The sequence below is a fragment of the Halichoeres trimaculatus genome, unplaced genomic scaffold (genome assembly GCF_033239565.1).
Source record: "Halichoeres trimaculatus isolate MK-OKI-2021-1 unplaced genomic scaffold, fHalTri1.1 fHalTri1_scaffold_5, whole genome shotgun sequence".
Lineage (NCBI taxonomy): Eukaryota > Metazoa > Chordata > Actinopteri > Labriformes > Labridae > Halichoeres > Halichoeres trimaculatus.
In genome coordinates this window covers 36,069,781-36,213,959 of record NW_027437183.1, presented here as the reverse complement: position 1 = coordinate 36,213,959, position 144,179 = coordinate 36,069,781, and the positions used below count along the sequence as shown (strand labels likewise).

The following is a 144,179-nucleotide window of genomic DNA, read 5'->3' as shown; positions in this document are numbered from 1 at the left end:
GTTATTCAGAAGCAGCAACCACAAACAATAAGTTGTTCATTTTTTTCCCCATATCGTCATAAATACTGTTATCGCAAATTTGCTTAAAATATCGTGATATAATTTTGAGGCTAAATTGCTCACCCCTACTCAGCATCGACACATGCTGATAGTTGTCTCGGGTTACTACACAACTGCAACAGCAGAGAGCTCCAGCTTTTTGTAAAGTCAGAGACCTCACCATGGTTACGGTGAACTGTTCATCACAAGAGATGAGAAACAGAGAGGCAAGGGGATGGTCAAGAGCAAATTAGACCAAAAGTTGAACAAGCAATAAATAAAAGTAAAACATGCACACATTAATCAGATCTCAAATTTTGGCTCTAAAAGAACCGACTCTTGAGCTAAATGTCCAGCATCACCAAAACAAGATGAAATTCCTGTCATTACATCACACTACACAGCGTGCAGCCTGTAGGAAATGCATACAAAGGAGAGGGCACACACACATCTTCTACAGAGTGTGCACTAAAAGCTCAGAGAATCTGCATCATACAAGGTTTATCACTGAGTGGTTTGTTTGAGCTCTCACTTCATTCCCTCTATATCAAAGTGTCTGTGGCCACGCAACAGGACAGTATTAAAAACATATTTACAGCCTGGTTAAAAAAAAGACTAGTAGCTCATTTCTCTATTGGCACATGTGTTTTTTTTCCAGACTTTTCCACCTGTTCAGCCACCTGACTCCCACATACACCCACTCTTTAATCACCTGTCACTATTTATATAACCTGGCCTGTCAGCGTCTGAACCATCAATTTCCTGAAGTCCCTGAACTGCTCTGTTCTACCCGGTTTTCTGTACTTGGGTCCGCCTTCCCTCCCCCTTTCTTGACAATCACAGGCTTCTGTCCATGTCGCTTTTTTCTTTGCCAGATTTCGCCTGAAGGCTGTTTACCCTCATCTCCATAATTTGTTAGAAACCTTCTTCTTCTCTGCAGCCCTGATGTGGCGTGCTGCAGCTTTTGAGTGCTGTGATTGTGCGCATTTCCACCAGCCCTGCATAATCAGAACAAAAGAATGGAAAACGTATGCATGTTTCTATCCAGGGCTGTTATATGAATGTTAAGTACAGGAACTAGTGAAGGAGATGTACAACACGAAGGGAAAAGATTTTACTGTGATGACTGATCTGCAAAGAAACAAGGCCGATTCAAACGCACACAAAAGACAGACTCAACCACACGAACGTGAAGTGCTACACTGTGAAATCTGTCTCCACCGAGTTTTACACAACTGCCTTTGATAAAAATCCTTTTTCTACCTGGAGTGTGGAATTCCTCATGCGATAAAATCTTGTTTTTAATGTTTCATTCCACTTGCTTCTTTATGTGCAAATTGAAAATGTGCTGCAGGCAAGAGTGCACTTAATGCAGAGTTTCCCCAACGCGGGAGAGTTCACCATGCACAGCCTCTCTTATTACCACACGGAGATTTATCAGAGCTGGAGAACAAGCAGGCTGATTTTTATCTGTCTTTGTTGTTTCAGGATGAAAGCAGAGATCACAGAGACAGATGCAGAAAACCTGCAAAAACCCAAACCGTGAGCACGCCTGGAAACCCCACTCAGCTGAGTGTAAACAGGTTTTTGGTGAACATTTCATGCCACTGTCAGAAGATTTCATGCCGTGTTGATACTTTTTTTTTTTGGATGTAATCAGTACTGTTCTCCTGAGATAAAGACTGCATTTCCCATGAGCAGTATCATCCACTGTGGTCAATACGTGGCTGAGGCATGCATTTGTTGTTGAAGCACATGAAGAAACACAAGTCTTCTCTCTTTGCCGGATGTGATGATCCGGTGATGTGCTGACTCGAAACCACGTCAAAATATTAACTGTCACTTTTATAGTTTTAGTTAGCTTACAGCTAACAGCAGTGTAACAGCCTCTGTGTCATGACACGAGCCCTGATGCCATAATAAATGTCTGAATGACAAAGGTATTCACACATTAAACCTAGGGATGGGTGAGTACTGGTATCAGGATCTGTTATCAGGCTGATACCAGCCCAATTAAAAGGTATTTGTATTCACGTAGGCTGCGGATACCAGCAGTTAGGGATGGGTACCCTTCACGTTTGAAACGATACAATACTTATGCCCGGTACCTGGCAATCGATACCGGTACTCAACGGTACTATTTTTCAGTACTTTTGTGTGTTAATGTGGTAAAAAAATATCTTTTTTTAATAATAAATTATATCTTATTTTCAATTTAATATTTTTATTCTTCAATATATAAACTTGGAATGCTGTGTTCATGTCCAGCATGGAAAATCGCCTACTGTTCCACTCCCTCAAAGTCACAAGGATGCATTTGGGTACCTAAACATGGTACCTTTCGACTTAACATGAATCAGTACCCAGTACTTTTGTCAGAATTCGGTCGGTACCTAAAAAAGTACCTGCTTCGGTACCCATCCCTACCAGCAATTCATACTCAAGGCGAAAAATCCTATGTCCAGTAAGTCCTCCTCACCAGTAGTTGGCACTACATTCCTCAGCAACACAGCAGCAAATAGGGCTGAGATAATACACTTTGCTCCTAATTTAATTCTTTTACAATTTTTGAGGAGCCAATTTGATGAATCATTGGGATTCATCGCTAGAGCTTTTCAGTCGCCGCACCTAAATTGTGGAATGACCTCCCCCTCCACATAAGTCAAGCCCCCTCACTGTCTGCTTTTAAATAGAGTCTTAAACTCATTTTTATTCTTTGGCTTTTAACCCAGCTTGAGACTTGAATCATGTTTTAGTGTTTCATGGTTTGTTTTAGTTTTTATGAATTGTTTCATTGTTTTAAACTATTTTTAGAACAATTAATTAACAATATTTATATTACTATAATTATAATACAGTTATTATATTACGATGTGCACCTTTGTTTTATTGATTTATTTGTTTTATTTACTTATTTATTCCTGCACTACTGTTATGTACAGCACTCTGTTCAGTGCTTTATAAATAAAGTTGAATTGAGTTGAGCTAGTTATGATTTTTTTTGCGATTTTTAGTTTGCTTCTCTAACACCATAAAAGTTGAATGGTGATGATGTCTACAGGCTATATCAGGGGCAACGTTTTCCCAAAAACGAACATCACATATGAGTCAGTGCTTTTAATATTTATTCAGGAGACCTAGCAGCTCAGCTTTTTCCAACTAAGCTTATAAAGCTAATAAACAAAGATTAAAATGAAGAACTTACTTTGAAAAAAAAAAAAAAATTTTTGAATAAAAAATCATGATACTTTGATACATCGACATATTCTCACACTAATATTAAATGAGCGTTATGATGTGTGTTAGGTCCTGTTCGGACAACATGAATGAACCAGGGAGAGTTACTTGTTAGACTGTTTTATTTTGGACTTCAGTTTATTCTAAAAAAAATTGCTAAAACAGTTGCTAGTTTATTTTGCAGTTTTGTTGATTTATTAAGAAAAAATGGTGAACTCAGAGAGAGTTGTTTGTGTTTTCTTTGAGACTTAATGTCAGAGTAACTGAGTTGTAAATGATCTGTCACTGTTTATTTATATTTTGTGTTTCAAAAGTATTAGTGGTATTGGTGAGTAGTGATGGGGGAGTTACTTTTAAAAAGTAGTGTTTGCTCGTTACACGTTACTTCTGGAAAAAGTAGTCCCTTACTTTACTCAGTTAACCTCTATGGAAAGAAACTTTTTACGTTACTCATTACTTTAACGTTACTTTTATGATGCTCAACTTTGGGCAGAACTCCATCTCATTTCCTAAATGTGTATAGGCCTACACAAAGTTCTACTATGGAGAACATAACAGGTTATTCTTTTGCGCTCTTTATTTTGAAAAATACCACACAGCACTTGACAAGAAAAACAGTTATGATATGATGACTGACTGCTCTCTGTGTGGTATTGTGAGTACCAGCCTCAGTGCAGTATGAGAGCACAGCTGAGGCAGTGTAGCTGTCAAATTGGTCCCTGGGAAAAGTTATAATGCACCCAACTGAGAAAGGAACCATGTTTTGTTTCCATATTTTCAGTAGTTATGGTTACATTACTTTTTACCCCAAATAGTAGTTACGTTACTGTAACGCGTTCCTTTGTAACACCCATCACTGTTGGTGAGTAATCAAGAGGAAGTACTCGTAGGCTACTGGTATTGGTCTGAAAAAAAGTGGTATTGAACATCCCTAATTGAACTTCTTTGGTTCTCAAAAAGCAGTAAAGCATTTATCCACCAACATAAACTTCTCTTCACAGACTTAAAGCTCTTTCAGCTCTTTCAGTTTGTGAAGCTCTGCTTGTGAAGTTTCTCCATCTAAAGAAGAAATTCAACAGGAGACATAATTTCTGCTGAGAAGTCCAGAAAAATATCTCTGAAAGACAAAAATGGCCTTGAATTGCATTTAAAAAGAAATCTGCCAATAGGGTTAGAAAAACGTTATAGACCGAAAAACTAAACAAGTACACTTTTCTGACCTTAATGGCAGTTTTTTTTAAATCTTTACAAGTAATTCAGGCATCAGTTTTGTCTTTTAATGACTTGAGATAAGAGATTTTTCTGGACTTCTCATGTGAAGCTGGCTCATATTAAATCTAATAGGATAATTTTTACTGAAATAAGACATCATGGCTGAAACAGCCCCGGTTTCGGCCATGATGACAAAAAAATATGCCAAAAAAACAACAACTTTTCCTGGTTGATAACCCACTTTGTACTGCCAAACTTCACCAGCAGAGCTCCGAACAGAAACACTTCAGTGTGAGAACGAATACAGACTCTGCTTTATCCACAGAAAATCTGACCTGAACACAAGAACAGAGACTCATAAAGAGAAATAACCAGTCTGATCAGCTTTACCCTGTAGGTCACCAGTTAAAATTTCCTCAAATTAACTCTTAAGTAAAATCAATTGGAGTGTGACACAAACTATAGGTTCCTAACTGTGCCAGTAGTTTTCTGTCACTCTCTGCACATGCTGTGGAGACATCATTTATAATGTGTGATGTTTAAAGGAAAACCTTTAGCTGCAGCTTGGTGAATCTGTCTGTGAACACTGCAGAGCTGGAGTACGTCTATGATGTCTGTGTTTGCTCTTTGCACCGATGTCTTAATAAGAAACACAACATACAGAATATACACTCCAATGAGAGATGAATGTGGTCTTGGGTTTAAAAGTGAAACTCTCAAACCTGCATTTTCCTAAATGGCCAGCAGGGGTCGTTCCTTTGGTTTGAAAGAAAAGTTCAATTTTAGGACACCAGATGAAAACGGAGCCTCACATTTTCACGTTTATGGTTCCAGTCTCTAGTTTTGAGCTTTTTTAAAAAACAGCCTGGTGTGCATTTTGTTAATTATCAAGGGTCAAAGGTATCTTTAATGTCTCCACAGGGAAATCTGTTTGCAGCTGGAGACGGACAAGTGCATTAAGAAGACAGTTAATCAAGTAGATATAACATGAAACATGAAGCCCAGCAGGGATTCTCCAGCAGTGTGACACGAAACGATGAGAAGATAAAAAAGATAAAAGAGAAAGAAGAGATTAAAAAAGATAAAGTGCTGCGCAAATAAAGTGCAGTGTATGGGCAAGCAAATTTAATGACCATTCATTAGATAGCAACAGGTACAAATGACACCTGATGTCTCTAAGTCTTCACCACAGGCGGTCTGTACCATCTGCCTGAGGAAGACTACACTCTGCCTGAAGGGGATGATCTGGACTCTGTGGTACCATAGTTTGTTTTCGAACTTTGCTTCCTGTGATTGAAAAGCTGGTACCAGCCTATCATCAGGAGGGAAACATAGTAATTTATACTCACACCCAATCCAATAGTTTCTCTTTTTACAGCAACAAGAAATAAATGTAATAAGCAAACTGATGCTTTAAAAGCAGATGACACTTGCCAGTGAGCATCTCATTTTTTGTGCCAAGTGTATGGTTGAAAATGTCTTCAGGGTCTTTAAAGAGGGGATACTCTGCTTTCCCATATTCTAAACATGTATCAGTGTATGATGTTCAGACCAACAGGCAGATTTTAAAACCTCTTCATATTCACGTGTTTTAGAAATCACTGAATCGGTCTGTAAAGTGATCAAAACACTTCATCTCCATAGCTCTGCCTCTGATAGCCCTCCGTGTGCTGGCCAATCAGACGAAAGGAGGTTTGTAGAGTGGGAAGCCTTGAAGCTGGCGTGTCCAAAGTACAGCCAACAGGCCAATTACAGCCCAGGAACCTGTTCCTTATGCGCCTGCAGCTAGCAATGTCTAACAGATTAAACAAACAAAACGTTTTTTTCTTTTTTCTTTTTTTTTTTAATTAATTCATCTTTTCACCACATGATGGCAACATCACCTCAATACTATCTGTTTTTGTTTCGTCTCTTCCTTGCTCCACGTATTTCTACGATGGGGACTGCACTGAAAAGGAAGAAAGTCAACACTGAAGGCCGCCACGCCGAGAGTGATGGGAATTACAGTACTTTTTCACAAAAAAATTGATGAAATTGCATTTGTCTCATTTGTGAAGAGAAGATTGTGTTATTTAAGGAATTCAGCGTAAAGAGACACTACCAGACCAAACACACTAAAAATTATGACAAGCTAGCAGGGAGGGTCTGCGCAGAAAAAGAGAAGCACCTGCAAGCTGCTCTGGCATCACAACACAGGGCCAGTGAGTTAAAGGAAAATATCACCAAAAACCAGCATTTTCTCTGAGAAGAAGCAAGAATTTATAAATGTTTGCCCCGCACAAAACACTGTGGCTCACAGAGTTGAGGACAGATTGTCGGATATTCAGAGACAACTGAAGGACAGGGGAGTGACTTCTGCCTGCGATGGGAGTACTGATGGGTCTGACACTGCACAGCACTCGATTTTTTTAAGAAGAGTCGGCAGCTACATGACAGTAACAGGGGGCTACTTGACCTCCATAGCCTGAAAGACCAAACCAGAAGAACGGAACTAGTCGCCTCTCTTTGTTCAGCTGTTAATGATCTGAAACTACTGAGTAAAGTTTCAGATCATTACTAACATACTGTTTGTAATCATTGTTCTAGAGCAGTGTACACTTGCATGGAGATATTGTGGTTAAAAAACATTAGCAGGAACTAATTTCCCTAGGGCATCTTCATTTTATCAAATCTCATTGCAAAAAGTTTGGACACCCCTGCCTTAAAGAGACAGAAGCAAAGCATTTCAGACAGAGGCTGAAACAAGGGTCATCCAATCATGTAATCAATCACAACTGAGGCACCAGAGGGACAGGCTGAGAAACAAAAAAACGAATAAAGCACAGTCCTCTTTAAGGAACTGTGTCATCATTTGACCCGGCTGTATAAAACACTGCATTCTGATTGGTCAGAACTCTTTAACAACAATGGCTTATTCTTTGCAAACAGAGTGGGGGGGGGGGGGATAATGGCGATTAGTGTTTAGCTCAGATGTGAGAGCAGCCTGAGAAGCAGCAGAACTGCTGAAGGCATCATTAAGCTGCTGATCTCAGCAAAGTCACTTCAACAAGAAGAGGAGGGGATAACAGAAAACGTGTTCATTTCTGAAGAAAAGGTGGGGATATGTGCTGCGCTTGGTCAAAACGTAAGGAACCAAGGTAAGATCGGGTGCTCTTCAAGGATCCAAGGACAGCAGTACTTCAGAAAACAACACACAATCAGAGGCACTCCGATGAAGTTTAAAACCCTCCATTAGGTCAGGGACATTTGAACGCGTTACAACTTGTCCAAGTCTTCATCAGGACATGATTAGCAACACGAAACAGGTGTTTAAATTAGCTAGGAATTGTCATGTGATTGTGTCACAGGACGGCGTCACATGACATCAGACATTAAGAAACATGTTCATTTCTGTTTTAAGGGGACATATCATGCTTGTTTCTCCTTTTCACTATACCAGACTAGGATGCCTGTAAAGCATTTCTGCCCTCAGTACAAGTCATTTAGTTCCTTCATTGCCCCACAATAGCGTTCTCAATATCCTCAGTTTAGGCCATTCTGAAGATCTTGTTGAAACGCTCCGTTTCCAGAATGACCTCCAGTAACCCCACAACGTCACAGCCCTTTGTGCTCTGATTGGTCAGTTCTATCAGAGGGGCGGAGGGGGTAGAGTCAGGGGGCGGTTTTTGCAGCATGGCAGTATTTACAAAATCACCACATTGAATAGAGCAGACCGAGCGAGTTTGCTGTTTGCCAAAACTTCACTGTAAGGCATTGATAGCACTAATAAAATGGCAGAGTGTAGGATACGTCCTTTTGTATTGGACCCCGAGTCAGACCCGGACGGTTCTGCAGCTCAGGAGGAAGAAAATCCACCTGGACACAGATCATCTCAGGATGCTTCAGTGTGGTGAGTCAAACCGGTACTGTAACATGTAGAGTTTATACGTGGAAATATAGGCAGACTTCACCAATAAACTATTTCTATAACAGGGCTCCATCCTGCTCCTTCACTTTTCTCTGTCTGTTTTATCCATCATGCTGAAAGTGTAGTCTAAAGATCGCCTCTACCGTCAGTTCGTCACTATGTCATTACCACAGCATTATTGTGGTCCAGGTTCACATTGCATGTCAGAACAAGCATGCAAATATCACAGTCTCACAAGTATTATGACGTCTGCTAAAACTACAGTGTTTTAATTGCTAATTCACCATGTAAAGCTGAGCTGCTCAGCAGAGCAGAGTCCCTGCATCCAGCATCTGAGGGGGGATACTTGGCTCTTGGTGGGTGTATCCCTCGGTGGAGGTTGTGTGACTAACTGACATCACAGAGGAGGAGCTGCTTTATCAGATTACTCCAATAAAAAGAAAGGATCCTCGTGTCGTCATGAAGGTCGAAATCTCACAGCCAAATGTCAATGACCTATTTTCAGAGGCATCAAATCTCTTTCTAAGATATCAGAAAAAAAAATACAATATCTCATTTTTTGAAAATTCAGGGGGTGTAAGGTCTTGTTTTCAAATGTATTACATTATATGTAAATATTAAATCAGGGATCAGCATGACATGTCCCCTTTAAAGGTGAGCCTACATCATGGTACAGAGAAGAACGGGAGCTGAATGAGGAAAGAAACACCAACAGAATATTCTTGAAGAATAAAAAAGTCCTGATCACTTCCTCTAACATCTTCTTCATCTCTCATGGAGGCTGAGAGGAATCTGTTGCCATGGAAGCTTTGCTGACAGAGGAGTCAGAGGCTATTTCTGCAGTTTAAAAATAAATCATCTTCACATCTTTTGTGTCAGCTTCTTTATTTCTTTCTTTGATTCGTTTGATAAACACGATCTGATTTGCATATCAGGATTCTGCATCACCAGCTGCTCACTATACATTATCCATAAGGTGTGCTTCGTCCTGCAGAGGGCGCTCTCACTTAATCTGACCAACATTACCAAAGCATAACGCAGCTGAGAGGACGGTGTGATCCACTCCGTGTAGGATAATTAGCCTCATGAAATATGTAAACAGTGATTTGTTTACAGAGCAGCCCCAGCAAGTACGATACAACCTGCAGTCGGATCATTGCAACCTCATGAGGAACTCCCCCTCTCTGTGATACTGAAGTTTAAGACAACAAATCCTGTGAACCCCTCTGTGAGGAGGATTGGCTGAAACAGAAAGAGGCCCTTCGCTCAGTGCCTCAATGTCTGAGTTCATCCCGGGACGCTGAGCCAGGGGCGCAGAGCATTAAGCCTCAGTGAAGTGAAGGAGAAGAATTAATACAAAGAAAGTGGATCTGATCTGAGACCTGCGGGCCTGCAGAGGAAGCAGCGCTGTCACTAACTGCTGTTGTTTTGTGGAGCAGCAGTGCATGCTCCTGCAGTAATGCATGTCTCTTCTCACAGCCTGGAGCTCACACAGGCTTCACATCTGCACTCAGTCTGCAGAAACACACACACACACAGGCTGACACAGGCTCACACACACACACACAAACGAGAGATAAACCTGCTGCTTATTAAGTTACCATGAGAAACTCCAGCACTAACTGAATGCCCTACCTTCACTGCATCCACGTGAGTGACGTTGTCAAACAGCAGCTCGTTCACAGTCACTATCTGGTCCCCGACCCTCAGACCCTCTCGCTCCGCCGACGAGCCGGGCTCCACGAGGGACACGTAGATCCCCACGCCGTGCTCAGACCCTCCACGGATGCTGAAGCCCAGACCCTCGTGGCTCCTGGAGCGCGTAAGAGTAACCTGGCGCATTTCTCCAAAGGGGCTCTCGAAGAACTGCGGAGCCATAGAGGCCGAGAGCTCCGCGGCGGCGCTGAACCCGTCCGGGCAGCCCGGGGTGAGCGGCTGCTCGTGGACTGAGCTCACATATTTCTGCAGAGTCGGGTCCCCCTCGTCCCCGAAGCCCTCCGCGCTGCCGTTACTCGGGACCAGGTCAGTCTTCAGGTAGAGTCCCTCGGAGGTGTACTGGTCGAACAGCAGCTGGTCGGACCTCGGGATGACCAGGCGCAGCATGGGCAGCAGCTGGCGTTTACCGGGCGTGTTGAGAATCACTTTGAGAGTTTGGACCAGGTCGTAGACGTTGCGCTTGGCGTGGTACACATTGAGGCAGTGGATGAACTGCTCCCTCTCCGGGTCGCTCAGCAGCAGGTTCAGAGCGTTGTGGAGCCGCCGCACGTTCGCAGAGAGCGCACGGCCGCCCGGGCCGGCGGAGGTCACCGATGTGTTGAGCGAAACGCGCTCCAGATCAGCGCTCATCCTACAACATAACGGGAATCCAGAGCCTCAGACAGACCGGAGGACGGAGCGAGCATGTGTTCACGCGCGGGTTGAGTCGGCTCTCCTCTGTGGAAGCTGAGAGTGAAGCAGCTCAGCGCGCATCGGGACACTTCAACAGGTGACCGGAGATCTACGCGCGCAACGGCGCTGGCGTGTCAGCCCCGGACGAACCATACCCACAGTCTGTGCGCGCGCTCTCTGAGCAAATCATGAAATCATTTCTGTCCCTTAGTCTTTTTTATTCCACATCAAAAGGACGAGCGTCTGGGATCCACGCAGTGAGCGCTGAAACAATCCTGAGACGCGCTCTGAGTCTGTAAAATCATAAAGAGTCCCTGTCACCAGCAGCTGACCTGCTCCGGGTCTGTTCTGCCCCCCGGACAAACTCCGGACTCTGCCGCTGTCTCTGACGGAGCTTCCTCTGCGCGCGAGTGTCAGCAGCGCGGAGTTGGATGCTCCCTGTGTAGGAAATGACGCAGATGTGTGTGTGTGTGTGCAGCTGATGTGTGTGTAGCTGATGTGTGTGCCTGTGTGTATGTGTTGCTTAGATACTGACAGTACTACTCACCCTTATTTAAATGATTATTTTTGGCAAGCCATTAGCTGATGTCATACTCTGCTGGGTCAAAGCAGGAACAGCTTAAAATAAAAACACTCCACGGTGATGAAGCGACCAAGTTCACCATTTTATTCAGTCATTCATTGGTTTTCAGAGCAGGTGGATCTCTGCTTCAGAGAATAAAATGATCTTAAAGTCTGGACAAACAGGACAGAGTGGCTCTGGGTTGATCCTCAGGAGGTGTGTGTGTGTGGGGCTCACGTGCCCTCAGGGATTCAGGAGGTGTGTGAGTGTGTGTCTGTCAGCCTCTAAGCTGATCATGCTGCATTAAATGCCTCCCTGAGACTCCTTGTCATAACTGGAGCCTGAGGCTATTTTTAAAGCGCTATTTCTAGAAGCTCAGACCTGTCTTCCTCTCCCTCCTCTTCCTCCTCCTGACAGTGAAGTTTTCTGTTTGTCTGTGTCACTTCATGACAGACCCAGGGAACATCTCGTTCACAGCAGGGAGCAGCTGAGCTGAGGAGGCTGCCTCCATTCACAGAGCATTCTTCAACACTTTATCTTTGTCCCTTCCAGGCTCCTGTACCTGACCCCGCTCCTCCCTTCAGTCCTGCTGGTGCATGTGACAGACTGATCAAAGGTTGTATGTTGAATTTTCAGGTTCTTCTTTTCACACACACACTCACACAAACACACACACCCACACACACATGATTGGTTGAGTCATATCAGACTATCCTTTACTTTCTGAAAGATCTCACAGCAGAGAAAGGACGGGGTGGGAAATAGCTTTTCTGCTGCTACTTAGCAGGTGAGTCTCCAGATCTCTCCTCCCCTCCCTCTTTGTGTTTTGACAGCAGGAGTGGGACCTGGTGTGCTGGAGTTGGGTGGAGAGCGTTCTTTATTGCAGTCAACTCTGTTCTGCTTCTAAGGCCATGTCCACACGTAGCCGGGTATCTGGGAAACCACATATATTTTTATACATTTACACCTGTTGTCTACATGAAACCATAGCTTTTCGTTACTTAAAATGATGCTTTTTTAAACTTCAGCCGAAGTGAAGATTTTCGTGTAGTTACCAGGAAACAAGAGTTTTTAATTCTCAAACATCCCAGCTGAACGACGGGGTTCATTCTGATTGGTTGGCACAGGTTGAACGTCTGGAAAACACTGACAAATATGGGTTTGAAATGCCTTGAGCTGCTATTATCAGCAGATTTGCCCGCTGTTTGTGGACAAAGGAATATTTCTAAAACAAATGAGGGGAGATTTTTTTTTTTTTTTTTAAATTCCTGACTATGTGTGTGTACAAGGCCTTAGACCACATCCACACAGAGCCAGGTAGGCCTACAAGGGAAACTGCTAATACTTTTTTCCCTAATAATGATGTTTTCTGACAACTCCTATCAAAGTGAAGATTTTGGAAAACTCCGGTTTCATGGTTTTGTGTAAATGCCAGGAAACTGGCACAGGTTTCACGTCTAAAAACACTGCAAAATATAGGTTTGACATGCTTCAAGCTGCACCTCTTAAAGGATTTGCCCTGTTCTTGTGGACGAAAGTATTTTTTAAAAAGAAATTAAGGGGGGATATTTGTTTTTTAAAATACCCAGCTACATGTGTACCAGGCCTAATACAGGGATTCTCCTCCACTGTGCTGTCAGGTTGTTGACTCTGCTTCCACAGTTATTCACTTCTAACTTACAGTGGAGAAAATAAGTATTGAATGCATCAACTTTTTTCTCATCATATTTATTTCCAAAGATGCAATTCAAACAAAATTTCTCCCAGACATTGGTATTAACTAAAATAATCCACACATGAAAAGAAATCACAATGTTCAGGTCCATAAATAATGATTATGTGGAATTAAATGCAATAACACAGGGAAAAAGTATTGAACACGCTAACTGGTGTGATTTTGGCCCATTCCTCTGCACAGATTGTCTTTACATCTGGAATATTCTTTGGTGCCCTCTGGTGAACCCTTTTCTTTAGTTCTTTCCACAAATGTTCATGGATTGAAGTCAGGTGATTGACTAGGCCATTCCAATAGATTGATTTTCTTTTTTTAAAACCATTTGAGAGTCAACTTTGCCGTGTGCTTTGGATCGTTGTCCTGCTGGAAGGTACAGATGATGTGCAGATGTGCAGTGCCATTTCTCCTCCAAACATGGTATGTAGTATGACAGGCCAAAAGTTCAATTTTGGTCTCATGTGACCAGACAACATTCTCCCAGTATTCTACAGGCTTGTTAAGATGCTGTTTAGCAAACTTTAAACCAGCTTCAACATGCCTTTTCTTGAGGAATGGAGTCTTGCGGGCTGAGCGTCCATAGAGGCTGTGGGGGTGGAGTGCATTGCTCATTGTTTTCTCTGTAATAATTGTACCTGCTGCCTCCAAGTCTTTCTGGAGCACTTTCAAGGTTGTCCTTGGCTCGTTGAGTACTCTTCTGACTATCTTTCTGACTCCCTGGTCAGAAATCTTGCAAGGAGCTCCTGTGGGTGGCCTGTTGATGGTAAGGTGGTGCTTCTTCCACTTGCGAATAATGGCCCCAACCGTACTGACTGGAATATTCAGGTGCTTTGATATAAGTCTGTAACCAGTTCCATTCTGATGCTGAGCAACAATCAGGTTGTGAATGTCTTCAGAGAGCTCTTTGTCTTTACCCATCATGAGGTGTGTCGTATTTAACTGCTTGGTGAAAAAACAACCTTTTTTATAGGACCATCAATTTGCTCTAGCCCAGCTGATGTTGGTTTGCACTAATTGGAAGTTCAAGTAATAATTACTGACAGATTTCAGGTGGTATGGTGCATTTCCTTGCCAAAGTATACAGCCTTTCCATTGTGTGTTCAATACTTTTTTTCCTGTGTTATCGTACTTAATTCCACATAATCATTATTTATGGACCTGAACGTTGTGATTTCTTTTCATGTGTGGATTATTTGAGTTAATACCAATGTCTGGTAGAAATTCATTTGAATTGCAGCTTCAGAAATAAATGTCATGAGAAAAAAGTTGACGCGTACTTATTTTCCCCACTGTATATCTCTTGTTACCTCTGCCAAAGAAGTTGTGTTTTTGGAAGAGCTTGTCTGTGAACAGCATAACTCAAAAAGTAACCAACAGATCTTGATGAAATTTTTGGGAAAGGTTGAAAATGGGATTAGGAAGAAGTGATTCAATTTTGGACATGATTCATATCATTGTCTGGATCCAGGACTTTCTTGAAGGATTCTTTATCATTACAAGGTAGGGCTGTTTTCACCATATGTGTATATAACTCCATGATAAGTGTTTGAATTGCTTTGCAAAACAATACAAGACAAGGTCACCATTAATTTATAACAGATGTAAAAGTACGATCCAGATCCTGGCAATATTCTGAATACTAAGATCTGGAATATGAAATATGCACTGACTCATCATAATTTTCAACAATGTCAGGGAACAAATTATCGTACAAACCTGCAACTAACACTAAATTGTAGCAGACAGTCTGCTGAAAGGGAGTATAACATTAAAGTAGGACTGAAGTGTTGGTGACAATCACAATATGCTTGGTGGAGGTCTGCGCTCTCTGAATGCTTTTCTAGTCATCATTTCCTCTGCCTACAGCCACCTGAACCCAACCCAAGCTCCTGTCTCACTTTTGTCCTGTTCTGGATCTCTTCTCTGGACTCACTCCCTCAGGATTCAGGACTGTCTGTCTGAGGACTCACACTACTCTGGACTGTGGAGTAACTCTCCCAGGACTCAGGACTCAGAACTCCGTCTTTGGTTTATTCAAGATTTGTTTAATAAATCCTTTTGCACCAGAAATTGAGTTCATTTCACATCACGTGTTTCAAATTCAATAAAATAAATCATGTCCTGTTTGTAGTGGCATAAATCTCAGCCCATCACAGTGATTCATGAGATTTGGAGGATTGGTTCTTTGTTTTGGAAGTTAGAGTGACTGTGATTTGTGTTGAGTAGTGAAAGGACAGTAGAGGAGATGTCAAAGCAGGAAACCAAGTCAGTGGATCAGGACTGCCTTCCCTGTCCTCTTCTGAGCATTTCTCCTCATCCACCTCTCTGTTTCTGCTCTTTTAATCCCTTCTCATGATGAGTGGACGTGGCATAACCAAGGATGGCGCTCGCTGTTCCCCTCCAGGTGCCAACCCAGTGACCTCTGGCTCTCGCTGCCCATCTATCCTGGTCTAACGTCTCGCTGAGGTGTTGGGCGACGTCAGGACCACGCTGCAGGTTTATGTAACTAATCAGCAGGGCATGAACAAGGCTGTGATGGGATGGGTTTAGCTTCTTTACTGAGTGCTTATCCTAATCATGAGAGCATATGCAGTGTTTGTGTTACAGACCAAGCAGTGGGAATGTTATTAGTTTCAAAGGCTTTACATGATAAATCTGTTAAAGCCTGTCAGATGACAGAGGGTGGTTACAGTCTGACACATCAGATATTTCAGATCTCCTCGGCTTCTTCACCCACGAGACGTCTCCGGGGTTTAGTTTGCTTGTTCTGTCATTTTTTTGAATATTTTATATAGACAATGAAACAGAAAATATATAAAAGTGAAACTATTTCAAGATCACTTTGTTAAATTCTCTGGGAAAGTGGAAACTTCAAGTGTCTGAATAACTTGGGACTGAGTCGGTCATGAATCTCCTGAATGTATTTATTCTTAAAAGACAGATTCATTTAACAACCTTTATATGAAGATAACGTATGAAAGAGATGGAGATGGTGATAGTCTTTGGAAACACACGACAAACACAGTCTGATGTGTCTGTTAGTCTCATCCTGAATATAAAACACCCAGACTGGACATACAGAGCTCTAGATGATGTAAGGATTTAGGATAAAAAACCTGAACACTGGACTGAGTAAAAACTACAGTGATGTGTCCTCCTGAGGGCAGGTGTGAAGAAAGCCATTATCAAACTCCTACCAATTGTAAAACTTTCAAAATCTGAATTCTTGCATTTGTGCAAAGATTTTTTTTTTTAAAAGGAAGAAAAATAACTTATTGTTTAACATGTATTCTCAGCAAGCAGCAAACTGCAGCCAAAAAGTATAAAATATGAACATATAGGTCAGAACAGTGTCTCTCAACTAGTTGGTCGCAAACCAAAAGTGGGTCAGGTCTCACTTGATGGCTTTTGGCACCGGGGTAAAAAAAAAAAAAAAAGTTCATTTTGACATAAAATTCTTGAGCTTTTATTTTGAAGGGGATTTAGCAGAGTGCTGTCTATTTGCACTCCAGAACAGTAGGTGGCAATGATACCCTGTAATGATAAGCTGCAGCGTTCATTTTACAGTATGGAAGAAGACCACCAACGTAACTTTTTCTTTATGGAAAATAGGTGTGGCAAATAGGACAGCAACTAAACCAAATGTGCTATGAGGAGGATCTGTTTTAGTTGCGCTCCCTCACCATCTTGTGGCCCAGAGACTCCGCACACTGTTGCAAATTACTTTTAGCATGGTGTGTGCTTATTTTGGAATTAAATAGAGATCAAACAAATTTTCTTTGTTCAAGACAACTTTTTACTGGATACAACGCGCCAAGGTAAGGTATTTATAAGCACAGTTACAAAGCACTACAGTTTGAAACGTGACATCAAGCAAAAGTTGTAGTAGCTGGCTACATGTAGCGCTATCGGCATCAGCCCGGTGCTCCGACCTTTCTGTAGGTTAACGTGACAACAAGAAAACACTGTCAGTTTGTAAGTAGTTTAGAAGCTGTCTATATGTAGCACAACTGACAGCCCGGTGCGCTAAGACATATCCATAATGTGTAACATTAGTGAATCCTGGTTATGTCCTGCCAGTCATCTATCAATCAGAGCTAACGTAACCTCACTCTTCATTTTATTGATAGACTCTCAAGTTTGAACAGACCACTGCAGAATAACTGCTGACTGTGGGCTGGAATGAACATTAGCACCAACAGTTTAGCCTCTATTTTAGCCTTTAGCTCGTGCTCTATCTCTCTCCTGTTTATCTTTCTTCTTCTCTTCTGTCCTTTTTCTGTCTGACAGTTAGGCCCCAGTGTCCAGCATCGGGTTTTTAGCAGAGAATATAAAATGACCTGTAACCTGTAATATTGGTGCTGATAATCTCATTTTAAAGTGTGGATTATGATCAGGCATATATCTGGAAGGGAGACTTTTTCAAGATTACTTTAAAACTTCCCCCAGCCTCTTTAAATATGTATTTTATTGTATTGATTAAAAATTAAAGCAGCATTTTGTATGAAAACACTCTTTTCCTAAATAAACCTGTCATTTTTAAATATGACTTTAAGACCCAAGGACATCTCAGAAGTGTATAACTTCTGTGCTCAAAGAGAAAACAGACACTCTGTGTATCTCACAAGCTGGCACATTGTTCAAACTGAACCATCTTTTTATTTTGAAAAACTGACACGTTGAAAACTTGTTCTTGATTTGGGTTGTGGCTTGCCATTGAGGGGTGATGGTGAAAGTCAGACCAGTGGGGAACCACTGCTCTAGAAGATATGTAGATTGTGAGTTTCCCCAGTCAGAGGCAGAGCTCAGCTGATTGACAGGCATCTGTTAGTGCTGAGGCTCAAAGCCCACCCCTTTTCCAACATGGCTTCTGTCAATTATACGCTTTAAAACTTGGTTATAGAAACAAACGGGTGATGAAAGGTCCACTTATTCTACAGTGTCTGGACGTTAGTGTGCTGGAGTTTCATATTCTGTGAGGAACTTTCTCATGTTGGTGAGACTGAAAGCTCATCTTTGCTGCTCCTAGGTCAAATAAGTTCACCAGAAGGACTGGGTCGTGATTTTGTCTGTTGAACAGACGTGTTGCTTTAAATGGAAGAATAATCTGAAAATATAACGCCTTAACTCAACAACCCTGACCCCATAAAGATACTTTACTCTGCTTATCTGACAAATGAAGAATTTCCTCAATTTAATTTCTATAAAGTTAACTAAATTACAGCTTACAGTCTATCATATTGTTGTATAAATCTACTGTGACTGAGGGTTTTATCCTCATTGCCTATAAAGCTGCCAAAAAAGGAACATTTACTCTTTACTGGATTAATTAAAGCAGCAGAGAAAACGAGGCAGAACAAGGGCAGAGAGCTTAATGAGCGTTCACTCCCCACTTAATACTCTTGGCTCTGTCAGCTTCCTCTGGGCTCTATAGATCCATCCACCGCCTTGAACTTTTTATAACCCGAGTAATAAATGTCCCCCTCTCCAAACAGACCTCCCACAGACAGTGGAGGCTCTTCCTCTGACAGACAGGTCTGGATCAAACACAGCAGGCTTTAAGTCCAGGGTTTAGTTTGGACTTAGAGGAAGTGAAGGAGGTGAGAGGACATTAATCCACTCCTTCACTCTGTGAGAACATCAGGAGCAGATCCACCTGTTGGTGGTCTTACCCAAGAGTCCATGCGATCTAATTAAGGAGATTAACAAACTTTAAATCATGCAGAGGTGTCTTCAAAGAAGTGCATTCTTTAAGACCTTTAACTAAAAAACACCATGATAAATATGTTTATTGAACTTGAGAGCACTGTAACAGGACAGATGTATATCTGACCTGCTGGATACAGTGAAACTGAGACTGAAGTGCTCCACACAGCGCTGGAGGTGGCAGGGCTAAAGCTAGGGGATAAGTTAGCAAGCACAGGCGCACCAGCCTTCGCCGCACGGACAGGGCATGACCGGCGCACTTTGCAAGTTTCCTGCAGTGCCAAGAGAGGCGCAGTCAAGGCTCATAGGAGCGCAGAGGTGCGCATCCACACCTCCCTCCGTGCAAATGGCAGAGAGGGAGGAGAAAAGCCATGAGTGGGTTTAACACAACTGAGCGCTGTTTTCACCAATCAAATGAGCGCCTCTCCTCGCCTTTAAATGCCATGCGGCCAAGGCGCAGCATCTGATTGGTCTGACTGATCCCCAGCACCGCGGAAACACTGTGCTGGAAAGACCCGGTAGTGGAGACGGTGACATTGGTGATATACTGTATACTCTCCTGGTGTCTCCACCTCATCCTCCTCACAGTAATGTACTCCATCTTTTTAGATCACGTTAAAAATAAATACTAAAACAGAGAAATATGGGAAATCACGGGTAAATCCTGAGTGACATACATTTATTTTGTCTCTTTTTTCTTCGTCTTTTCTCTCCCTCTTTTCTTTGAATTAAATGAAATGAGAGAACCAGATATATACTCAGTATCAGATGTTAAGGCTGTTTATTGTTTAATTGTAAGATGTGCAACAAACTTCCAGCTGCCGTCAGGTTAACTTTCCATTATGACAAACGGCTTTAATCTGACATCAGATGTGACGGGACAGTTAATATAGATATAAATGTATATGCTGGTTCAGACAGTTACATTGAATAGTGATTGCTGTGATTGTTTATTGCATTAAAATGTGCCTGACACTCTGGAAACCTGCCTCTGAGGCTTTGATGACATGTGCGCCTGTCACCAAATTACAGCTGAGGAGGGTGCACTCAGCTTTGCACTGAGGATAAACCAGGCTGGAGCTGGCGAGCTCTCAGCGCACTTTCTGCACTGTTTTTGTCACAAAATTTTCACTGTGCCAACATGTATCTGCTGACACCTCCCCCTGGTGCACCATCACACCCATCTCTGCGGAGACGGTCTACCAAATTGGCAGCGCACAGCGGTGCACCGCACGAAATTAACACTGCGCAGGGTGCGCCAGGCTTGCACCCCCTGCGCTGCGCCACAAAATTAGAGCCCTTGGCATTTAAGTCATGCACAACTCCCACTTTAACAGTTACTCTGTACAGATATTAATCTTAAGTGTTTATCCTCTTATGTATTCTATGTCTCTCTTTTGTAAGCAAACACTTTTGTTTTATATTCTTATTATCACTTTATTTTCACTCCTGTATTTATTTAACTTTTTGCACTAGGACAAATTCCTTGTAATGTAGAAACTACTTGGCAGTAAATCTGAGCTGCGTAAAGCTCTTTAAGTGGTTAGCAAGAGAGAAGTGCTGTAGGAGCTCATTCACCATCGTGTGCTAACGTGCACACAAAAAGAATCTTTTACAGTTATAGTTGTTCTTGTAGAAAAAAAAAAGTTTCCGTCTTCTTCTTCTTCTTCTTATCATTTATTTTTGCCTCACTCAGTAATCCCCCATTACCCCTCTGGAGGCCGATTGTCGAGCAGATGCTTTGGACCAAGAAGACTGGAGGAGGACAGTCGAGGGACGGCAGATTGAGGAACGGAATGAAAAGTGGAACATTAATAATTAAATAAGTGAGGAAAGAAGCTGATATGTGTTTCCTCTTATCTCCTTTTGGGGCCTGCAGCTTCCCTGAGGTCTGGGAGAGACCTAACAGACGGATAAAATGACAAATATTGGCAGACAAGGAAATGAAAAGAAGGAGGAGAGGGGGGAGCATCGTGCACTTTTCCCTTTGCAACAAACACCATTTCCCCCCCTTCTCCCCGACACTTTACATTCATTTATCCACCAACATGAGGGGTTACAAATTTAAATGTGTTTAAAAAAAATGAACTACTCATCTTCAAATCTTTTTTCCCGCACAGCTACTCCCTCAGGTCACACGAAAACATGACGCTAACCTTTACACCTTGAAACAAACACCAACATTTTTTTTTCTACAACTTGTCCTTGTCTGCCTCCATAAAAACTGAATGATGATTGAACATTTGTCATTACATCTGCTCTTTATCTGTCATTAAAAGGATGTTAAATCAAACAGGGTTTCATACAGAACGGCCTAAAGAGAAAGCTCCTGTGGCTGTTCCCTCCCCGCGCCAACGACAGTCTCTTGTTGTCTGCCTGTTTTCTCTGTATGTAAAGTGAAAAACTCCCACTGTATTCGTCCTCGCTCTGAGCGGCTCAGGCTGGGGCAGGTGGGTGTTGATTCTGTGCGCTGAGAGCTGAGCAGTAATTAGAGGCTCTGTGTTTCATAAGCCATCTGAATAGAGCTTTCAGCGCCTCCGGTGCCCCCACCTTACGCTTTTTTCTTTCTTTTTTTTTTCCACATCTATCATTTGTGACGGCAACTAAAAGCACCTGACATTTTCCTCCCCAGCAATTAATGCCCGAGCCGGTGAACTTCCCACGGTTTCGAGGGAGTCAAGGTCTCCCGTCCAGCTCTGCTTAATATACAGACACAAGGACAGCTATCTTTAGCCCGCCACCCAGATGCACGGTGAGGGGGCTGTGAAAGGTGCTTGAATGGTGATGTACCAGTGAGGTAAAACTCTCAGCAGATGTCAGTCTGAGGAAGTGCCAGCTTCATTATGGAGCTTTGAATAAACTGGCGATCAAACCAGACACCGGCTATTGAAATTCATCTCCTTATGAGTTAAACTAGACATGGAAACAGATGATACAGCATATCCTCTGATGACTCGAAGTAGTTACAGTGAAGAAGCGAAATCATCGGTTTGAGCTCCTCTTTGGAAAGATATGTTTTCTATATTTAAGATTCAAGATGTTTACTGTCATCTCTGAACATGGGGGAAAAGGGCGTTAGCAGAGGTGTCAAAAGTATTCACATTCATTACTCAAGTAGAAGTATAGACTGAGTAGGGTTTAAAAAGACTTTTCTAAAAATTGAAGAATTGACTTAAAGTGATACTCTGGGATGGAACAAGTTGGGTCCTATCACAAGGTTTAGGGCAGAAATTACCCCTACAGCAGTGTTTTTGTGCAGCAGAAGCCCAGAGCGCTCACACCAAACACCCCCTCCCTGCTCCTCTGCCGGTTTCCTCTGCACTCGGACGGGCCGTATTTTACTTGACCCAAAACACAAATAAACAGACTCCCACCGAAAAAATCTGATATTCGTCTGCATTCACGCTTTATTTAGAGAATTTTCTGTGCGTTACTTTCACATAAAAACACCGCTAAATAAGGCTCTAGTTCTCATTGTGTCTCTTCGTCCTGGCAGACTACCTGCGTTTGTTTATATCTGGCACACCTCGCGCGGACTGATACACTAAGCGGCGAGCACCTCGTAGCCAGCTATGGCTCTGCAGCGGAGGTAATGCGTTGAAAATTCTCTAAGTAAAGTGTGAATGCAGACCAATATCAGATTTTTTCGGTGGGAGTCCGTTTATTTGTGTTTTTGGTCAAGTAAAATATGACCCCGTCTGCGTGCAGAGGAAACCGGCAGAGGAGCAGGGAGGGGGTGTTTGGTGCGAGCGCTCTGGGCTTCTGCTGCACAAAAACACTGCTGTAGGGGTAATTTCTGCCCTAAACCTTGTGATAGGACCCAACTTGTTCCATCCCGGAGTATCACTTTAAGTTGATTCTTCAACTTTTAGAAAAGTCTTTTTAAACCCTACTCAGTCTAACTAATCTAGGCTAGCCAAAATGTTTGATTACTTTATTCAGACACTTCCACAACACCCGCAGTGTTTCCCCTATGATTATATTGGGCAGCACCCGCCCCTCCATGTAGGCCAAATTAAATTCATTGTCTACATAGTGCTAGACCAAAGCAAGAGTAATTTAAGTTTACTCTGGACGATTTTCTGAATAATTATTATCTTTTTCCCCATTAGCCACTGAGAAGGTGCTGTTTTTCTGTTTTGTGCCAGCAGAGTGCACCACTGGGCCTTCTTCATGTTGAATGACTGGCTGGTGATGGGTAAATAAATATTTGAGTGAAAACCTTACGATGCCGTATTTTTCTAAATCATGCTCAGATAGTGATATGTTTATACCTCCCATCCAACCACAAACCAATTCACTCCATCTATTGCAAGTGCATTTGTGTGTGTTTGTGTTGTTCTTTTTTTTCCAAGCCGAAAGGAAACAGGAGTTACGAGTCTATTTTTTTTTAAATGTAAGAAGTAGAAAGTACATATATTTGTCAGAGAATGTTAAGAGTAGAAGTAAAAAGTTGGCTAAAAAATAAGTACTCCAGTGAAGTATACGCAACGTAAAATACCCGATGTTTGAATGCATCACAGAGAGACAGGCTGTAGGGAGAGCGTAGGGGAGATCACAGGAATCATGTCAGGACCAGGAACTAGTCCTTTAACCAGTTCCTTGGTGACCCTCTGGGACTTCTTGTGATACCTCAAAAAGTCCTGGGGGGTCACACTCAGTGACTGAGTGGAATGCGCAATATTTGGGTTTTTGCGCTCTCCATCCATGGAGTAAAGCCAGGAGCACTGTGTATTTCTTTATTTGCACTGGGCAATAAATGGTTGGTTTGAATGTAAGGCTTGAAGGGGAGTAGGAGGAGGTAGAGCGTGCAGTCTGACCTGGTATGGGCTGGCTCAAGTCCTAACTGACTTCAGGCTATGGATCTGTCTGGTCTGCCTTTTTTCCCCCACTACCTTGCTTCACAGTCCTTATGTGCATTTCTACTGCAGGAAATTTCCCAAGGAAGCAGGGCCCATTTGAAGAACTCTAAACCATATTCTACCCCAGAAACAAGGCTCTAAAGTTGTACCTGGGGTACGCAATCTGCACTGGAAAATGGCCCTGCCCACTGGGGAAGTGTGTTCCTCTCATAGACTGTATAAAACATAGACGTCGCCTCTACAACGTCACCCATCTGTTCCTGAAACTGTGAAATGAAGCCAGGTACGCAGACACATTGATATGATGCTGGCTGTGAAGTGTCTTTTAAACAGCTACAGGATGCCCAACAGTCACATGACCTGAGCTGTGTCTCTGATTGGACAATCAAACAATCCTAATAACTTATAAACAGCAGGGATAGAAAAAGATTCACTCACCATACAGTGTGTGCCGATAGCAAATCAGGAGATTTTTTTGCTGTTTTTTTTTTTTTTTTTTTTTTTTTTTTTTTATTACCATTTTTTTTTTTTTACATACACTTTTCAATGCTATAAAAGTCAATTTTCATGACTGGTAAATATGGCGTGTATGTGACTTCCGGTCTTCCTGCAGCCAGGCTCAAGCTGATTCTCAATGAACAGTATCATTTAGCACTTCTGCATAGGCTTCATTTTTACTAACCGAATGTTGTCCCTTGGTTCCAGCGTGTACTCTCCAGAGGCCCGGGAACTTTAGGAGTTGGGGCCTGCACGCCAAACATTTCTGATTAGTGGCTATAGTGTTTTTATTCCCCTCTCTCTCGCTCTCTGTCTGTCCACAATAAGATGAATATCCAGTTAACAACAGCTGTTCCATATATCTGTGTGTATGTGTGTGTGTGTGTGTGTGTGTGTGTGTGTGTGTGTGTGTGTGTGTGTGTGTGTGTGTGTGTGTGTGTGTGTGTGTGTGTGTGAACATATCCTCATCAGATAAGTAATTAATGATAATCCAAAACTGTATGAGAAGGATGCATCCTGCTGAAAGTCGTCAGTCAACAGGGCTGTGGTGTCACACATGTCAAAGCCAGCCTGTGGTGTCATTCTCACTAAATGGTCTTCATCATTGTTTTACTGCCCTCCACTACAGCTGTGGAGTAACTGTTTTTTTTTTGTTTGTTTTTTTCCCTCCATACATCACTGGTCTGATTTTACATGATAAACCTGGCTCAAACAATGGGTCACAGGAACCAGCTGCTTCCAGAGAATGGTTTCCATGGAAATAAAAGTTCTGGGACCTTCTGCATGTAAGAAAAAAAACTTTTTCTCATCCTGTTTTTCTAACTCTTCCTGCAAAGCATTAGAGATACAAAGGGAAGTTGGGCGTACAGCTAACCAAACTCAAACTGGCCTCTTACCCTGGCTTTGCCTCCCCTGTTCTCTTTCTAAAACCTTTCTGAAGACTCCTCTCTCTGTTTTTCCTCTGTGGGGTCTGTGGGAGGTGAGAGATGGCATGAAGAAGTCTGGTTCTGTTGAGACTTCCTGATGCGTCACAAACTAAACTTGGCTAACACTGGTGAAGAGAGGTGCCCACTTAATATCCCCCAGTGACACAGTGGCCCTCACTGCGCGTCTATCCTCGTCTAACTCCGTGCCTGGGTCCTGGGGGACATTGGGGTCCATGTGGTGGGTTATGTAACTTCTCAGTCGTGCAGGGACATTGGGACAGCTGAACACTCATCCTTTCATTAGAGTACTGGTACCATGTGTTTATCTGACATTAAGATTATAAAGCACGTCTATAAGAGCTCCAACAACTCTCACTGTGAGCATTTTGGGAAGTGGTGAGGACACAAACGCAAAGCCTCGCATGGTGGAAGGAGCTGATACATGGGAACGCTCAGCAGTCTGGTCAGGTTCAAAGGCACCGGAACTGGCACAAGATTTAGAAGAAGAAAGTCTTAAAAGCTCTGATTTAGTCTCCTCAGGTCTCAGGGCTCTCCTCTGCTCAGATATTTCAGTCTCCTTTCCTGACAGCTCCTCTGAAACTCCCTCATGAAGCTGTGAAGCTGGACAGTTCCTGCCCATCTGCTCCTCTGCGCCTGCTTCGTCCCCTCAAACGGAGACTTCAAAGCTGCTGAGGGGCCTCTGTGGCCTTCCTCGCTGCTGCCCTCCTCATCAGGATACTCCGTTTGTGAGTTCTACAGGATTATCAGCTGCTCGCTGTCCTCTGTAGCTTTTCATAAAAGTTTGGACAGTTGAAAATATCCCAAAGCATCTGCAGTCCAAACCAGCAGAGCATATAACTGACACGCTATTGTTCTTTGTTTCTTTACTTTTTAAGCTTATTATGATCTGAATGATGATTGAAACTCAAATACTAAACTCTGCTTTAACCTGTAGTACATGTTTAACTCAGCTGCTAATGCTAATGCTAATGTGGAACTAAACACAAATGAGACACAGGTGAAACTAATGAAGGTAATCAAAGTGGAGAGAAACTCAGAGGGACAACTTTAACTAAAGCCCACTCACAGAAAAAAAAAACCCTACGAATAAAACAGGAAACCTAATCAGCTTAACTAAAAGTTTATTTCAGCCAGAGGATCCAGGAACTTGTCTATGTTTCCACCAAAAGCCAATGACCTGTGTAGGTTTCCCAAATCAGGGAAGTGATGTATGAAGAAAAATAAAAATTAATTGCAAAACACAAACAGACCAGCAGAGGGCAGTAAGACAATGACAAAAAATCACGTTGCAAAAGGTGGAGACATCTTTCTGTGTAGCACAGCTAGCCTGTTAGCATAGAGGATATTCAGCCTTTGCAGGATTTGATTGTGCTTTATTTTCCTGCAGATGGATTTGTTGACACTTGAAAAGAGATTAATACCAGAGACTAAGCCGTCACCGGGTGAAGTCAAATCAAAAAGCCTGAAACAGCTTTGACCTGTGAAACACTGGACTGCTTCAGCCTGTCTTCTGTTCTCTTTCTGACAGCTGGTTAGGATGGAAAGGGATGAGAATCTAAGCTTTGTCTAAGTTTTGGACCTGAAGACCATGAATTGTCAAATATAAACCAGGGCCTTTCTTTGCTTTTGCTGCCAATGACAGAGAGGAGCAAAGACCGACCTGTGTCTTGGCTTAAAATGAGCCTGGTGATTGACGGCTTTCAGTGGTATGCATCTTTTTGAAATAGCTTTAGACCTTTATTGAATACCAATCTGATGAAGAGATTTGGACAGATACATTTACCAAAAAATAAAATAGGAGGCATCCCTGAGGACCTCTTGAGCTGAAAGTCTCCAGTTTGCAGGGTCACACTTTAGGGACTCGTTTACACAATGTTTTGTCCAAAAATGCTAAAACAAAGTGGAAAAAAAATCGACAATCATAACAACAGTACCGCAAAGCGGAGCGTGACCTCAGCGTTTTCACTGAAAACACAGGCTTACTGTCGACACGGCAATTGTGTCGGCAGCTTTTCAGAAAAATAGCACTCTGGAGACAGTTTTCAAAAGTCTGTGTTTAAGGTCGGCAGAAACGCTGTTTCCATGTAAACACAAGGCCAAAACATAACTAAACTTTTACGTTTTACCCTAAAACCCTTGTCATGTAAACAGCCCTTTAAACTGGAACACCAGGAGCTGACAGAGACACATCCACACTATAAGGCTCAAAGAAGAACATGGAGGTACTAAGCCAAGACCATCATAGCTGGGGGTCATCATATTGTGGATAGCGGGAGGATGAAATAAAAACAATGAGGCCCCGTTTACACGACAACGTGTCGTGAAAAAAATCTGCATTTATACAGAAACCCTGAGAGACTGAAAATGCTGTAGTAATCATGCCAGGCCTGTAGATGGCGCCATAACTGTCTTGTCCAGAGGCAGCTTTTGGGAGATCTCCACTGAAGTTGAGTTGAGCCGATCATCTGGGCTGTTTTCCAAACTGCCAACTACTCTAGCAGTGCCTACTATTTCGGACGAAATTCAGTCTGTAGTAGTCAGTATGCGAAAACTTGCAAAATCTACAGTATGCCAAAAATCCCCAGATGTCCTACTGATCCAGGAATATCTCTCAGTATGCAACAGACCAGTTTCCCACAATGCACGGCGCTAACGCTGTTTGTCAATGCGGTTGGCAGGTTTCGGTGAATTACCGCCATCTACTGGAATGAGTCAGCATTATAGCTACAACACAACAACATTAATGGGGACATATCATGCTGATCCCTGATTTAATACTTGCATATAATATAATAAATTTGAAAACAACACCTGTCACCCCCCTGAATTTTCAAAAAATGAGATATTGTATTTTTTCTGATATCCTAGAACGAGATTTGATGCCTCTGAAAATAGGTCATTGACATTTGGCTGCGAGATTTTGACCGTCGTGACGACACGAGGATCCTTTCTTTTTATTGGAGTAATCTGATAAAGCAGCTCCTCCTCTGTGATGTCAGTTAGTCACATAACTGCCACCGAGGGATACACCCACCAAGAGCTGAGTATCCCCCCTCAGATGCTGGATGCAGGGACTCTGCTCTGCTGAGCAGCTCGGCTTTACATGGTGAATTAGCAGCTAAAACACTGTAGTTTTAGCAGACGTGGTAATACTTGTGAGACTGTGATATTTGCATACTTGTTCTGACATGCACTGTGAACCTGGACCACAATAATGCTGCTGTAATAACATAGTGACGAACTGATGGTAGAGGCGATCTTTAGACTACACTTTCAGCATGATGGATAAAACAGACAGAGAAAAGTGAAGGAGAAGGATGGAGCCCTGTTATAGAAATAGTTTATTGGTGAAGTCTGCCTATATTTCCACGTATAAACTATACATGTTACAGTACCGGTTTGACTCAGCACACTGAAGCGTCCTGAGATGATCTGTGTCCAGGTGGATTTTCTTCCTCCTGAGCTGCAGAACCGTCCAGGTCTGACTCAGGGTCCAATACAAAAGGACGTATCCTACACTCTGCCATTTTATTACTGCTATCAATGCCTTACGGTGAAGTTTTAGCAAACAGCAAACTCGCTCGGTCTGCCCCATCCAATGTGGCGATTTTGTAAATACTGCCATGCTGCAAAAACCGCCCCCTGGCTCTACCCCCTCCGCCCCTCTGATAGAACTGACCAATCAGAGCACAAAGGGCTGTGACGTTGTAAGGTTACTGTAGGTCATTCTGGAAACGGAGCGTTTCAACGAGATCTTCAGAATGGCCTAAACTGAGGATATTGAGAACACTATTGTGGGGCAATGAAGGAACTCAATGACTTGTACTGAGGGCAGAAATGCTTTACAGGCATCCTAGTCTGGCATAGTGAAAAGGAGAAACAAGCATATGTCCACTTTAACGTTATACGGTTAGTGAGATAGAAGTGAAGTGATGAGAAAGAAACAGCTGTAAATCTTGTCACTTCTTGTTGTGAAAGATGTGTTTACTGCTACAAATTCTTTAAAGCCAATATAAAAGACTAATTACCCCTTTTTAACCATACTTGGATTATATAGAAGTGTTTTTTTTTTCATCAGCTGTAAAAAATAAAAATATGTGTCAGATTTATTTTCTGTGAATGATACACCTTTTTTCGTGGAAGATTAGAAATCAAGTATGAAGATTCTGTGTGACATGATTAACCAAATGCCGAGATCCGCCCATAGATTGTTTTGTATATTTTTATCAAAGGCAAAAAAAAAAACAACAACATCATCTATAGCTCTGCCAGTGTAGAATACTACAAAACAGACCCAACAGAAAAGTTATACTACATGCTACATGAAAAAGCAGTAGGTAGTAGCAGTAGGTAGTATGTAGTGCCTATGTATGTAGGCGTTTTTGAAAACAGCCCTGGTGTATTGGTGAATGTGAACTGCAGAATCATTGTCATGTAAATGGCCCCTGTGACTCCACCAGTCAAAAACCTTCAGCTGGACTGCCCTGCCTCTCTCAAAGTTCCTTGACCTCTGGAGGGCACTCTCCTCCGGGTGAGGCCGATTTGGGTGATAAATCTACATCTACTACATCTACTACATTTAGACCCACGTTCAGGTGAAAATGCTTATAGTTTTGGAGGCAAAGTTCCCAGTTCCTGAGGACAGTTCTGGTTGAAACACAGTTTAAATAAAACAACTGGACACACACAGAATAAAACACAAGACATGGATCAGTAATAAACAACATGTGGGAGATATATTTTATAAAAATACAGACAGCAAGGGATAAAGACAGGAAACATAGGGTCAAAGTACAAAACAAAACAGGAAATCAAAACGCTGAACTGTCAGTTCTGTTTGATGCGGCTGAAAAAAACTAAAGCCTGAAGGAAGGAAGTATTTATCATCAATCTATCCTGTTAAAGCAGAGATCATTGGGGGAAACCTTGATTAACAAGGACATGAGGTTAATTACAGAGGTCAAATGAGGACAAATAACAAAGAACCAAGGCTGAATCATCAAATGGGACTAATTTGAACATCGGACAGAGAAGACGATACTTAAAATGTCTAAATTAAAAAGGATACGATGAAAAGTGTATTTATGTCCAACAGTAACAAATGGGGTTTCAAAGCTTCATCTCTGAGCTGTCGAAGAGACAAAGGAGTTTTTGGTTCACAGGGCTGCTGTAACTTGTTCCAGGAGTCAGGAGCAGAATAACAAAAAGCAGTCTCTCCCAGCCCTGACCTGACTCCAGGAACATGCAGAAGTCTCTGCTTTGAGAAACAAGTCTGATAAAAACAACCTGGGTCAGTGAGAAGATCAGTGAGGTATGATCGGGGTAATCTTCCTTTGAGAGCGTTATATATGAAATGATGCCAATGAATATTCCTGAGCACCCAACCTTCCCAAACTTATTATAGAGAAGGCGCTGGTGTGTGTTATAGGGGTCACATGTAATAAATCTTAATGCAGAGTGATGAATGGAGTCACAGCTTTTGAGAGATGTGCACGTCTTTAGATCCTGTCCCTGAAGTCCAAGACTGAAGAGTTCTTTCAAAACACCAATTTATTTCTGAGAAAATAATATTTTTCTGTCAAAGTCTGTCTGAAAGATCATTAATCTGTAGTTTAAAAGTGGGATTTCCATCAGTGCAAAAGTTGAGATATTTTGACTCTGCTTTGACTTAATTCACATACTTTTGCACTGACTCTAGAAACTAACATAACTTTTGTGTTGTCTGCATTACAAAGAGTTAGAGTTATTTTTTATAATGTTTTATGCTTTTACTCAGAGAGGACAGGACAGAGCTGGACAGAGGTTGAGCGTAGGGGTCAACAGACAGGAAAGAGGCTGCAGGTCTGAGTCCATCCTGGGCTGACTGCTCGAGGGCTTTGGTCTCACTGGGAGCCAAACTTTACAGGTGGACACAGAAACAGACAGAGCCTCTGTGAAATCACACAACCTGCGCCGGCTCCTCTCTCACAGGGATGTAGAATGAAGAGGCTGGCCAGCGTGCAGAATAAATAATATATGATAGTACTTGTAATGATTTCAGCCTGCTCCAGCTCCTAAACAGATTAAGTTGCAGAATTTCAGTTAGCATAACTTACTGTGTATGTACATTAGCATAACTTACCCTGCAGGTTTGGCTAGCTTGACAAGCATTAAAATATTCATGTTTATGTAAAATATGAATAAAATCAATGTTCCAGCTGTTGGATAAACATGTTTAAACACTGTAAATAAAAGCATAAAATAAAAAATAATTTGATCAACTAATTTGATGGATTTAGGTAACAGCAATCGCTAATACTCTCATGATTAACTTTAATTTTATGTTACAATATTAATATAATATAATATAATATTCATATAATGTTAAAGATGCTATGAGGAGGATCTGTTTTAACGGCACCCCCTTGCAATCTTGTGGCCCAGAGTCTCCACACACTGTCGTAATGACTTTTAGTGAGGTGTGTGTTTATGGATAAGACGCGCCGAGGTAATGTACTCATCAGTACAGTTACGTAGTGCAACAGTTTGAAACGTGACATTAAGCAAACGTAGCAGCCGGCTATATGTAGCACTATCGGCAGCCAGGTGCTCGGACATATCTGTATGCTAACGTGGTAACAGGTAAACACTGTCAGTTTGTAGTATTAGCTGTTTATATTTAGTGCTGCTGACAACCCGGCGCTCTGAGACATGTACATAATGTGTAATGTTAGTGAATCCTGGTTATGTCCTGCCAGTCATCTACCAATCAGAGTTAACGTAACCTCACTCTTCATTTTACTGATAGACTCTCAAGTTTGAACAAACCACCGCAGAATAACTGCTGACTGTGGGTTGGAATCAACATTATCACAAACAGTTTAGCTCCTGTGTTATAGAGTGATACAGCCCAAGCTAAAGGCTAATTAGCTTTAAGCTCAGGCTCTATCTCTCTCCTGTAAAGCTTTCTTCTGCTCTTCTGTCCTTTTTCTGTCTGACAGTTAGGCTCCAGTGTCCACTATCACTACAAAATTGATCACTAAAATTGTTTTTAGCAGAGAAAAACACAGATCTCTCTTCTCTCTACCAAACCTTATCAGACAGCATGGTGTTGTCATAGAGGCCTAGACGTGTCGTAAATAAAGTCTGTCCTGCTCGTCCCAATGGGGAAGCTAAGATGTAGTATTTTGGAATAACCTGTAATACTGGTGCTGATAATCTCATTTTTAAGTGTGGATTACATTCAGGCATATATCTAGAAGAGAGACTTTTTCAAGATCACTTAGAAATTCCTCACAGCCCCTTTGTATATATGAATGTAATAATAAAACAATATGATGTTTCATTTTTGCTGATTTTGCTCAGTTCTCATAGCAGCAGTTGATTCATGCAAGCTCATAAATGGCTCTGAAAATTCAAATATATGCCCTGAGAATTAGTCTACTCCTCCTGCTCTGAATTTTGACAGCACTTAAATCATGAAAGACTGAAAAAGAATGAGTTCTTTTCTTTGTACCCTCAGTGGGGGTTGATGGGCGTTTGGTTTTCCTTACATAAGTGACCTTTGTGGCATGTGGCCTTTGCTCATGGCAAAAAAAAAAAAAAAAAAAAAAAAAAACATATTGTCCATTACTTAAATTGTCAATGCAAGTCACCACATTGAGACATCAAAACTATGGAGATTTTTCTGTTTAAAAACAGAGAACTAAAAAAAGAGGACAGTTTACACTTGCTCACTGGCACTGAGTTTTCTACTGTTAGTTGGGATACGCTGTGAAATGAACAAAGCCGCCTTCCTGCTGTTTTGGGGATAACTGCTGGTTGTTGTGCTGATTATCTGCTCTGGTCCAGCAGTAACATTTTGTTTGTGTATCATCACACTCAGAAAGCAATACGGGCTAAAAGTAATTGCACAGTTTTGGGCCACATGCTGTGTAAAAGTCAATGGGCCCAGTAATACCTGGCATGTGGCTTCCACATCTGGATCTAATTTGGCACATACACAGGTAATCTGTCAGGCTGTTGGCCAGCACTGGATGGACAGCTAGAATCTGTCCAGAACTGACTGCTATCTGGGTCCTGTCGGGGGAGGGGGTGTACACACAGATAGAGGAACAACCACAGAAGAAGAAATTAGAAGGGGAGGCTGAACATCCAAATACAGAGGTGCCTTGACGTACAACTTTAATTTGTTAAAGTCACAACTCAAATTACTCCATCAAATCAATTTTCCCCATTGGAATGAACTGAAATGTCATGAATCATTCCCCCCCCCCCGAAAATAAATTAATAAATAAATAAATTTAAAAAACACAAGCATGGTGCAAGTTTCTAAATAATTAAAATGTGCTTATGAATAATGAATATTGTATACAAACACAATTCAATCGAACATTAGTGATAGTCTAATACACTGCAATAATCTGGTTTGATTTTGTACAATGCTCAGCATTCACCATGGAGATCAGATGACTTGGAGATGCTGAAGGAGGTGGAGGAGAAAGGCTAAACTGTAGTAGCTGAATCTTATAAGCAATTTTTTCCTCCACTTTATCTATAGGTGTTTTCATACAAACCTGTCCAATCAGCTGTTTCTCAAATGCTTTTGGCAGGTGGCATGGAATAGAGCCATCACCCAGTTAAAACTTTTTCTGGTTGTTTCAAATGGGAACACAACACTTACACAAGCTAACTGCTCAAAGTGAACGGGTAAGACACGAGTGTTGGCTGTGCTGCAGTATCTGAAACTGGCTTGTATCCATACCCCCCCCCCCCAGAAGCTACTGCTTGATCATAACCTGAACTTTAGCTCTCAGCCCAAACCAAAAAAACTGGCAACTTTAAAAACTTTAGTCTGTCCTTCTTTTCCACTGCCTAGGCGTTTCGTTTCATTTTGTTTTGTTTTCCACTACTTATCCGGGTCTGGGTTGTGGGGGCAGCAGTGCCATCAGCAAAGACCAATGACCCCTGTCCACGGCCACTTCCACCAGCTCCTCTGAGGGGATACCAAGGCATTCCCAGGCCAGTCAAGAGATATAATCTCTCCACCGTGTCCTGGGGTAGACCCAGGACACGGTGGAGAGATTATATCTCTTGATCACTGGCCCAGTTGGACTTGCCCAAAACACCTCCCCAGAGGTGTCCAGGAGGCATCCTCACCAGATGCTCAAACCACCTCATCTGGCACCTCTTGATGTGGGGGAGCAGTGGCTCTACTCCGAGCCTCTCCCTGATGTCCAAGCTCTGAACCCTGTCCCTAAGGCTTAGCCCAGACACCCTGCTGAGGAAACTCATTTCAGCTGCTTGTAACTGTGACCTTGTTCTTTCAGTCACTACCCACAGCTCATGTCCATAGGTGAGGGTCGGAACGTAGATTGACCGGTAAATTGGGAGCCTTGCTTCTGGCTCAGCTCTCCTTTCACCACAACAGACCGGTTTAGCGTCCACAACACTGCCAACGCCGCCTGGATCCATCTGTCAATCTCTCACTCCATTTTCCCCTCACTCGTGACGAAGACCTCGTGATACTTGAACTCCTCCACTTGGGGCAAAGACTCTTTCCTGACCTGGAGTGGGCAGTCCACCCTTTGACTGAGAACCATGGCCTCGGACTTAGAGGTGCTGATCTTCATTGCGGCTGCAAACCGCCCCAGTGTGACCTGGAGGTCAGTGTGACCTGGAGGTCAGTGTGACCTGGAGGTCAGTGTGACCTGGAGGTCAGTGTGACCTGGAGGTCAGTGTTCGATGAAGCCAACAGGACCACATCATCCGCAAAACACAGATATGGGATGCTGAGACCCCCGAACCTGACTCCCTCTGCCACTTGACTGCGCCTAGAAATCCTGTCCATAAAAATAATGAACAGAATCGGTGACTAAGGGCAGCCCTGGCAGAGTCCAACCTAGCCGTTATGTAACATTGTTAAAAACAAGAAAATGTTCTTAGTTGTTCATAAGGGGATGTGATACTTTTTAAAGATATGTTACAACCATCCCCACCTCTGTCAGCCAGTGTTTAGCTAGGCGTATTAGCATCTGTGGCCCACTTTTCTCTGCTCTAACAAAGAAGGGCCCTGAGTTCGTATGAGAAATGATATAAACAATAATAAACTTCACAAAATAATATTTAGGTCTCCTGATGAATCTACAATAACCAAAAGCAATCCTGGGTTTTCTGAAATATTTTTTAGTAAACAGAAGTGCCGATATGACCTGACCTAATCAATTCAAATGTTAAAGAGGCAATGAATTATTAGCAAATATCACACCAGAAGCAGAAATGTTGAACACAAACTCGACCATTCACTGAGCCCTGACAGTCACCATGTGTGGTCTGGGTGGAAGTAGGTAAACCATGAAATGATCATATGACTCCTATTTTAACCCTGATTGGTGGAACTGGTGGTGTTACAACCTTCCCCATGTTACAACCATACCCAGTCTCCCCTATTTTGAGTATATGTAACAAAAAGGTTTGTAGGAAAAAAAAAAAAAAAAAAACACACAGGGGGTTAGCCTTTGTTAGATAGAGGTAAAAACGTATCCTACAAGTTGTCAGAGGAGTTTTGTAAATTGGTCAGAGAAAACAGGAGCAAATAGATGTGAATGTGAATGAAAGCTCAACAAACAATAGATATCATTGTGAATATAAATAGTAAATAAGCTCGAATCAAACCTTTTGTAGCTAATTACTTTGAAAAATGTCCCTGAGTGATAGCTCTGGTATAAATTGCATGTAGTGAAATCAAAACCAGTGTTATTTTAGCATCTTCAGGAGAAAGCAACGGTTCAACTTCACAGTTTGAAATGCTTTTAATGGGGTCCAAAAAAAAGAAGATTGAACCTCTGTCTTTTATCTAACGCTGATGTAATATCATTCACATCCTTGGTTGGAGCCGTAGCTGTGCTGTGTCCTGCTCTGAAACCAGCCTGTGATTTACTGAGCACTGATTGGAGCAGAGAGCTTCAGAAAGGACGGCTCCAAATTGTGCCCCCAAGTACATTTCCTTGGATCATTTGTGAGGAGCGCATCAAACATCATATTTATAGAGACGGGTTGAAGGCTGAACCGAGGGACGCAAAAGACACACAACAAATAACCTTTGCTTGAAGAGTGATCAGTGCTTTCCTACTCAAAAAGACAACCAGTGACCACAAAGTGCTCATTAAATAATCCTGTTTTGGTTTGAAAGAGAGGAAAACTGAGGCTGAGTTATTTCTCACATCCGCAAGTTTGCTTTTCCTCACCATGAATGTATGATCTGTTTCTTATCACCACATGTACATCATGTTGACTACTTGAGCACTGGTTTCATAGACTTTCTCAACCAGACACCTAAAAACACCTTTGTGCTGTAAGCTCAAACAGAGGCGACCTGTGATCATCCATGTGTCTGTTTTAATGGGCAATGTAAGGAGAAGAGAGTGTCAACCTCCAATCTAAAAATATAAAGCCTATCCAGAGGTGCTAGAAACTGCAAACGTCCACTTGAGGCTGGCTGTGAAAACATCAAATACCACATACACACTAAGGGCTCTAATTTCGTGGCGCAGCGCAGGGGGCGCAAGCCAGGCGCACCCCGCACAGTGTTAATTCCGTCCGCCGCACCGCCGTGCGCTGCCACTTTAACAATTTGATAGACCGTCTGCGCAGAGATGGGTGTGACTGCGCACCAGGGGGAGTTGACGGCGCACCAGGGGGAGGTGTCTGCAGATTCATGATGGCGCAGTGACAATTTCATGCCAAAAACAGTGCAGAAAGTGCGCTGAAAGCTCGCCAGCTCCAACCTGGTCTATCCTCCGCGCAAAGCGGAGCGCACCCTCCGCAGCTGTAATTTGGTGTCAGGCGCACATGTGCGCACATGTCATCAAAGCCTCAGAGGCAGGTTTCCAGAGTGTCAGGCACATTTTAATGAAATAAACAATCACAGCAATCACTATTTAATGTAACCGTCTGAACCAGCATATTTTTAACGTGATCTAAAAAGATCAATCAATCAATCAATCAATCTTTATTTATATAGCGCCAAATCATAACAAATGTTATTTCAAGACACTTTACAAAAACATTTACAGGTCTAGACCCGTAAATGTTAATAAAATTTTATTAGCAGAAACCCAACATCAAGACAAGATAAGGAGTCTTATCTTATCTTAATCCACCATGAGTACAGGACTTTGCAGCATTTAGCAAGTTACAATGGCAAGGAAAAACTTCCCTTTAACGGGCAGAAACCTCGGACAGAACCAGACTCATGTTAGACAGACATCTGTCTCGACTGTGTTGGGGTTAGAGAGAGACAGATAGAGGAGAGAGAGTGGGAGAGAGAGGGGGGGGGGGGGGAGAAAAAAGGAGGGGGGGGGGGGGTAGGGATACACACACACGCACACAGACACACACACAGACACACATACACACACACACACACACACACAGAAAGGGAGAGAGAGAGAAACAGACGCAGTCTGAAGTTTGGCGCTGTGGCGACAGTTAAGGTGAAACCAGCAGGCCAAATCCAAAGCTGTAGTAGCTGGTGTCGGACAGGAGCACAGCAGCAGGCCGTCTACTTCACCGATCCCCAGGAACCTACAAGACAAACTCAGACCCTCCCAGAGAGGTGTATGGTCAGTAACTATAACAGGACAGTAAGACTAGTTAGACTGACAGAAAAAGAGGGAAACAGGAGCCCTGTGTGTCAGTTCCCCCCAGCAGTCTAAACCTATAGCAGCATAACTAAGAGCTGGTTCAGATCTGATCCAGCTCTAACTGTAAGCTTTATCAAAAAGGAAAGTTTTAAGTCTACTCTTAAAGGTTGAGACCGTGTCTGCTCCCCGGACCTCAACCGGTAAGTTATTCCAAAGAAGAGGAGCCTGATAACTAAAGGCTCGACCTCCCATACTACTTTTAGAGACCCTAGGTACAACGAGCAGACCAGCATGTTGAGAACGCAAAGACCTAGACGGATTATACGGAACAATTAAGTCTTTAAGATACGATGGCCCGATGCCATTAAGCGCTTTGTAAGTCAAAAGAAGAATTTTAAACTCTATCCTAGATTTTATAGATAACCAGTGTAGAGACGCTAACACTGGAGAGATGTGCTCTCTCCTCCCAGTCCAAGTCAGTACCCGAGCGGCAGCATTCTGAACCAGCTGAAGAGTCCTAATAGACTTATTAGGACAGCCGGATAAAAGAGAGTTACAGTAGTCCAGCCTAGAAGAAACCAAAGCATGGACCAGTTTCTCAGCGTCGCTCCGAGACAAGATGTGTCTAATTCTCTTGATATTGCGAAGATGAAAAAATGCCGTCCTTGAGACCTGTTGGATGTGAGAGTTAAAGGACAGGTCCTGATCCAAAAGAACTCCCAGGTTCCTGACAGTGGTGCTGGAAGCCAAGCTGATGTCGTCAGAGGCGGCGATGTTGTTCAAGAAAGCTTCTCTGAGATGTTTAGGTCCAAGAACAATGACTTCAGTCTTCTCTGAGTTCAGCAGTAAGAAGTTTCTGCTCATCCAGGACCTTACGTCTTTGAGGCATGCTTCAAGTTTAGATAAGCGGTTGGTTTCTTCAGGCTTCATTGACAAGTAAAGCTGAGTGTCATCTGCATAGCAGTGAAAGTTTATGGAGTGTTTCCTCAATATAGTGCCGAGAGGAAGCATATACAAGATGAAAAGAATCGGTCCGAGCACTGAACCTTGAGGAACTCCATATTGCACCCTGGTGTGAGAAGAAGAGACGTTGTTCACATGAACAAACTGATGTCGATCCGAAAGATACGATCGAAGCCAGGCTAAAGCGGTTCCTGAGATACCAAAAAGACTCTCTAATCTCCTCAGAAGAATGCAATGATCAATAGTGTCGAAAGCGGCACTAAGATCAAGCAAGACAAGCACAGAAAGAAGACCACTGTCCGAAGCCAAAAGTAGATCGTTGGTTACTTTCAGCAGCGCAGTCTCAGTGCTGTGGTGAGCTCTGAACCCAGACTGAAAGACCTCAAAAAGACTGTTGCTATGAAGAAAATCACAGAGCTGACTCGCAACAACTTTCTCCAAGATCTTAGAAACGAAAGAGAGGTTAGATATCGGTCTGTAGTTGACAAAAGAGCCTGAATCAAGTGTAGGCTTTTTAAGAAGAGGCTTAATAACAGCAACTTTAAAAAGTTGGGGCACGACAGCCCGACAGTAAAGACGCATTAATCATCCTTAGTAAAGAAGATCCGACCAAGGGAAAGACTTCCTTTAACAGCCAAGCTGGGATGGGATCCAGAAGACAAGTTGATGGTTTGGCTGAAGTGACAGTTGAATCCAGCTCTGACAAGTCCACAGGCGAGAAGCAGTCCAGGAGTATATTAGCTCTAAGCGACGTTTCCGCAAATTCGCCATCGATCGAAGGTTCTATCACGGTTGCATGTAACACGCTACTAATTTTATCTCTAATTTTTAATATCTTATTGTTAAAAAAGCTCATAAAGCCCTCACTGCTAAGCGATAGAGGAACGCATGGTTCAGTAGAGCTATGACTGTTTGTCAGCCTGGCTACAGTGCTGAAAAGGAATCTAGGATCTTTTTTATTCTCTTCTATAAGAGTGGAGTAGTAAGTTGCACGCGCAAGTCGCAAAGCCTTTCTATATTCATTTAGACTATTTTTCCAACGCGAGCAGGATTCGGTTGTTTTAGTCGAACGCCATATTCTTTCTAATTTCCTCGATTGTTGTTTGAGCTCACGAGTTTGAGCATTGTACCACGGAGCGGAATGATGTCGTCTGAGAGTCCTCTGTCTGAGCGGAGCAATTGAATCGAGGACGGCTTGAAGAGAACCCATGGTATCCGCAACAAGTTGATCAAGCTGAGAGGGAGCACAAGAGCTCTCTGCAAAAGTAGAGCAAGAATTCAAGGCAGCAGGAATAGCTTCCTTGAAAATGTCTACAGCTCTGTCAGACAAGTTCCTGGACAAGATGATTTTGTTCGCAGGTGAGAAATCCGACAGCAAGAATTCAAAAGTAATGAAGAAATGATCCGACAGAAGAGGATTCTGCGGCAAGACAGCCAAGTTGACAGGTTCCACGCCATAAGCAAGAACAAGATCCAAGGTGTGGTTAAAGCGATGAGTAGGATGGTTCACAGACTGTGTGAAACCAAAAGAATCCAGTAAAGACATGAAGGCAATACAAAGACTATTGTCAACGACGTCCACCTGAATATTAAAGTCACCAACAATGGTAATTTTATCCGACAGAAGAACGATATTAGAAAGAAACTCTGAAAAGTCGGAGAGAAATTGAGAGTACGCGCCAGGAGGCCGGTAGACGATAACAAACAAAAACGGTTGCGCGGTTTTTACAGCTGGATGCAAGAAACTGAGAAAAAGACTTTTAAAAGAGCTAAAGCCTAGTTTAGGTCTAGGGCTAATATTAAAGCTAGAGTTAAAGATAGCTGCCACTCCCCCCCCACGGCCTGTGTCTCGAGGGTTATGAGTATTAAGGTGACTGGGAGGAGTGGACTCGTTTAAACTAACATATTCACCCTCACACAGCCAGGTTTCAGTCAGAGCAAGTAAATCAATGTGATAATCTGATATAAGTTCATTAACTAGCACAGCTTTAGATGATAAAGATCTAATATTTAACAAACCACATTTGACTTCGACGTCATGTGGTTCATCCGCACCGGAAGTTTTAATTTTTATAAGATTATCATAATTCACTCCTTTATTATTATTATTATTATTATTATTATTAAAGTAGTAGTTGTTGTTGTTATAATAATTATTGTTGTTATTGTTATTTTTATTGTTATAGAAAAAGGGTCTCGGTCAGGGAACCGACACAGTCTCTATGTTACAACAGGAGTGGCTGGGAAACTGCACTAAGGGAAACGCAGAGGAGCGTGTAGGGCTGCTGCTCTGCTGCCTGGTCTCCACCCTGAGTTGTCAGATGGGTAAACTAATAAAATCAGCCAGATTTCTAGTTAAACCAGCTGCGCCATCCAGAGTGGGATGAACGCCATCTCGGCTAATTAGACCAGGCTTGCCCCAGAAGGATCGCCAGTTGTCTATAAAACCCACGCCATTATCTGGACACCAGTTCGACAGCCAGCGGTTGAATGATGAGATGCGGCTAAACATCTCATCATTTGCCCTATTTGGCAGGGGGCCAGAGAAAATTACCGAGTCCGACATAGTTTTGGCCAAAGCACACACCGACTCCACATTAATCTTTGTGACTTCCGACTGGCGACGTCGGGAGTCATTAACGCCGACATGTATAACTATCTTACGAAATCTACGTTTATCCTTTGCCAGCAGTTTTAAGTTGCCTTCAATGTCGCCCGCTCTGGCTCCCGGGAGGCACTGAACTATGGTGTCTGGCGTCGCTAATTTCACATTCCGTACTACCGAGTCACCAATCACCAGAGTGTTGAGTTTCCTAGCAGGTGTGTTGCTAAGAGGGGCATATTTATTGGAAATGTGAACGTTACGGCTGTCCGGCGTGCGATTTTTATGCTTGCGGCTATGTTTCCCTCTCACGGTCACCCAGCCACTACATCCCGGCTGCTCGGGATCTGCCGGGGGGGAGGCTAAGCTAAGACGGCCCGCACCGGCTACAGGGGGCTGGCTAGCATTAGCTAAATGTGGCCTAGCTTCGGTGCGGGGCCGCGTCTCCAGTTCAGAAACCCTCGCCTCCAGAGCTACAAATAAGCTACATTTAATACAAATATCATTATCCGTAAAGGAGGAAGAGGAATAACTAAACATCTGACACATCGGGCAGAAACGAGCCGCAGAAGGAGAGTCAGAGTGAGAGCTGGAGCTGGAGTGGAGAGACATCGCTAGTGCTGGGGAGCTAAAAGGCTAACAGGAAAACCAGTCGTCAGAAACACCGAAAAAGTATACACCCTTGTGGGAAAAAAAGGCAGAGTGCTTGGTGTAAACTACTATAGATCGATAAGATGGCAAGATTGAAAAGAGTGAAAGTCCGTAACAGGTAAAACAACAGATAGATTGAGAGCGAACGACACGACCGTGCTGTACACAGAGTAAAGGAAAAACCGGAAATGATACCACAGACTCACGTGACCGCAGAGATCCAATCACCTCTCATTCATTGAGAAGATGAGTACATTATTGTAAGGAGGATGAGGTGGAGACACTGGGGGAGTATACAGTATATCACCAAAGGTTCTGCTATTTGGTGATGACAAACCAGGAGTGCAGGTGGATCAAAAGTATTCTGAATGGATAATCCAGCTGTGTAACTGCCCCTTAATTTTTTACTCCGGATAAAGACAAAGGAACAGATTAAATCTGTCCAGGGAGCTGGCCCACAAGGTGACGCGCTTCGTGTCCTCCGATGTGCCCCGCTGTCCATTGTCCTGCTGCAGGCACAGCAGCTCTGACCGTCTCCGCTACCAGCACTCTGGTGCTGAGGATCACTCAGACCAATCAGATGCTGCGCCTCAGCTGCAGGGCGTTTAAAGGCGAGGAGAGGTGCTCATTTGATTGGTGAAAACAGCGCTCGGCTGTGTTAAACCCACTCACGGCTTTTCTCCTCCCTCTCTGCCATTTGCGCGGAGGGAGGCGTGGACGCGCAGCTCTGCGCTCATTTGCGCTGATGTGCGCCTGTACTGCGCCTCTCTTGGCACTGCAGGAAACTTGCAAAGTGCGCCGGTCACGCCCTGTGCGCGCGGCGAAGGCCGGCGCAGGGCAGGTGCGCCTGCGCCTGCGCCTGCGCCTGGTCTACGAAATTAGAGCCCTTAGTCTTACCTTTGCTGTTTGTGAAAAGAAATTTGTGACAAGGTATCACCACATGACTACATCTCCCAGCATGCTTTGTGAAAAAATTCCAACTCTGTCAATACAAAACCATTCAAGTCGTTTGATTCGAGGATGGTGCTTGTCTATGGTGTCTATTAATAAGTGGAGCGGCACGGTTTACTTCATGCACGAGCACAAGCACGCGGACAGCGCGTGCGATCCATTACGTATAATCAGCGCAAGCGCCTCTCTCGACAATCATTTTAAACAAAGCGGGGGTGTTAGAGCGCAGTGTCGGGCGAAAACGACTTAATATAAGTCCAAAAAGTCTCTAAAGTTGTAGCAGTGCTCTCTGTGTCTCATTGTGCTGACTCTGATGAGATCGCGCTTCATGTAAACAGATGCTTCATGATGACGTAGGCGGGCTGTGCGCGTGTCTGATACCTGCTAAAGTCTGGTTCATATTGGGGTAGTGTGACCGCTGGCCGTACTCTACAGCTGGGGAACAGCGCTGCATGGGGGCAATCATGCTTAGGCACGGTACGTTTTGGATGGCCAGTGTGACTGCGCTCTGAATTAAAGGTGGTCCCCAGAATGTGATTCTATAGGCTCTGATGGTTCTATTGAAGTCTCAATTATCCACCTTGACCTATTTATAACTTCTTAACTCAAGTAGCACAGCCACTGGCTCTCAGAGAGCGCACGGCAAGCAAACATGTTTTTTTCCAGTCAAAGTAGAGAGCAGAAAACTGGTTTACATCATGCAGCAACCTCTGGTCTAAAAGTATGAGGCAATGCAGGTCTGCTAAAATCTGCAGTTTGCTGAGTGTTTGCTCTACGCTGGCTCCAGAGGTATAGGAAACTACAGACACAACGAGCCAAAATAAAAAAAAAAAAAACAAAACAAAAACAAAGTTGTCTTCACAGCAGAAATAAACATATTACAGCCTGCAACAAAGATGACTCCAGTCTGAGTGTCTGATTTCTTCAAAGACACACGCTGCATGGGGTCCAAGCCCAGCTGGACGGTGACACTGAGAACGATGATCAATTACCAGCAGCTGAAAGAAAACAGTGAGTGTCGTGATGCAATCTTTCTTTTCTTTCTTTTTCTTTCTCCTGTCTTCTTCTCTTTTTTTTTCTTTTCATTCAAATGCAAATCGATCTAGCTTTATCTGCATGAACAGAGGCATGTTGATGCCAAAGCAGCTGAAAATACACATTACATCAAACAAATCATAAAAAAATGTAAAATGTAAGACAATAAATTAAAAAATGCACAATTTTAATTTGTCGTGTGTGTATGGGGGTAGTAAATGAGTGTAATTTGCTAAATTATATTTTATGGATATATACATTTCAAAATCTGCAAAATCTGCTCCTGTTGGAGTAAAAAATAATCCCTTTGTATAGGTTTCAATGATTTGGTGATGTTTGGATCTTGTTTTGTTTTTAATCTTTAAATCCGTTATACCTCAAAATAAGATTTTTCAAGATCATTGTTACTTTTAACTGAAATACAAGGAATTTTGCAACTTGTGCCAAAATGTGCCAAACACTAGGACTCTTAAATTGTTGCTTAGCATCGCTCTGTCGTGTGGCTGTCTGTTGCAGAAGCTCTTTCCTGTAATTTTTTCGTCTCTTTTTCATCATCTTAGTATTCTTGGTATGGTCCATTTGTTGGTCAAGGACACCAAACTGGTTTTGTCTTCAGTGACATTTTTTACTACTTTTCTCCTGTGTTTGTCTGGAGATTCTACATGTAACCATAGCTGCATTGTTTACATGTGAAATCAGCTGTTAGCAACCTATAGCATGGCAATGCTAACTGGTGCAAGGCCCGATGTTTCCCTCAAGGTGAGGAAAAGGATGTGAGGACATGTGCTGGTTCTCAGGTGTGAGCTAAGAAGTGACGACATGTACCTGTCCTTCCATCCATCATTATTGGGAATGTAAGATCTAACTCCAATAAGACGGACGAGCTAGCTGTGCAACAGAGGGAATACCAGAGGGCAGAGTTGCATCGTGCTGTTCACAGATGTGGCTGAGGGAGCTAACACCAGACACCAACGCCACATTGGAGGAGCTTTGGCTGCTGTGAGCAGACAGGATCCAGGAGACAGAGACTGAACAGACTGCTGGGGAGGCTCAGTCCTGGACCCTGTGGAGGTGGAGACTGGCTGGGCTGGAGAGTGGTGGACAAGCTGTCGTCATCTATTTTCTTGTGGACCTTTCTGCACTTTCAATACACTTTCTTACTTTTGTTTTCTTGATTGCTGCTGTGTGTCCTGAATTTCCCCTCGGGATAAATAAAGTATTTTCTATTCTATTCTATTCTAAACCTCTGTGGTTTTACCCTGCTTTACTTTGACGTCCCCAAACTTGTCACAAGGCCATGTCTGGATGTTGTTTTGTAGTTTTCTTAAGTCTTTAGGTTTCTGTTGCAAGGGGACGACAACCAGCAGCTGAGGTATTTTTTATGCAAGGAAAGAAATCCTTTGTTCTTGTTCCATCTGAATTTACACTGACACAGTTACACCTATGGCCATTCTTACACTTCTAGAGAAATCTGACACAGTAACTTTTATTTTGATACAAAGATCCCACACATACAGCTGGTAATGTCCTGTATATTTCAACTAGTAAAGAAATTTGTTGCCATTCACAAATTTTTCATTCCAAGCTTACCTGCTAGTTTGTGCTGTTTCATTTTAACAGCTATACTTATAAGTAAAGCACTATACTTTTATCATTAACACTTCCGTTCACTTGACTTTCCCATAACATCTTTTTATTCAATCACACAGAACATATTGACATTGATGGCAGCTTCAGTTTACGGCAGCTTCAATGTACTATTCTTGGTGACATTACATAACTAACCTTAATTTGTACTGCAGAAAGGTGATATTTATTTAACATAAATATGACAGGTACAACAGGAAGATTGAAGCATCTGAAAAGAGGAAAGTTCATCAGGTTTAATGTAAACACTCTAAAATCCCACAGACACTCTGAGTCCGTGCAGCAGCCTGACAGTGATAACTTGAGACAAAGTATGAGAGAGTAGGACAGAGTAAACCCTGAGTGTTGTGTGCGCTCACACTGACACAGGTTAACAGGTTTATTAGTCATGACTGCACAGTCACACGCCGTCTTCATAACAGGCTCTCCAGGCCCTCTCCAATGTTCTCCCTGTAGGCGAAGCAGCTTGGGAAGATGCCGATGTTCCCGGCACAGTGTCCCTCCAGCCACTCCTCATTAACTGCAGAGAGGGGAGGAGAGTGCCGTGAAGAGGCGGTGAGCTTTCAGACTGAACAGGGAGAGACGTAAAGAGGCAGAGAGACTCACATCTGAGCCCAGGAGGACTCAGAGTGGAAATAAAGAGACCGAGAGACGCTTTAAGACCCCGCTGAGGTCCACCTGCAGACCTCACCTTCACCCAGGATGTCGATGGTGTCTCCCTCACTGAACTCCAGGTCCTCTGGGCCCTGGCCAGAGTAGTCATACAGCGCCACCATCTGGCACAGGATGGGACGATTGACCAGGGGGTCTTCTTTCTGTGTTAAACCACAGGAGGAAGTAGATTCTGTTATATGATCATCTGAAGAGAGATTTTACAAAAGTGCAGGGATTTAAAGTGTTGGTCTTAAAATTTAAAGGCAGTCTGCTCCTTCAGTCAATCCAGCCAACATGTCAAAATAATACAGCAACATGAACTCAGAGCTGCTTATTTTAGCATAAATTAAGACAAAAAAACACTAAAATTGTGCTTCTTCACAGGATGGACAAGATGTGACAAACTACACCCAAAGGGAAAAATCAAAAACATTTGGATGACAGAATTAAAACAGGCTTCAATGCACAGTTTAGTGTTCATGCTTGGTCAAACGGAGGGCAAAAAGACACAAAGAAGAGAAGGTTTGATCCTTTTAAAACTGAAAACACAGTGTTAGAAATGATGGAGTGTGTGATGCTCATATAAGAAAATATTACCACATGATTTTTTCCATATTTGAAGCATTTACATCAGAGGCCTAGCAACTCTTAGTATTATATCTATAAATGTTCAAAGTAACATGTTAATGCTCTTTTTGTTAACTACTTCTGTGTTTTAAACCCCCTTGTTCCATCATCACAGACTGATGAAACCAACGCTCACCTTTCCCTCAGGTGTCTCTGATCTCAGATGATCAGTGGTCAGTTTTCTGCTGTGTTCTGTGCTCCATAAACATCAACTCTGCTTCTGACCAAGAAACATGTTCTCCATTAGGGGGCGATATGGAGGAAAATATGTCAGGACGTTCTTATGGCAAGGACAGGATCTGGATTTTATCAGGATTTATTTCACATTTTGAAATATGAACAGATTTTTACATGGTCTGTTTTATTTTGAAAGTCTCTGGGTGTTTTTTGGTAGTTTTTGGTCATTACTTCCAGTCCAGCTCGATCTGACCTGCGCTGAATTTATGCGTCACAGCTCCACATCCGGCCAGAATAGCATGACTACGTATTAGCTGTGACCTGCTGGACCAGCCACGTAGCCGGACCGCAACAGAGCGGATCCAGTGTAAGTTGACACATTGACTTGAATGGAAACCTATCTGATCCATTGCCAAGACGGAGCGGAGACGGACTGGAGACGGACTGGAGACGCATCTGGTGTATTTCAGCTGTGACATGGTTGTTTCTTGATGTTTTGGTTGTTTCTGGGCAGGGAGTAAGCATGGTTACCTCAGTCAATCACAGCCAGTGCGTAAGTGACTTTGTGTGTTGATTAGCAAGTGGAAGAAACTAAGGGCATATTCAGACCTGGACTGTTTGCTCCACTTTAAACGGACCAGGATTCATTTTCCACGCTGGTGCGGACTTTTCATGCAGGCGTGAATAGACACAAACGAACCCTGGTACGGACCAAACAACCGGACCAAGACCCACTTTTTGAGGTGGTCTTGGTCCGCTTCCAAACGAACTCTGGTGGTGCGTCTGCACAGTACGAAATCAGGGAGATTAGCACCATAAAAAAAATTGTTGGGCTTTTCCAGCATGTTTGTCCTTGTCAGCCACCGTACCAGTTATTTTAAAAGTGTTTCAGCTCTAATCTGTCTAAGAGCCCTTGCAGCCTCTTCAGACCCCGTGGACATGTCCCTGCAGCTTATGTGTGATTTCACGCCCTCATGGTGCGAAGTGTTGACCTCACCTGACACCACAGGGTGGCCCTGCCGGCCTCAGCTACCTCCTGCACGGTGCGTCCTGGCTCCTCCTCCCCACCCAGAGGTATGAGCGCCCGGGAGCTGTGCAGCTTGTGTCTGATGAGGAACAGAGAGGGAGGGACGGAAGTTGTGGTCATCATGGGACAAACATTGGTGGGATGAAGACAGGAGAGATTACAAGCAGTGAAACAAGAGTCTGATGCATGTTATTTGTTATTCTTCATCCTATCTTTATCCTGACATCTAGAGGAATGAGCGGCTCCTGTTGTTATTAATCCTCTCAGCTCTCGCACAGATTCTGTGATGTTTTTCTCTCGTCGTGCAGATTTGTCAGCCCTGCTCTGCTGTTTACTGCTGTGTGCTCGTGGTGTGTGCAGCTGCAGCCTCAGTGCTCTTTTTCTCACATTAGATATTAGGCCCACAGGGTGGAGTGGACAAAGAAAAGCATATTTTTAGAAATGCAGCATCACTTGTTAGAATTCAGAGAGACAGAAGTGGGTTGGCAGGCCTGTGGTTACCTGAGGCGCAGCTGAGACGCTGGCTGTCCCAATTTCTGTGCGATTCTCTCCTTTAACTCGCTGTACTGTGTGTCCAGAGGGACCGACAGAGCCACTGTGTATGTGTAGTGGACTTTCACCACCACAGATCCCGCCTCTGCCCCCTGAGCCGAGTCTGCTTGCTGGAAACAAACCACACAGATCAAAAGGAAGCAAACACAGCTTGGATTTAAAAAGATTCATTTAGTGCAGTCAGTTAGTTCACATGGTTAGAACGCAGGGTAACTGTGTCTGTATCAGTGTCAGAATAATTGGCTGTATTACTTTGCACAAATGATGTAAAGAACACACACGACCTCATGACCACACTTAACTCAGGTTGTTAAAATTAATGAGAGCCAACGTGAAGAAGCACTGCCAGGGGAAGATGTAATATCTGCAGATATTCCCATCAGCGATGGAGCCGGGCTGTTTGACTCAGGTAGCTCTACGATGAGCACATCAGGACTTACTCTAAATCCAGGAGGGTCTCCACTAACCCTGTCTACTTTCACCTGTGATTTAAAGAATCCCAAACATGGGATATCCTTGGATTAGATTTTAACTTCAAAGGTATGGGTAGCAACATTTTGGCTCGCTCTAGAGCGTGTATTTCAACAATTGGGCCACAAGGCTTACAGCCTATTTTAGTTAAATTGTTGGTTGTAAAGAATTGCTTAGAATCAGGTCTTATTTGTATCTGCTGCCATTGGTCTATTAAATAGCTATTGCATTCTTTTGCCCAATGCACTTTACCTTTTTTAAAAAAAAAAAAAAAACATTTTTTCTTATCTTTGTTTATCATTTAGATCTCTTAATTATTATTTAAAATCATTTTATTTATTTTTTTTTTCTTTTCTGTCATTTATATCTTTTTCCATAATATTTTTTCATCATTTTATCCCTTTCATCCTGTTTCCTTTTTGTCATTTTTTCTTTTTTTAAACTTTTTTAATGAATTTTCTTTTCATTTTTTCATCAATTTTTAAAGTTTTTTCTTTTTCATCACTTTATCATAATCTTTTTACAGTTATCATATATATCGTTTTTATAACATTATCTTTTTTATTTCCCATGGATTGTATTATTTATATCTTTTTGATGTTTATCATTTTTAATCACATTTTCTTTTTATCATTTTCATCATTTTTATCTTTATATATATATATATATATATATATATATATATATATATATATATATATATATATATATATATATATATATATATATATATATATATATATATATATATATATATATATGTATATATATATATATATATAAAATTTAACATTTTTATTTTGTTTATTTATTTACTTTTTTTTTTTTTTATCTAATCTTTTTTTATTATTATTCAAAATGCTGGAGAATCCCTGCTGGGTTTCACAGTTAATGAACTTATACATTTGATGTGGATAATTTATTTGTGTTGTTTATGTATCTGTATGTCTGCAGCCGCAAACAAATTTTCCTGTAAGGACAATAAAGAATTTTATTTTATTTTATCTTGTTTTTTTTTTATCTTTTTTTTATTTTTTTCTTTATCCTTGTTTGTTTGCCTGTTTGTGTATATTCTGTGTTTGCCTCGTCATAATGTTCAGAAGGTGTGAAAATTTGAGAAAATACAGTAGTCAGATTTTCATAAATCAAAAATGTTTTTTGTATACATTTAATTGTATATGGAGAAACTTACATATGGTAGCACTTTAAACTTGGATGCTAAATATTGTTATTATTTATTTTTCTGAACACATTAAATGTCACCATCACAGGGTGATGCACAGATTATATATGTATAAAATGGTTGTCATCTCTACATAGGTCTCTTAAAAAGGGCAATGAAAGTTGTGATATGATGGCAATAAAAAGTATTTTTAAAAAAAAGGACAATAAAGAAACCTTGACCTTTGACCTTTTTTTCATTATTTTAATCTCACTGCCATTTCTTTTTCATTTTGAACTCTACTCAGAACCTTCCAAAGACCCAACAGTGCAAAATGTAAATTCCTGCAATTTTTCATCAGGTCCTAAAATTTTCATCAGTTCTGTTTTCATGTTCCAGTTTGAGGCAGATAGCTTCTGCCATTTTATCTCCTATGTCCAGTGAGTTTTGGTCACTTCACTAACAGCTTAAATTAAGGCAGAAAGAAAGATTGAAACCCAAACCAACATGGATAGACCAGTTAAGGAGAACATATATACCAGCAGTGAAAGAGGAAAGTCAGCCTGGAGGAGGACAGAGAAGATCTGCTCTAGTGCATCAATAAACTGGAAGCAGATCAACTGTAGATCGTTTATCTGTTCAGGAGGCATTTCAAAATAAATTTAGTGTTAAATAATATTACCAGTCAGTGTGCTGGATGTAAGTGACGGGAAATAAAGGAGTCACACTGGATCAGCCCTTGTAAAATGTTAGTGGCACGCAGAGGAACAAAGAATATTTATATTCAGAGGCTTCTACCTCCACTTTGTCTGAGCGGCTGCGTGACTTAATCGGGACACATCAGCGCTCCCCAGTTAAGATCACCCTAACAAAACAAGTCCGCACAATCCCTCTATATTTAGCTGACATGAGAAGAGAAGCGCGTGTGCTTGTGATGTGTGAGGGAAAGAAGTTTGATGTGATTTCAGCCCGCACAGATGAATCAGGCCACTCAGAGGGGATATTACCTGGTCACTGGCTGCGTTGGCTGTGTACCTGGGAGGCTCTGGGGCTGGCAGCGGTGCGTGGGTGGCTGTAGTGTAGGATGGAGGTGGAGTGTCTGTGGAGCTAAAGCTCACTGCAGGGAAAACACAAAGCAGGTAGAGTCTGAGCACACACCATGCAAATGAAGGCTTAGACGAGGAGCTAAAGGTTTGTTCCACTCCAGCAGCTCTAACCTGGAGATACTTACCTCCCTGTACCTACACAGCTTCAGTTTCCCTCATCAATCCTTAAAGAGGGGGCACTCTGCTTTCCCTTCTTTAAACATGGATAAGAAGTAAGAATATTCAGACTAAATGTGTGCAGATTTTTAAACTTCCATGTGTTCATATGTTGTAGAAATCCCTTAATCTGACTCTAAACTGATCAAAACTCTCAATTCTCAGAACAGCGTGAGATCTCCATGAGATCTTTACGAGACTTGCTGAAATATTGACGTCACCATATAAGGATCTGCTAACTAGATTGTGACATGTTGGCAGGATGGGCCTCAGACACCAAGGTCTGCCCATAGCCCCGCCCTCAAAGGCCTCCGGAGGGCTGGCCAATCAGAGGGAGGGGGGTTTGTGCAGCAGGGATCCCTAAAGAGACAGCATCTCAAATGGAGGCTGAATTAAGAGTTTCCTAAAACACCAGTAAGAGAAAAGCAGGGATTCTTTTTGGTGTTGCTGTAAATTATGTAAAGCTACTATGGGGGCACCACAGGGACAGAATAAAGACTAAAAATATAGCGCGGTATCCCCTCTTTAACATGCCTCCTTTGGTCCTTCCTGCTGTTTTTTAGTGGAATAATGAAGCATGTTGGTGGTAACTCATGCTGGAAGGCATGGAAAGCCTCCACTGTAACATAACTGAAGCTGATCATTGTTCCTGACATCCCTCCTCCTCCTCCTCCTCCTCCTCTTCCTCTTCCTCCAAACGGGGATCCAGAACAAGCTTGTTTTAAAACTCTTGGCTTCAGAAATTGTTACAACTTGTTATCAAACCACGGCACTTTTCAAAGCAGAAGTGTTATAAACTGCAGCGCATCGAGCATCTGCTTGAAGCTGGCTGCTGAAACACTGAAAACTACACACACAGACACACACACAGACACACACACAGACACACACACAGACACACACACACACACACACACACACACACACACACACACACACACACACACACTAGTGAAGCTATCTGTCAGTCAGAAACTAATTTTAATTAAAGATGTTCAGATTTTATTGAGTGTAAAGACTGAAGCCCATTAAAGTCCCTGAGAGGAGTTTCTAAGTGATCTTAAAAAGTCTCACTTCTAGATATTTATGTCTAATCACAATCCAGAATTTCGAATCAGATGATCAGTGCCAAAACAGGTCATTCCCCAAAAATAATTTCACCTTCCTGGTCAGGTCACTCAGTGGGGTCACGGCATTTAGTCTCAGACAACACCACGCAACAGAGAGAGTGTCAGACCTGTCAGTCATGTGATCTGAGCTCTGCCTCTGATTGGGCAAACTTGTAAACTGAATAACTTTTAAACCCCTGAGTTAGAAAATAAATTACCATCTGTACAGTGTGTGCCAATGGAGAAGTTAGTGATTCAGACCCAAGCTGTTTTTTTTTTTTTTTAACCAGGCTTTCAAATGTTTTAAAGATGTTTTTTTAAGGCTTAGTGTGTCTGTGGTTTCTGGTCTTTCTGCAGCCAGCCTCAAGCAGACTGTCAACAGACAGCAACGTTTAGCACTTCAGCATTGGCTTCATTTTTCACCTGAAAAATGTTTCTTGGATTTCTTTCGTGGTGATGGAGGCTGGAGCCTAACTGTCAAAGAGAAAAAGGAGGTCAGAGTAGACGAAAGCTAAACAGGAGAGTGATGGAGCATGGGCTGAAACACATGTAGTAGCACTCTGTCTAACTTTTTGTTCTCACATGCCACATTAGTATTTGCAAAGCGAGCAACAAAGCAGGACAATTTGTTTTGAGTATTTCATTAAAACAAGGAAAAATTAAAATACGGATCTGTCACTGGAATTTAAAGCAAAGCAACTGTGATTTTAAACCACATGAATTAAAGTGAAATAGCAATGAAATGATCATTAACAATGTGTACTATTTTTAACTAAATATTTACTATTAATTATTTTTTTCCCATTTTGGCTCTTACAACACAAGCTAAGCCGTTTGTGACAATGTTCACTCCAACCCACATGCAGCATTTATTCTGCAGTGGTTTGTTCAAACTTACCGAGCCCCAGACATGACATAGTGAAGAAAAAGATAATAATTTGTGAGCTTGAAATAATACTTTGTCCCCACAAAATACTAATTTGTTCTAACAAAATACTAATTGAAAATATCCTTATCATTTCTGGACAGGTTGGTAAGCAAATCGAGCGCACCTTCTCCACCAAATCAAGTAGCCTTGTCCTATTTAACCCTGATTCAGCCCTCCTGACAATCGTTGGAGAAACGTGATCCAGGATCCAGATTATCTTCTAGGATGCGCGAGTGATGGATCAATCTCAAGCCCCACGGTCATCGCACAGGCTTGTTAGAGCTGCCCCAATCATTTTCAAACATGTTTGATATTTATCAGGATGATTACGCCATTCATTCTCACCAGGGCCGGCCCTGGCATAGGCAGTATAGGTAAATGCTAGGGGCACCGGCAATCATAGGGGCACCAGCACGGCTTTCTTTTTTGTATAGAAGAATTTCCAGACTTAAATTCAGTAATGTTACAAAAGAATCCAGCAAAACATGTCAATAACCTTAAAAACGCCCTACTTTCCTGCACTCGGCTTGACCCTGAAGGGCGCATGATCACAACACCGCTCCTCCTCACCTGCTCATTTGTGATGGACAGGCAGTTTATGCTGCCTAAATGATACTGACTGACAGTATGCTAAATAACAGGAATCACATCAAAAAGCCAAAGCCTTCAGGAGCCCAGGGGTGAAAGAGAAGAAGAGAGGAGGAGAAACGCTAAAAAGACAGAGGTATGTGCGTCATGTTATTTAGAAGTTTTACTCGCAGTTATGCTAGCTTGTTATCAGTTAGTAGTCACGTTTGACTGTGTAAGTCCTAACTTCTAATAAAAATAACGTCAGTGATTTTCACTACTTTTTAACCAGGTGAACAAACATTTTTATACGTGTAGATAAAATAACCAGGTGTAGAATTACAGTTTTTCTTTAGTGAGGCAGGTATCATTAGAGTCCTGCTTCTTATTAACATCATTGTGCATTTAGTAAGCTAACATTCAGCTAGTTTCAAATACAAATATTGTAATAAATAGTTTGAAGCACACTTGCCCTGCTGCTCTGATGAAGAGAAAACAAACCAAGGAACCTCTGGAATTAAGCTTTTCAAATGTTTGCTTTATAACCAATAAATATTCACTACTACTATCATGACTGATATATGTGACAAACTTGATTTCTTATTTATTGTATTTTGTTATAGGTTCTTGTGATATACAGATTTTCAAATCTTCAGTTTGTATTTATAGATCTTTGTATTTCTTGTTTTTTTTTTTTTTGTATATATTTAAATTTGATTAAAGTGTTTATTTGCAGGTTTTTCTTTGATAGAAATGAAGTCATTAAAACGTAGTTTCATTTAAGTATGTAAAAAATTGTAGTTGGTGCTGGAATACAAGGGGCACCAGATGAAATCTTGCCTGGGGCACCAAATTGGTTAGGGCTCTGATTCTCACTGAGGATGGCAACAGCCAATCAGAGAGAGCCCCCTACAACAGACAACAACCGCACAGACAGCTCATGTTGTCCGCTAACCATAACTTCATTTGGATGCGTTTTGTCTCTTTTTACTTTTCTCACTGCAAATACTTTCTACATCCATCACAGCACTAGTCTCCATTTTTTGTGCTTTATCCTAGTGATGTTCGATACCACCAATTTTCTCCCCGATCCGACACTGAGTAAAATTCAGGCTGGTATCTGTGATACAGATTGGATGCCGATACTCAGAGTAGATACATGTAAAGTGTCTGGTAAATCTTAAAAACTGTATCACTAAATCTAATTTGCCAATGCAATATTTAATCAAATTAATAAATGCCACAATAATTTCACAAATTGTCAACACCTGAATTTATTTATTCAACAGTTAAAGCAAATTAGACAGGTTGTAAATAATAACGGATATATTTCATAGATTAAATGTTATTTTTATTCATCTGTTATAATATATACTTTTCTTAACTCACTATGACTGTTTTATTGCAAACGTTCTGTGTATTTTAATGACACCTGGTGTTTGTAATCCACTTTAAATGATCAATTCCTTCGGGAACCTTACCTTAAGCCTATGTGAGATTATCTCTCTGATACACATATCATTACTCCAAACAAACTCATGCAGCCATTTGTCGAATCGTGTATTTATTTTATTACTTATTTCACAACCATATCTATTATTTTGAACAACCCCAACAGCAACAGTGCTCTACATATATCACAAACAGCATCTTAGCTGTCACAGCCTGACGGTCAAGATGCTGACCGAACAGACTCAGTGACCGAGCAGCGTGCAGCTGCACTTGCGCATTTCACACTTACCCAGGCGGAAGCGAAAGTAGGTCCCGCCGAACGGCGTGTCATTTAGATACACTCAACAATTTGGTGACTTTTCACTGTGTTCCTGTTCATGATTTACAGGACAAATGACTGAAGAATCAAAAGTATCGATATTTTAGTTTTGGAATAGATTTTAAAGCACAGAGAGCTGGTTTCGTAAATAACAATATTTTACTATCGATCTGCACATCACTACTTTTTGCTCAGGGCTCCACATTATAATTGTTGTTTTGTCCTCTCTACAAGTTTTGCCTTTGATTTGTCTCTGTGTCGGCATCCACTGGTCACACACCATAAACTATTACAACTTTTTTTTCTGATTCTGCACAGAGCAACAAAAAAATAAAAGTCTGTTTGAGAGGAAGCCTCAATGCCAGGTGGACAGTTCACACCAAGAAGATTTCTGACCCTGAAATGATCTGATCTAATAAAGAGGTGCTCGCTGGAGCAGACCATCTTTTCTAAAGTTTTATGACTTCAGAGAAAGAGAAAGGGGTGTGTGATAGGTTTTTACCCCGAGGAGGAGCTGCTGAGCTGGACTTGGGCTTGGGGCGAGTAGGTGGTTTCAGTCCTGGAGGGAGGGGGATCCCACTGGGAACACTCTGGAATAAACGAGAGCACAGAGAGGTCAGAAAAACAGCGTGTCGCTCAGTGGAGAGAAATCTTTGCATCCTCCTCCCAGCTGGAAAGAAGCAGAGTGATCTGTTTATTTCAGAGCGTTTTTATCTGTTTTCCTGACACAGCACTTCTTCCTGTGGCTTCTCAAGGGTAAAAGAAAAGATAAAGCAACACTCAGCATCAGGGTAATTTCCACAGTCCCCAAAGTGCCACCATTAGACTCTCAGCTCAAGCAGAGACTTCATTTTCTGAAAAAGACCCAATAAGGGGCTTCACAAAACAGATCAGGCAGTGTGTGATGAAATGGTAGAGTTCATTACGTTGTCTTTTTTGCCTTTGGATGACTTCACATCTGCAGGTTCGAGCAGGGTGACAGGCAGGAGTCCTCTCTGAAGAACAAAGACGCAGACAAATCAAGAAACACACCAGAGCTGGAATATGACATCATGGTGTCCTCATTTCATCACAGACTCAGCTCCTCTCCCTCTGCTCACCTGTCCATCATAAATGACCGTCACCATCCCGTCCCTGTCCTCCTCAGCAAATATAAACACCATGGCTCCACCCGGCACCGTCAGCTGGTCCTGCCCTCGAGCCATGTAAGGAGTCTTCACACGCATGTACCGAGTATCTCTAACAGGACGAGAAGAGGAAATCACTCACACAGGTTTTATTCTAACAGCAGAGCACTCTCTCCAGCTCAGGCTATGAATGTTTAATCTGAGAGGCCCACTCACTGAGATCCATCCGTTTTAGGCTCGTAGAAACCAGGTTTCTAAAGGGACAACACGTCACTGTTAAAAAGATCTGCCATGTCATATATTATTCACCATGATACTGTGTTTTTTTTTTCTTTTTTTTACCTGCAGCCTCAAAGGTTCAAAACCTCCAAAATCATCATTGGGTACAATGGAGAAAATCACCTGCAGGGAGAGAATCAACATCAGCAACTTACACACATCCTCCTGCAGATGGTATATCCTGTCTGGTGAATATTGCTGAAGTCTATTTCAAAATAAAAGGTTGTCAGTGGAGTCAAACTTTTTCAAGGAACAATATCTTGTCTGAATGAATGGAGCTAAACGCGCCTCCATTGCCAAAACATATGCACATTTTTTGGTTAATAAATTATTTTGTTCAAGAATAAAAAATACATTAGCTATGTCATAAAAACTGTCAGTCTGAAGTTAATGATCCTATAACTTGTCAGGAGTTGAGAAAGCATTTGTTTATCGAAGCATTATATATCTGGTCCAGTCCCCTGTTCCCTCTCAGTCATAACTCTTTATCTCAGACTCTTCTCTGACCGTCAGATCTTCCCAGAGGTCAGCACTGTCGCTGCATAGAGACAGAAGCCGTAGTCTGGCCTCCCTCATCGTTTCCACCTCTGACCAGCATGCCCGCAGATATCAGCACAGACTAAACTGAGTTTAAACTACAGTTTACAGTAGTTCACTAAGCTAATGCTGCTGTCTCTTAATCATAAATGTACGAACGCCTCCGTCAAGTTTGAAGGTGACTTTCATTCCCCCTTTAACCTCTGTTGGAGAAAACTTAATGTGTTTCCCGCATCTTTAAAGGAACAATCAAGTTACACAATCTATTGATAAAGTGACTATTATATTCTAGTTAAACACCAGAGCCAACTTCCAGCCCTAATACTGAGGGGCTAATAACTACATTGACTGGTGAGCCACAAACTGAAAGATAAAGAGGAGGTACTGAGGTTTTGTTAGGGTGTGGTCAAACTGGGCATCTGAACTGTGCCCACACTTCTACCCTTAAGTCCAGTTCATTTGGCCACTGTGGTCTAAAGTGTGCTTTGTTCAAGCACGGTACACTTTTCAGCTTCGGCACGGTTCACTACATGCTCAAGCACAAGCACACAGACACAACAAAGGCATAACCCATGATTGATAAACAATGCAACTGCTTCTCTCAACAACAGTTTTAAACAATGGTGGGGTGTTAGAGAGCTGTGTTAAATCGAAATGACTTAACATAAGGCAAAAAGTCTCTAAAGTTAGCACAGTATTCTCCCTGTTCACCAATGTGGTCACTCTGATGAGGCTTATTTTAAACAGACACTTCACAGTTGTAAGTGCCATACATGATTGCCCCCCTGCAGCGCTGTTCTCCGGCTGGAGAGTACGGCCAGCAGTACCAATATAAACCAGACCTTAGCGGGTATCACACACGCGCACAGCCCACCTTCGTCATCGTGAAGCGTCTGTTTACATGAAGCCCAATCTCATCAGAGTCAGCACAATGAGACACAGGGAGCACTGCTACAACTTTAGAGACTTTTGGACTTATGTTAAGTCGTTTTCGCCCGACACAGCCCTCTAACACCCCGCTTTGTTTAAAATGATTGTCGAGAGACGTAATAGATCGCACACGCTGTCCGCGTGCTTGTGCTCGTGCATGAAGTAAACCGTACCGAAGCCCACCTCTTCGAAGCGTGCCGAAGCACGGAAGGGAATCGTGCTTGAGCACGGCACAGTTGCGGTCACACTGACCTTTCCAAACATGCTGTAGGGCTGTAACGGAGTAGTATGGCCTCAGGCCATACTGGCTAACAGGGGGACAGCACTGTGGGGGGATGGGGAGGCAATTATGTTACTCCAATATGACCCATTAGCAGGTATCACATATGCACACACACACACACACACACACACACACGCATGACCTGTCTACGTCATGGTGCAGCGTCTTTTTTACAGGAAGTGCGATCTCATCAGAGTCAACACAATGAGACAAAGACAACTCTGCTACAACATAAAAGACTTTTTGGTTTATATTTAGTTGTTTTGGTCAGACACAGCCCTCTAACACCTCACTGTTGTTCAAAATGATGTCAGAATCATCATGGATCATACCTTATGTCCGTGTGCTTGAGCTTGTGCATTAAGTGAACCGTGCCGAAGTTTACCTCTCCAAAACGTGCCAAAGCAGAGAAGTGAAACATGCTTAAGCACGGCACGGTTGCGATCACACTGGCCAAACAAGCTGGACTTTAGGGTTGCCAGTGTGACCACACTCTTAGTCCTTATACTGTCCCTCTGGACCCCCTGTAGTAGCTTCACATGGTTTACAGCTTAAAAAAAATAGATCTCCATTTTCCTGAAGGGTTTTGTTTTAGCTGCTGTCTCTTTAAAGCTCCCCACTCCACATACCCCCTTCCCTCTGATTGGCCAGCCCTCTGGAGGCCTGTCAGGGGCAGTTCTTTGGGGAAACCTGGTGTCTGAGGCCTGTCCCCTGAATGTGTCATCAACCAGTTAGGATGTCCTTATGTGATGACCTCATTTCAGCAGGTCGCATGAAGATCTTGTGAGGAGGATCTGTGGTGTTGTTTTTAGAACGAAGCATTTTGAGCAGTTTACAGACAGATTCAAGAAACTGTGCACATGGATATGTGGAGGTCTGAAAATCTGCACACGCTCAGTCTGACATCAAGCATTGATAGTTAATATCTATGTGAGAAATATGAGAAGAAGCAGATCACCCCTCTTTAAACCCTGGACTTGATGTAACCACCAGTCCTACTCCTCACTGAGCACCAGATGGTGCAGCACCTTACCAGTAGCATGCTGCTGACCCACTCTAATTTACTCCGCTCCCTAGGATTTGATCCTTTTAGGCTGTTTAGTTGGGCCCTTTGTATTTCTAATCTGGTGCTGTAATAACAGGCTGATAGCTGTCTTAACATGGGGTTAAATGTCACTGTGATTCTCAGACACTGGACGACCCCTGTGCACCAACGTGCCCCCACTTCTCTGTGTTCACTTTACCTTTGATTTGCCCAGGAAGTCCTTCTGCTGCAGCTGCTCCACATCCTGTTTCCTGGGTCTGAACACGGCTCCCTCAGGTACCAGGAGAGGAGCTGGGATCTCCTCCCTCTGAGGGAGGAAAGACACAAAGAGAGAGTGTTTGTGTTTACACATGTACTGAAACTTTCTTCAAACTTCAAATCAGTGATTAAAGTCAGAATACTTTCACTGAACAGTCACATCACCATTTCAGAAAAGTCCCGCGAGGCACAGTAAATGTCACACTCTCATATGACTCATGGCTCTGGGAGTCAGATCTGATATGATCTGTTTGTGTGTTCAGAGGAATTATTCAATAAAACTCTGCTGAAAGTTCCACAGTCTGCGTGATGGTTTATTGTCACCATGGTGACTTCACTCCTCCACACACACATATTCACATCAAATCTTCTCATCACCAGGTTACATCTCTAAGAATACAGCGGGTCACTACTGTGCTGTGTTTTCTGAAGTCCAGAGTCAGAGCAGATGTTTAACAGGAAACTTTAGAGCTCTTCATGCTGCCTTCAGCTTCAAGCTTTGCGAAGAGGCTGATTTCAATTTCCAACAGGACTTGGCTCTTGCTCACAGCGCCAAAAGAAGCAAGAGCTGGTTGAATCACCATGATATTACTGAGCTCGCTTGGACCTGAACCCCAGAGAGGATCTATCAGGCCCTGTCAAGAGGAAGATGAGAGACACCAGACCCAGTAACACAAACGAGCTGAAGGCTGCGATCAGAGCGACCTGAGCTTCATAGGAGGATAGGATCATAAAGGTGTTTTCAGATTTGTTGCCTGAACATCCATGATGAGAATCTCCTGTTCCACCACCTCCCAAAGCTGCTCTATTGGATTGAGATCTGGGGACTGTGGAGGACATTTGAGTACAGAGAACTCATTGTCATGTTGAAGAAAGCAGTCTGAGATGATTCCAGCTTTATGACATGGAGCGTTATCCTGCTGGAAGTAGCCATCAGAAGATGGGTACACTGTGCTCATAAAGGGATGGACATGGTCAGCAACAATACTCAGGTAGGCTGTGGACTTTAAACCATGCTCAGTTGGTACTAAGGGGTCCAAAGTGAGCCAAGAAAATATCCCCCACACCATTACACCACCAGCAGCAGCCTGAACCGTTGATACAAGGCAGGATGGATCCATGCTTTCATGTTGTTGATGCCAAATTCTGACCCTACCATCTGAATGTGGAGCAGAAATCCAGACTCATCAGACCAGAGATGCTCTTCTGCAGACCTCGGTTGTAACCAGTGGTTATTTGAGTTACTGTTGTCTTTCTATCAGCTCCAACCAGTCTGTCCATTCTCCTCTGACCTCTGGCATCAACAAGGCATTTTGGCCACAGAACTGCTGCTCACTGGATATTTTCTCTTTTTGGGGACCATTCGAGATTGGTTGTGGGTTAAAATCCCAGTAGATCAGCAGTTCTATGAAACACTCAGATCAACAACCATGCCATGTCCAAAGTCACTTAAATCACCTTTCTTCATTCTGATGCTCAGTTTGAACTGCAGCAGCTCCTCACCATGTCTACATGCCTCAATACAATGAGCTGCTGCCATGTGATTGGCTGAATAGAAATTAGTGTTAACGAGCAGCTGAACAGGTGAACCTAGTAAGGTGGCTGGTGAGTGTAAATGAACATACTTTTCAGGAGGCCAAAGTTTCTGTGTTTAAAAACTGTTTTCATCTCTGTAGGTTTAGAGCTACTGAATTTTGATACTGTAAGCCATAATTGACACAATCAGAACTCTTTATTAAATGAACTCCTGGGATTAAATTAAAGTTGCAATGATAACTTTTATTTATTGGGAAGTACCTGGAGATGTGTTTAATGTTAAAAGATGGCCTATTTAGAAAATCAAATTGCACTTAAAGACTGAAAACACATCCAGGGTTCATTGATGCCATGAATGCATCCAATGTTTAAATCCAGTCATGAGTTGATCTGGTTCTGGTTACAAAGGATGTGGTCTTAACTCTTGCAGCAGAGCTCAATCAGGACTCATGCAGAGAGAGCAGGTTGTGTGCTGGCTCTGTTTTAATTCTGAGGAGCTCCTGCATTCATTTTTTATGATTTATTCCTTCTGCCAAATGTTTTTCCTGCCTCTCCTGTTGAACAAGCTCACAAATTAACTCTCAGCATAATTTAGGATGTCTGTGGTATTAACTGGACTCAGCTGGATTAAAGCCCAACCTCTCACTCCTCCACTCAGGCCTGCTCAGGTGGAGACGTACAGTCACCTGCTGGCTGCCTGTGCCTTCTGATCACACCTACGTATGACAGCACACAGACCAGCTGCAGAGCAAACTGCTCCACCTGTGCTCTCTCCAGATGAGCTCTCTGTCCTCTCTGAAACCTGATGAACGGCACGTCAGTGCGCCAAATGGAGCACAGCTGATGGTCCGTTATCTCAGGGCGGACTAAACTTTCTCTACCTGAAGACAATCATCATTCTCTTCCTCTCACTGCAGAGGCATCAAGGCAGGAATGGCTGTAATAAAACATCCACAGCATCATCAGAGCAAGAACTCACCATGATGGCGTCCATGGCCACATCTATGTTCCCTCCTCGGCCTCCTTTCTCCTGGGACGCCGTCTGCAACACCTCCTTCGCCTGCTCCCACTGTCCCATCCGGCAGTACACAGCTGCTGCGTTATATAACACCTGATGGACACATCACAATCATTCGTTGTGTTTGAGCACAATGATCAGCCGAAGAGAGAAGAAGACTCAAATATTATATCTTCTTTGAACCAAACTTGGTGTGTGGAACAAAAACTCTTAAAGGCTGAAAGCATCATCATCATCATCATTGGAGTATTCAGCAGGGTAATGTGTCTGTTGAACAACCAGAGACCTGTTCCATTTTCCACCAGTCGTTACACCTTGGAGAATAACAGCACACACACTGCAGGGTTTGATATTTCCACGGTTCACAGAAAGACTGAAGAGCTTCATTTGTTGCAAACACACGTAGAAATAAGGAGTTTGAAATGATTTTTACTTCCACTGCAAACCATCCACATCTGAGGAAGTCTTTAAAAACACAGCTTCATGAAGGGTTTGCTGTGGGCTCAGAGGATGAAGCAATCATCATCTGATGATGACCTCTAAATAAGACTGTTCCTGTCAGAGCTGTACAGGCACTTTCTGTGTGGATACACTGCAATTTCTTTGCTTCACTTTCTTTTTTGATGTTTTCTCAGTTAAACCAGGAACTTTCCTGCCTGGCAGTAAGGTTCCTAGTGCCTAACTGTTATTGTAACAAGGCAGAAATATGGGTTTTATCTTTAATTTATTGAACATTTTTTAGGTATACTTTTATAATTGAGTTTATTTGTTAGTTGTGTTTTATTGCTTTTATTCTATTTTATTTATGCATGTTTTTATGATGAATTAACCATCTGCCTTGATACACTGATTGCTAATTGGACGCACCATTAGAGTTTGTGGGCTTGACGGATAACCTGGTGGAAAAATGGGGGACAAAACAAGGAGCCCACCCGGCCAATTGGCAGTTAGGGGAGGGAAAAGCCGCGATTTGACGTGCCACGAAGTGGACGTCTTGCTGCTCTTTTAAGTGATGTTTTAAGTGTTGGACTCAACGCCTCCAGTTTTATCTGTCTCCTATTGATCTGTTTTAACCCACTTTTGAACAAGGACATCTTAAGTTGTTTTTAATGTTTTACATTTTTATGTGGGTTTTTACCTGTGCGATTTTAAGACTGTTTTTATGTACAAAAAATAAACTGTGTGCACCATTATCATCACTGCTTTAACCTGATTTTATTGCCAGGTTGCTGTCACCCGTAATTCAAAAGATACCTGTTTTTATTATCATAAATATTTTATTATTTTCAACACCACATTCATTTTAGTTGTAGTCTGCTTCTCACATTATGTCAGTCTTCTCGTTGTCTTGTGATGTTTGTGTCTGTTGCATATAGGCTGAGGGCAGAGACAGAGACAGGTGTCTCTGGGTCTTTGAGTTCATCAGTCCTGACTAGTGTTGGGAATAACGGCGTCAAAAGCAATGGGGTTACTAACACTGTTACTTTTTCCAGTCACAGGTAATCTAATTAATTCCTGTTTCAAGAGTTACAACACCGTTACCGACTGTGAAATGAGGTGTGTTACCATATATCTGACCTGACTCGCTCAGTCGGGCACAAGAGAGGAGCGGCAAATAAAATGTGGGGAAAAGCAGCTAACACATGAGTAATGATGAGAACAATCATGTTGACACATCTTAAACAAAGAGCTGATGCTTAAGTCAACTTTTCAGCTACAAATATCACACAGCTACCTGAGTGTGTCTGTGTAACCTGCAGTCAGAGAGGATCTCCTGCAGCGTCTTTGGATCAAACCAACTCCAGGGAGAGGGGGTGATGCTTTTCCAGGTTTGAATGTAAGGCACAAGTTGACGTCTTGTTTTGACTTGAAAAAATGTCAGAGATGACAGGACGAGACTTGATAATAAGGGGTTAATCTGGAGGAATTAGAAGTTGGGGGTGGAGTGCGAGCAAGCAGCAACCTCCAGTCTAAGAATATGAGACATTCTGAAGTGATAAAATCTGCTGTTTCTCCAGTGTCCTCTTGAGGCTGGCTCTGGAAATACTAAAAATCACATACACACAAAGCAAAAAAAAAAAAAGAAGCAGAAATTAACCTTTTTACAGCCTGGTTCAAAAAACATCTCCTGTCTGGGTCGTTTATTTTACTATCAGGACACACTGAACAGGGGGTGATTTTTTTTTTTTCTAACATAGCAATTCAGAGGATATTAAGATCGATCGATTGTCTTAATTGTATTTTAACTCTTAAACTTTATATGTGCAGAGAAGCGATTTTGCCAACAAAAGAAGCCATCTTAAAGAGGAGTGTCTGTGTGGCTCCAACCAATCATTTGCTTAAAAAAAGTCTCTGACCGAAACGCCACAATAAAGTTTTTCTTTCTGGAGGTTGGCCAGTGCACGGAAACTTTCTTCTGATGAGCATTTATCCCCTAATTTAACAAAAAAAACATTAAGAACTAGAAAAAAAATATCACTTCTTGTTGGACTGAAACAGGTGTACATATTCAATGGCAATAAAGACTGACCACTTAACCAGGTGAGCAAGTTTTTGGACAGAGGCCAGAGCACCCGGAAAGAATCCATACTGATGATGTCACAGTTTTCCAGGAAGTATCAGCCCCATTTGTAAAACTAATCTTACATTTAACTGGACTTGTTCCCTGATGGAAAACTGTGATGCTTTACCGAAGCAAGCACTGATTCTGAAACCCACAAACCATTGTTCTGTCTCCTCAGTATCATCGCCAGAAAAAGTCCCAGTAAAACTGAAAAGACAATGAAGTCAAACCTCTGTAGCGGATCAAACAGGAGGACTCATTAGTTTTAAACCCTGGCAGGACGGATTTCAGCTGCTTTGTTTGGATCTATCTGACTATCTGCAGGTGCACTGTGTGTGTGTGTGTGTGTGTGTGTGTGTGTGTGTGTGTGTGTGTGTGGCTACAGTGTGACTATTCCGTTTGTGAGAAATATGTACTGTTGTGTAACCTGTTGGCCTCTATCAATAGAGCTCTGTGTGCTCCCAGGTGTGTGTGACATTCAAACCACACAATGCAGGTGATGATGACACGGCTCCGTTTGTTCTCATTTCACATCCTGACAGAGCTCAGGGATCATGTTCCCTTTTCTGATTTCTCTCTATCAGGAGAAGCAGGCTGGAGGTCAGCGTTAACACGTCTCCACACAGGTGTGTGTCGGTATGTGCCTGTGTGTGAGACAGAGAGTGTGTGTGTCAGACCTGCCAGCTGTAGAGTCTGTATCTCAGCCCCAGCTGTCTGTAGTCGATGACCAGGTTTCCTCTCATGTGTTTTTGTGCCCAGATACAGTCTGACAGAGCTTCCTCCAACCTGTGCAGACAGACAGACAGAGCCATGGAGGTTCAGACTCGTACTTGGTGTCCATCAGTGTTTTGATGTAACATGTAATGTAAAAACACTTAGAGTCTTCAGAATACAGAGAAACCCTGATACCAACAGGAGGACAGTTTCCTGAGTCTGTAATGTGGTAAGTCTGTCCTTCAGATCAGGTGCTGCCCCCTACCTGTCAATCTGCATCATCACAGCTGCTCTCTGGAAGAAACCCACAGCAAGACGCTGATCCTTGGCGATGGTCAGGTCTAAGGCCTGAAAGTCAGACAGGAGCAGGCTGGTCACACACCAACACACAGTGAAGTCTGCTCCTTTTAATGAGTGTGATACAAACAGCTGAAACTGATCAGATTCAAAATCAAACCAGCAGAAAAGAGACTATTTCCAGTTAAATATCTGCCTCTGATGTCAAAGGAAGCTTCGTGTGAGGCACTTGATAAAATGCTTAAGGAGCATCACTGCATCCCTCTTTACATTGAACGCAGCAATTGTTTCTTTTCAGAGCACTTTTGAGAATAAAGCAGAATGAAAACACCTTCTCACGCATACAGAGAATGAGAGAGTGTCCCACATAAGCTCATTTGTTTTGAAAGAAACTCAGCTTAACTATTTATACTATATATACTATATATATATATATATATATATATATATATATATATATATATATATATATATATACATACATATAAATTAGGAGTGGGCAACGATTAATACTTTTAATTGTAGTTAATTGCATGATTTCCCTGATTAATCATAATTAATTGCATTGTAAATTCAATATCTAATAATGAATTCAAAAGCAGTGTATAGTGCACTTTTATTGGAATGTTCTACCATATGAATGAAAGTGCCATAACATCTGTCATGCAAACACTAAATCAGTACTTGTTATACAGTAATAGTTGAATCACATATTTAGTGCAAATCAAATTTACAAAATGTAAAAACAAAATTAAAGCTTGCCAGCATGCCACTGTCAGGGCATTAAAGTGATTCTCCGGTTAAGTTCAAGTTGGGTCCTATCACAAGGTTTAGGGCAGAAATTACCCCTACAGCAGTGTTTTTGTGCAGCAGAAGCCCAGAGCGCTCGCACCAAACACCCCCTCCCTGCTCCTCTGCCGGTTTCCTCTGCACTCAGACGGGGCCAATTTTACTTGACCAAAAACACTAACAAACGGACTGTCACCGAAAAAATCTGATATCCGTCTGCATTCACGATTTATTTAGAGAATTTTCTGCGCGTTACTTTCACACAAAAACACCACTAGATAAGGCTCTAGTTCTCATCGTGTCTCTTCGTCCTGGCAGACTACCTGTGTTTGTTTATATCTGTCACGCCGTGCGCGCAGACTGATACACTAAGCGGCGAGCGCCTTTAAGTTCCGTGGCGTTGCCCCTCTTCTCCATGCTTGTTTTGGTTACTCATCGTGTTTTTCCGCCAATTTCACTTCCGGTTCTGCAGCGGTCTGCAACAGACATTTACAAAATAAAAGCATGTGAGCGACATGCACTAATGTGCGATAAAATATATAAAGGCGTTAATAGATTGACTGGTTAACGCCAAAATAACGCGTAAACTTGCCCAGCACTTATATATATATATATATATATATATATATATATATATATATATGTGTGTGTATATGTACATATAAATATATACATAGATATATAGATACATTGATATAGATACACATTTTTTTTAATCATATAATTTTGGAATTATTTCAAGCAAACGGGACTTTAGGAAATTAAATAGACTTTTTGGTGAATGTTGCTTATATCAATTGGGCTGCAAAGATAATCTGCTTTGATCGGACTGCAGCGCCACCTCTTAGCCCAGAGTCTCACAAACACTGTGACGAAGACGTGACTCTTCACAAGACCTGTGTTAGTTTTGGAAATGAATGGAGATCAGATCTTCTTTTTCACTCTACTTTTCTTTGATCAAGACAACTTTTTACCAGGTACAACACCACGAGGTAGAGCTATGCTTTTAAACATGACAACAAGTAAACACTGTCAATTTGTATGTAGTTAAGTAGCTGTTTATATTTAGCACAGCTGGCAGCTCAGTGCTCCAAGACATGTCAGTGTAACGTCAGTGAACCCTGGTAATGTTCTGCCAGTCATCTACCAATCAGAGCTAACGTAACCTCACTCTTCATTTTATTGATAGACTCTCAAGTTTGAACAGACCACTGCAGAATAACTGCTGACTGTGGGTTGGAGTCAACATTAGCACAAATAGTTTAGCTCCTGTGTTAGCCTTTAGCTCGTGCTCTATCTCTCTCCTGTTTCTCTTTCTTCAGCTCTTCTGTCCTTTTTCTGTCTGACAGTTAGGCTCCAGTGTCCACCATCACTACAAAACTAATCACAGAAATAGTTTTCAGCGGAGAAAGACAAAAAATTCTCTTCTCACTTCTAAACTTAATCAGCTGGCGTGGTGTTGCCATAGAGACCTGCCTAGAATGATCCACATAAGGTCTACGTAAAACTAAGAGCATCATTACTGTTAACAGGATATGTTTTGTGCTGCTTCTGTATCGGAACGATTTCAATCTGAAGCCTGAACGTTTTTTAATTCTTTCTTTATTCAGACTGAAGACCGGTACCCTATTAATACTCTTTGAGCTTTACTGGGCAAAAATCAGCCTCCTGGTGTTGTAATGACTTATAACAGTTGAATTCTTAATATTTCAGAATGACCAAACACACACACACTACAGACCTTCAGGGCCTGTTCGAGGTCTCCCAGAGCCAGGTAAGCCGAGGCAGCATTGAAAAGAGTGCGAGACGTGGGTTCAGTGATCTGACTCAGTTTAGCCAGAGATCCTTCCCAGTCCTTGGCGTCCACCGCCTGCACCGCCTCGTTCCACAGCTGCAGTAGCTCTGTGTACAGCATCCTGCAAGGCCAAGGCAGACAGAAAGCAGCAGATGTTAGAGAAAAAAAATACAGGAAAGTGCTGTTACTTTGGTTTCTCAGAAGTACACAGATCAGGGATGTTTTTTTTCATTTAAAATCATTTTTTCACACATTACACTCCTACGACACAATTTTAAAACCCGTCTTTGACAACACAAAAGAAAAATCAATTTTCCAATGTCTGAGTCTTGAATTGAAGGGAGCTCCTAACAACAGGGGGCACAAACAACAAGAACAAAGCCACATTGATTTCCTTCCATTCCTTTCATTGCTCCTTCATTGTCTGTACTTGTCGTGGCAGCAGAGAGTTTCTGTATCAGTCTAATAGTTTTTCACTTTACTGAAGAAAGTCTCTGCAGCAGCATCGTAATTTTCTTTCCATTTCTACTAAAAACAGATCTTTAATTATTCCACCATGTTTGAATGTTTTTATGTAGAAATCATGGTTCAGATATCATTTCACTGGTGGAAGATGATAATGTTTAGTTTTGGTTTTCAGAAAAGTAATTATTCCTCTGCAGCTCACAGCAGGTGGTGCTGTATGAATGATAATGTGGATGTCAATAAAAGACTTGGTTAAAGCTCCTGTGAGGGTTTTTGTTTTCATCTGAAACAGTCTGAAATCAGCAGTGATGCCCTGATAAGACCTACAAAAGCAAACCAAAGCATCAGCGTTATATCGACAACATCCATGTTGTGGTGTTTAATGCTTGGGACAAACACAAACGCGCTAAAGAGGGATCCACTCAGTTCAGTCCCATCTTTTTGACATGTTGTTATATTTTGGAGGAGTTGCACTCGAAGCTTTGTGGGAAGGTTTTTGCATCAGAATAGAGATTTAGAGACCTACAGTGGAGATAATTTGACACATAAATAGAAACCAGGATTTAGCTGTGAGGAGTTCATAAAGACCAGTGAGAACTGACATCAGGACTGTCCAAACACCTCAGCACTGATTGATGTAATACATGAGTTTTACTGATAGTTCACTGGGTAACTCATGTATAAAATCAAGGGCTCTAATTTTATGGTGCAGCGCAGGAGGCGCAAGCCTGACGCACCCCCTTGCAGTGTTAATTTCGTGCTGCGCACCGCCGTGCGCTGCCAGTTTGACAATTTGGTAGACCGTCTGCGCAGAGATGGGTGTGACTGCGTGCCAGGGGGAGTTGATGGCGCACCAGGGGGAGGTGTCAGCAGATTCAAGTTGGTGTGACAATTTTGTGCCAAAAACAGTGCAGAAAGTGCGCTGAAAGCTCGCCAGCTCCAACCTCTATTCTCGGCGCAATGCAGAGCCCACCCTCCGCAGCTGTAATTTGGTGACAGGCGCACATGTGCACACATGTTGACAAGAGCGCCGGTCAAGCCCTGTCCGCGCAGGGCATGTGCCCCTGCACTTGCGCCCGGTCTATGAAATTAGAGCCCCATAAATGAATGAATTCATGATAATTCATGTATGCTTGCTGTAAAGTTGATATAATAGTACCTGATTGTCAGGTGATTATCCATTACAATAAACAAACTTGTGGTTAATCTAACCCATTTTTACAAAGTCTGTTCTGATAAATGTCACTAAATAGTACACGTTGTACCTCAAAGTTGTACCCATCTGACTACAGAAGGCGCTAGAATCATGGAATACTTCCTCACAGTTTTCATAAATGTTTACTTAAAAGAGCAAGTCATTTCATAATATATCTTTATTTGGTAAGGATTGCAGAACTGTTGTACTGCATGACATCAGAGTGTTACCTTATTTTAAAAGTCACATTTAATGAAAGGTTTTAGAATATTCTCATTTATTTTCATGGTTCTTTTAAACTACACTGTAACAAAATGCTGTAAGAATAAGGTGAAATTCTGACAGTAGCATACCGTTACCCCTTAAAACAGTAATATACTGTATAAAACAATGCATTCTGGGAAAAATTTCTTGGCACTTTATTGTTTCCCATAAAATACTGTAACATACCATTAATAGCATTGCATTCTGGGAGTGATTTTTGAATAAACTGTAAAAATACAGTACAATACAGTATTTTTCAAGAGGTGCATGCCGAGAAGCCATTTCTGGACTCTATTCTGTTGGATTGACTTCAAGGATCCTCTATCATCATCATAATACGTAAGTTGAAATACCTTTTATCTTTTCTGGGGATGTTTGCTTTCTAAAAGGAACTTCTATTGAAGTAAATTTACAAATAAACTTTGTAAATAAATCTTATACTGTGAGTGACTGGTAAGCTTGCGGGAAAGTACAGCAGTTTTGTTTAGCAACTTGCTATCATCATTTTGCAGGTAACACAAATTTCTGAATAGTTCAATAAAGTTAGCCATATTCTTTTTCTGTTTTTTTTTTTTGTTTGTTTGTTTTTTTTTTTGGTTGGTTAGCAACTAGAAACATCATTGTGATTATATTTTGGGGATTTTGGAGTATTTTGTATGCTTCTGTGCATCACATGAATGGATAACTTAAGTGGTAACAGCTAACAGCAGCTGGCATCAAAATACTAAATTTAGTAGAGCAGGTTTAAACTCTAAAACTTTTGGATCATAAGTTAAAGAAGTACTGACATGTAGTGACCAACAACTTGTCTGTTACAAACTGTGTAACGTTACAGTTTATGAACATTGCATGGTAACTTATGTTGCCTGTTTGTTGCCTGATTTAATGTACTGATGTAAGCAAAGACAGAGTTGTGTTACGTTAACCACACATCAGGGATTCTTTCTGAAATAACTCTAACTTCACGTTTCAGGTGGAACAGAGCGTGTGAGTGCTGGACGTTGGATGATCAGCCTTGAGGGTCATGTCTTGTGTGAGGGCATCCAGCCAACATTTGTGACGGGGCTTGCTGCTCTGTTTCTAATTTACTACATCTGCAGTCTGCAGTACCAGGATGAGGCTGCCTGTACTCTTGAATTCATTCAAAGGTAAGGCTTTTATTGTCTAACAAACAGTTTTCACAGCACCCATTTTTACATGAAATTGCAGGCTAAACCCAGGTGTTACTAATGACAGTAACGAAGGCTCCATCCCTGTTATGGATAGTAGCAGACTATGACATCTAATGTCAGACTATTGTGTGCTTTTCAGGCCCTTCATGGGTATCAACCCGGAAAAAGGGACCAAGGCCAGCCAGGGCAAGACTGTCTCCAAGAAGACAGGGAAAATCGTTCAAAAGAAGTCCGCCACCGTGGACCGCCATGTGTCCACTCTTCTGAAGAACCTGATGGACCTCGAGTGGGATTTCATTTAGGCTAGGTTAGTGAGGTCACCTAGGCACTGCACACCAATGCAGCCTCATTTCCCATGTTTTTTTGTTTTTGTTTTTTTCTGTGACGTGTTCTCCTTTCTACTGCAAAAAGATGGGTATTTAAGTTGTATAGCACTGCAGAAAAAATTGTTTATGGTGATTATTTTCTATTCTTAGAGGACTCAGATCTCTGTTGTATCAATAAAGGCACGAAATGCAGAAAAAATACATATAAAAAAAGTTGGGTTTTCAAATAAATGTTGCAAATAAGATATTTTCAAGTCTCTTCTTTTCCATGGATTTTTTTACTGCTGCATTTAAGTTAACTGACTCATTCAGTATGTTGTACAGAATATCATTTTATATTTGCTTATTTGCTAATGCTATCTTTTTTTTTTTTTTTTTTTTTACAAAAATTACTTCATGGTGTTTTCTTTGGGATTATGGTGAAGTTTTGTTAATGTAAAAGCAGTATTGTGCACTGTAAATCCAGCAATATACAGTGTTTTATTATTAACAGTAATAAACGGTATATTAATCTTACAGTAAAAAGCTGTATAAAACGGTAATATACTGGAAACCCTGCTGCCCACAGTCTACTGTAAAAATCAAGAAAAGACAGTAATGTACTGTAATTCATGTGCTGAATTACGGCATATTACTGTTGATATTATTACAGTAATATACCGTAAAGTATATAACAGTAGGCCAACCGTAAAATTAACGGTAAGATACTGGAACCACTGCTGCCAGTATTTTACTGTTAATTTACAGGACAATTGTTTACAGTGTATCAATAACAGGGCTGAGGAGTTTTTCAGTGATCTTGAAAAAGTCTCCCCTCTAAATGTATGCCTGATAAGCCTGTCAGACAAAAAAAGAACCAAAGAGCAGAAGAAAGATAAACAGGAGAGAGATACAGCTAGAGCTAAAGGCTAACACAGGAGCTAAACTGTTAGTGCTAATGTCCACAGTCAGCAGTTATTCTGCTGTGGTCTGTTCAAACTTGAGAGTCTATCAATAAAATGAAGAGTGAGGTTACGTTAGCTCTGATTGGTAGATGACTGGCAGGACATAACCAGGATTCACTAACATTACATGTTACAGACATGTCTCAGAGCACCGGGTTGCCAGTAGAGCTAAATATAGCCGGCTACTAAACTATGGTACAAGCTTACATTTGCTTGTTGCCCCATCTTTTTTTTTTTTTTTTCGTTGCTAGGCGCTACCCAAGTAGCTGCCTGTTGCAGCAGCTCTCTCGTCTTTGTCCGTTTCTTGTCATTTTTTTGTCTCTTTTTCGTAATCTTTGTATTTGGAGTGGATCATCACTTTGTATGGTTCATTGTCGGTCATGGACACCAAACTTTTTGTGGCTTCGGCGATATTTTTTACTACTTTTCTCCTGTGTTTGTCTGGAGATCCTACATGTAACCATGACTGCATTGTTTACATGCGAAATTAGCTGTTAGCAGCCTGTAGCATGTCAATGCTAACTAGTGTAGGGCTTGATGATTTCCCTCGAGCTGAGGAGGAGGAGGTGAGGACGACGTGCTGGTTCTCAGATGTGAGCTGGGAGGTGACGACGTGGACCTTTCCTTCCATCCATCGTTGTTGGGAACGTGGGACCTAGCCCCGGGGGATGGACGAGCTAGCTGTGCTAGCCCAGCGGCATCGTGCTGTTCACGGACGTGGCTGACGGAGCTGACATCGGACGCCGGCGCCACATTGGAGGAGCTTCGCCTGCTGTGAGCAGACAGGATCCAGGAGACAGAGACTGAACAGACTTCTGGGGAGGCTCAGTCCTGGACCCTGTGGAGGTGGAGACTGGCTGGGCTGGAGAGTGGTGGACGAGTGGTGGACGGGATGTCGTCATCTATTTTCTTATGGACTTTTTTTTCACTTTCTATACTCTTTCTTACTTTTGTTTTCTTCAATGCTGCTGTGACTCCTGAATTTCCCCTCGGGGATAAATAAAGTATTTTCTATTCTATTCTATCTCAAACAACACTTCTGTGTAACTGTACTGATAGATACTATATCTTGTCCTGTTGTATCTAGTAAAAAGTTGACTTGAACAAAGAATTTTTTTTTCCAAAACAAACACACACTTGGTTAAAAGTCACAATTTTACGACAGTGTGTGTGAGACTCCAGGCCAAAAGGTGGCGCTGCAGTCCAATTAAAACAGATCCTCCTTACAGCATCTTTAAGTTCTCTGGTTTTAACATAAAAATTAAATTTTGGAGTTTCTTTTCTTTTTTTTTATTTTTTGCGGAATTTGTGTGGATCACTGTTCCAGTTTAATCTTACAGTTCATCATATTCATATTTTAAAAATGATGAAAAATTGGATCTCTTAAAGAAAATAAGTTAAAACAACAACAACAACAACAAAAACAAACAAACAAACAAAAAAAATGGGATTTAGGTAGTAACTCATTATTTTTAAATATTTGAAAGTATTTAAATGACAAATACAAAGAGTGCTCATTAGCACTTAAAGTGCTGTTTAATGAGATGGAGAGCTATAACAGGTGTTGGACCACACAAAAAATTGACTTCAATTGTCTGATCCAACCTTTCAGTATGTTATACAAGAAATGTGCAGACATTTAATCCATTAAAATACATGTAAACATGCACACACATCCACAGACAGTAATGGGAAAACTGTAATTGCAGACCTGACGTATCCTGAGCCATTGTTCACCATGGGTTTGAATGTGGGGTTAGTGGGAAATGCCCCCAGACATCCGCACCACCACAGACTTTGGTCTTTTTAAATCTCAACTTAAAACCCACCTTTTTAGAATGGCTTTTAACCCTGACTGAGGCTTTTAAGTACCGTGCTCTTTTTAGTTTTTAACTTGTTTTATCTCTTCCTTATGGCTTTTATGCACCCTTATGCACACTCCCCCCCTTGCATTTTTTATGTATCGTTCCTTTTATCCTGAACCTCTACTGTAAAGCACTTTGGGGGCCTCTTTGGTTCTGTAAAGGGCTCTATAAATAAATATTGATTGATTGATTGATTGATTGATTGATTGATTGATTGATTGATTGATTGATTGATTGATTGATTGATTGGTTTGGTAAAATCAGTTGACCTCAGTTCTTGGCAGCTGAAAACAAAATTGTGAAACTTAATCTGTTAATCGAAATGAAAAAAGTGAAAGAAAAATAATGGGGGTTGGATTTCATTAATAAACATAAAAAGGTTGTTAAGCAAACATTTTCAGAGAGGAAAAAGGGAGAGAGTTAAGAGAGACAGGTGAATGGAGAGGTGAGGAATCACATCAAACTAAACCTGTTAACTGTGAAGAAATAAGAAGAAACTTAAAGAAAAGACAAGCTGAAATGAGTTAAAGAAAAGAAGCTAACTTTGTTCATCAGTGACATATTTTCCTGGAATACTTCCTTGTTTAAGTGGAATGCATCCCTTCAGCTCATACAATCTGATCTATCCACACAGAATTATTAAAGACGCTCTTCATTCAGACGTCTTACCTTCTGCTCCTGAGTGACAGCCAGGTGAGCGCTCCGTGAATGTCTGCTGTGTCTCTGAGCCGACAGGGAAGTCAGGCCCAAAGAAACTGTCCTCCTCAGGAGTCTCCACCCTGCTGCTACAAGGAAGTCCTCCATCCACATTCCCCAGATAGCACTCACACACCTGCCAGGGAAGCACGTACCTCGAACAATTACAACACACACACACACACACACACACACACACACACACACACACACACACACACACACACACACACATGAGTCACTCAGAGTTTATCAAACCTGTTTGACCTGACAGAATTGAGATCACATCTCCTGCTTCAATTCAGCATTGAACAGGTGGATTATACAGGTGGGAGCTGCTCTGCGTTGTCTGTACTGTTTATAGCCAGTCATCAGACTACGCTAACACTGTGGTTGATCTCTTCCCATAACAAGACAGGAATACCAAAGAGCTGTAAATGGGATCTCCTCAGTGACCTTTGACCCTACCTTACCAGGAAGACTCCAGAGAAGGAAGTTAAGGGGGAAATGACAGCTTTCCAGTAGATCATGAAGTCATACGCTCTGTTTGGCACAAAAATAATAAAGCCGTGGAGCTAGAAACAAGGAAAAGCTGCAGGGCAAGTGATGTTTTAGAGTTAAAGTGGGGTATAACTGTCCTGAGGCCTCTTCAACCACAGAAACTCTGCTTCAAAGCGTATGTGTAGGCAGCAGAAATAAAGTCACACTTTTTTTAAAATCAGAAGTGGAGATTCTAAATTCTGAAGCTAATCTCTAAGAGATAAAAAACTGAAATGTAAACTGTGACCGCAGGTAAATAGTGTCAGCTAGCTCCCTCAGCCTTCAGTCCTCATGTCTGAGCTGGTTCCTTGACGCTCTGATTGAGTGGTTGTACGTAAGTTTAACCAGACACAGACTGGTTGCTCTACGAAGATGGTGGCTTTCCTGTCCTTGCATTACTCACCAGGAAAAGCTGTAACAAGTGTTAGACAAAGACACAAAACATGCATGTTTTGTTGTGAATGAAGTGTCATGTTATGAAACCATACATAGGCAAGTTTTAATGCACATTATGTTACATTTCGAAAAGCACATTTTATAAATTAATGTTTTTGTCCTGTTTAAAACATCAACAAAATGCAGAATTAAAATAATTTAGAACAAAACTTAAGACTCAAAAATATCACTTTACAAATAAAAATAGAAATAAATATGTTCCTAAAGGTAAAAATCTGTAAAACAGCCTTAATCAGCCTAACTCTACCAATCCTATTTTAAATGTATGTACATTTTTGAAGTAATATAATTCGTCAGATTTTGTGTTTAAGATGTTTGTCAAATAAAGACTGTTTTGAAAAAGTGTGTTTACTTCACAAGTAGTGATTGAGGGTGTGTATGTGTGTATATACATATATATATAAAATAAGTAAATAAAAATGTTTATGAGAGTAAAGAGGGGGGGTGGGGTGGGTTTACCAACATCAATCAATATGGTTCATTCTGTGAGAGTCATGAATGTGCACCCCAATCAGAAAAGATTTGGATGAAAGATTTGAAAGATACACGAAATCTAAAACTAAAAGTTTGACCTGATGGTGGCGCTGCAGGGAAGGTCATATCATCACCAAAACCAATAGGGTTCATACTCTTGTGGTCATTAATGTTGTTAGTACATTTGAGAAGATTTGGATAAAAACTTTTCAAGATAAATTATTTCTGATTGATAAGTTTGACCTGATGGTGGCGCTAGAAGACAGGTCAAGGTGTCATTATCAAGGGGTTATTTATGTATTCAACAAATAAACAAAGTTCCAGACACAAAAACAAAGACAAAAACTATTTTCTGTAAATCATTTTCTGGGGGCAAATATCCCTGGGGTCAGATTGACCCTGAGGGTAAAATGTGTGAGTAATGAATGAGGATAATAGGAGGGTTAACAAAATAGTTCTGTTGTCTGATCTGAATTGCATCTTTTAAGTAGGAGACTGGGGACAGTTGCAACACTTTTTACATTACTCTCAGTTACTCAGAGAATATTTGGACTAGTCTCACCAAATCTTTACATTTTAAACCTACATCTGTCTGCTCAATGCCCATACCATTTAAAGATGGCTTCATATAACATATTAATCACACTATTAATTTGAATAGAGGAATTCAGATGTTGCAACTGACCCCAAACCTGGGGACAGTTGCAACACAGATCAAGGACGGTTGCAACATATAAAAAAAATGTTAATTTTTCACTAATTATCCTCAGTGTTTTGTTTAAATAGGACAAATAGTAATGTTATGACCCAGAGTGGGCTCAAATTCAAATTTCTTTTCTGTACAGCTTTAAGGTATTTAATTAGTTTTGTTTTGTTAAAAACATGGGCCTACCTTGAGTCAATGTGCAGATATTACTGAAGCTACAAAAACTCAATATTGCATTTTGGGACAAAAAGAATGGAATAATTTCTATTTTTTTAATCATTTTTACAATTTCTCTATTTAGATGATTCATTCACCAAATGACAAGTTTATATGACACGTACAACATACAATAATAACTAAGTGCTAATTTTTGCTTAACAAGTTATTTGGGAAGTTATTATGTTTATCATTAGTGTTAGTTTCTCCATATAATTGCCTGTTCTGTTCACCATGAGCAATAAAATATATTAATTTTGCCTATTTTGAACTAAAACTCTTAAAAAATATGTTTGTGTGGTCTCTTCTAATATGACTAACCTAATAGCATGGGGACAGTTGCAACAGTTGCAACTGCCCCCATGGTACCAGTCATGACAAAACACCATGTGCTAGCTAGCCACATTGACATTGACACATGCTCACCATGTCATTTAATATTCAACAAACAGTGATTCAAACTAGATAGGTTTGGATTCATTCATACATAAGGTCAGGACAGTATGACAAAAAAACAGCTCATGAAAAAAGCTACTTTCATACCTCCAAAACAACTTTACTTGATAGAAGCAGGACCAGATGCTCAATATGGCCTCTCTTGTCTTGGTGGGTAGAGGGTCTAACTGAGCATGTGCAGTGTGAGTGTCATCACTCTAGCATGTTTCTGATTGGAGAAATAAGGCTTGTTGCAACTGTCCCTTGTTGCAACTGTCCCCAGTCTCCCCTATATCTCCAGCGTGTGCAACATCATTTTAATGTTGTCAAAAGTTGATAGCATTACAGCAGTTTATTTTCACTGAAAAAAAACTTTTTCTAGGCTTAATTTGAACTATTTGGTCCCCAAAATGTGTTTTTCAACTGAGAAATGCTGCATAGAACTTTGGAAAGTAAAAGAGGACATGTTAGTGTTGATCGTGGGTCTTCCGAGGAGTTCCTGAACGCATCATAAATGAAAACACAGGTCAGGCGTCACGTGGAGAGAGCGCATGCGCATTGGAGTCAGAGTCAGTGAAGGGAGCCGTGTGAATGGTCTTGTAAGGTAATCCTGAAACATGAGTAAAATATGGTCTTTTTTCGCGGTGTCAGTGGTCGTGCTGTGTGTGGAGGAGCTGCAGGGGCTTCCGTACAGTCACTTTCAGGTAACACTCTCAGCTTTTCTCTCTTAGGGTCTCAGAAAGGTGCTCGGGTACAACTTCGGTTAAATCTCCCGTGCTGTTCCTCTCGTGACGGACTTCAAACGCGTCGACACAAAGAACAATTTTATGACTTTTTAATTGTGTTTTTTTTTTTAAATCTTTTCCACAGTCTAGAAAGCACCATGAGAAGAATAGGGAGCCCAAAATCACGGAGCTGTTCTTCACACAGACTCTGGACCACTTCAACTTCAACAGCATGGGCAACGGGACCTTCAACCAGAGATACCTCCTCATAGGTGACACAGGGAATAACACTGTTCACATGGCTCAAATAAAAACCTCCAGACTCATACTGTTTTTCTTTCTTTAGATAACTTCTGGAAGAAAGGCTACGGCCCTATCTTCTTCTACACCGGCAATGAGGGAGACATCTGGGAGTTTGCACTGAACTCTGGGTTCATCACAGAGCTGGCTGCACAGCAGAGAGCTCTGGTTGTATTTGCTGAACATGTAAGACTTTAAACCAGTCCCATATGACTGACTGTCTGAATGGACACTTTGCTTATCATGCAAGAACGAGAGGGTGAAGTTTGCACATCATGTGACAAAAAAAGGAACTGAATGGTCAAAGTTTGACTCATACTGTCAGCTCATTTTGACTCCTAAGATTCTCAGTTTCTTCTTTCTTGCATAAAACACACTGTCACCTTAACAAACAAACAAACATCCTCACAGAGGGCTGTCAGGTGACAACAGTGTGGAAATGAGCACAGGATCTTTAGCACTTAAGTAGTATTAGTTAAAATAGTAGCCTCAGGATCAAGAAAGAGTTATTGACTGTCAGCGTGCTCATCATTTTACTGATTTATTACCTGTTGAAATGATGCACAAGGGGACTTTGGGGTTATAAGTTTGTTTTGGTGAATTGGCAGGTGAATAAATAAGTATTTCAGCTCTAAACATTATTTTGTTTTGAACTCTTGTCTGGTCAGTAGATTTCTTGGTTGTATCCCGTATGTTTAATCAGAAATACTTGATCTGTTTTGTTTTTTTTACGTGTTAACCCTTTGTCTTCTTCTCCCCCCTGCAGAGGTTTTATGGCAAATCTCTGCCATTCGGCAAAGACTCGTTCCTCATCCCTCAGATCGGCCTGCTGACGGTGGAGCAGGCGCTGGCCGACTACGCTGTCATGCTCACGGAGCTGAGGAAGCAGCTGGGAGCAGCTGAGTGTCCTGTCATCGTGTTCGGGGGCAGGTACGGTCCACTCCACCCCTGTCTCAAACTTATGGAGCAGTCAGACTTCTTTGTTTCATCAGGCAGTCTATGAGACAGATGTTTGTTCTACACTCAGTACACACAGTAAAGAGAAGAGGGAGTTGCACACATCTAATTTGTGGGACAGGTGTGAAGGAGAAGACAGGAAGTAGTAAATATATCTATAGTTATCTATATTTTCAACTTTATTTTCTATGACGGATCTGAGTCAAACTTCTGTCTGAAATTAATTTTCATGTAGTTCTTGATTTGCTTGGTTTTACATTGAGTTGTATTTATTTCCATGTCTTATGTTGTGTGTTTTTCAGTAGATGTTATGATATTGATCAAATGCAGGTTTGTAGATTTGCCCCTTTTTTAAGTGGTTCTGCAGTACTCTGCAGCCTGTTACAAAGGGATGGGTACTGAATCTGGTACTTTTATTGGAACTATTGGAATTCTGTCAGTAGTACTAAGTACCAACATGAACACAGCACTGCAAGTTTAAATTTTGAGAAATAGATATATTAGTTTGTATTTATTATTCAACAAAACAATATTTCTTACCGCATAATCACTCACAAAAGTACAAAAAAGGTACCTTTGAGTACCACTATTGATTGCCAGGTACCATGCGTTGATACTATAGACTGTATATAGAATGGACAGCGTGGCTCCACCTGTTATCGTGCTACGGTTTTGAAGCCAAAATTCCCCCATCACAGGCGCAGCCACTGAAGCAGTTATGCAGCTAGAGTCTGCGCAGTAGAGACTGTGAGGGATTCTGGGAGAATCTGAGTGGAGCTGGGTGACAAAAATAATAATTATTTTTTTCTTTTCAGAGTCTAATCACTTCTTGACTCTACCTCCTGACATATTTTATGATCCCTGAAAAAAATACACAAGAACAGCAGCTGTCAGTCATTGTTAAAAGTGACTTAAAACCTTGTTTTTAACCTCTAATAACTAATGAAAACTAAACTTTTCAGAAAAAAAGGACCTGAATATATGACAGCAAAATGAAATCTGAGAAACATTTTTACAAGCTGTATTATTTTTTTTAAGTTTGACCACAGCCCATTTGGAATGACTGGCGAGACTGATTTTTTGACCTATACTGCAACCAGCCACCAGGGGGAGCAGTTTTTGTAGCACCCTCACTTTGAGCCGAGTGAGATGGGTCCATTTTTTTAACAGTCTGTGGTTCATACTGTATCATTTTAGGTGTGAAAAGTACCCATCCCTACTGTTACATGATAAAAAATGTTATTAACAGAAGGTAAAAGATTAGAAACAAGAACATGATAACACGACATTATCAGGTCTAGATTTACTGTTTTATAGTCTGTATATAACACTTGTTGTTCAAACATAAACATCTCTCATTTTCTAATTTTACTTAATGTGAAGTTACAGTTGACATTTAAGTTTTTTTAATTTAAAAAGAAACCACCAACTTAAACTTTTCGATTTTTGTGTTTTATCTTAAAGATCTAAATTCAAAGCCAGGAGTCATTCTTTGTTTCTTCACTTTTGGCCGGTACTCTTCATCAGTATTTATTGAAACCATCTCTACTAACATGTCACAGCGCTGTCAGGTTAAAAAAATTAGACTTCTTGCTTTAGATTGAAATGGTCACATTTTTTCTATAGGAAGTTCCCTGCAGTCAAAGTTCAGCTTCAACTTGCACATGTTTTTCTACTTCTGCTGTTGTGACACATAAATCTACCTTCAGAGTGATAAATATTTAGATTTTCCATTCTGAAGACACATGAGCAGATCAAACCACGGAGCGTCAAACTCTGTAAGACCTGTAACAGGATGTCTGATTATTCAGCTGCCTGTTAAAGACTTTAAATAACTGACTTGTGGTATCCTGTGACGATGTCACATGACCATCATCATGCTCAGTATTAATCTGAGTTTTTCACTAAATCCTTAAATTACTCTAATCTTCCTGGAGGCATTCAGTTCATTTTAAAGGGTTTAAGTCCGAACTTGTTCAAATGTTTAAAAAAGGAAAGTTAAATTACAGTTTGGTCTGTGTATTTGTTTTCTGATAGATTCCTTTTTATATTTATGCCTGTTCAATTATAAACTAAGTGGGATTAGGATTAAGTGGATTAAACAGGCTGTGTGCGTCTGTTCAGGATTTAATGATGCAGAAGGAAACAACTCATGCAGCTTTTTAACTTTGGGTTAGTGTTGACTTTGGTGCCCCCTGTTGGCCAGTGGATCTATGGTGTTAATAAGAATGTCACATTCACACAGCTGCATGGCATCTGTCTATATTTCCTTGTGTAACTTTGAAAAGTGAGTTTAGTTGAAACATTTTTAAAATAAAGAATATTTCCTTCATCTAAACAAACCCCAGTTGGTGATTTCTTGGAGAGATTTCATTCTGAGTTTCCTGCCCTGTGTAATGAACTCTCTTTTTTCAGCTATGGTGGGATGCTGTCAGTCTACATGAGGCTGAAGTACCCCAACATCGTGACTGGAGCTCTGGCTGCCAGCGCCCCCATCAGGTCGACAGCGGGGATGGGAGATTCTGCTCAGTTCTTCAGAGACGTTACAGCTGTGAGTGCTTGAGGGGCTTATTTTTATCTCCCAGCAGCGTGTGCTCATTTAGTCATTTCAGCTTCAGATGGGATCTTTGTAAGGCCTTATGATGCAAAGCCTGCTGACCTGAAACATGTTTTGCTTTTTAAGGATTTTGAGAAAGTGGCCCCTGAATGTACGAGAGCTGTGAGGAAAGCTTTCCATGAGCTGAAAGAGCTGGCAGATAACCGAGGTACTGGACTGCGTTTCTCCTGTGCTGCTAAACCCTGTAACGTTGGAGTATTCTCCAGCTGATGTGTTTTTGTCCAGTTTTCAGTCACATCCAGTCTGAGTTCCTGCTCTGTAAGGCTCCAACATCTGAACAGGACATCAAGCAGCTGTACATGCTGCTGAGGAATGCCTTCACCCTCATGGCCATGCTCGATTACCCCTACAGCACCTACTTCATGGGCAAGATGCCCGCCAACCCCGTCAAGGTGAGCCAGACACTGACAATCTGCTCAGGTCATGTGATGCATTATGTGCATTTGCAAAAAGCATAAATACACCTCAAAAAAATAGATAAAGGTATGATTGTGTGTTTCAGGTGGCCTGTGAGACCATGCTGAAAGGATCTGACGTGCTGGCTAACCTCAGGAACACTGCAGGTACACACACTGAGCTCACACAGGCTGTTTTCCAAACTGCCTACTACACTAGCAGTGCCTACTATTTTGGCAGAAATTCAGTTTGTAGTATTCAGTATGCAAAAACTTCCAAAATCTGCAGTATGCCAAAAATCCACAGATGGCCTACTGATCCAGGAAAATTTCTCAGTATGCAACAGACCAGACTACCTGGCATAATGTTTCCCACAATGCACAGCGCTGACGCTTTTTGTGCAGGTGGCAGGTTTTGAGGAATTACGGCTATCTACTCGAATGAGTCTGCATTTTAACTAGAACACAACACTAATGTTAGACTGTGAGACAGAAGTGAGGAGATGAGAAAGAGACACCAGTAAATCTTGTCACGACTAGTTGTAAAAGAGTTGTTAACTTCTACATATTCATTAGCTCATATAAACCGCTAATTCACTTTTTAAACCATATGTGGATTATATAGAAGTGGTTTTTCCATCAGCTGTAAAAAATAAAAATCCCTGCGTTGTCTGTAAAATGTTGATAATAGAAGGGAGATATCTGGTGTCTAAAAGTGGTTACTGCACGTTTTGAGTTTATTTAGAAACTTAAGCTTGCTCTGAGGTCAGCCATTGCTCTACACGCTTTCCTTTTTTCTCACCGTTGGAAAAAAAAAGAAAAAAAAATTGTCTGAAGGTTTTTTTTTTACTTTAAGAAGACGTGTTCTGTTATTTCTTGAAGTTTGTATGAAATAGTACTGTGATGAAAGTTGGGTATTTGTTAAGATGTAAGCAAGGGTCGATATATGCTAACCATTAGCATGTCTATGTAACTCGCTATGTACATTAGCATCGAGCTAGCGCCATATTGTTTTTTTTATACTTGAAGAGACTTAAAACAGGTTATATGAGTTGGAATTTAAATCTCTTCTGTCACACTGGTATTTATTTCTTTGTGTGTGCAGTTTTACAGCGTTTTTTGGGGGTAAAACTTCAACCAGAAGCATCTGAATCTGAGTTTTCTTGGAGAAGCTGATATATCTGCCATAGGAGAGCAGGGGCAGAATAATCTCTTTTCAGATTTATTTTTGGTAAACGACAAAACTTTATGTGTAAGATTAGAAATCAAGTTTGATGATTCTGCTGTGATTTGATTAACAAAAAAACTAAAATGCTGAGATATCCCCATGATTGTTTTGTACATTTATAATATAGGCCAAAGAAATGAAAAGAAAAAAAAAATCATCTATAGCTCCGCTTTTGAAACTTAAAACCAGAGTAGTATACTACAAAACAGACCAACAGAACAGTCATACATCATGCAACATGCAAAAGCAGTAAGTAGTATGTACTGCCTACTACATACTACATTCACATGTAGTAGGCGGTTTGGAAAACAGCCATACTGTCCTCAACCCGAGGCTGGATGTAGTTAATGCTGTCAGCCACTAGAGGGCAGTGTAACACTTTACTTTACCTTTCAGTAACCAAGCACTTAGTCCTGTATGTCCTCTCAGTAACAAATATTTTTAGGGTCCTCACTAGTTGGAAGAGGACCCTAAAACTTTTTAAATTAAGTTACTATTTGTCCTCTTATTAGCGGATTATTTTTAATTGAAGTTACTTTTTTTTTCTTTTATCTGCAGTCTTATTAAAAAACCATTTATAAAGACCTATTTAAGAAGTTCTTTTCTAACACTGGTCTCGTGTTTCTGTCCTGAAGGAATTGTGTACAACACCACGGGCACACTGACGTGTTTGGACCTGTACGGTCTGTTCATGGAGTGTGCTGATCCCACCGGCTGTGGACTGGGCTACGACAGTCTGTCCTGGGACTACCAGGTACTCCTTCAGCATGTCACACACACAAACACCTGTGCGAGTGTGTTAGTATGTGTGTTAAAATCCAGCCCCGGTGTCTTCAGGTCTGTAATAATGAAGCATTTTGAACATATTTCTTCATGATCTGTGTTTTTATGTGTCAGCTGTGAAACAAACAGGAAGCAGTCTATGAAGAATTCCTTCAGGGTAATCGTTCAGATCAAAGTTTGACTTCTTATTTTCTTCTTCTCTCAGCTCTGGAGATTAAACATCAGAACCATAAAATCAGAAGAGAAATTTCAGTATAATATGAGCCAAACTGATATTGAGTCAACACGATTTAAAAAACAGGAAAGGTTTTGATAGCAGGACTAAAGTTTGAACCACCATGTAAAATCTTACCCAGAGAAACATCCAGACTTACAATAAAGACTGATTTCATTCTGTTTTCTCATTTCTGTTTTCTTCTTTTCTCCTTTGTTTTCTTTTAGTCGTCCCTCTTGTTTCCCACTTGGATCTCCTGCATTTATCCCTTCCTTTTTCTTTCTTTCTGCCTGGTCCTTTTCTTTTCTTGTCAATTCCTTCTCCTTCTCGTTTCCTTTCCTTTCCTTTCCTTTCCTTGCCTTGCCTTTCCTTTCCTTTCCTTTCCTTTCCTTTCCTTTCCTTCCTTCCTTTCCTTTCCTTTCCTTTCCTTCCTTTCCTTTCCTTTCCTTTCCTTTCCTTTCCTTTCCTTTCCTTTCCTTTCCTTGCCTTGCCTTGCCTTTCCGATCCGAGCCTTTCCGAGCCTTTCCGAGCCTTTCCTTTCCTTTCCTTTCCTTCCTTTCCTTTCCTTTTTTTTCCTTTCCTTTCCTTTCCTTTCCGAGCCTTTCCTTTCCGAGTCTTTTCTTTAATCTTTTTATCATTTTTTTTTCTATTCTGCTATTCTTTCATCTCAATACCTTCTTCTTTTCTTTTGCTGTCCTGGTCTATTTTTCCTCTTCTCTCTTCTTTTCTTTTCTCTCATATTTGTTGTTCTTCTTTTTCTGTTCCATACTGTCTTGCTGTGCAGAGTTCTGTTCTCTTCCTTTATTTTATAATATTTCATTTTCTGTTTATATTCCTCTTTCTATCTTAATGATTCTTTCTTTTGTCCTGTATTTCCCAGTTTTTGCTCTTTTCTTTGGTTGCTTTCATTTTTTTCATCTACTATGATCTATTTTTGTCGATGTCAGTTCCTTAACCTATCGTATTGATATGATATATTATTCTATTACATCACATCATATCACCCTGTCTTTATACTGTGTGCCCTCCTCACTGCCCTCGTGCTGCGTTCACAGGCGTGCACAGAGATCAGTCTTTGCTACGACAGCAACAACGTGACCGACATGTTTCCTCCTCTGAGGTTCAGCGAGAGCGACAGAGAGCAGTACTGCTTCAGACGCTGGGGAGTGGTGCCCCGACCAGACTGGCTCAAAACTCAGTACTTTGGTGACGGTGAGCATGGAGATAAACACACACACACTTTCTGTGCTTTACATATTTTAATGGGTTTCTGAGTGGCTGGTGAGAAGTTGATATAGCCTTTGAAGACAAAAAGTGATAGTATCGACCTGCTGCGTTGGAAACACCCAGCTGGAGTCTGCTTGTATGATAGTTTGTGAGAAATGACCCTGCTGTTCATTTTTGATCAGATTATGGTCTCATGAAGCAGACATTTGACCCTGTATCCTGTTTTCAGATCTTTCCTCAACCAGCAACATCATTTTCTCCAATGGAAACCTGGACCCTTGGGCGAACGGAGGGGTAAGAGACCACACACAGTCACACCTGAGTAAACCCAGAGCTCACCTCTGACAGAGATTCATTCACGCCTCTGCTCCTCAGGTACGCCAGTCCATCAGCCCGTCGCTCGTAGCTCTCAACATTTCAGGAGGCGCTCATCACCTGGATCTGAGGTACAAGCTCGACACACTCCATCTTCAGATCCTCCTCTGAACGCTCTCAGGAGAAACACACACACACAAACATCCTTCTTTTTCTTCTCCTCCTTCAGGGGGTCCAACGATGCAGATCCAGTGTCAGTCATCATCGCCAGGAGGACTGAAGCAGACCTCATCGCACAGTGGGTGGACAACGCCAGGATCAGATTAAGAAAGTCGCCTTAGAGCAGTTTGTCGTACGACTTCTGTTGAAAAACATTACGTCACTTTACGTCATGAGATCACTGCAGCAGGATTCAGCTTCACTGTAACGTGTTCAGCTGCAGAATGATTTTTTTTGTGCGACCTTTCACCTGGAGAGGAAATTGAGAGAACTTTGTCATTTTGTTATGATTTTATTTGCTTTCTGCGTGTGTTAGTGTTCTGAAAGAGAAAATAAGAACTTAGGCAAATTAAAACAAATTATTAAAAGCTCCAGGGATTTTTTTTTTCTGACTTGCCCTTTTTTTAAAAGCTGCAGTTTGGGTCGTCCCATCATGTCCAGGGGTGTGTAGGGTCACTGTGTAACATCATGTTAGATGAATGCAGACTGTTTTTATTTGACTCAATGATTAACACGTTTCAATAAAATCTCTTTATTTGTACAATGTTTTATTTTACAAAAAGCCAATCCAGCGTTTCATGTACACCAGGTGACGTAAACAATTCATAATGCATGTTTTTGAACCGTTGAAATGAAAAAGATAAACAGCTGAAAACACTGACCCTCTGTGGTTTGACCATCATGACTCTCTGACCAATCAAGTAACTTAATCTCTAACTTTATTTGTTGGCAATGGCAGTGCATGTTCCCAAAGTGGAGACCTGGAAAAGTCTGTTTTGGTTCCCATCCCTCCTGTAAACAGATGACTAACAGGTTCCCCCTCACACGACAGCACCGGCTGTTTGAGTGTCAGCCCTTCACTCGCCGTGATGAGACATGAAGCCTTCACTACAGCAGAGTTTCTCTGTTTTAGGGTCCATGTAAAGAGTGTTGTGACATGTAACCGAGCAGTGCTACTTTAAATGAACTTCTGGTGATAAGGAACATTACGGGGAAAATCTCTCTCTGCATCCTCAATGACTTCAATCCTAAATATGAACCCATACTGCTTAAAGTCTTATCAAAAAGATCTGAAATACTTCTTGGTTGTTTTTTTTCTCCTGAAAAAGGCGGCTTTGGAAAAATGGCTTTCGTTTCTTAAAATCCCGAACAGCACGAACAGCAGGGCGATTGATTCTCAGCGTCTTTGGCTCGGGGATGATGCTGGATTACATCCAGGGAGGGATCACACAGAGCCCTTAGACACAGGGGTTCAAACACACACTGGGAGAGGTTGGTATTACGTAAAGCTAACGCTCGCTCTTAAGGTGATACTCTGGGATGGAACAAGTTGGGTCCTATCACAAGGTTTAGGGCAGAAATTACCCCTACAGCAGTGATTTTGTGCAGCAGAAGCCCAGAGCACTCGCACCAAACACCCCCGCCCTGCTCCTCTGCAGGTTTCCTCTGCACTCAGTCGGGGCCATATTTTACTTGACCAAAAACACAAATAAACGGACTCCCACCGAAAAAATCTGATATCTGTCTGCATTCACGCTTTACTTAGAGAATTTTCAGCGCGTTACTTTCACACAAAAACACCACTAAATAAGGCTCTAGTTCTCATCGTGTCGTAAAACGGCGCTACCTCCACTGCAGAGCCACAGCTGGCAACGAGGTGAGATAAAGTGTGAATGCAGACCGATATCAGATTTTTTCGGTGGGAGTCTGTTTCTTTGTGTTTTTGGTCAAGTAAAATATGGCCCCGTCTGAGTGCAGAGGAAACAGGCAGAGGAGCAGGGAGGGGGTGTTTGGTGTGAGCGCCCTGGGCTTCTGCTGCACAAAAACACTGCTGTAGGGGTAATTTCTGCCCTAAACCTTGTGATAGGACCCAACTTGTTCCATCCCGGAGTATCACTTTAAGGACTGACAGAAAAATATCGCTCACATTTTTTCACTGAACAAAAGGGTAAAATACTAATTTTACATCATGGAGGCCCATTCCTGCAGCGCGAACCAGCTCCAAACTGATCTGGGATGTAAGAAAACGTCAGAATATCATCTTTATGGCGTGAGTCAATTTGATAAAATAAGATAAGAAATTTCTGAGAAGGACTAGATCTTTTTATCTCCATTTCAGAAATTCATTATCTCATAATTTTACATTTTAACTCATATTTTGACTTTAAGCTCATTTCCATTTCTGACATGCTTACTCACAACTTTGACGTTTTAGCTCATATTTTCAGCTTTTCCTAACCTTAAAATTCTAACCTTTTCTTCAGATTTGACATGTATTTATAATTTTGACTCATAATGTTTTTTGCAACTTTTTTTTGGTTGTTTTCACAATTCTTTATCTCTAGATGTTACCTTCACGCGTCATATTTTCCACATTTCTTTGCTGGAATGGGCGTCCACATTACATCACATCAGATTCCTGTGCAAATACTGAAACAGCTGAAATAGAAAGGAAATGAAAGGTAACAGTTGTCTTTTTGAATGTTGTCTGAAGCAACAGTAAAGGCACGAGTGAGACAACACCAAGGAAAAAGTATTTACAGGTTTGGTCTGAATAAAAAACTGATGCAGGTTTTTAAAAGCAGCAACCAAAAGTCGAGTGAGCTCAGGATATTTACAGGAATGACGACAGCTGCTCCGAAGCTGCTGCTACGGGAGGAAACTAAAGTTAAACCTTTACATATTTATACTACAAATTAATATATTACACCAAATCAACTTTCAAATCACACAATTCATCACTGATAGGAGAAACGAATGTACGCTACACCTCACCGAGGAAAACCACAGAAGAAGAAAGAAGTGGAACATTCAGAGAAAAGAGCAAAAGCGCTCCTCAGAAAAATACAAAGCTTCACATTTTAGAGGAAAAACTGCTGCTGGGCAACAAAATGTAGAGCACCTGAGCTCCAGGTGAAATACTGATGATGTGTTCAGGTCATGTGGGAAAAGGCAAGACTTCAGGAGTCCAACAAAGAGATAGTTTCCCTCCCAACATTTATGGTAGTTAGAGCAGAGGGTTTTTGCATTTAGTTGCTTTTGTTATTAAAATTTCAATAAGATAAGGGAGTATGATCAAATCTAAAGGTGTGAAACATAACTTCAAATATAAAAGCACAAAAAAATATGAGAATGTGATTCAAGCTCTGGACAAACAACCTGATCTTACAACAAACTCTACAAGCTGAAATGTTTTTGAAAAAGTGGAAATGTTGAGATTTAGTCTGGAATTTATGAATTTTGTTGAAATTGAGTGAAACTTGAGATTAAAATCGTGAAAAAAAGCTGAAACCCCCAGAATAAGGAACAGAATTTAGATTAAGGGAAAATTATCTTAATAGCCTGACAGTTGTACCTAAAAGTAGTCTGGGAGGTGGAGCCTTCAGTTTTCAGGGTCCAGGAGGCAGACACTTTTAATTTTAAGAGTAAGCTGCAAACTTTCCTTTTTGATAAATGTCTATGAATAAAGCTACAGACCACGTATCTTTCTTGGAGTCCCTGAGCTCTCTAGTTTCGTTGCCGGTCTGCTGCTGTGGACCTGCCGGACTCCAGCTGCTTCAACTATTAACAGTCTCACCATCATTATCATTACAAAAACACCAAACTACAGACTTTGTCCACTTCCTGTTATCTTGATCTCACTCCAACCCTAACAGGGTCTCAGCAGACGCCTCTCTGACCTGAGTCTGGCTCTGTTCAAGGTTTCTGTCTGTTAAATGAAGTTTGTCCTCCGCGGTGTTACCAGTACTTACTAGATGCTGCAAAGGTCTCTGCTCATGGTGGGTTAAGTTGAGATCAGACTCTTTATCGTGTCTTGATGTCGGGCACTTTTTAAATAAAGATTGACTGATGCTTGAATAAAGTCAAAAGAGTGAGGATAAATTTCAGGAAGAGACACAATAAGGTAAAAACGATAATGTTTGGGTTGCTTCAAGAGATATTTGGATCCAAAATCGAGCAGCCGAAGTCCATATAATGGTAGCCATAGGGCATACAGCGCCGCTCCTAAAACTACATTAATCTTCCAAAAACTCATGGTCGCTCCGGGTTAGTCCTCTGCTGCAGTCTGTGTCACTCCAGACAGCGCTGTGTGGCTGTAATGACCTCTGACCTGATGAAGACTTTGTTTACGTTTGCCCCTCCGCACATGCGCAGTGTGGCTCATTGTTTCAGGGGAAGACGGCAGGCTACATGACGACTTTCTTCTTCCAGCTTTGTGTAAAATGGACGAATATCTATCTGACGAAGATGTTGTGGTGGAGAACTTTGAACATGATGGGTGTCATTACAGTTTCAAACCAGAGTTAAGAGATGACGAGCCCAAAGAAAGGAGAAGGTGGAGTCAGCTCTCCAGAGAGTACTGCGCATGCGCGGAGAGGGTGGGGGCAAACAATCTTCTTCGCCAGTTCAGAGGTCATTACAGCCACACAGCGCTGTCTGGAGTGACACAGACTGCAGCAGAGGACTAACCCGGAGCAGACCATGATGGAATATTGGTATATGCAGTTTTAGGGGCGGCGCTGTATGCCCTATGGCTACCATTATATGGACTTCTGCTGCTCGATTTTGGATCTAAATATCTCTCGAAGCACTGCTTGGATCGGGAAAGCCTTCTGGGTGAGTGTATTGTTTTTTTCCATTCTATAAAAAATGTGAAAGCTGCAGGAACCAAACTTTTCCTTTAAACTAAAAAAAATGTTCTGGTTAATTGTATGTCTTATATTTGTCATTTTTAAGAATAATCTTCTCCCTAAATTATAACTCTATTCCTCAAATCAACCCTCCCACCAACTCTCTACTCGTCATCTGGAATAACCACCATAGCACTGATTATCCCACTAAGTGGTCATTTTTCCCATATGACCTGAAAGCATCATGAAGAAACAGCCAATCGAGCTCGCAGCCTGTCAGAATGCTTTGGCTACACATCCTGACGACCCCGAGTCTCTGAGAACAGTTTTAACCAGAGCACTCACAGACTGTTATACTCAGTGTGGCGCCCCCTGCTGGAGCAAACACACCAGTGACACAGTCTGGGTGTCAGTGCAGCACAGGAGGTGTTGGTTTGCTACAAAGGGAACCAGTCAGATACCCGGTCCTGCGCGGGTCAGACCGTCAGCACAGACGTGTTTAATGCTACCGTGCTGCAGTGTAACGGCTTCCTATTGGCTGTTCGGCCTGCAGCTGGGTTTGAGTAGGGCTCTGGCACAATCAAACTTTCTTACTTAAAAAACAAAACAAATAAATTTCCCTGGACACCGTCAAAGTGTCCCTCCCCTCATCTCCATCACTACGCCCGGGCTTTCCTTCATACAAACCATTCTCACCGCACCAATACTAGGGAGGGGCAGGGAATCTGAAAGTACAGGTAGTTTGGAGGTTTCTGACACAGAAATGGTAACTTTATGAAACAAATGTTTACTGTAACTGAAATGAAGCTCTGAGCAGCTCTAAACGGAAAAGGTTTCAGTCTAACCCGACAATCCTCCTCTTCCTCTGGCGTTTTGTAACATGGTTAAGACATCATCGATTCAAGTCACAATCAGGTTTTTGTTGAATGCTGAGTGGCGGTCTGGACAACAAGAAGAAGTTTGAGCATGAACTCTAGCTCAGCCACAGCCTGAAGCAGACTCCACTTCTCTCCATGGCTGTTTGAACGTAGCAAATATCACAGGTGGTTAGAAAAAGGAGGCTTTCTTCACCAGTGGTCATCCCGTCACTGAGACAGGAGACTGAGGAATCATCTTATCAGAACGTCCCTGAGATCTTTGTGATGTTCATATGTGCAGTTCTTTGACTCCCTCTGTGTGTGTGTGTGTGTGTGTGTGTGTGTGTTACGCAGTATACGCAGTAGGAGGCCATATGGGCAGAGGGTGAGCCTCCGTGTTGAACACATACTGGTCCAGGCTGATCAGGTCTGGCTCATCAGAGAAGAGCAGGTACAAATATTTCAGCGTCTCCCCCAGGAAGAAGCTCTCCATCTTGTCTCGAGGACTCGGGTAGTCCGGGTCTCGCACGTTGTTGATGGAGGTGAAGCCGCCAGAGGAGATCTGAGAGGAAATAAACACATTTATAAAATTTGTTAACAACATTTTAGAGTGTGAAAAAGTTTATCAGCCCAAAGCCTAAAAAGATCCTTTTCTAACACGAAGAATGAGGCTGAGTGGAGTCTCAATGAACAGTCTAAGAACCAGCTTGATCACAGATAAAGGCTGGTACACATTACCGGATCCTTCAACCTTCACACACTTAGGCTCTGTTCACACCAGAGGTCACCTTAACCGATTATTCTCAGTCTTTGACAGAATTTTTTGAGCGATGACAGGAAAATCTGAAGGTTGACCATCATTTTGACGGATTGGAAAACCCTGAGAGTGATCCAGTCCATCACTTTCACTGTCACATAACCGTTCATTAATCACATACAGCACCTGCAGTTGACCTTCTGTCCAGTTGGTGGCGAGCATAAATCATTAATTAGGTATTATGTTGCCATGTTGTTGCCATGAGTTGTTGCTGACAGCGCGCTTAAGATCTATGGAGCTGATGTTTTGGGACGCATCTGTGACAGCTGCAACTCTGGGGCCACCTCTCTCAAACATTGAGACCTCATGCTAAAGGATTTCCTCTCAGTGAAGCAGGTCCTGGCAGGATTGGTAAACCCAAATGTTTCCAGACATTAAAACGCTGACTGAAGCAGCAGTGGTCACTCCAGTCTGTAGTGCAGCAGCAGAACGAGGCTTCAGCCTCCAGAAAATCAAAACAGAAGCCAGAAGTCGGTCGTCTGAAGCAAAGACACGTAACCTGATGCTGATCTCCTCTGCTGCTCGTGGGCTTCATGACCTCGATCATGCCAAAACGTGCATCAACTTAAATCCACGCAGGCCAGGAGAAAAGTTTGAGCTCAGGTAAACTGGAATACAAAAAGGCTGGCAAAAAGCCTGACTTTAGACTTATCGTGAAAACAGTCTCGATTTTTTCAGTGTAATTTTAAAAAAGCGTGTTCTGCTGTGAGAGCGTTTTTTTTTTACTTAACAAGGCTCTAAGCAGCACGGTTGGGTTGTCTACTATTTTTTTCCAATAAGCAGTATAATTGCTCTGCACAATCAATGTTACATGTTGTATTTGAGTTGCTTTTGTGATGACATGCTAAAATTTATAATTCATAGGTATCAACATCATTTTTTTTTTTATTGGCAGATCATTGTTTATCTTGACAGAATTTTTACAACCCTGTCTGCCCAAATTATGGACAAATACAATACCTAGTGCAACGTCTGATTCACTCTGCAGTTATATGTGACCTAAATTGGAATATTTTACTCAACTGTAACTCAGATCTGCTTTGTTCTTGGCAGTGTGAACAGCTTAAGTCACATCGAGTCAGACATCTTTAAATCAGATTCAGACCACTTTTAAATGTGGATCTGAATTGGATATGCATCAGGTTTTTTTTAAATGTTGCAGCTGTCTGAAGAACCAGGTCGCTTTAGTTGCAAAACCCTTTTAGGTTCATATGCAGATTATTAATGATGTGGCTGACAGGTGTAAAACCTGCTGCTCTTCAAAGAGAAGTCTCCTGCCAAATGACCAGGAAGAAGTGGTGGTTGGGTGGTGTAGTTTTGACCGTGTAACTCCCTCCAGGATCTTTCTTGCAGCCCAGTGAGGAGTTGGTGCTACTCTGAAACTGTCCACTTTTAGATGTACGGCCACATTTGTGTGCTCTTCCAACCATGACTTAGAGCAGTGGTCTCAAACTCGCCACCTGACAATCCGGCCTCTCGCATTCAACGCCCAGTCTGCTGCTGGAAGTGGAGAAACAAATATCTGAGGTAACCCTGAATGCAGCATACCCACTACGTGAACCCAAGTGGACCCAAACAAACACCTGGCACACTGCCAACATCCTCAAAATGATTAAACGAAATGTTTTTTTTTCAGAGGCCAAAACAAAGGTTGATGTCAGCCACAGAGTGTTTCAGGAGAAGTGGGGGAATGGTTATTTCTGTGGAGATTAAGGGAAATCACACCCATCTCATCTGCAAAGCAAAAGTTGTTTTTAAGGAGTTTTAACTCGCACAGTGTGAATCAGTTCACAAAGGATCAAAGAAACGAGCAGACACAAGCTACATAGCTAAAGAAAGAGCAGTCAGCACAACAAACCGTATTCTAGAGAGAAAGAAAGGAGGGAAATCAAAGAAACAGGCCCAGACTTAGTGATGTCCATCTTCAAGCCATACTGAGGGTGTCAAACTACCACCTCTCTCAGAGCAAATGTGGCCCAGATGTCTGAGAAGAAGCTCTTAAGTTTCTGTCGGTAAGCATTCAGCAAGAAAAGGCAAACATGACTGTAAAATACTTCATGTTGAGAAGTACAGGTGTTAAAATGTCCCGTCACATCTGATGTCAGATTAAAGCCGTTTGTCATAATGGAAAGTTAACCTGACGGCAGCTGGAAGTTTGATGCACATCTTACAGTTAAACAATAAACAGCCTTAACATCTGATACTGAGTATATATCTGGTTCTCTCATTTCATTTAATTCAAAGAAAAGAGGGAGAGAAAAGACGAAGAAAAAAGAGACAAAATAAATGTATGTCACTCAGGATTTACCCGTGATTTCCCATATTCCTCTGTTTTAGTCTTTATTTTTAACCTGATCTAAAAAGATGGAGTACATTATTGTAAGGAGGATGAGGTGGAGACACTGGGAGAGTATACAGTGTATCACCAAAGGTTCTGCTATTTGGTGATGACAAACCAGGAGTGCAGGTGTATCAAAAGTATTCTGAATGGATAAGCCAGCTGTGTAAAGCTGCGTTTCCACCAAGCAGTCCGGGTCGGTTCAGTACGGTTTGGGACGGTTTGGGACAGTAAAGTCTCATCCCGTTTGCATTTCCACAGCAAACTGTGCCCTCTCGTGGTGGGCGGTGTGTAAGCCGGATGCCGGAAGCTACAGCTGGTAAACAATAGCGCAACGCCGTAGCAGCTTACCCCGCTAATAAATCCAACAAAGAAGAAAACGCGACACAGTAAACAAAGAGCACAGATGGAAGACATGCAGCATTTTGTCCTCTCTGTGATTTTCACGTAACTCTCTGTTACAAAGTGTAATCAAGCTTTGTTTCAGAGAAGTCTGTTAGCCACCAGGAGAAATGCAGCCACTGTAGGGGTAAGTGACGATTTTTTGGACCAATCAACCGTCTGCAGTGTGTTGCTCCACCTCCCGAGAGCAGATGGGTTCAGTCTGGCACCCGTACGAAAGGGTCCCAAAAAAGTGGGACGGCTCGTCTCGGTTTTTAGGGATCCGTCCCGGGATGAGTCAGTGGAAACGCCACTAAAAGCACCGTACCGAGACGAACCGACCCGGACTGCTTGGTGGAAACGCGGCTTAACTGTCTCTTCATTTTGTTCTCCTATTAATGACAAAGGAACAGATTAAATCTTTCCCTGGAGCTGGTCCACACAGTGACGCGCTTCGTGTCCTCCGATGCGCCCCGCTGTCCATTCTCCTGCTGCAGGGACAGCGGCTCTGACCGTCTCCGCTAACAGGTTTTTCCAGCACACTGTTTCCGTGGTGCTGGGGATCACTCAGACCAATCAGAGGCTGCGCCTCGGCCGCAGGGCATTTAAAGGCGAGGAGAGGCGCTCATTTGGTTGGTGAAAACAGCGCTCGGCTGTGTTAAACCCACTCACGGCTTTTCTCCTCCCTCTCTGCCATTTGCTCAGAGGGAGACGCGGATGCGCTCCTCTGTGCCTTGAATGCGCCTCTCTTGGCATTGCAAGAAACTTGCAAAGTGCGCTGGTCACACCCTGTCCGCGCGGCGAAGGCCGGTGCAGATTACTTTTCAACTGGCAGATTACTTTAATTCCCACGAGAAACTGAGGTGTCACTTTTGTCCTTTCATATCTTAAAATAGGACTTTTTTTTTTTACTTGCCAGGAGAATGTGGCTCAGATTAAGTTCAGGAAGACATTTTTTAAAGACATAAACATTTGCTTTGATTTATTCCCTGGGTGGAAACTCAAACTCAAAACCCTTCGGTGATGTTTGAAATCCCTTTGACACACAGAGTAAATTACTTGTAAACCACGTTGTCTTGGAGTTTTTTAAAGAGGGGCGTATTGTTAAAAGGCACAGTAGTGTTCAGTTTTCCTGTCATGACTGCAGCAGGAAAGAGGAAGACCTAGTGCTGGTTTAACTACAGTGTATTGAAAGTGTTGATCCACTGACCTTTGTGTACTTGTTAAAGCTTTGAAGGATCTCCCAGCCCCAGTCCCGGTACTTAGGGTCCTCGGTGAATCTGTACAGATAGAAAAGGCTTTCCACGGTCTCTGGTCGCAGGAGGTTGTGTCTGTCCGCCAGCTGTCACACAAACAACAACAACAAATGGTGAGTCACATCTGGACTTCTTTTTTTTCTCCTCTGCAGGAGAATTTGTGTCCTTCTACTTTTTTCTGAGAATCAGGGGCATGAGAGGGAAGATGTGGTCATGTTTACTTTTTCAACCTGAGTTGAAATTGTTTAAATGTGTTTTTTAAGTAAAAGATTCACATTTTTAAGGATGTTTGTGTATCTGACCTTGACTTCGATGTCTCTGGTGCTTCCCTCGTGCATGTTGAAGTGGACGATCTCTGGACTGAGGCCTGTCTCCATCTGGACGTACATCTGGTAGCAGGTCTCCATCAGCTGTTTGGCCAGGTCCATGTGGTCAGAGGGGAGGCCGTTGTGAGCACCGAGGGCCAGAGAACCCGGCAGGAAGCAGACCAGGTGGTCCTGAGACAAACCAACAGAGATACATGTAATAATCAGGTCCCAGTACCCAAGTTTGGATGTTGTACTTCCAAACTCTCTCTGAGCATTGTCTGTTTACATTCTCTGTCACTTCTTCTCAGACTTCAATCACAGTCCTTCAAAAACTCAGTCAACTCAATCATTTGGACACTGTTTGAGTATTACTGACCATTTTAGGGCTGAACTGTCCGTGTGAGACTTCTCCAACAAAGGTCAGACCGTTAGGGGAAGACTTCTGCAGCAGGTGCTTCTTCACACCCTCGATGGCTTGTAGATAATCTTCCAAGAACCTAAAAGAAATAAAACAAAGATGTGAAAGCTGCTTTGTGTTTATTTCATCTGCAACATTCAATGTTTACACTCCCCCTTACGAAAGGTGGGATAAAAAAAAAAGCATCAAAGTATAAGATTTTTTATTCAAAAAGTTTTGAATCGTGATTTTCCCCTCCATGAGTGAGCTACCACCCTATTGTGGTGGAGTGGTTTGCGTGTCCCAATGATCCTAGGAGCTAAGTTGTCGGGGGCTTTATGCCCCTGGTAGGGTCTCCCATGGCAAACAGGTCCAGGGGACCAGACAAAGTGTAGCTCACACAGACCCCTATGATGATAACCAACATTGGTTTAACGTTTCCCCTGCCCGGACCTGGGCCAGGCCTGGGGGTGGGGCTCGATGGCGAGCGCCTGGTGGCTGGGCCTGTTTCCATGGGGCCCGGCCAGGCACAGCCCAAAGAGGCAACGTGGGACCCCCTTCCCGTGGACTCACCACCCGCAGGAGGGGCCACAGGGGGCAGGTGCAGAGTGAGTTGGGTGGCAGCCGAAGGCAGGGATCTTGGCGGACTGATCCTCGGCTGCATAAGCTTAGTCTAGGGACATGGAATGTCACCTCTCTGGCGGGGAAGGAGCCTGAGCTGGTGTGTGAGGTTGAGAAGTTCAGGCTAGATTTAGTCGGCCTCACCTTGACACAAAGCAAGGGCTCTGGAACCAGCCTTCTCGAGAGGGGTTGGACTCTCTTCCACTCTGGAGTTGCCGATGGTGAGAGGCGGCGGGCAGGGGTGGCGATACGCGTTGCCCCCTGGCTCGGTGCCTGTACATTGGAGTTCACCCCGGTGGACGAGAGGGTAGCCTCCCTCCGCCTTCGGGTGGGGGGACGGATCCTGACTGTTGTTTGTGGCTATGGTCCAAATAGCAGTTCAGAGTATCCACCCTTTTTGGAGTCCTTGGAGGGAGTGCTTGAGAGTACTCCATCTGGGGATTCCCCCATCCTAGTGGGGGACTTCAACGTTCACATCGGCAATGACAGTGAGACCTGGAGGGGCGTGATTGGAAGGAACGCCCCCCCCCCGATCTGAACCCGAGTGGTGTTTTGTTGTTGGATTTCTGTGCTTGTCACAGGTTGTCCATAACAAACACCATGTTCAAGCATAAGGGTGTCCATATGTGCACCTGGCACCAGGACACCCTAGGTCGCAGTTTGATGAACGACTTTGTAGTCGTGTCATCGGACTTGCGGGCACATGTCTTGGACACTTGGGTAAAGAGAGGGGCGGAGCTGTCAACCGATCACCACCTGGTGGTGAGTTGGCTCCAATGGTGGGGGAAGATGCCAGTCAGACCTGGTAGACCCAAACGTATTGTGAGGGTCTGCTGGGAAGGGAAGTCTGGGCTTCCCTGCTTAGGCTGCTGCCCCCGCGACCCGACCCTAATAAGTGGTAGAAAATGGATGGATGGATGGATAAATCTTGATTCTTTTTTTTGTTCAAAAATCATTTTTATTATTTCAAATTTCAATATTTGGAGTTGGAAAAAAGTTGATATCTCGGATGCTTAATGCCTCCTTGGTTAGCTGTAAACTGCCTCTGTACCTGTCACAACAACACCTGTATTTGGCCTTAAAGTTATCTGTTATCTGTCACACAGAGACAGTGTGTTACCGGTCTGAGTTGGATCCAATTCCCACGTTCCTGTCTCCTTGAACACTGTTTCACACATTGAGTTCCCAAGCTAAGCTGAACCCACTGGCTCATAGATAGACACAGCAATCCCAATCTCAGGAATGATAAATAATGAGCACATGGACTGGTCTGTTAGAATTGACTCGGCATCAGAGATGTAGAGAAACGAAACTTAACGTGTTGTCATGGAGAGCTGGGAGAGAGTCAGGCAGGATCACACAGAGAGCAAAGCAAACCCCAACGAGCAACTGAACATTAGAAAACAAGCCCTTAAGTCACTAATAAGCGGTCTTGCCAACCAACACTGCGAACAACTTAATTTCCTTATTACTTGTCTCATTCATTTGAAGATTTATTTTGTTTTTTTATATTGTTCTTTTATTTTTATGTCATCATGAATTAAATAAAAACAAAAAAAAACATGACACAGGGCTGACCAATCAGATGTAAGAACCTAGCTCTGAGTAAATGCAGTGAAAATGCAACACACAGGTTGAATTTTAAAGGCCAAATTAGGCTAAAACACAAAATAATCTTGATTTATCGACTGATCAAAAAAAATTACCAATAGATTAGTCGACATTAAAAATAATCGTTAGTTGCAGCCCTAATATAAACTACTTCAACTTAAGCCACCTGAGTCTCCTGAGTCTTCTTCTTTCGTCAAGGTTCTTGAAATTTCCTCAACACTCTGATATATTCTGTACATCATCTTCATCATTTAACTTTTTTCACATGGTCTGGTGTTAAAAAAGCAAACTTAGAATTGCAAAAATCATAAATATTGAAGAATCACAATTCAAATCAAACCGGCTCCGTGAAAATTGTAAAAGGATTGAAGCAGGTAAAAAGCATATCGTCCCAGCCGTACTCCTTACCTCTAATGGAAAATGACTTTGAATTTTGGTTTATTTTTATAACCATAAACCAAAAACATCCACAACAAACAGCTGGATTTTTATTCTGACACTAGTTTCTCTTAAAGCCGTTAAGCTGCACTGAGAAACTCTCAGGTTAGATTTGCAGCTTCTGCTCTCTTTGTCACAGAAACATGCTCAAAGTTCGATTGAAGAGTTTTTTCTTGCTCAAAGTGAGCCCCATTTATCAAAACGGAAGTAGAAAGGTTTGTTTTCTGATGTACAAAAGCAGAGACACAGGGAGAGGCAGTGTGAGGAATGTAATCAGTGTGTCCAACACTCCAGCAAGCGATTAGCTGAAAATTTAAAAATATGACTTTCACCCTGTCACTGAAGTGAAAGGTTCTGGATAATACACTGAAATATGGTTTGTTTTTGTTTGTTTTTTTCTCAGCCACCTAGCTTTAGATTTCCATACTAATTAATGTGGGCCAAAACCCACAGTGACACAAATACACACTTCACACGAATCATTCAGACACATAAAGCTGCTTAATCTAAGCCTGTGGCCTCGAGCGTGTCTGAGTGTCTGGACGGATCGTTGTCCCACTTTAGTAATCTTACAGCAGCCCCACCAACTCAGACAAACACACCAAATGCTGCCTTAAACACTGGACTTAACAATTTCAGAGTGCTGAGATGGGTTGGTTTTGTTAAGAACAGCTAGTAACTCTGATGATCTGATCTGATCTGATGATGATGTGCAGATTTTCAAACCTGTACATATCCAGGTGTCGTAGAAATCCCTGAATTTGTCTGTAAACTGATCAAAACGCTCTGTTCTAAAAATAGCAACAGATCTTCACCAGCTCTTCACCAGATCTTCACCAGATCTTCACCAGACCTGCTGAAATGATGAGGTCATCATATGAGGATCTCCTAACTGGTTCAGGATGTGTTAGAGGAGCAGGCTTCAAACATTACGGTCTGCCAGCAGCTCTGCCCCTGGTAGACCTCCAAAGAGCTGGCCAATCAGAGTGAAGGGGGTTTGTGGAGAGAGGTGCCTTAAAGAGAGAGCAGCTAAAACAAACTCCAAAGGCTGGAATAGGGTTTTCTAAAACACCAGAGGCAAAAATAGGGATTTTTTTTTTTTTTTAGCTGTAAATCATGTAAAGCTACTACAGGTGTATCAGGGGAGCACATTACACCCCTTTGTTCAGGGAAGTAGTGTTTATTCAAAAACCTGGTAAGAAAAATCGATGTATGCTTGCATCATGTTTCCATTTCTTTATCTGTTTCTGGTAAAGGTCTGTTCTTTCCTTCCTCTAAACAACAAAACTGCTGCACCACTTCCTGGTTACACACAGGGCAGCTGAGGGTTTACAATCACAGATAGCGGGCATGCGACTCGTGGTAAAAATAAATAAATATATAAATAAGGAGTGGGGTTTAAAGGCCTTTGTACTAATTTGATATCAACGAGTTAACTTCAACAGCAGCAGAAAATATTCAGCTTCCTGCTTTTCTTCTAAATGAACGAAGACTTTAAATGTGAAGTGAAAGCTGATGTTTCATTCGACAGGGTGCTGTTTAAAGGCATCAAACGTCATTAATGTGAGTGAACTCAGTGTATCTGTGCTCTAACTCACTGGTCCTCCTTCTTGCCTCCTTGGATCCACTGTTTCAGCAGGTATTCGTAGTAGCTGTCTGCTCGGGCTCCCAGCGTGTAGATGCCTTGGTGGGTGAACTGTCCGCTGTTTGTGTTGATGAACATCGGCACCAGACCATCCAGCTTTCCGTCCAGTTTGTGGATCTGGTTTGTGACTTCTGCCACCGCATCCTGAAAAACAAGATGTCCTCTGAGTTAAGCCGCACGGATTATGACACTGATCAAACAAATCGACTGTATGGATAAAGAACAACGACCTACAGATGGGCAGTTGAATCCTGAGCTCAAGCTTTTTCTGACCTTGTATCTATGTGTGTGTGTGTTACCTTGTACTGAGGCTCCTGTGTGAGTCGGCTGAGCTCTCTGAACTCCAGCTGGATGCTTGTAACTTCAGCAACAGTGCTGTCCGAGGTCCAGCGAGGGGGGTGAGCGGTGCCTTTCCCGATGTTCACATCAGAGTAAGGGATCTTGGATGGTGTTCTGAAGGCTGGCATGAGTCTGGAGCCGATGTCTTTCTACAGGGAGGGACACAGGTCATATTAAAACCATAGATTCATTAATTGACCATAACTTTCTCTGATAATACTGTTCCTGGTCAACTACTGAAACCAAGGGACGAGTCTACATGCTTTGTTATGAAGGGCTGTGCAGACATTACTGGTAGCTATAAAATATGTATTTTACAATTAAAAACAAATAATATTAATTTTGTACATTTTGAATTTCAAAATACCACTATAGAAAGCTTGTACAGTACTGTTTTAGGTCCCTACAGCACTGTTAAGTCAAATTTTAGCTTTATATTACTTTTAAAGAAACACAATGTTTCAGTCTAGTTCCTTTTTCATCCGTTTATTTTTTTCCTTAAAGCTTTAGCCTGTTGATCCTGTATTTGTAATACAAATACACAAAAAAATGATATTAGATATACCGTACAACTGTGGTTTGATTTATTGTGCAGCACTAATTTCAACCACACCGTTTCTTTTGAAATGTGTTCAAAGCCGGGCATACACAGTGCCATTGCCAGCTTGTTTTTAGCTGATTTGCCACTTGTGCGACTATTTTTTTTTGATTGGGCCGAATTTCAGCTCAGTCGTGTGTCGTGCTTCGTGTAGTATACGTGGGGTAACAAGGAGAGATTGACACTTCACGACGTGCTCCTGATCACAAATCCGTGGATCCCGAGAAACATGTTCAAAATCCTGATCACTCCTTGTGAATGTATCGCACAGTAAGAGCAGTGCCACGAGCTGACTTGCCTCAACCTCTCGCACAGAGGATGCACAATCTCTGAAGCTGGTCTCAAATTGGATGAAGTTAGTCTAAAGTTCAGCTTAGCTGTCACTGTGGACCTCCTGCTCTGAAGAATTGAGAGACAGTATTGCCCACATCTGCCCAGCCAATTCCTTGTCTTTATGTCTTTTCTTCTTCTTCTTTTTTGTGTTGTCTCTTCACACAGAATGGCACAAATTGCCAAGGCAGTGTGTTTGTTTTTCTTGAGCATCTTTGGTGTGCATCTCCCACTTCTGAGTTTTTTCTTCTCCTCCTTTTGATGTTGCAGAGCTGAATACAAGAGTCCAGCTCCTAGTGGAGCAGATAACTGTAAAATTTCAAGAGAATCGTTCAAATGGTGATGCAAGCATGAAATTTGGTACAGATACTCTCTCAGGGTCACTCTTTTGAAATAAAACGTTAGACACGCCAAAATTCAAGATGGCGGCCATTTTTAAAGATGGACGCCATTTCTATCAAACGATTCTTATTTCAAAAGTGCAAATGGTGATGCAAGCATGAAATTTGGTACAGATACTCTCTAAGGGACACTCTTCTGAAATAAAATGTTAGACACGCCAAAATTCAAGATGGCGGCCATTTTTTCAGATGGACGCCATTTCTATCAGACGATTCTTATTTCAAAAGTTCAAATGGTGATGCAAGCATGAAATTTGGTACAGATACTCTCTAAGGGACACTCTTTTGAAACAAAACGTTAGACACGACACAATTTCAAGATGGCTGCCATTTTCATAGATGGACGCCATTTCTATCAGACAGTTCTTATATCAAAAGTTCTAATGGTGATGCAAGCATGAAATTTGGTACAGATACTCTCTAAGAGACACTCTTTTGAAACAAATCGTCAGACATGACACAATTTCAAGATGGCTGCCATTTTCATAGATGGACGCCATTTTTATCAGACGATTCTTATATCAAAAGTTCTAATGGTGATGCAAGCATGAAATTTGGTACAGACACTCTCTAAGGGACACTCTTTTGAAACAAAACGTTAGACACAACAAAATGTCATGATGGCGGCCATTTTTAAAGATGGCTGCTATTTTTATTATATGCTCCTTTTTTCAATGGTTCTAATGGTGATGCAAGCTTAAAAGATGGCACAAATACTCCTTCTGAGCCACTCATTTGAACAAGGAATGTTCAAAATGGTAGTCATTTTTCAGGATAACCACCACCGTACTAGAAAACTGGTGTTAAGAGTGCTCGTGAGGTCCCTTTACAAGGAACCATTTACAGCCACTCGAAACTTCAAAACTGTAAGCCAAGAGTGTTTATTTGACTGTGTTTTGTCTAACTCCTTACCCTTGACCTGTCCGAATTGGTTAAACCTGCCAGAACTGCCCCCTAACGGCAAAGCTCACAGAGTTCATCAGAGTACACAAGCTCCCTTACTAAAACAAGGTAACAGTCACAAGGGAGGCTTTGTTTTTTTTGTTTTTTTGCTTTTTATGCTTTCATATATATATATATATATATATATATATATATATATATATATATATATATATATATATATATATATATATATATATATATACTAGTGCTGGGCAAGTTAACGCGTTATTTTTACGCTAACCCGTCAATCTATTAACACCGTTGAATATTTTATCGCGCATTAGTGCATGTTGCTCACATGCTTTTATTTTGTATGTCTGTTGCTGACCACGGTGGAACCGGAAGTGAAATTGGCGGAAAAACATGATGAGTAACCAAAATGTATATGTGTATCAGTCTGCGCGCACGGCGTGCCAGATATAAACAAACGCAGGTAGTCTGCCAGGACGAAGAGACACGATGAGAATTAGAGCCTTATTTAGCGGTGTAAGTAATGCGCTGAAAATTCTCTAAATAAAGCGTGAATGCAAACCCATATCAGCGTTTTTTGGTGGGAGTCAGTTTATTTGTGTTTTTCATCAAGTAAATTATGGCCCCGTCTGAGTGTAGAGGAAACTATACTATATATATATATATATATACATATATATATATATATATATATATATATATATATATATATATATATATATATATATATATATATATATATATATATATATACTTTTTTTTTTTTTTAAGAGCAAGAGAGAGAGGGGAACAGAGAGACACAGAAAGAAAGAAAAGATAACTACACAAAGACTGAGCCATACCAAAGACTCAAGCTGGCTGCTTACTCTTCTATTCACACTTGCAGCTGCACAGTGCTGTGCAGGTGAACCCCAACCTGAAACATTTGTACCTTCCAACTTAAGCTGTTTGATTAAAAAAAAAATATATATATATTCCCTCCAAAATAAGTGCCTGTATTTTAATTCTCTTACCTCTGTAGCATAAAACATATATAATTTTTTCAGGTTATTATTATTTTTCTTCATAGAATTATTTTAATAGTAATAACAATTATTATTATTATTTAACGTCTTTTAATGTATTCTTTTTAGCATTCATATAATTATTGTTTTTACCATTAAATTATTAGTATTGTCATTATTATTGATGTGTTTGAAAACAGAGCTTTTAGAGCAAAATGGTGGCCATCTTGAAAAATGTCGGCAATCTTCAATTTTTGTATGTCTAGCATAGTTTTTGTGTCCCTTAAAGAGTAGTTGTGCCGAATTTTACATTTGCATCACCGTTTGAGTTTGAGTTGAAATAATGAGCGTTCAACTGAAATGGTAGCCATCTTGAATATAATGGCCCCCATCGTGAAAAATGGTCACCAATTTGTATTTTGGGGTGTCTAAATTGATTTTTCATGAGTGTTAGAGAGTGTATGTGCAAAAACTCATGCTCACATCACCAATAGAAATATATAAAAATAACAAGTGTTCATGCTTGCATCACCATTTGAACTTTTGAAATAAGAATCGTCTGATAGCAACGGCGTCCATCTTTAAAAATGGCCGCCATCTTGAATTTTGGCATGTCTAACATTTCGTTTCAAAAGAGTGTCTCTTAGAGAGTGTCTGTACCAAATTTCATGCTTGCATCATCATGTGAACGATTTTTTCACGTATCTGCTCCACTATCCCAAACACCATAGGAGAAGAAGGATACAGAGTCCGACGTGCTGACGTACAGTGAGTGAACGCGTGTCAGAGCATCGGATTGTATAGTGTGAGAACATGATTTGTAGGCTGCAAACTTTTGAACTAAGTGATCTGGTCGAGCAGTTTGAGATGGAGCTGAGTCAAACGATTTGGAATACTGTACAGTGTGTGCCTGGCTTAAAGAGGGGGTACAGTGGTTTCTTGACTTACAAATGTTCTAACTCACAAGTTTTTCAAGATACAAGCCGTCTCTCTGATCATTTTTTGCTCTAAGTTAAGAGCTAAAATTCAGGTTATCCAGCTACCAGATGCCCCAATGCTGGCACAGCGAACGCCACAGCGAACGTCACAGTGGACACTGCAACATCTGCCCAGCATCCTGTGTCTCACTCAGCTCGCAGTGGAAGCATCAGTGTTGTGCTCGCATTGGTGCTTGCAGATATTTTGTAAAACTTTCAGACTTTGCAGCTGGAAGTGCTCTTTAATGACACTTGCCTCACTTGTTTTAGAAACATTCTGAAAGGGAAGATGATGCAGAGCTCATTGGAGAGGTTTTTATAAGTTTCTACAGCTGCAGATGAAAGTGAGGAAAGCATGGAGAAAAAGGCAAAGTCAGCCAATCAGATTCAGTTATTTAGTTCATTCTTTCTCCTCCACCTCCGTCGGCATCTTCAGCTTGTCTCATCTCCAAGGAAAATGTTGAACATTTAGCTTAATAATACCAGTTTATTAAACTGGTTTACATACTATTGTATCATTGTTGTATATAATATTTGTTATTGTTATATGCACTGTTTTCTTAATTTAAAACATGTAACAAATATGGCATGTTTAATTTTTTAATTTTTATCTTTCTATTTTATTTTATCTTATTTTATTTTTTGGGGGGTGGGGGGTGGGTTTTTTTTATTGCACTTTAATTCATTTCAATGGGGAAATTTGATTTAATATATAAGTAATTTGAGTTTTGAGCTCACAGAAACCCTCATGTCAATGCACCCCTGTATTTCATTTTCCTTCAGTCTTCATTCTGTTTCATTCTGCTTTACATGATTAACAGATCAAAATTCTCTATTTTTCTCTCACTGGTGTTTAAGAAAATCCTTACTTCAGCTTCTGTCTGAAACACTTCGTTTGAGCTGCTGTTTCTTTAAGACCCGCTCTTTAAATGTTGGGATGTTAGTTGCCTGGATTATTCCATTGTTTGAGTTTTAATGATGTACTTTTCTGTCTGAGAATGAAGTAAACCTGTGTACTTTAGATGATGCATGCATCATTTCTTTTTAATATAGACATTAAAAAGAATAAATGTGTTTCATGTGTGCATGTCTAAGAGTGTGTGTGTGTGTTAGTGGAGGCTTGTGAGATGTCTTACAGCTTTGTCGAGGAACACAGTGTCCCCTGTCAGATGGTAAGTGCTCAGCAGACCTCCCAGGATGCGGATGGTGCTTTCAAACAGGTTGACGTCCACATTTTTGTTGAATGTGAGCTCTGAGGCCACCCAACCCTTTGCTTCTTCAAATTCTGCAACACAGTGATCACAAAAAGCTCCAGACTGGTAACAGCTACTTTTTAAACTTAAATCTTCAATCTGAGGGGTTTCATTAAGGTTCATTTCATCAGTGAATGACAAAAACTCTCAAGCAGAGCTCTACTGAAGCAGAGTGTTTAGATCTGAGAAATGAAGACACAAAACTTCCTGGACTAATTGATTGTTTTTTTTTTAGCAACTTTAAAGGTTTAAATCATGATTTAACTTTGTTTTTGTAAACTGTGGAACTCAGAGTCCGCTGTGGTCCTAATTAGAGCTGAAACGATTCCTTGAATGATTCGAGGTACTCGATTACAAAAATTACTCGAGTAATTTTCTTCGCCTCGAGGAGATTTTAAAAAAGATCAAAGAGTGGTGTTTCAAATAGAGCTGAGGCCATATTAAGAGAGTTTTCAGACCCGTCAAGCTACCTCTCATACAAAATAGCAACTAGCAACAAATCCAGCTTCTTTTCTGGAGTTTGGAGACTAATGGGTCATTCTACGAAACGGGTGCCATTTGGGTCCGCAACATTTGATGAGGCACAAAAAAAGTGTCAAAGTGTTTTACAAATTTTGGAACTACCAAAGCAAGTGCTCTTATTGACATTCTGCATCAGAAAATTTCTTAAAGAAAAAATTTCATTTGATAAATAACTGCTCTTTAACTAAACAAAAATGTATTTCATCCGATTACTCGATTAATCGATGGGATTTTCAGTAGAATACTCAATACTAAAATATTTGATCGCTGCAGCCCTAGTCCTAATGATTTCTGATGTATACTGGGTCAGGCGTGGGTTGAATTTATTTAACAAGTTAAAAACCAAACTGAGTTGAGGCTGAATGAACACCAACACTTTCATGGATGTTAGAAGTCTCTTGGGTTGACAGGACAGATAATCAAGAATTCAGTTTCCTGATGAAACGGAGATCCCAGTTACCTTCTTTCAGTCCGAGGATCCACATTGTATCAAGGGCGTCGATGAGTGTCAGACCCAGACCGAACCACTCGCTGTAGGACTTGGAGAGGGGCCTGAGCTCATCGTGACCCCAAGCAAAGTCTTTGTAACCCTTCCAGGCATGTCTGAAGGCGTCTCGCACTGCTTCCAGCCTGCTGGCTCCTGAGACAAAGCACACACCGAGAGCCTGTTACTCTTCTTATCACTATTTCTACAGACAGCAAAGCTCTGGAATCTATGATGTGGATGTTTTAATTTACTTACAAAGAGATAAAACAAAGTGGTAAATGAAGCAAAACTTACCCAACTCCTTTGCTGATTGGTTCTTCTGGTTGGTGGGTAAATCCTCCTTGTTGTTATTGGTCCCGTCTGTGCCCTGCTCAGTGTCGATCACTGCCCCACGCCAGCTGAAGAACACCAGGGGTTAAAGACATAAATAATAACCATCTATAATGTAACAAAGAAACACTTTAAGGTCACAATAAGTCTCACCTGATGACGCCCTCCTCTCCTTCTTTCTTTCTTTTGGCTGCCTTGTCCCCCTGCCCTGCTTCTGAACTGTTTCCTTTCACCTGAAGTCGATTGTGAAGGACCGGGGGTCCTCTCTTGTTGGATAATTTCCTCTGTGGAAAAAAAAGAGTAATAAGAGTACTAACTTTAAATTAAATATATAAAGTCAAACTATTAAAAAAAATCTAGGATCCATGTAGAATCCATTTCCAACACAGACTGATCAGATACATTGGGCTTCTCTTTCAGCTCCTTTACCATCTGGTCCTTGTTCACTTTGGATAGAGAAATTAATACCTTTATTGAAAGCTGAAACGATTCCTCAAATAATTCCAGGCACTCGATTACAAACAATGATGGAGTAATTTTCTCTGAGGAATCGTTTCTTTTTTTCAAAAGATCAAAGAGTGGTATTTTAAATAGAGCTGGGGCCACATTTAGAGAGTTTCAGACCAATCAAGCCACCTCTTTTTCAAAATAGCAACTAGAAACAAATGCAGCTTCTTTCCTGGAGTTTGGAGACTGATATGAAAGCATGTATTGATCTGCATCAGCTGCTACTCTACGAGCCGCACACGCTGAGCCCCTCCCCTATCCAAAATCACTCACAGACCGTCACAGACGGACGTCTCACTCGCAGCAGTCTCTCAGCATGGTCCACAAGATTCATTTCTCCTCTTTGGTTCCTTTGGAGAGGTGAGCTTCAGTGCGGTACACTTCATAAATCCGCACAAACGTGGACATCACTCGTAATCAATGACATACGATCGCTGCGACTGCTTTTCTCAACAGTCATTTTAAACAATAGTGGGGGTGTTAGAGGGCTGTGTCGTACCTAAACGACTTAATATGAGCCTAAAAGTCACTGAAGTTGTAGCAGAGTTCTCTGCACAACATTATGCCGACTGGTAGAGTATGGCACGGCTTGGATGGCCAGAGTGACTGCACAGGAGACTGCATGTGAATGAATAGTGGAGGAAGGACGATATTTTAACATCTCAAAAAGAGTCAACCAAACAAAGTTTATTTGTAGTTCTTTACACATTAACAGAGTGCAGTGTTTCCCCTACCATTACATAGGGGAGGGGTGAACTATGACCGTTACATGCAAATGACTTTAAATGAAAAGAATTTATGAAAGTTGATTACGTTGTGTAGTGTTGAAGATAATCTGTAAAACACACCAATAAAGAGTGAAGAAGGTGAAAAAACAAAAGCATAATAGAGCTAACTAGGCAGTTATCAAGTTTAGATCACAGGTCAGTGAAGGATAAAATATCAAGTAGTAATGGAGCCACAAGTGCTCCAATACAGCAGGATCATCATTTAAGTCTGAACACTGCAAAGACTCAAAATCTTTCAAGAATGTCTTATTCCTAGTTAAAATGTTTCATATCTAGTCAGATCGCACAGAACTTAAAACTTGTCACCAAAAGTCACTTGATTTTACACTTTCTGTCAACAAATTTTCAAAATCACTTCTCTTTAACTAAACAAATATGTGTTTTATCCGATTACTTGATCAATCGATAGAATTTTCAGTCAAATACTTAAATACTTAAATACTTAAATATTCGATAGCTGCAGCCCTACCTTTATTTATGTAGCGCTTCTCAAAAGAAGTTAGGAGGCACTTTATATGTGGTTAAGGAGCCAACAAGATAATAACATAATTTAAATCCAAAGCAAACTACTGAAATATGTTTCCCTGCATGATGAAGGTTCCCACAGTAGTGCACTCTGTCTGACAAACACACACCTGTAATTAAATGTTAACCACTGTTAAAATGAACTCGCAGCACAAAACTGATCACAGGTCAAAATAGTTAAACTGTGGAGGAAGTCAAGACGTGGCTATACATGTGCACCACCTTAAAGTGATACTCAGGGATGGAACAAGTTGGGTCCTATCACAAGGTTTAGGGCAGAAATTACCCCTACAGCAGTGTTTTTGTGCAGCAGAAGCCCAGAGCGCACACACCAAACACCCCCTCCCTGCTCCTCTGCCGGTTTCCTCTGCACTCAGACGGGGCCATATTTTACTTGACCAAAAACACAAATAAATGGACTCCCACCGAAAAAATCTGATATCGGTCTGCATTCACACTTTATTTAGAGAATTTTCAGCGCGTTACTTTCACACAAAAACACCGCTAAATAAGGCTCTAGTTCTCATCGTGTCGTAAAACGGCGCTACCTCCGCTGCAGAGCCACAGCTCGCTATGAGGCGCTCGCTGCTTAGTGTATCAGTCCGCGCGCACAGCGTGCCAGATATAAACAAACGCAGGTAGTCTGCCAGGACGAAGAGACACGATGAGAACTAGAGCCTTATTTAGCTGTGTTTTTGTGTGAAAGTAACGTGCTGAAAATTCTCTAAGTAAAGTGTGAATGCAGACCTATATCAGAGTTTTTCGGTGGGAGTCCGTTTATTTCTGTTTTTGGTCAAGTAAAATAAGGCCCCGTCTGAGTGCAGAGGAAACTGGCAGACGAGCAGGGAGGGGGTGTTTGGTGTGAGCGCTCTGGGCTTCTGCTGCACAAAATCACTGCTGTAGGGGTAATTTCTGCCCTAAACCTTGTGATAGGACCCAACTTGTTCCATCCCGGAGTATCAGTTTAAGAGTTGTTTAAAACAGTTGAAGACTTCTCTGCATTTTAACAGTTATATGTCTGTGAATTAGTGTGTGAACCCTGCTGAATCTCACTTCAAAAATGCCAGATTGTCAGAAAGGTTTGGTGTGTGTCCTGCTACAGAAGCAGGTGAGGAAAAAAAACTGAATTTCAGAAGAAGAAGAGAAAAACTTTCCTCTTTCATATCTGACATGTGGCTCTGGTGTTTCATCACATAACAACCACACCTATATCCACCTGCCAGGCTCATTCACATCCCTTCCTAAAAACAAGCACTTCCTTCAAGTGGTCCAGTTTCAATACTTCACTTCCTTTTAAAAAACAGCATCAACAGTGTTTTTCATCCTACAACCTGGTTCACGATCCAACACATTTCTGATACATCCAAACTCATTAGTAACAATTAAAACAGAACATCTATTTGGGGAGTACAGTCTGAGGAAAATGATTGTAAGAAGGGAGAAACAGACGCCCACATTCCTCTGCTGAGTCGTCTCAAAGATGGTGGGTCTATGTCGAATTCTTCACATGGCTCATTTCCAAAAGAACACACAGCATCAGGCTTGGCTATCAGTTATTATCCTGTCATGAACAACTTTCTACAGACCCTGCTGACCTCCCTGTCTATGCTGGCTGCTGTTGTTCAGTTATGTTGTGCTCTTTTAATGCTGCTACTGGCTGCATACGTGGGAGGTAAGCTGTAATTCATGTGCTTTGAGTTTGACAATCAGTGTTTGCACCAGTCTGCATATGCAAAGTGAATGTGTGCTCATGTCATCAGCACAAACCAGGGGTTTTCAGACTTTTTAGACCATGGACCCTTTCAGGTTAGGTTGACCCTTCATTATCCCAACAATTATCAGCATAATATCAATTCTATTTAATAATGTATCATATAGTATTTTGTAATCATGAATTAGGCTACATTTACTCTTTTAATGTAATTTATTTTGTAAACTTTGAGAGAATGTTACCTCTGAGGCAGTGGTGTGCACAGAAGGGGGGCAGGAAGGGTGGTCAACCCCCACACGGCCCAGTTGTTGAAAAACACATGCTGAAGTGCCCTCTTTGGAGCAAAAATGTGCTCGCTAAAGTTCCCTCTAAGGAGCCAAAACATGTGCCCAAGTGCCTTCATGGTTGGCAAAGCTCAATAAACTGCCCTCGAGGGAGGTTAAAATATGATAAACTGTCCTCCTGTGTGACAGAAACACGTTATAAGTGCCTTTTTTCTTCTCTTTGCCCCTGCCCTTTAAAAAGTCTGTGCACACCACTGCACCAAGGTGTTTTTTTGTTTTGAGTTTTTTTTTTTTATAGTATTGGGAAAAATAGCTGATATTTTTTGGAGCAAGAGAGCCCAGTTTGTTGATATGCTTTTTTTTTACATTCATTTTTAAATTATTCTGCAGACCCCCAAGCTATGGTTCACGGACCCCTGAGGGTCCTGGAACCCCACTTTGAGAAACCCCGGCATTAACGCTGAATACAACTATTTCATGGAGATGACATTTTAAGTGCTTCTTTAAAGGGGACATATCATGCTTGTTTCTCCTTTTCACTATGCCAGACTAGGATGCCTGTAAAGCATTTCTGCCCTCAGTACAAGTCATTTAGTTCCTTCATTTCCCCACAATAGCGTTCTCAATATCCTCATTTTAGGCCATTCTGAAGATCTCGTTGAAACGCTCAGTTTCCAGAATGACCTCCAGTAACCTCGCAACGTCACAGCCCTTTGTGCTCTGATTGGTCAGTTCTATCAGAGGGGCAGAGGGGGTAGAGCCAGGGGGCGGTTTTTGCAGCATGACAGTATTTACAAAATCGCCATATTGATTGGGGCAGACCGAGCGAGTTTGCTGTTTGCCAATACTTCACCGTAAGGCATTGATAGCACTAATAAAATGGCAGAGTATAGGATACGTCCTTTTGTACTGGACCCCAAGTCAGACCCGGACGGTTCTGCAGCTCAGGAGGAAGAAAATCCACCTGGACACAGATCATCTCAGGACGCTTCAGTGTGGTGAGTCAAACCGGTACTGTAACATGTATAGTTTATACGTGGAAATATAGGCAGACTTTGTTTTATCCATCATGTTGAAAGTGTAGTCTAAAGATCGCCTCTACCGTCAGTTTGTCACTATGTTATTACTGCAGCATTATTGTGGTCCAGGTTCACAGTGCATGTCAGAACAAGCATGCAAATATCACAGTCTCACAAGTATTACGACGTCTGCTAAAACTACAGTGTTTTAACTGCTAATTCACCATGTAAAGCTGAGCTGCTCAGCAGAGCAGAGTCCCTGCATCCAGCATCTGAGGGGGGATACTCAGCTCTTGGTGGGTGTATCCCTCGGTGGCGGTTGTGTGACTAACTGACATCACAGAGGAGGAGCTGCTTTATCAGATTACTCCAATAAAAAGAAAGGATCCTCGTGTCGTCACGAAGGTCAAAATCTCGCGGCCGAATGGCAATGACCTATTTTCAGAGGCATCAAATCTCGTTCTAGGATATCAGAAAAAATATAATATCCCATTTTTGAAAATTCAGGGGGTGAAAGGTCTTGTTTTCAAATTTATTATATTATATTTAAGTATTAAAATAAATCAGGGATCAGCATGATATGTCCCCTTTAAATGGAAATGTTTCTTCTCTTTGAAATTCTTTGTTCTTCAAATGACAACAAAGTAGTGACATGTACAAAAACAGCTTTGACCTCCTTAAGTACACTTAAAATCTGTGCGAGCATTAAAAGAATCAGCAAAGAGAAGTAGTAACCTGTGAGGTTTGTTCTGGCAGTGGTAGTTGTCCTTGTTTAACAGGCTCAGGCAGCACATGAGGGATGACGGGCCTCAGGACGACGATGGTGTCCGTGTCCTGTCCAAGAGGGATGACAGGCCTCAGGACGACCTTGGTGAATGTCTCCTGCTCTCCATCTGTAAGGCCTGGGAAACACACACAAACACATTCAGCACGAAAGTAAAACAGCCTCCATTAACAAATGGGGTCTAATAAATGTTTGATGTGTGGTTTCTGTACCTCTGAGGTGTTCAGTAACAGCAGAGTAGTAAGAAATTCCACAAATGAAGAGAAGCACGAGGAGGAAGAGGATGAGGCTACGCTGCAGTCTGGACAGCTGCTTCCATTTCTGCAGGAAGGAAAACAACATCACCGACTTCACAACACGAGTGGTATAGGAATGATTTCACAACATCTCTTTTTCCTTTCTGCACCATTTTAGTTTCCTTATTCAAACACTGTGTGATATCTTTTATGGTTTATATCTGACATACACATACAGCATTGAAAAGAAGAGGACCGTGCATTCCTCAGACCCACTGTATCTTTCAGCACAGTCATGTTGGAAAGTGTTAGTGCTGGAAAAAGAGGGACACCAGACTAGAGCAGTGCTCTCATCCTTATCAGGGATTAGCAGGGGAGGAAATGAAAGCTGTAAAAACAGAAAAAAGAAAGAGGGGGGAAATGCCTCTTTGGACAGATCAGCTGATGATGCAGCTCACTTACCCTCCAGCAGGACTGCCTCCTCCACTGCTTACTGTTGTTGTAACCTCCACCTCCTTTTTCAGCGAAGCTTATAGAAACATAGTCCTGTCGAGGTGGAGAGTGCATGTCTGTTGTTCAGCCCTGAGAAGAAGAAGAACGTGTTGAACCTGAGTGTTGGAAAGGAGGTGATACCTGTGTTCAGACACAAGAATGAAGTTGGCTTCAGGTTTAACTGTAAACATTGCATGTCTTCACTTTGGGCTCTCCTCACAGTTAAAACGCCTGTTTTACTACTTTGGACAAAAGTATCAAGAAAATGGACTTCAGCTCACTCAGCTTGGAGTGAGGTGACTGGCTGCAGCGCAGGTCAAAAACTCTGTCTCCCCAGTTATTCCAGATGAGCTGTGGTTACTGAGGAGCCATTAACATAAAACAATTGAATAGTTTGTGTAACGATGGCTTTGTCTTGTCTGTGGCAGATCACAGTTTTATGCAGGAAGCCGGAGCTGTTACGCATCAATTTCACAAAAAAGTTGGTCAAGTAGGACAGGAAGTTGTACATTGCAACTATCTAAAATGCCCATTTTTCACTTGACCACTGCTGCAAACCGACACACTAAACAGAGCCAGACCAGGAGGCAACAGGTTGGAGGATTTACGGTCAAAACAAGAACCAGGAGAAACTCAAAAATGGATTGGGAAGTGCAGAAACTCCAGAAAAGAAACAAAAATGAGGTGCGGTGTAATCTCTGCAAGGTTAGTCAGCATATCAGAAATCATGAATAACTCTGCACAGCCGTGTGAGAGCGAGGCATGCAGCGGAAAGTGCGGCGCTGTCTGCAGATCAACATTCAGTAGTCGGCTTTGTCACCCAAGAAGTCAGTTTGATGACCGGTATGCAGAGCATAACAGTCCTCCCTATCTTTGTCAAAGTGTAATGTTGGGGCAGGTACGTGTATAAGGGTGGGCGGTGGCTTACTGGGGGGACCTCTGAATAATCTGGGAATAGTTACGAGGGAATATCGAATAGCTCTTTTGCTTGAAATGCCCACCCCTAGTGGTTACACCTTGACATAAACGTTTCTTACATCTGTATGGTATCCGTGTGGTGATACATTGGCATTGTGTCCAAGTTGTCCCCTTTCTGAAAAGTCTTTTCTTTTTTAGTTATTTGAAGTTAAAAACGGGGTTCTATGTCACGTTAATGATTACAGATAATTAATTCAGCTGATCTATATGAAAGCAGAATACCTATCGAGGGATTAACCAACAAACCTCAGTGAAGCTGGTTCAATGCCACAGTTAATCGTTTCTTTCTGATTGCACAACCATTAGTATGCTAGAGGCACTTTTATTTTTCATTCTGTCCACCATTTTGTAAAGATTAGATAAAGTGTGTCCGGTGAGTCAAATAGGTCAGTTGTTTTCGATGAAGCTTTGAATGATGTGGATCACTAAAAACCTACACAGTATTCTGGACTGAAAGCTGAATTTAGTGTTGTACCTCTGGACTTGAAATAAAAGTTAACATTGGACACAGCATCCAAGTTTAAAACGCTGAGCCAATGTAAACTACTTTGAATCTGCCACCACGTGTTCAGCAGGAGACTTTAGCTGCAAGAAAATAAAATAAAATGAAAAAAGTCTGACTGTGTAGACATCTACTACAAAAGTAGGTGACTTCTTTCTTCATATATCACTGCAAACTGCTAGTTTCACACTGTGTTTAACACAAGAGGATATACATTTTGTAAATTACAGCCTTATGATTCAAGAAATTGAGATAACAAAGCAAGGTATACAATGCAGCCCTTTATGCTGTCTTAACACATAGACCATTGTGAAAGGATGTCAATGAACCTGGCAGGTAAATATAGGTGTGGTTGTGATGAAACACCAGAACCACGTGTCAGATATGAGATAAGAAGGTTGTTGTTCTCTATGAGGCTAAAATGAAGTTTTTTTTTCCTCACCTGCTCCTGTATCAGGACACACAACATATCCAGACTCCCTGTCAACCTGTCATTCTTGTAAAGAGAATCAGCTAGGTTTACACTAATTCCCAGACAGCTAGCTAAAATGCAGAAGTCTCAAATTATCCCAAATAACTGACTCTTAAGACAAAAAAAAGAATAACACATCAAAGCAAGTGAGCTGGGTTACCCTACAACAGCCAAGAACTATATCAAATTCCAGATGTTAATTCATCAATTCAATTTTAACTTACTCTCGGTAAACTAACTTTATTCACAACAAACCCTAAGAGTGACCAACGGCAGTTAGCACAGCTAGCTTTGTAGCTGTTACCACATCTGCAATAGCATCATCGATAATCAACAGGCTGCAATAGTTATTAGTTTTCGTCTTACTGCAACTGAAGGATGACATAAAAGAAACAATATTAAATGATTATGTTGGAAAAATGATTGACACTAACAGCACACTGATTTTACTCTACCTAACAGAACAGAGGAAACCTCTGGAGGAGCCTCGCTGCAGCGACGACTTAACCTGCACCTTCCCGCTCGAAGTGACGTTCTGGCGGATTCACAACCCCACTGTGCACCGAGGCATGGCTTGAGGCCTAACACAAGTGATAACATGGGTTAAAAATCTTTAAACAAAAAAATTAAACGAATATAAAAAACGTTTTAAACAGAGACATAGTTCGATAAAATTTAAACATCATCCAGAAAAATAATACTCAGTGTTTTATTGACATTACCTCGTAAAGTATCCACTGTAAACGTCAGATGTGCAACCAGTTTACCACCATAGGGAAAACAGCAGTCAATGTTTGAACTGCCGTGAGCTCACAGAAACAACCTTGGGGGTCTTCTCATGTTTAAAACACATTACCGATGCTGATGCCCGCACGACCGGTACTCCTCATTCGTCGAGTGTATCACAAAATATATAAAAATGACTGAACTGTCATCCACTTGTAGCTTACAGTGGAACGTGAAGAGGCTTTCTGACAGCAACGTATGGGTTTCGAATGAACCCGTGCTGCATTCAGGAACACCATTGAAACATCGGAAATAAACGTAATACCTTTTTACAGAATGAATTCAAAAAGACTGACACCCAAAAAAGTGGGCACAGTCTTGCCATTTGCACAGACGATTAAGGCCCACTTCTTTGCCTCATCCAAAGTTGATGAATCTTTGTCGAGTTCAGCATATTCGAATACGACAACAGCTAATGACTTCTTCTCGATATAAGAAATGGTTGAAATCATGTAAACTTCATCCATTAATTATTCAGTCTTTGCTGCAGAAATTATTCCAAGGATAATATCAGATGTCAAAACAAATAAATGAATAGATAAATTGAATATAAGTTAAGAAAATTTCAATATAAAGACACGTCGCTGTCTCCTGTCTATATCGCTAACTTTACTATCGGCACACACTGTACAGGGGTGAACTTTTTTCGAACTCAGCAGTTCAGAGAATATTAAGATTGCAACCCCCCAATCAATTGAATGTACAGCTTCATTGGATTTCAGCCTGTGTCAAGTTTTTCCCGTTTTTTTAACATCTGATTTTTCAGAGAGGCAATATTGCCACTCTGAAAAATAGAGATTTAAGGCAAAGGTCCACAGTAATGAGATGTGTCACGTTATCTAACCTGCTCTCCTAAATCACCAAAAACATCACGACATAAAAATTTTGTGTCAAGACCATTAAAAAGTAAAGCCACACTTTTCAAAATAAAAAGACACTATTAATTCCTTCATTTAAAGAAAAAAGAAACCTTTAGGAGTTCAGAAATGGATCATATGCTGGGTTATGATTTGTAATTCATGCTAAGAATGGAATCACAAAGTGTCCTCACAGAGACTGTCTCCATATAGCTGAAATCAGCTGATTATGAGCCAGAACGTCAGGTTGAAGCTCTGTGTGTGACTGAGGGGTTTGAGTATGATTCAATGTGTGCTTCTGTCCAGTAGGTGACAGTGTGGCGCTGTGCAGGGACTCTCTTTGATGGCGGACCCATTTATATGTGTGTGTGTATATATATATATATATATATATATATATATATATATATATATATATATATATATATATATATATATATATATATATACAGCTCCTGCAATAAAACAATCTGATATGTCAAATGCTAAATTTGTCATGCAAGATGCAACGCACGGAAAATATACTAGTATAGAGCCCCGAAGGACTCTGCTCAACCATCTGGGGTTCAAGTGGTTAAATAAATGAGCTAATATTAGTCAAAATTAACTTTTTATTTGTGTTAAAGTTGCCTGTTTGTCTTAATTTACTTGCATATGCAATAGTGTTGATTCCCGCGCATTAATGTTGATTCTCCCTCATTCATATTGTTGTCTTGGCCTTGCATAAATGGGGTGGACTAATGTACATTTTTGTAATGAAAATGACAAAAATATGCCTTTCATTTTCAGATATGGTGGGACTGGGAACAAATCCTGTCGGGATGCTTGCATAAATATATCCCACTTCCCTGCCTCGAAGGCAGGGTACTCATACTAGCAAAGCTAATTAGCTAACATTTTACACAAAGCTATTCATTTAATCACACACACACACACACACACACACACACACACACACACACACACACACACACACACACACACACACACACACATCTTAACTTTAAATTTGTAATAAAATTACAAACATAACGTTCAGAATGGATGTGTTCTGCTGCGATCATGCAGTGTGAAATATTTCCTTTCAGAAAGATGAATGACCTAACAGATGTATCAGATGCTTAAGTCTGTATGAGCGTCGATCATAGACGCTTTATGAAAACACACGGGTGGGGTTTGGCTGCATCACTCACAGCATGCGGGGTTTGGCTTATACAGTCTATGGTTTCCCAAAGTCCAGGTACCTTGCCTTGCCTTGCCTTTGAAGGCAGTGCCTCCGAAGCCACTTCCTTCCAATCCAAGGCAAGCGTCCCGCCTCTGCTCAAAAGGAGATGCTAATGGAACAGCCTACAAAGACATATTTTTTACCATCAGATTCCTGTCACAAATGTATATTTAATTGGAGTTACATTGTCTCACATAACGTGTTGCACTGTGGACAGTGCTTGGAAAGTTTATATAAACGTGAGAGTAGACCGTATGCTCAAGTGGCTACAAATATTGTCATGGCTTGCAACTTTTAGATGCTTTTTGCTTTTTTATTGTCACATCATCGACACTCTGCAGGTGCAGCTTCTCAGTAATTATAGTTACATGAGTGACACACAAAAGAGTCAAGTGTTGGACATGGTACAAGTTGTTATTTTCAGAGGTGTATTTTGAAGGCAGCGAAGGATACACCTGTGTATCCTTGGTCAATTACCCAAATGCTAACCAAACGGAGGACATATGCCTCCGGAGGACATAAACATTGGAACAGCATTTGGGCAGCAACTGATGATGTGGATGCCTGCCCACGCCCACCCCACGCCCACCCCACGCCCACATCAGACCAAGGCAAGGTACCTTGGCTTTGGGAAACAGCCCAGGTGAGGGTTCCATAATAACGCGTCACTGCTTCCTCCTTCTACAGAGAGCGAAGTTGCAACAAGGCCCGCCACCTCTCTCCTCATCTTTATTCAGGTTTGTACGCTTTGAAAACGAATGGAAATTCATTAAAAATCTTCGGTGAACTCTAAAAAAGCTTCATGGATGTTAAAAAGTAGGTTAAAGAATACGATTTAAGATCTGTAGACACACAGAAACTTTACTCTCACTTTGTGTTTTTGCTGGCGTGGTTCATAACGTCTTTTATTTGACAAAATAAGAGTCTGTTTTTGTTTCGACTCCAGTTAATTTCATATTGTAATAAAAGTTCTGTTGCTTGTGTAATATTTTGCTTCAAAGGTAAATACTATAACTACAGTTTGTGGTATCTGTAAACTTTGCAGTTAGGTGTGGTTACGTGACGCAGTAACATAAACTAATACAAGGCACATCAGAATCAGAATGCAGAAAGAACTGAAACTACGTACACATCATATATGTATATATGTATATATATATATATATATATATATATATATATATATATATATATATATATATATATATATATATATATATATATATATATATATATAGATAGATAGATAGATGGATAGATAGATAGATAGATAGATAGATAGATAGATAGATAGAGAGGGAGAGAGAGTATTGAGATTTTTTATGTCCCTCTGCTGCCCCTAACACCTCAAATACACCAGATATATCGACAGTCCAACTCACTTCTGCTGCCTGTTGACAGCATTTGTGGGTGCTAAATGATGACAGTTGCATCTCCTCCTGCCAGCATTTTGTGCAGTCAGATGATCTGCATATATTCTACTCATGAACACAAACGAGCTAAACGGATTGCATGTGCTATTTCACTCATGTGACAGACACAATCCTTGGTGTAAATCAGCTTTGCATGGGTTATCAAGTTTGCACTAAACAGCAACCTCTGGTCTAAAAATATGAGACAATGCTGAAGTGTTGAAACCTGCTGTTTCAAAAGTTGTTGTTCAAAGCAGAAATTAACCTATTTACAGCCTGGTCAAAAAACATCGCCTATCTCAATTGGATTTCAGCCTGTGTCAAGTTTTTCCCGATTTTTTTAACATCTGATTATTCAGAGAGGCAATATAGAGATTTAAGGCAAAGGTTCACAGTAATGAGATGTCACGTTATATCTAACCTGCTCTCCTAAATCACCAAAAACATCACAACATAATAATTTTGTGTCAAGTTCATTAAGTTCATTAAGTTAAAGCCACACTTTTCAAATAAAAAGACACTATCAATTCCTTCATTTAAAGAAAAGATAGGAGAAGTTCAGAAATGGATCATGGGTTATGATTTGTAATTTATGCCAAGAATGGGATCACAAAGTGTCTTCACAGAAACTGTGAAACTGAAATTATAGAGCTGAATTTAGCTGATTATGAGCCAGAACGTCAGGTTCAAGCTCTGTGTGTGACTGAGGGGTTTGAGTATGATTCAATGTGTGCTTCTCTCCAGTAGAAAGTAAGACACAAAGGAAGTTGTTGCAGAGGATCTCTGTCGGTGTGACAGGAGCTGAATCACAGGGTTTGAAAGAGTTAAAACAATAAAAAGAAAGAAACTCAGTTTTTTTCAGCTCTCTGGTGATCACAGACCTTTCTTTAGGATCTCATATGACACTTGAAGCTGAACAGGTCTGAACTTGGCTCAGACACTTTTATTTATTAACTGTTGAGACTGTGAAGGGAAGAGCGTGGATGAAGAGGTCAGAGGTCAAACGTCTTCCAACACGACTGAGAGGAGGGAGAACTGCTGTGTGTGCTGTGAAGCTTGTTGTAATGAATGAACATGTTGTTGTGTTTGTGTGAAGGTGGGGGCTCTGCTATGGATCAGAGTGAGGACAGAGAGGAGGGAGCCCCTCCCTCTAAAACCCTCCCTCTGTGTGGGGACCATGAGAGCCAGACCAGAGCTCAGAGGTGAGACCAGGATCTCTAACTGTCCATGGACTAACATCACTGTACCATCATTATTCACACTTACAGCTGTGTGTGTGTGTGTGTGTGTGTGTGTGTGTGTGTGTGTGTGTGTGTGTGTGTGTGTGTGTGTGTGTGTGTGTGTGTGTGTGTGTGTGTGTGTGTATGTGTGTGTGTGTGTGTATGTTTTGAAGTGAAAAGTGTCAGAATGGACCAGACTCTCCTGGATCTGCTCCCAGCTGTGTCTCCTTAAAAAGTGACAGGTCTATGAGAATACCGATTTTCTTCAAATCTGTGCATCAGTCTGATCGTCTAAAGTAAGAATCCGTTTCAGCGTATTTATCAAAAATCAAAATTTAGAAAAGTTTGTGGTAAATTTCAGCAGAACTCAAATCTGGAAGATTTTCTGTGTTCGTGTTTGTTTATCAGTGTTTGTGATTCTGTCAGGGTCCAACATGAGAGACCAGACTCTCCTGGACCTGGACCCAGCTGTGTCTCCTTAAAGAGTGATGACTCTATGGATATACGTCATTATTTCAAATCATCAGAGCTTGGATTTGATGAAAGGTGAGTGTTTCAAAGGTAACTTCCTGTTGTTGTGTGTGAAACATTTGATCCTAACTGTGCTTGGTGTTTTCTCTGTGAAGGTGAACATGTTTCAGTCTTTGTGTTTCTATCAGGATCCAACAGCAGTAAACAGGACTGGAGGCAGAAAGACCTGGACTCAGCATGTCTCTTCATGTGTGTCCTGTGTTTGTAGGAGGATCCAGCAGATAGAGTCTATCACATGAACACTGTGTGTCACTCTGTTAGAAACACTCCATGATCTTCTGTTTGTTCCTCAGAGTTCAGAGATCAGAGGCTCCCATTGGTCAGTCTGCCCAGCAGCATCACACACAGCTGGACTCCATATTGATGGTGTGTAAATGTCCAAACACAGCTCCTCCTGAGCCTCAGAGCACACACTCATTGTGTTTGGAGCTTTCTGAATGCTTTCCTGATCACACTGCAAACATCATCTCTGCCTGAATTCTCTTCACACTCAGTGTTTGACTGATTGAATGAAGCCGCACATTTCTGAGCTGCTCACACTCACAGGTCAGAGGTCATGCTGGATGCTGCTCTCACACATACTCAGACTTTGTCAGCAGAGTTCATTTCATAGAAACTTGATTTGTAGAAGACAGGAGCATCCACAGACTAAGAGGTGGAGCAGCTTTGTGATCCAGTCTCCATGCCGGACTCTGCAGACCAGCAGGTTTTCTGTCTGTCACACATGATCTGATCTGACCTTCTACAAGTTCAACCTGACATTTTCTTCTCTTCCAGCTGCTCCAGGAGAACATCATCAGCTTCGTAAAGAGCCAGCTGAAGGAGATCCAGAGAGCTCTGAGTCCAGATTACCCAGAATGCTTTGAGAGTCAGAGGGAGGATGAGGATGAAGAGCAGAGGAGGAGCAGAGAGGCCTTCCTGAAGATCACTCTGCACTTCCTGAGGAGAATGAAGCAGGAGGAGCTGGCTGACTGTCTGCAGAGCAGTAAGAGGATTTGAACACATTTAACATGATGGAAAGAGGAAATGGAGACAACATGGGAGAGGTTTACATTTCAAACTCTGCTCTTAACATGACGCTCACATTTGGATCACATCTATGAGCTGTGACAAACTGTTCACAACTGATGAGCTGAAGAGATTTCAGAGAGGAGCCAAATCAAATCCATCCTGATGTCTGAAAGTTGAAACTCATCAGACTGATTGTAGCTTCACATCATTCATTACATTTCTGTTTTCTTCATTCAGGAGCTGTTGTTCCAGAGGGAAACAACAGGAAACCCAACCCTTCTGAACCAGATCTACACAGAGCTCTACATCACAGAGGGAGGGACTGGAGAGGTCAATGAGGAACATGAGGTCAGACAGATTGAAGCAGCATCCAGGACACCAGACAGAGCAGAAACTAGCATCAGACAAGAAGACATCTTTAAAGGCCCACCTGGAAGACAGGAACCAATCAGAAGAGTGCTGACAAAGGGAGTGGCTGGCATCGGGAAAACAGTCTTAACACAGAAGTTCACTCTGGACTGGGCTGAAGACAAAAGCAACCAGGACATCCAGTTCACATTTCCATTCCCTTTCAGAGAGCTGAATGTGCTGAAAGAGAGAAAGTTCAGCTTGGTGGAACTGCTTCATCACTTCTTCCCTCAAACCAAAGAAGCAGGACTCTGCAGGTTTGAAGAGTTCCAGGTCCTGTTCATCTTTGACGGTCTGGATGAGTGTCGACTTCCTCTGGACTTCCACAACAACCAGGTCCTGACTGATGGTACAGAGTCCACCTCAGTGGATGTGCTGCTGACAAACCTCATCAGGGGGAACCTGCTTCCCTCTGCTCGCCTCTGGATAACCACACGACCTGCAGCAGCCAATCAGATCCCTCCTGAGTGTGTTGACATGGTGACAGAGGTCAGAGGGTTCAGTGACCCTCAGAAGGAGGAGTACTTCAGGAAGAGATCCAGAGATGAGGATCAGGCCAGCACCATCATCTCCCACATCAAGACCTCCAGAAGCCTCCACATCATGTGCCACATCCCGGTCTTCTGCTGGATCACTGCTACAGTTCTGGAGGATGTGCTGAAGACCAGAGAGGGGGGACAGCTGCTCAGGACCCTGACTCAGATGTACATCCACTTCCTGCTGGTTCAGTCCAAAGTGAAGAGCATCAAGTATGATGGAGGAGCTGAGACTGATCCTGTCTGGAGTCCAGAGAGCAGGAAGATGATTGAGTCTCTGGGAAAACTGGCTTTTGAGCAGCTGCAGAAAGGAAACCTGATCTTCTATGAATCAGACCTGACAGAGAGTGGCATCAACATCAGAGACGCCTCTTGGTACTCAGGAGTGTTCACACAGATCTTTAGAGAGGAGAGAGGACTGTACCAGGACAAGGTGTTCTGCTTCATCCATCTGAGCGTTCAGGAGTTTCTGGCTGCTCTTCACGTCCATCTGACCTTCACCAAGTCTGGACTCAACCTGATGGAACAACAACAAGCAACAACATCCTTGATCTCCAGAAAAAGAAAAACCAAACCAGCAGTGACACATCTCCATCAGAGTGCTGTGGACAGGGCCTTACAGAGTCCAAACGGACACCTGGACTTGTTCCTGCGCTTCCTCCTGGGTCTCTCTCTGCAGACCAATCAGAGTCTCCTGAGAGGTCTGCTGACACAGACAGGAAGTGACTCACAGACAGGAAGTGACTATTGGACCAATTTGAATACAGTCAAGTACATCAAGAAGAAGATCAGTGAGGATGTGTCTGCAGAGCAAAGCATCAACCTGTTCCACTGTCTGAATGAACTGAATGATCGTTCTCTAGAGGAGCAGATCCAACAGACCCTGAGATCAGGACGTCTGTCCACAGATCGACTGTCTCCTGCTGAGTTGTCAGCTCTGGTCTTCATCTTACTGTCCTCAGACAAAGATCTGGACCAGTTTGACCTGAATAAATACTCTGCTTCAGAGGAGGCTCTTCTGAGGCTGCTGCTAGTGATCAGAGCTGCAAACAAAGCTGTGTGAGTGAATGAGTGAATGAGTGAATGAGTGACTGAGTGAATGAGTGAATGAGTGAATGAGTGAGACATTAGAAACAGAATGAATTCTGTTCATGACACTGAAACCATCTGTTTGTTCTCTTTCCATGATCTCCTTCAGGCTGAGTGGATGTAACCTGTCAGAGAGAAGCTGTGAAGCTCTGTCCTCAGTCCTCAGCTCACAGTCCTCCAGGCTCAGAGACCTGGACCTGAGTAACAACGACCTGCAGGATTCAGGAGTCCAGACTCTGTGTGCTGGACTGAAGAGTCCGCACTGCAAACTGGAAACTCTCAGGTCAGAATGAAACTGAAATTTAACTCTTAGGGCTCTAATTTTGTGGCGCAGCGCAGGGCCTCCGCTGGCGCAGCCTGCGGAGTGCTAATTTCGTGCGATGCACCACTGTGCACTGCAAATTTGACAATTTGGTAGATTGTCTCTGTAGAGATGGGTGTGACTGTGGGCCAAGGGGAGTTGACGGCGCACCAGGAGGAGGTGTTGGCAGATTCATGTTGGCGGAGTGACAATTTCGTGCCAAAAAAGTGTGCTGAAAGCTCGCCAGCTCCAACCTGGGCCCTGTTCTATGAAGCAGGATTACTGCCTAGCGAGGTAGCTTTGAGGATAGGTTCTGGATTCCCTGTTCAACGACACGGGATCACTCCTCAGCGAGGCGAGTCTCCATGGCACACTGACCAATGAGCCCTCATGAAAAAATGGCTTGTCCGTTCTTAGAGGATCCCGTGGACATCGGAGCTCGCATTGTCCGAGGAGCACTCCGGCGCGCGAGAGTTTTCAGGGACCGCACCGACCCACTCTCTTTTTAGGATGACCACCTTTATGAAAGTTACCGGTTTTCCAGGGAGGGGTTGGTAGTACATGACACTTTCTACAGGTAGTTAAAGGGAATGAAGAACTCTCATTGCCGTAACAAGATCTTCAATGCCAACACTTCTGTTCCATGACAATATTTTATAGCCCGTATCAAAATTGTGACAGGAATTCATGTAGGGCTCATGTGGGCTACATATCACACAAAAATGTAAACACGATAGGAATGAACAAATGAATAAATTAATCTAAGAAATAAATTAGGTATGGTGCATGTTACAGTAAAAGTGCACGGTGAACAGTTCTATTTCAGGATGATAATGGCACAAAAGATTTTTTTGCACTACACTTGCGCATTTAGACTGTCAGCAATTTTCTGCCAGCACTCCTTCTGTGCTTTAGCAGCGACGGTGCTGCTTTTAACGTTAATTACATGTTTCAGCTCGTCATACTTCCTCATGATCACCTCCTGCTCCTCCTGTGTGAAGTATGCGGGCCTTCTCTCTCTGGCCTGCTTTGACGCTCCAGACTGCTCCATGTTCGCGATTGGTCAGATGCAGCAGGCTCCGCCTTATATGCGTGCACGCGCTCATTGCCGAGCTGGATCCACTTATGAGGTTGATAACCTGCGTCGTAAAACCGAGTAGCGAGACCGCCAGCTACTGTGCTCAGTTCAGCGAGGTAGCTCCAAGGTTATCTCGCTAGGCTGAACTTGCTTCGTAGAATAGGGCCCAGGTCTATCCTCGGCGCAAAGCGGAGCGACAGGCGCACATGTGCGCACATGCCAACAAAGCCTCAGAGGCAGGTTTCTAGAGTGTCAGGCACATTTTAATGCAATAAACAATCACAGCAATCACTATTTAATGTAACTGTCTGAACCAGCATATACATTTATATCTATATTAACTGTCCCGTCACATCTGATGTCAGATTAAAGGAAATTTGATGCACATCTTACAATTAAACAATAAACAGCCTTAACATCTGATACTGAGTATATATCTGGTTCTCTCATTTCATTTCATTTAAAGAAAAGAGGGAGAGGAAAGACGAAGAAAAAAGAGACAAAATAAATGTATGTCACTCAGGATTTACCTGTGATTTCCCCATATTTCTCTGTTTTAGTCTTTATTTTTTCAACATGACCTAAAAAGATGGAGTACATTATTGTAAGGAGGATGAGGTGGAGACACTGGGAGAGTATACAGTATATCACCAAAGGTTCTGCTATTTGGCGATGACAAACCAGGAGTGCAGGTGGATCAAAAGTATTCTGAATGGATAAGCCAGCTGTGTAACTGTCTCTTCATTTTGTACTCCTATTAATGACAAAGGAACAGATTACATCTGTCCCGGGAGCTGGCCCACACGGTGACGCGCTTCGTGTCCTCCGATGCACCCCGCTGTCCATTCTCCTGCTGCAGGGACAGCGGCTCTGACCGTCTCTGTTATTGGGTCTATCCAGACACTGTTTCCGTGGTGCTGGGGATCACTCAAACCAATCAGACGCTGCGCCTCGGCCGCAGGGCATTTAAAGGCGAGGAGAGGCACTCATTTAATTGGTAAAAACAGCGCTCAGCTGTGTTAAACCCACTCAAGGCTCCTCTCTTCCCTCTTTTTTTTTCTTCCCTTGTCTGCATTATCTTTTCTGCTGAGCACTGTGTCAGATGACAGCGTTGAAAAGACCAATGCATTTTTTTTCTAGCAGTCAGAGAGATGTGAATATGATTAACTGCTATAGTGACCATCACCAGCCCTCCCTGTAGGCTACTCCATCATCCTAAACTTTATTTAACCCCTGATGTGGGGGCCCCCCCACACAGTCCCCAAACCGCCAGGCCCAGGGACAACCCCCTGTTACCCCCAACCCCCAGAACCCTAAGTGTTATGAATTTGCCCGAAAGTGATAATATAAACAAAGGTGCAATGTGTGAGTGGTGAAGTGCAATTACGAGGCAGGGCTAGTAAGGGCCGGGCCAAACCACCCACAACAGCGCGAGGGCACGGGAGTACCACCGAACGGCTCCCTGAACAGAAGGACCCAGGACCCACAAGCGACAATCCAGACGAGCCCCAGTGAGCAGGTGCGCTCAGCATGAACACTCCCCCCCCAGTAGACTGCGGCACCAGAACCACCGGCCCAGTGCCCACCAGGAACCTCACTCAGGCGGACACTGCCCCCCAGGGGAGGACCCCAGGGCACCCAAACATCGAGTCCCCGGTGCCCACCCCCTGCCCGAGCCACCAGAGGAGGTAGGACCAGCACCAGGGGACACCCACCGCCATTATCCCCTGCTTCATGGCAGGATCTGGAGTCGCCCCACCCAGACCCAGTGGTACAGCCAAGATGATGCAGCCCCCCCTGGAGGTATGCCAGGCCCCAGCGGCCGACCCCAGGTGGACAGGGGCCCCCAACCCCCCGCGAAGGGAGAGGGGGGAGCAGGTGAGGGGGAAGGAGGAGGCCGCAGGGCGGACAGTAGGAAGGAAAAGACACGGGTGCAGCGCAGAGGAGCCCACCACTCCCAAGCCCCAGGGCCAGCCAAGGCACCACCGCAAGAGGAGGCCAGCACCATCCCCAGACCCTGCTGACTGAACACGGACCCAGCAGCCACAGGGAACAGGAGGGAAGGCACCGAGCACCGCAGCACCCCACAGGAGGCCGCTAGGCCAGTTAGCCCCACAAGGTAGTGGGCCAACCTGGGTATTTAAGTGGAAATATGTCTCCGACCACCATCACCAGAGTATATTTACCTCCTTTGGGACCCACGAAGCTGTGCTATTTCCTCCTCTTTAGTTCCCAGGAATCCGTGCTATATAAAACAAGTAGAGGAGAGGGAAAACAAAAACAAACAACTAGCAGAAAAAAGAAAAAAAAAACGAGAGAACAGAACACGAGGGGGCAGTACTAGCTTTCATGAGAGGAATCTTTGGTTAGGAATATAAATATGCTAGAAAAGGTTGCCATATTGAGTCCTGGTCTTCGGTCCTTTGCCTGTTTGATTCAGTTAGATTTTCCATTGATATGTGGTCGGCAAGGAGGTTTTTCCAAAATGTAATATTTATTGCTTGTTTTGATTTCCAGTTCATGAGAATAGTTTTCTTAGCAATGGTTAGAGCTATGAGAAGAGGTCTATTTATTTTCATTTTATGGTTTAATGATGATAAATCCCCAAGCAGGCACAGTGAGGGGGACATAGGGATGGGGCAGCCCAAAATATTTGAGAGAGATGTGATAATATCAACCCAAAATTGTTGGACAGGTGTGCAGTTCCAGGTGGCATGAAGGTAAGTGTCTGGAGTGTTTTGGGAGCAGTGGGTGCAAGTGTCAGATTGTGCTAAACCCATTTTAAACATCCTGTGCCCTGTAAAGTGAACCCTGTGGATGATTTTGTACTGGATTAGTTGGATATTACTGTTGGTGCTCATGGAGAAGGTGTTTTCACAGATTTGGTTCCAGAAGTCAGCATTGGGGGTGAGGGCCAGGTCTTGTTCCCACTTTATTGTTGGTAGTGATATTGATTTGTCTAAGTTAGCAATTATGTCATATATTTTGGACAATGATTTTTTCATTATGGGGTTGATTTTAATTAGGTCCAAAGTTGAGGCGGGTAAGTTTAAGTTTGTACGAGTGATATCGAATTTAGAGGTAATGGCAGATTTAAGTTGTAGGTATTTAAGAAAATGGTTTTCCCCAATGCCGATTTCCTGGACCAGATCAGAGAATGGCAGCATAGTGTTATTTGTGAAAATGTGTCTAAAATGAGCGATTCCCTTCCTGGTCCATGTATGGAAGTTAATTGATTTTTTGTTGATTTTGATATCCGGATTGTTCCAAATTGGTGTGTAGTCTGACAGAGTGAAAGAGGTGTTTGTGATTTTGTGGAATTTCCACCAAGCTTTCAGAGCTGTAGATATGGTTTGACTTTTAAAACATGGGTGGAGTTTAACTGATTGATTTAAGAACGGTAGGTCTGAGATTTTTATTTCTTTACAAAATGTTTTTTCTATGTCTAACCAAGTGTCGCATTATTGACTAGTGTGGATCCACTTTGTGATATACTGCAGTTGGTTTGCTAAGAAGTAGTGGAAGAATTGTGGGGCTTCTAAGCCTCTGAGATGTTTGGGTTTCTGTAGTGTGGATAATTTAATCCTTGCTGGTTTATTTTTCCAGTAATATTTTGAAGTGATGGAATCTAGAGGTCTAAACCAAGTGCGTGTAGGGTGAATTGGAGTCATTGAGAATAAGTAATTTATTTTTGGTAATACTGACATTTTAACAGAAGCTATTCTGCCTGTGAGAGATATTGGTAGGTTCATCCATCGTCCAAGGTCATCCGTAATTGTTTTCAACAGTGGTGTAAAATTTAGATTAAACAGCTCTGACAACCTGGAGGAGATGTGAATACCCAAGTATGTCAGGTGACTGGTGCATATCGGGATAGGTGATGTATGGGTTGCCACATCCCAACCGCTGTTTTTAATGGGAAGAATACTTGATTTAGACCAGTTTATTAAATAATCTGATCGATGGGAGAATGATCGGATTAAATTAATTGTTTCTTTTAATGATCTAGATTGGGATTTCTGATATAACAATATGTCTTCTGCATATAAACTGATTTTGTGATGAGATGTTGGCGTCTCGATAATGTTACTATTCTGGCGAATGGCCCCTGCTAGGGGTTCAATAAAGATAGTAAATAATGAGGGGGAGAGTGGGCACCCTTGCCTAGTTCCCCTGTGCAATGTAAAGTTTTGGGATGTTTGCCCATTAGTGATGACTGTGGCTGAGGGTGAGGTGTAGAGAGTCCTAATCCAGTGAATAAATAATGGTCCGAAACCAAACTTCTCCAGTGCAGGAAACAGGAAGTCCCAGCTTACCCTGTCAAAGGCTTTCTCTGCGTCTAATGAGACTATGTATGTGTCTGTTGACTGTGATACTGAGTACTGCATTCAATTAAATAACCTTGTATTATTAGAAGAATGCCTTCCTTTTATGAAACCAGTTTGATCTGGGTGGATAATAAATTGAATTACCTTTTCTAATCTGTGGGCTAGGGCTTTGCTGATCATTTTCATGTCTGTATTGATTAGTGAGATCGGACGGTAGCTGGATGGAGGAGTTGGATCTTTATTAGGTTTTAACAGGAGGGAAATTGTGGCTGTGTTCATGTTGGAGGGGAATTTTTGACTTTCTTTTGACTTCAACAATGACTTTGATGAATATGGGTGACAGGATTGACCAGAAATGTTAGTAAAACTCTGCAGGGAAGCCGTCAGGCCCAGGTGATATATTGTTTGGCATGAGTATGAGAGCTGCAAATAATTCTTTTGTTGTTAATGGTAATTCAAGTGATTCTTGTTGTTCCCCGGTGAGATTCGGTAAGTTAATGCTGGATATAAAAGACTTAATGTCTTCTGGGTTTTTGTCATTGTCTGGAGAGTATAGATTTGCATAGAACTGTCGAAACACTTCATTTATTTCATCTGGAGACTGTGTAAGCTTCCCTGCTGAGTTTTTGATGACAGAGATTGTTGTTTTTTCTTGGTTTTGTTTAATTTGATTTGCAAGATATTTGCCGGATTTGTTCGAATGTTCAAACTTCTCATGTCTCAGTCTTTGTAGTAAAAATTGAGATTTCTGTTTTCTGAGTTCATTATATACTTCTTCAGAGGGGTTGGTAGAGTTTATGTTTTCTAGTTCTTGAATTTTCTTTTCTAGCTTAATTTCCTGTTCTTTTTCCTTTTTTTTTATTCACGGAGAAGGAGATGATGTGTCCATGTAAAACTGCCTTTCCTGTTTCCCATAAGAGAGAGGGTGATATTTCTGGAGTGTTGTTAATGTCTAGGAAGGAAGCCCACTCCCTTTTTATAAAACTGTCAGATTCTGGGTCCTGTAACAGAGAAGTGTTAAGTCGCCATCTTGTACTGCGTTTGTGGGGGTGGTCTGGTCTTCAAATTATTGACACAGGTGCATGATCGCTAATGAGGATGGGGTGTATATGTGATTCTAATATATTCTTGATTATTGAATTACTGACTAAAAAAAAGTCAATTCTTGAATATGATTTGTGGACTGGAGAATAAAAAGAATATTGTTTTTTAAAGGGATGTAGCAGTCGCCAACCATCGCAAAGACCAAAATCACCCATGAACTGGTTAAGTAATGCTGTGGACTGCCAGGGACGTTTATTAGCGGGATTATATGTTTTGTCAATAGATGGATCAATTGTGGTGTTGAAATCACCTCCATTCTCTCCTCCCTCTTTTCCATTTGCGCGGAGGGAGGCGTGGACGCGCACCTCTGTGCTCCTCTGCGCTCCTCTGCCCTCCTCTGCGCTCCTCTGCGCCTTGACTGCGCCTTGACTGCGCCTCTCTTGGCACTGCAGGAAACTTGCAAAGTGCTCTGGTCACGCCCTGTCTGCGTGGCAAAGGCCGGCACAGGGCAGGTGCGCCTTCGCTTGCGCCTGGTCTACAAAATTAAGAGCCCATTGTGTCAGAAAATAATGCAGTTAGTTTAAGAGACATTAACACACAAAGTCTCTTATGACTCTGAAGCCCCTTAAATTATCAGTGAAGAAAAGTGAAAAGTCAACATATTCAGTCAATCTTTTCCAAAGTTGTCTAGAAAAAAAATATACAAGAAGGACACAGAAATCATCACGTACTGATAAATAAAAACAAACATGACTTTTAATTATTTTAAAAGTAACAGGTTAATAAAATGTTCATGTCTTCAAAGGTTTCATGGATGTAACCTGTCAGAGAGAAGCTGTGAAGCTCTGTCCTCAGTCCTCAGCTCACAGTCCTCCAGGCTCAGAGACCTGGACCTGGGTAACAACGACCTGCAGGATTCAGGAGTCCAGAATCTGTGTGCTGGACTGAAGAGTCCACACTGCAAACTGGAAACTCTCAGGTCAGGTCTTTGGCTCATCCTGCTTGAGGTCAGAGATAAAGAAATGGTGATAATCAGTGGACTTTTTCTTATTGTCTGATTCTTTTTCTAACCTCAGACTGTCAGGATGTCTGATCACAGAGAGAGGCTGTGCTTCTCTGGCCTCAGCTCTGAGCTCCAACCCCTCACACCTGAGAGAGCTGGACCTGAGCTACAATCATCCAGGAGACTCAGGAGTGGAGCAGCTTTCTGCTGGACTTGAGGATCCACTCTGCAGACTGGACACACTGAGGTAAAAGCAGACAACAAGAGCTCAAAGACTGAATCTGTTTGATTCTTTTCAGAGCAGTGATTGGAGCTGAACCAGGAAACACACAGAGCAGCAGAAGAGCATCAAATAGAAAAACTCGGTTTCATAGAAACAGCAGCATGTCTTCACTTCTTTGATGGTTCTGTTCTCTACAGAAAAAGTCCATCTGAGCGTTCATCCACTAATAATGTGTGTGAGCAGAAAGAAGGCAGATGTTCCATGGTCAGATCATCAGGATGATTGAAAAGATGGAGAAATAGAAAGAGCTCATCTCTAGGAGACAGTGCTGTCTGATCAAATGAACAGGATCAAATATTATAGAAGTGAATTTTTCCTCCTGACTCCTAAAAAGAGCGACTAGTTTAAAGAGACAGGTCAGAGGTAGAGCAGGATTTGGCCTTCCTCATTTCAAAGAGGACATGAGAAGCAGAACGTGGACTTTATGGATCCAAAGAGCAACAGGCAGCCTTTGCTTTTTGACTCTTTTTCTTCTTCTTTTTCTTCTTCTTTTCCTCCAGGATCTCCACACTGTCAGAAAAAGTGACAGAGTGATGGAGACAGTTGGCTCAGAGGAGTTTCAGCCTGTTTCTCTGTCACAGGGACAAACTGAGGATCACTGCTTCATGTTGAGCAGCAGTTAGGACTCATGTTGAACAGAAAATCACTCTGACTGTGTTTCTTCCTCCAGGGTGGACCATGGTGGACAGCAGAGGTTAAAACCTGGTCTGAAGAAGTGTAAGTGTGGAATCACTTTGACTCCTGATGAGCAAACAGCAGACTGTCAGCTAACAAAGAATGAAGCCTTCAGGTGTGTCTGATGATAAACTGCTGCTGTGTTGTGTCTTTTTCTCTCCATCAGATTTCTGTGAACTCACTCTGGACTCAAACACAGCTCACAGAGAGCTCAGACTGTCTGACAACAACAGGAAGGTGACACATGTGAGAGAGAATCAGTCATATCCTGATCATCCAGACAGATTTGACCGCTTTGAGCAGCTGCTGTGTAGAGATGGTCTGACTGGGCGCTGTTACTGGGAGGTGGAGTGGAAAGGAAAGGTTGATATATCAGTGAGTTACAGAGGAATCAGCAGGAAAGGATACAGTGATGACTGTAGGCTTAGATCTAATGATCAGTCCTGGAGTCTTATCTGTTTTGATGGATTTTACTTTGTCTGTCACAATAACAGAAGAACAGAGCTCCCTCTCTCCCCTTCCTCTGACTCTGGCAGAGTAGCAGTGTATGTGGACTGTCCTGCTGGCACTCTGTCCTTCTACAGAGTCTCCTCTGACTCACTGATCCACCTCCACACCTTCAGCTCCACCTTCACTGAACCTCTCTATCCTGGGTTTTGGTTGTCTCCTGATTCCTCAGTGAGTGTGTGTGTTCCTCAGTGAGTGTGTGTGTTCCTCAGTGAGTGTGTGTTCCTCAGTGAGTGTGTGTTGTGTGTAGGAGGGAGAGTCTCCTCCTCTCTACACAAACACAAACAGCTGCTGAAGAAGAGTTTAGCCTCTGCACTAACACACACAAACTTCAGCTGATCCTTTGACTCTTTCTATCCTGTCACATCAGTCTGAATGTTATCAAAGAGCAGGACTCAGAGGAAAACTGGATCACTCAACTTTACTCATTTACATCTCTATGATGAAAAAATCATCCAGAATTTTTTTCTTTGATGTATTTTAGCTTTGACTCATATATTAGACAAACTGTTTTGTTAAATCATGAATCAGAAAATTAATCTGACACAAACTCAGGATTGATTAATATATATATATATGTAATATGTAATATGTAATAATATATGTAATATGTATTTTGTTCAATCGGTTGAAGAGTTAACACATAACTTTGATGGTTTAACAACAAACCATGTGGAAGCTACAGAACAAGGCAACCAGTTTAACATCACAGAGGTAAATGAAGCAAAAGTTTCAGAAATAATCAAAAAGTTGTCAAACTCTAAGGCAAAAGACATGTACAATTTGGATGCACAATTCATGAAAAAGTACAGCTCCATATTGGTTGCTCCCCTAACTCACATTATTAATTTGTCAATTAGAGAAAATACATTTGCAATTCACTGGAAAAAAGCTGTCATCACACCAATCTCAAAAATGGGTGACTATGATCTGGTCAACAATTACCGCCCCATCTCAATTCTCCCTGTATTGTCTAAGGTACTTGAGAAAGTTGTGACAGACAGGTTGTAGAGTTTGTAGAGACCAATCAACTTCTTCACCCTAAACAGTTTGGTTTTAGATCAAGGTATTCAACAGAAACTGCAAATACTTGTTTTGTTGAAAACATAAAACAGTCTCTTGACTGTGGTAATGTTGTGGGGGCAGTGTTTCTGGACCTAAAAAAGGCATTTGACACTATCAACCACAACATTCTACTTTCCAAGCTTTCATCTTTTAAGTTCTCTAAAAACTCAGTTAATTGGTTCAAGTCTTACCTTCTAAATAGAGAACAGTGTGTAAAAGTTGATGGACAAACATCATCCTTTTAAAAAAAACACAATGGGAATCCCCCAAGGGTCAATTCTTGGCCCTCTGCTTTTTAGTCTTTTTATAAATGATATGCCCAAAACGTGCCCAGACATTGGCATCCAGCTTTATGCTGATGATGCAGTCATTTATGCTCCTGCTAAGTCCCCTAGCAAGGCAGCAGAAATCTTGACTGACCATAGGTATGGAGTCCAGCAGTGGCTGGAGTGCAATCATCTCGTTTTAAACCTTAACAAGACAGTGTCGATGTGCTTCTCCAAGAGGAAACGGTGTCAACTTGGAAAGATTTTGTGTGAAGATAAAGGCTCAAGAAATACAAGAAGTCAATGAATTCAAATTCTTGGGAGTCATTTTAGATCCACACCTCAGGTTTGATAAACACATGAAGAAAATAGCTAAATCAGTAAAAAGCAATTTAAACTGTTTCAAATTAAAAAGGCAGTACATACCAATTCAGGCAGTTCAGATATTCATGCACTCTGATCTTTTCTCACTTCTCATACTGCATGACAGTTTGGGCTCAGGGTTCACCCTCAACAATCAAAAGTCTGTCATCCTTATATAATAAAACCCTCAAAGTAATGGACAAAAAACCTATCCGTTGGCACCACTGCCACATTTTGAAAAAATACAATCTATTGAGCTTTGAAAGCTTCATGCAGTTTTCATTCCTTAAATTAGTTTTCAAATGTATCAATAATCTTGCACCTGAACCCTTATCCAAATTTATCCAAAGTCAGAACAGCAGCAGAGTTACAAGAAGCAAGGTGAATGGAAACTGTAGCATACAAAAATGTAAGTCAACATTTGGACAATCAGCCTTCTCTTTTAAAGGCTTGAAACTCTGGAATTTATTACCAACCGAAATCAAACTAATCACAGACTTAAAACTCTTCTCTACAAAGGTCAAGTGTTGGCTAAAAGCAAATCAGAACTGTGATCATTCTTAGTTTGCCAAAAAAATTTTTTTGTATTTATTCATTTTGAACTGAGTTGTATGATTACTTGTTCTGATATGAACATGTATTTTATTGTTGTTTTGTAAACTTTTTAAAATTATTTTATGCTGTTAAATATTGTACATTTTATGACTTTTAAAGGCCCAACTAGGGACAAGAGTTGGAAATTAGCATTTGCTATAAACTCTCTGTGCAGCACATCAGATTCATACTTAGTGATGGAACTATGTTAAACTGCATCGTCCCTATTAAATAAATAAATTCAATTTAATTCTGTGTAGTGTTGATTTCAATAAAGTTGTGCTCAGCATTTTCTTCTTAATAATCTGTCAAACTCTGTTTTAATCCCAGCTCATCACAAACCAAGTGTTTAGAAACTGAGCCATGATGAAGAACTGTTTCAGGCTCCTCTCAGTGACTGTTTTCATATTTCTCTTTTCTCTGCTGTTAAACTCTGATCACAGTAAGTTTGGGTGAAGTCAGGTTCACTGCAGCACGGGGTCAGGTCTGGTCTGACCCTGTTTCTACTTCATTCAACAACCCTCTAACCGTACATTATCCCAGCAGCAGCAGATAAAACTCCTCAGTAAACAGAGCTGAGGAGCTGCTTGGAGCATTGGTCCATGAGGTGACCTCTGTCCTCTTTACTGACTCCTAAAACTACAAGAGGCTGAAATCTTCAGAGTCATTCATATCCACTTTAATAACATTCACTCCATCATCAGAGTTTGTCTTATTTAGTTTGACGTAAAGAGGGAAACGAGGATTGTGGGTAATCTGGAGCATTTCTCCACATATGGAAATGCTGAACTTTGTAACTGGACTGAAGTTGGTTTAGTTTTCCAAATTCTGCTCCTGAATGAAAACCAACATTAAACATCTCTTCTCTCCATAGAATAAGAGGGAAACCATTTAGTAAATGACTCCAAATGAGAGATGAAGGAACTCCAGGACAAAGTGTTGGAATATATCCTCAGTGCTTCTTGACAAACCAGCTCATACAGGATGTTACCAGCAGGTGTTATCATTAATCCTGAGACTGAAAATGTTCATTTATTGATCATGACTACATCAAAGTCTGATGCTGAATCTGTGCTGGAAAATAAAAACCCAAACAAACAAAAAGAGTCATAATTCCTCACCTTCTGCCCACTCCTTCACATCACTGACCCAATCTTCCACCTGGCTGTCAGTCACTGCCAACTCTACCTTCAGGGACTCCAGGCTCCACAACTGCTTTTCCACAGCTTTTGTGGTCTACAGATGAAAATGATGATCAAAAATGAAACACTGAAGCCCAGAGCCTCAAGAACTGCTATCAAATACTATTCACCCCCAAAACCTCCTGCTGTTACTTTCAGATATGTGTGGTACAGTGAGGTGGACAAGTTATTGATCTTTGATTGATTCCAGCACATGGACATGAGAGTCAGCGTGTCTGTACGCCCTGCAACAGAAAACAGGAGGTTTTCACTATTCCACTTCTTTCTTAAACCTTCAGACACGTTATATCATTTTGCCATCTCACCTGCTTTTGCCGTATGTTTTGTGGTCACTGCTATACCAGAGAGGAAGGCACTGACCTGTTCCACCTCCTCCCCCAGTCTTAATCCGGCCCCTCCTGGTGAAGAAATGTGGTACTAATACTACTGCTCAGTTTGTGTTGTATGTTCAGGGGATATGAGAATATTTCTCCCCTGTACATATTGAGGGCGCAGAGGAGCACTCTGTGTGGACAGACTGCAGCTCCAGTCCCTCTTCATCCAGCTCGCTGCTTGATCTTTGGGAGGTCTCTCTGGCTGCTGATCATTCCCCTCCACAAATACCTCTACCAGAGGTAGACACAGACTGTAATGTAAATTTACCAACTGAATGTGTTTTTTCTAATGCTGCTGTATTACTCAATAGTCACAGATTCAATTATTTATATACACAATTGAAGTTGCAAATCAGTTCTTAATAATAGCTGTAGTTTCTTAAGTACCAAACATATCTAGATTTTGTTAAAAAAAAAATCAAGCTTTAGGTTTCCCTTGATTTGATAAACTCGAGTAACTAATAAAAATCTACATCTTATGCAATGCGATAACAATACTGACCCTGTGTTGACTGATTTCTGATCCATCGTGGTCTTCATGGATTAAGTTCCATCACTGCTTCTCTTTTCCCCCTCACCGCTGGCAAAGCTGCCACTGGTGCTGCTGCTTCCTCTTTCTGCAGCTCACCAAGCAAGCCATCAACCCTCTCCAGGTCATCAATGAGCTCTCTCTGCTCAGTCAGGTTATCTGCACTCTGAAGCAAATCCTGGAGCTCTGATGAAGAGCAGAAACACACAACCTGCTGAGAGAAGAGGACAGACTGGAGAACTGAGAATCTCCAAACAACAACCTACATTCAGTAGCAGTGTTTCTTATTCACATTACCAGTTAGCTCCTGGTTAGCTTTTGGGAGCTAATGCAGCACACATCGTTTCAAATACGTGTTCCTGTTATGCCGCGGCCACACCAAATGCGAATTTAAACGTTTGTCATGACTGTCACGCCTGTCATGCCTGTCACGCCTGAAGCGTGCTGCGTGAACGTCTGAGTCTGGATGCTGAACAATTTTGACAAGCTGAGAGACAGATGGCCGTCACTGTGCAGGCAGAGTAGAGAGTCCGCTCATTTAAAGACGGAAAGCCCAAAAGAGCATCTGGAAAACAATGAGCTGTGGTTTCAAAATCATGACGGGAGAGTGTGTGAAAGCTTTGGAGATCACAATCAAGGCCTGCTGCCTCTCCCTGGTAATCCACCACCACTGGCCCTGCCTGGCTGTTCCCTGCAACCTCATCCTCGACCCCCCAAACCCCTGACCCCCTGACCCATGTTCCCAGAGGTCTCCCTGGCAGGGGCGTATTTAGTTGTTTGGGGGCCCAAGGCAAACCCAGTCAATGGGGCCCTCCATGTCCTTGTAACTCATCTTCTCAGAGCTAGACTGGCCTTCCCTGGGTCCACTGTCTCTTTCTGAGAATCAAGGCATGAGACAGTGCTAATCTTGAACATGGTAACTTAACGCAACTTAATGCATTTCCTCAAGTTCTGTACTTTAGTTTGATTTTGAAAAAAGTGAACACATAATTTAGTCCACTTTGTCCTGGATTTGAAATCTTTTATGGTCAATTGACAGCTTATTTGTCCCACAATGGGGAATTTACAGAGTAACAGTAACAAACAAGAAAGTATGAAGTGAAAAACATTACAATAGGTAAATATTGAAAAAAATAATTTTGTAAAGAAAAAATATGTAAATATCAAGCACAACATAAAACTGGAAAAAAATCTACTGAAAGAGGTGATATTTACAGTTACCGTACTTTTTGGTACTCTTATTTTAAAGTTAATGTATTTTTATTTGACCCCCTGTCCAGCGAGTTATGTTTCCAAAAAAGAGATTTTGTACAATAATGTTTATCACCAACTCAAAAAGTTTGATTTTGAGAAAATGATCCTATTTCCTGGGGTAGATAAAGTCCTTAAAATCCTAAAAGTCTGATATGTTTATCTCAGATCTCAGAGCAACATTGTTTTTATTTCTGACTTGGTTGAAAATAAGAAAAAAAATGGGGGAAAAAAAGTGTTTTTTGCCACTTTCATCCTGAATCCAATTTTCAGATGTGTTGTAACATGGAGTAGACCATTGAATAAGAAGGGAGGGGAGTACCCAAAACCATCATTAAAGATTGTGACGGGTTAGTCTGGGGTGCCAGTCAGAGTCACATCTGACAATTTAATAAAGAAAATCTTTATATACCCGCACAAAATAAAAAAGGAGCAGACCAGAAATTATGTGCACATCAACCAGAAATGAAAAACAAATGGAGCAAAGTAGATTTTTCAAATTATATTCAATGCAGCATGCAAGAAGAAACAACCTCAAAACAAACAAAAACCAGCGGTGTGAGCCAGGTAAACTCCGTTTAAGTGCAGTTCAGTTCAGTTCAGTTCGAGTGCAAAGTCCATTCCGGTCTTCAACATAAATTACCCACACAATTCGGTCCAGTAAAAAAACAACTGAAAATTACCCTGGGCTTTAAATCCAGTCCGGGTTTTACCACGGACCGACTCGCCCGAAACAGAAAATAATACGAGAGCGTCTTTACGCTCTCTCTTTAATCTGCACGCACACACACACACACACACACACACACACACACACACACACACACACACACACACAGGTATCACTCACGGAGCCTTCGTTAGTTATGGTCAGTCAGTAAGTCAGAGGTCTCTCCTTCCACCTGTTGGACAGCAACGAGGCGCTCCTCTCAATAATCCACCCCGAATGAATGCCCCGGACTTAATTTTTTCTTCGGCGGATGCCTCGTTAACCGACGCATGGTCCTCCCGACGGAGTATGAGTCGCGGACTGCATAAACCTCCCGACGCTTCGACGCACACGTCTCTTCTCCTTCACTGATTATCCCCCCCTGGACTCTCTGGACATGCTCCTTTATCCATTTCCTCGTTCCCCAGTTGAACAGCGCGGCATTGGTGAATGGGAGTGGTGCTGCCCAGCCCGTGGGTGTGGAAAACTGAGTAGTGAAGACTGTGCACAGGATGGTGGGGGCTATGTGATGAGTGGGATTGTGACAGGGGCGCTACACTCCTTCCCCCTTAGCAAAAGCCGACCCAGGGGAGGCGAAGTAAATTATAATTACTGTTGTTGTCTCAGCATCACACAGCAATTTGTAGTTAGTAGTGAACACTGTATTCACTATCAGAGGATGAGGGGAGGTCCAATTTTTCCTTTGATGAATGTTTTTTGAGTTTATTTTCAGTTGTAGGTTTGGAGTCATCAGTAAAGCCCAAAAAATCTTCCTCGTCGGACTCTTCATTCAGGATCTTAAGAACACGCTGCCTTCCCTGCTCCTCCAAGACTTGAGCTGTGGGATAGCAGGGTTTCAGTTTGGAAATGTGGATGACTTTGAGATCCCGACCAGAGTCCTCAAGGACAACTTTGTAGTTTACTGGGCCTACCTTTTCTACAACTCTGTATGGTCCTTGCCATTTGGGGGCCAATTTGGCTGCAAAAGATTTCTCAGCCTTTGA

At 41.9% G+C, this 144,179-nt stretch overlaps 6 protein-coding genes across 6 annotated transcripts in view; 2 read left to right on the top strand and 4 right to left on the bottom strand.

The window, feature by feature from the left end:
* Positions 1 to 11,126, bottom strand: part of whrnb (whirlin b) — a 200,259-nt gene extending 189,133 nt beyond the window's left edge. Inside the window, exon 1 of the mRNA XM_074669842.1 lies at positions 10,031 to 11,126. Coding sequence (XP_074525943.1) covers positions 10,031 to 10,741 — 711 coding nt within the window. The 5' untranslated portion in view covers positions 10,742 to 11,126. The remainder of the gene's footprint in view (positions 1 to 10,030) is intronic.
* Positions 11,127 to 40,993: 29,867 nt separating this feature from the next.
* Positions 40,994 to 42,149, bottom strand: LOC141790361 (uncharacterized). The gene has a single exon (XM_074670185.1). It carries the CDS (start codon positions 41,888 to 41,890, stop codon positions 40,994 to 40,996), a length of 897 nt encoding a protein of 298 aa, XP_074526286.1. The 5' UTR covers positions 41,891 to 42,149.
* A 3,524-nt stretch (positions 42,150 to 45,673) lies between these two features.
* On the bottom strand, positions 45,674 to 87,691 carry noxa1 (NADPH oxidase activator 1). The gene is made up of 17 exons (XM_074669847.1): positions 87,580 to 87,691; positions 75,941 to 76,103; positions 68,987 to 69,161; positions 66,425 to 66,507; positions 66,123 to 66,231; positions 62,844 to 62,975; positions 60,270 to 60,377; positions 57,339 to 57,398; positions 57,213 to 57,250; positions 56,970 to 57,108; positions 56,796 to 56,864; positions 56,372 to 56,459; positions 51,240 to 51,349; positions 48,549 to 48,709; positions 48,018 to 48,126; positions 46,254 to 46,377; positions 45,674 to 46,082 (listed from the first exon to the last, which is right to left on the bottom strand). The coding sequence occupies exons 3-17, from the start codon at positions 69,158 to 69,160 to the stop codon at positions 45,976 to 45,978; spliced, it is 1,611 nt and encodes a 536-aa protein (XP_074525948.1). The 5' UTR covers position 69,161; positions 75,941 to 76,103; positions 87,580 to 87,691; the 3' UTR covers positions 45,674 to 45,975.
* Positions 79,347 to 88,802, top strand: dpp7 (dipeptidyl-peptidase 7). The gene is made up of 13 exons (XM_074669848.1): positions 79,347 to 79,498; positions 79,665 to 79,791; positions 79,866 to 80,005; positions 80,586 to 80,749; positions 83,192 to 83,327; positions 83,460 to 83,541; positions 83,619 to 83,785; positions 83,896 to 83,956; positions 85,652 to 85,770; positions 87,069 to 87,225; positions 87,470 to 87,534; positions 87,616 to 87,686; positions 87,785 to 88,802. The coding sequence occupies exons 1-13, from the start codon at positions 79,412 to 79,414 to the stop codon at positions 87,894 to 87,896; spliced, it is 1,488 nt and encodes a 495-aa protein (XP_074525949.1). The 5' UTR covers positions 79,347 to 79,411; the 3' UTR covers positions 87,897 to 88,802.
* Positions 88,803 to 92,337: 3,535 nt separating this feature from the next.
* On the bottom strand, positions 92,338 to 119,508 carry man1b1b (mannosidase, alpha, class 1B, member 1b). Its single transcript, XM_074669844.1, has 15 exons — positions 119,251 to 119,508; positions 118,984 to 119,109; positions 116,547 to 116,666; positions 116,061 to 116,169; positions 115,800 to 115,966; positions 110,384 to 110,514; positions 110,195 to 110,298; positions 109,874 to 110,053; positions 108,775 to 108,923; positions 103,374 to 103,562; positions 103,028 to 103,218; positions 98,739 to 98,859; positions 98,357 to 98,551; positions 98,009 to 98,140; positions 92,338 to 93,824 (listed from the first exon to the last, which is right to left on the bottom strand). The coding sequence occupies exons 3-15, from the start codon at positions 116,649 to 116,651 to the stop codon at positions 93,609 to 93,611; spliced, it is 1,989 nt and encodes a 662-aa protein (XP_074525945.1). The 5' UTR covers positions 116,652 to 116,666; positions 118,984 to 119,109; positions 119,251 to 119,508; the 3' UTR covers positions 92,338 to 93,608.
* Positions 119,509 to 124,215: 4,707 nt separating this feature from the next.
* On the top strand, positions 124,216 to 137,017 carry LOC141790159 (NLR family CARD domain-containing protein 3-like). Its single transcript, XM_074669838.1, is given in 11 exon segments — positions 124,216 to 124,324; positions 124,455 to 124,574; positions 124,853 to 124,925; positions 125,337 to 125,541; positions 125,758 to 127,573; positions 127,713 to 127,886; positions 135,160 to 135,333; positions 135,431 to 135,563; positions 135,794 to 135,813; positions 136,311 to 136,357; positions 136,482 to 137,017. Coding segments are annotated over 11 exon segments (3,348 nt in total). The 5' UTR covers positions 124,216 to 124,274.
* The last annotated feature ends 7,162 nt before the right edge of the window (positions 137,018 to 144,179 follow it).

Excerpts from the sequence above, each read along its gene's own strand:
- LOC141790361 (XM_074670185.1), bottom strand. The coding sequence starts at position 41,890 with ATGTCTCTCCACTCCAGCTCCAGCTCTCACTCTGACTCTCCTTCTGCG.
- noxa1 (XM_074669847.1), bottom strand. The coding sequence starts at position 69,160 with ATGCTGTACACAGAGCTACTGCAGCTGTGGAACGAGGCGGTGCAGGCG. Across the intron at positions 66,232-66,424 it reads GTGATGATGCAGATTGACAG|GTTGGAGGAAGCTCTGTCAG; the intron begins GTAGGGGGCAGC and ends CTGTCTGCACAG. Across the intron at positions 46,083-46,253 it reads CATCGACATCCTGGGTGAAG|TTAATGAGGAGTGGCTGGAG; the intron begins GTGAGGTCTGCA and ends CCCTCTCTGCAG.
- dpp7 (XM_074669848.1), top strand. The coding sequence starts at position 79,412 with ATGAGTAAAATATGGTCTTTTTTCGCGGTGTCAGTGGTCGTGCTGTGT. Across the intron at positions 83,786-83,895 it reads TGCCCGCCAACCCCGTCAAG|GTGGCCTGTGAGACCATGCT; the intron begins GTGAGCCAGACA and ends TGTGTGTTTCAG. Across the intron at positions 87,535-87,615 it reads ACCCTTGGGCGAACGGAGGG|GTACGCCAGTCCATCAGCCC; the intron begins GTAAGAGACCAC and ends TCTGCTCCTCAG.
- man1b1b (XM_074669844.1), bottom strand. The coding sequence starts at position 116,651 with ATGCACTCTCCACCTCGACAGGACTATGTTTCTATAAGCTTCGCTGAA. Across the intron at positions 116,170-116,546 it reads GGAGGCAGTCCTGCTGGAGG|AAATGGAAGCAGCTGTCCAG; the intron begins GTAAGTGAGCTG and ends TCCTTCCTGCAG. Across the intron at positions 103,219-103,373 it reads CACAGGAGCCTCAGTACAAG|GATGCGGTGGCAGAAGTCAC; the intron begins GTAACACACACA and ends CTTGTTTTTCAG.